At 41.8% G+C, this 144179-nt stretch overlaps 1 protein-coding gene across 1 annotated transcript; it reads left to right on the forward strand.

Moving 5' to 3' along the window:
- The first annotated feature begins 10512 nt into the window (after positions 1-10512).
- On the forward strand, positions 10513-64481 carry LOC117366141 (alcohol dehydrogenase 1-like). Its single transcript, XM_033957295.1, has 9 exons — positions 10513-10601; positions 28276-28377; positions 33810-33951; positions 38143-38230; positions 38352-38571; positions 42349-42609; positions 46719-46854; positions 56286-56424; positions 63499-64481. Exons 1-9 carry the CDS (start codon positions 10584-10586, stop codon positions 63521-63523), a joined length of 1131 nt encoding a protein of 376 aa, XP_033813186.1. The 5' UTR covers positions 10513-10583; the 3' UTR covers positions 63524-64481.
- The last annotated feature ends 79698 nt before the right edge of the window (positions 64482-144179 follow it).

Consider the following 144179-nt stretch of genomic DNA (forward strand, 5'->3'; position numbering starts at 1 on the left):
AATGACTAACATTCTATTGCTTTCTTTGCCGCTGCTGCGCATTGTGCCGACGGTTTCAGGGTCCTATCTATCAGTACACCCAGGTCCTTTTCTTGTTCGCTCTTACCCAGAGTTGCACCTGACATTCTATACTCATGTTCCTTGTTCTTTCTGCCTAAATGCATTACTTTGCACTTTTCCACATTAAACTTCATCTGCCATTTCTCCCCCCATTTCTCTAACTGACACAAGTCACTCGCTATCCTTCTGCGATCTGATTACCTGGCATAGCTTTGTGTCGTCTACAAACTTGATGATCTCACTGGATGTTCCTTCTTCTAGGTCATTGATGAAAATATTAAATAAGATGAGCCCAAGTACCGAGCCCTGTGGCACACCGCTAGTCGCTTTCTCCCAGTCTGAGAACTTCCCATTTATCCCCACTCTCTGCTTTCTGTTCTCCAGCCATTTGCCTATCCATCTTAGTATATCTCCCTCTATTCCATGGCTTTGTAGTTTCCTGAGACGTCTTTCATGTAACAGGCAGATTGGAATGTTTCCAGTCTTGACCTTTTGAACTGATTCTCTGAAGAAGCAATGGGCGAAACAGGCCCGTCAGAATCAGCAATATAATAATGAGATAAGTGGCCTTGATATTTGAAACTATTAAAAAGTATTTAACAAAATTATTAAAAAATTTTAAGATATTGAATTGCTGAATTTGCACATTTATTTATTTTGTTCAATTTTCTACACCATTCTCCCAAGGGAATTCAGAACGGTTTACCTTAATTTATTCAGGTACTCAAGCATTTTCCCTGTCTGTCCTGGCGGGCTCACAATCTATCTAATGCACCTAAGGAGGAAGAGGGCCAATGATTGCATTATGGTTTCACCCAGCTGAACAGCTGTTCCAGCTGATTTGTAAGCACCAGTAACCTGTCTGAGGTCCTTTCTCCCTGTACAAGGAATTTTAAAATAAGAGAATTTTAGAATATTAATGAAGTTATATGGCAAAAAGAATGTATATGATGCAATATTGCAGCAGAAACTGTTGGGGCTAATGGATTGAGAAGAAACTTTCTTCCTTCAAAAATTGAAAAATATTTCTTCCATTTTATGTGAATTCCACTTCTGGATGTAATTTGCCATTTTGTAGTGTGGAATTTAGATTCAATTTTTCATTTGTTTAAAATATCAATGAACCACAGGAGCAAAGTCGGCGCATCTGGAGCTCTCAGCATTGAATAACTGGGTAACAGCAGTCATTTGGAAGTTAACTAGGCACTGGCTGATATTCAGACCAGTGTCTGGTTAATTTTAGTATATAACATTAGGATAGCCTTTTTGCAGTCAGAATTTAATGTTGATTAGAGCAGTGTTTTCCAAGTCATAGAAACATAGAAAAATGATGGCAGAAAAGGGCCACAGCCCATCAAGTCTGCCCACTCCAGTGACCCTTCGCCCTGATTTTGCCAACCCACCCCCTCCTTTACATCATTAGAGATCCCACGTGAATATCCCATTTATTTTTAAAATCTGCCACGCTGTTTGCCTCAATCACCTGCAGTGGGAGTTCGTTCCAATGATCGACCACCCTTTCGGTGAAGAAATACTTTCTGGAGTCACCATGAAATTTCCCTCCCCTGATTTTCAGCGGATGTCCTCTGGTGGATGAGGGTCCTATACGACGGAAGATATCCTCTTCCACCTCGATATGGCCCGTGATATATTTAAATGTCTCAATCATGTCCCCTCTCTCTCTTCGTTCCTCAAGCGAGTACAGCTGCAATTTATTCAGCCTTACTTCATACGGGAGATCCTTGAGCCCCGAGACCATCCTGGTGGCCATCCGCTGTACCGATTCAATTCTCAGCACATCTTTCCAGTAATGTGGTCTCCAGAATTGAACACAATATTCCAAATGAGGTCTCACCAATGGATCTGTACAGTGGCATTATGACTTCTGACTTCCTACTGACAAAACCTGTACAGATACAACCCATCATTTGCCTTGCCTTGGAGGAAGCCTTTTTCACTTGATTGGCAGTTTTCATGTCATCACTAATGATTACTCCTAAATCCCGTTCTGCCGTGGTCCTAGCTAAGGTCTCACCATTTAGCGTGTAAGTTCTACACAGATTTCTTTTACCTAAGTGCATCACTTTACATTTTTTAGCATTGAAGTTGAGCTGCCAAGTCGATGACCATTGTTCCAATAGTAGTAAGTCCTGCGTCATACTGTCAGGCAAAGTGCTTTTACCTACTATGTTGCACAGTTTGGCGTCATCGGCGAACAATGATATTTTTCCTCTAAGCCCTTGGGTCATATCACTTATGAATATGTTGAATAGAATTGGGCTCAAGACCGAGCCTTGTGACATTCTGCTGGTCACATCCGATGTTTTGGATGGGGTACCATTTACTATCACCCTCTGAAGTCTACCGTTCAGCCAATCCTTAACCCATGCAGTTAGTGTTTCCCCTAATCCCAGCGATTTCAGCTTGTTCAACAATCTGCGGTGTGGGACGCTATCAAAGGCTTTGCTGAAGTCCAAATACACTAAGTCTAGGGACTCCCCGGCATCTAGTTGCCTTGTTACCCAGTCGAAGAAGCTAATCAGATTTGATTGGCAGGACCTGCCCTTGGTAAATCCGTGTTGATGTGGATCACGTAGATCTTCCTCATCCAGGATTGTATCAAGTTTCTGTTTGATCAGTGTTTCCATGAGTTTGCTCACTATGGATGTGAGACTCACCGGTCTGTAATTCGCCGTCTCTGTCCTGCAGCCCTTTTTGTGGAGTGGAATAACGTTAGCTGTTTTCCATTCCAAGGGGACTCTTCCCGTGCTTAGGGAAAGATTGAAGAGCACTGATAATGGTTCCGCCAAGACTTCACTCAACTCTCTGAGCACCCTGGGGTGTAGGTTGTCTGGTCCCATGGCTTTGTTCACTTTGAGTCTTGAAAGTTTGCAGTAGACGCTACTGGACGTAAACTTGAAGTCTTGAAACGGGTCTTTCTGGCTTTCCCTTGTCTGTAACTGTGGACCGTATTCCGGCGCCTCACAGGTGAAGACCGAGCAGAAGTATTCATTTAGTAGTTCGGCCTTAGTGGAATCCGATTCTGCATAATTCCCGTCCGATTGCCTGAGTCGTTCTATCCCATTCTTGTTTCTTTTCCTGTCATTAATGTACCTAAAGAAGGATTTATCCCCTTTCTTAATGTTTCGTGCTAGATTCTCCTCTAATCGTAGCTTGGCCTCTCTGACTGCCTTTTTGACAACTTTAGACCTGTTGAGATAGTCATCTTTTGCCTCCTGCTTTCCTAGATGTTTGTAGGCAATAAATGCTTTTTTCTTCTCTTTAACGAGGTCTGAAATTTCAGTGCTGAACCACTGGGGTCTTTTGTTTCTCCGACTTTTGCTAACTGTTTTTATATAGCGATTTGTTGCTTTATGGAGGGTGGATTTCAGAGTTGACCACATAGTCTCCACGTTGTCAGTTTGTGCTTGGTTTTGCAGCTCCCGATGAACAAAATCTCCCATGCGTTTGAAGTCTGTGCCTCTAAAGCTGAGAACTCTCGTCGCTGTGTTTGATCTAGAGTAACCTCTCTTGAGGTTAAGCCATACCATGTTATGGTCGCTGGAGGCCAGTGTGTCGCCTACTGATTCTTCTGAGACGCTGTCTCCGTTGGTGAGTACCAGATCCAGTATTGCCTGGTTTCTAGTGGGCTCCGGTACCATTTGTTTGAGTCGTGCGCCCTTTATGGAGGTTAATATTCTTCTGCTGCCACAGGTAGTCGCAGAGAGTGTGTTCCAATCTGCATCGGGCATGTTGAAGTCCCCTAGCAGAACTGTGTCCCCACACAAAGTGATGTTTTCTATATCTTCGATCAGTTCTATGTCTTTGTCTTCCTGCTGTTTTGGAGGTCTATATACCACACCAAGGTATAAGCATTTTTCGTTCCCTCTGGCCAGGTTCACCCAGAGTCGATCCTGGAGAACCCTCTTGACAGTCAGGTTTTCAGGATCTCTACAATGAATGTGCATGAAGTTGATTTGCATATACATCCTCCATTATATGCAAATCTCTTTCATGCATATTCATTGTAGATATCCTGAAAATCTGACTGGCAAAGTTGTACGCCAGGAATGACTTGGGAAATACTGGATTAGAGGACTGAAGATCACCGCTGATTAATAGGCACTTTGCTTCCAGTCTGCCCCTAACCTAACTGGTTAGGAGATGGCCAGTTAGTGTCGAAATTCAGTGACACTAACCAGTTAAGTGCCAGATCGCTCAGCAGGGTTTAACCGGGTAGGATCCTCTCCTGCCTGGTTAAACCCTTTTGAATATCAGTCCCTTTGTGCATAGTTCAGATTTACATGTATAAATTCTGCTTTTCTAAAATTGGGTTTTCTATTTGCATCCAAAATACATTTAAGTCATGAGTAGGGCTTCTAAAATAATCACTGTTATGTCTATTATTTATTCATTTATTTGTTACTTCTATTATTTAATTATAGCTACACCATCCACAGTTCTGAGCAAGAAACATAAATTACATACACAACAAATAACATACAATAGGACTCTTATAACGCATTAAAACAGTGGCCTGTCATAACCGCGCGAGACAAACGCATACCAACAATGGTGTGCAGGACTTATGCGCACTGGATTAAAACAGTTACTGTAAGCGCTCTGAGGGGGGGGGTGGGGGGAATCCCCCCACTAAACTTAGACGTGTTCACACTCCCATTGGGGGGGAGCTACCCCATTACAGAGGAAACTGCCGATTACACCCCAAACGAGGTAAAATGATAGTTTCCTCTGTAAGGGTGGGGTTTCACCCCCTCCACCCCCACCCCCCAAAGGGAGTGAAAACACTTCTAAGTTTAATGGAAAATGTTCAAATGAACTGAAAACAAATGAAGTTTTGCCCCTTGCTCATCCCTGCACTACAGCTGCAATCACTACAATGCTTACAATTCCAATGCACCATGAACCAGAAGACTGCTGCAATAGAAGGATTAGGTACTTACTTCAATAATCCTCTTTCCTGTGGATCAGCATACAATTCCTTATGGATGGATTGTGTACCCCAGCTCGTGAGTTGGATTGCAGAAGATATCAATCATTTCTCTCAACTCCACCTCCTTGTGGTCAGTGCCCTCTTTCTTCAGTCCGTACCAAAGCAAGTGATAACCCTTACAAGAGAGAAATTACAACATAGAGGGGTTCGGGGAATCCCTGGTAATGTTAATTGCAATCTTCTCTGCACAAGAAAACAAAAAGGCAGTAAAACATTCAATAAGAACTAGCAATGTAAAGGTGGAACCAACCTATCCACCTACCTGTGTGCAACACTTGTATAGCTCTTCACAAATAGCCTACTTTAATCTGAGTGAATCCAATATTTTGCCATTCACAAATTTTCTTTACATATTTTTGGCTGCCATGAGGCAAGCTGCTGGAAACCCAGAGTGTACTCCAACACCAGCATTGTAGTCATCTGACAGGGCGGGGCATGAGGAATCATATGCTGTTCTACAGGAAAGAGAATCAGCGAAATAAGTATGAGTACCTAATCATCCTTCCTGTGCAAACAGCTTAAGATTCGTTATGGATGGGATGTACCAAAGCAGTCCCTTAAGTCTAGGGCGGGACAGATGAGCCTGCGACTAGCACCAAGAACCTGAAATCCATGTCCATTTGTGCTGTCATGTCCACTCTGTAAAATTTCTTAAAGTTATGGAGGGTGGACCAAGTGGCTGCCCTACAAGTTTCATCAGGCGCCAGGCCCTGAACTCAGCCCAAGTCAAAGCTACTCTTCTGGTGGTGAGCTTTCAAGGCCACTAGTGTGTGCTTTCCACAGCTAATATACACTAAGGAAATAGCCATGTGTATTCAGTGTGAAATAGAAGCCTTAAATGCTGATCTTCCCTTACGATTAGAGATGGATAAGACAAACAGGTGATCTGAGAGACAAAAGTCATTTGTCACCTCCAGATAGCAGAGAAGCACTCTCTGAACATCCAACAACTGCAAAATCTTGTCCTGCTTTTTCCTGATTAATGTGAAACGCCGAAAGCACTTTTGGCAGAAAAGAAGGCATGGCGCTCTGTGCAATTAGGGGTTACCACATGGCTCCAGAAAAAGGAAGACGGATTGAGACATCTTGAGTTTTACTTCCATTGAATTTTTTTCTTGCTTTCAATGGAAGTAAAATCCAGATGTTTCAATCCATCCTCCTTTCAAAGATTAAGAAATAACAGGCTAATCTGCATTAGGAAAGGTCTGCCACACCCGACGATGGCCAGTGTTTACATTCATGGCTGCTTCAGGGTGTGAAACACATTGCACAAACTTGTATTGTCAGAAACCACCTCAGTGTTTTCTGACAATACAAGTCTGTGCAATGTGTTCATACCCTGAAGCAGCCATGAATGTAAAACACTGGCCATCGTTGGGTGTGGCAGACCTTTCCTAATGCAAATTAGCCTGTTATTTCTTAATCTTTGAAATTTCAGTGGATTCACTTGCATTGTACAGAGCACCAACTTATTTGCATATGAGGTTTTTTTTTATGCCTATGAGGTTAACCCTGCTATACCTGCCACCTGTCACTATAGGGTGGTGGTTGGGATCTGAGGATATTTCCTCCTCATTTTTCATTCTATTGTTTATTCTTTTCCTTTGGGCACTTGTTGCAGTGCACCAGTATTAATGTTTGTGTTACACATATGTACAGCACTCCCCTGATATTTGCGGGGGTTCCGTTCCAGGAACCCCCATGAATCTCGAAAAACCGCGAATACGGTTTTTCGTGGGGGAGCCTGAAGAGGGCAGTGGGAGAGGGCAGCAGGAGAGCAGCCGGAGCGCTATGAATGCAGGAAATCACTCGTGGTATGCTCCGACCGCCTCTTCCTGCACTAAGTCAGGCTTTATCCAATCAGGAGCTGCATGTCAAAGCAGCTCCTGATTGGATAAGGCCCGACTTAGTGCAGGAAGAGGCGGTCTGAGAGTACCACGAGTGATTTCCTGCACTTGCGGCGCTCCGGCAGCTCTCTCCTGCCTCTCCCGCTGCCCTCTCCTTGCCGGCGGTTCACGGTCGGAAAATACCGCGAATGGCCAGGATCGCAAACCGCCGACCGCGAACTACCTTGGGAACACTGTACCTGTTTTTTATTTGATGACAAGTAGAAGTGTGTGACACCTTCCTTTCCTAGGTGATCGCTACTAAGAAGACTGTCTTCACGGTATGATTAGTGTGACCATATGGCTCCAGAAAAAAGGGGACGGATTGAGACATCCGGGTTTTACTTCCATTGAAAGCAACCAAGATGTCTCAATCTGTTCTCCTTACTTCCATTGCTTTCAATGGAAGTAAAACCTGGATGTCTCAATCCGTCCCCTTTTTTCTGGAGCCATATGGTCACACTAGGTATGATCCATGAGAGGTGCTTCTGATAAAGGCTCATAGGGGGCCTTAGAGAGAGCTCATAAGACAATGTTAAGATTCCATATAGGAAATGGCTGCTGCACCAGAGGGTGGAGCCTCAACACTTCCTTCAAGAATATGGAGACATCAAGATGAAAAGCCATGAATGCTTTGCCTCCTCCAGCCCTGACCTTTGTGAAGGTGCAAGGCACAGTTGCCAAATCAAAAGGCAACACCAAGAACTGAAAATTATTCTCCAGAACATGGAATCGGAGAAATTTCCTGTATTCCAGGAAAATAGGAATATGCAAGTAGGCTTCCGTCAGATCCAGTTAGGCCAAGAACTCACCCAGCACAACCAAAGTGATCACCAACCTTACTGTTTCCATCTAGAATTTGGGCACTATTAAGGCTACACTGATGGCCTTGAGATCTAGGATTGGACTCCGATCGTCTGAGTCTTTCTTGGGCACAATAACATATACGGAGTATCTCCCAGAGCCCAAGTCTTCATCGATACCCAGCTCTATAGCTCCAATTTGTAAGTCTGTGCACAGTGGCTCTGACTTTGGCAGCCTTGTCCGGTCACCCTACCAGAGAATCCAGGCTAACTGTCTTGAGGAGCTGACTGATCTCTAGTTTGCATCCCTCTTGTATGATGCCCAGTACCCATTGGTCTGTGGAAATCTGCTCCCAAGTCTCCCAGAACTCCAAAAGTCTTCCTCCTATGCAGGGAAGTTCAGAGGCTGACCTGACATCATTGGGACTTCCTAGAACTGGACTGGATGCTGTGTGAGATGCTGGAGTGCTTCTGGAGCTACTAAACCATTCTCTAGATTTTTAAAAAGACCTTTGGGAGGCGAGCCACACAGACTCCTAACTTAGTCCCTTGTGGCCATGAAAGGAACCATGGCTGGAACTCCCTGAGCCTTGTGGTTCACTGTTTGGCAAGGAATTGGGACAATGATCCATCACACTAGTCATCAGCTCGTCTAAGCTCTTCCCACAGAGCATCTGACCCTTAAAAGGAAGTCTGCTCAAAATAGCTTTCAGTGCTGAATTCACCGCTTTAAGGTCCAAAGCCAACTCCTCAAATTTTATTTTGGGGACCAGGTACACCCTGCAATCCTACATGTCCTTCAGGATAACTCCCCCTTCACTAGGCAAAAAAGTTTTCTTTGTAACCTTTGCCACCAGAGAATCCACCAATGCTCCTTCATCATCCTGGTAATCTCATGGTACAAAGGGTAGCACATGGACTATGACTTGGTACTGCTGGGCAGCAGAAACATGCGGGAACTCCAGGTCCAACTCCCAAAGAGGAACTGTAATGACCTCAGACAAAGCCACCAGTTTGAAAAGTCGGATCCTCTCCATGTTCTAGGGCTGCCACCAAATCCTAGTTGTCTGCCCCAAAGTGAAACCTAGACTCGTCCACCGAGCAATGGAATGGCATATGACCTTAAATTGTCCCAGTTCCCTTTGGACTGGACCATCCAGCACAGTCCTGGCATGATATAGGGGACAAACAACCTGAGGAGTCCATTATAATTGATTTAAACCATAATTGAGGTGTTTCGAGGCAGATAGAGGCTTTTAAAATAAAATTGGGGAATCCAAGATGGCCACAGCAAGTGCTTTTTTGCGCTACAAAATGGCCAATGGGAGCAAAACTAATTTTTCAAAAATCATGAAAATAGGATTACAGAGGTGAGGGGCCCTTGGTGCAATCCCTGAAAACATTAGTTTTGCTATATTCAGCCCCACCCTGATGTCTCCCATAGATAGTAATGATTTGTACTCACAGAAATGCCATGTGTGCATCAGCTTCTCACTATAGCTGGAAATAGGTTTACCAGATGTTCAGGAAAACCTGGACATATCCTCTTTTTAGAGGACTATCTTGGTGCCCAGATGTTTTTTTTTTTCAAATGAGGGATTTTGTCCGGGTTTAACCGACTCTCCCAACTCCCCCACCTACCTCTTCCCCAGGCCTAGCTACTGTAGTTTAATCTTTGGGCAATCTGCAGAAGAAACAATGTGAGCCTGTTGCCACTGGCCTATCCTGGAAGTCGTCTCTCTGCAGGTCAGGCTTGCAAGGGAACAAGAAGTCACCACAGAGAGGCAACTTCCAGGGCAGGCCAGCGGCAGCAGGTACACCTTGTTGCTGCTTCCGGCTGCTCATAGATTAAATTACAATATCACAATGCTGGACTAGTGCAAACAGTTTCACATCATAACTTTGTTTTTTGCTGTTTCATGAGTGTGCCTCAGCCCCTCAGCTAAGTATTGGCATCACCTTTACATAGAGGATAACATTTAAAGAATGCATGAAGGATTTTCACAGTTCTATATATATATAAAAAATATGAGCAGCCGATGATGAAGTGCCACATAAATCTCCACGCAGTCACAAGATAGCACAGTGGAGGAGTGGTGGGGCTGAGGCACACTCATGAAACAGCAAAAAACAAAGTTATGATGTGAAACTGTTTGCACTAGTCCAGCATTGTGATATTGTATCATTTATTCTACATTTTGGGACTGGTATAAATATTTACTATCATAGCCTATTTGTGGAGGCTTACATAGATTAAATTACAGCAGCCAGGCCCTGGAAAGAGGTAGGTGGGGGGGAGTCAGGAGCTAGAGAGGTCATGAGGGTAAGCAGCATTGGAGGTCAGATGAGGCAAGGGAGTGAGCTTGTGAAACAGCATGGAGGGAGGAGAGAATGCTCGAGGTAGAAAGGGCACGAAACTGAAATCACTTTTGGTGTCTCTGAAATTCTTACCCTATTATATTTCAGGAAAATGTCATGCTATATAGCTATAAAGCCCCAGAAATTATTTTTTAAGGCCACATATGACCTTGTTAGCCATTATGAGAGTTTCTCAACTATTATTTTATAATTAAAGTCATGCTGTTGTGAAAAGATGAATTGCTAAGCAAGTTTTATTTCAAGGTGATTTTTGGGGGGGGCTTGCACAGAGGAAGGTAGGGCTGGGAACCAGCAAGGCTAAGTGAAGACTGATAGGCTGAATGTTGTAGGAGGGATTATCAACTTTTTACACAAGATAGATTTGCCAGTAGCTGCAGTCAGTGCACTGGAGAATTTCGACCAGAGGTGTGCCAGAGCTGAGTTAAGAAAAAGAAACATAATATGGAAACTGCTGGGAAAGTAAGTAGAGAAATTTAACAATCTCTAGAAACATGTTTGCATGCAGAGAAGGAGATAAATGACTAAAGAGCTTTTATTTACCTGGACAGCAGAAGCATTGAAAGGTCAGAAAAACCTCACAGGAGAATTGTGCAGCACTAAGTTGACCTTGCCTAATCTAAAGTCAGCAATACAGTAAACATCAGAAAAACTCTCAAATACTTGTCAAAGATAAGTTCAATCCAATAAAACAGCATCATCTATAACTTGGTTGTTAACCTCGATTTTCAAAAATAGAAAGTGTCTGCTTGAAGCAAGCAGGAAGTCTCTTCCTGGCTTGGAGTGAAACAAGTAGATTCTCTTTGAAAGTTAGGGCTCCTTGTACGAAGGTGCGCTAGTGTTTTTAGCGCACGCACAAGATTAGCACACGCTATAGTGTGCGCTAGCCAAAAAACTACCGCCTGCTTAAAAGGAGGCAGTAGTGGCTAGTGCATGCAGCATTTTAACGCGCGCTAAAACCACTAGCGCACCTTTGTAAAAGGAGCCCTTAGTGTAAGTTACCTAGGTTAATATTAACCACGAACTTTGTATCTGCGGGCACAGGTAGAAGTTTGCACAATTTTGAAAAGGCAATTTGTAGGAATAATTTTCTTCCCACGACCTGAGTGCCTCCTCTAATTGCAACAAAATGTGCATCATGGAAGCCAGTGGGTAGCTGTAACCAAAATTAGTAAAATCAATTTACCTGGGTAAATAATGGCTTTGAAAATTTGCACTCCCAAGGCTTAGAAAGGAAAAAAAAATCCTTTCAATCAATGTCAGTCATAATGATAATATCAAATGATTCATTAAAAAGTCAATGTTAAGTAAATAATTATAATAATAAGGGAAGAACATGTGAAAAGAGCTTCTTAAATGCATCTAACTATAATGGCATGCTTGAAGCTCAAAGATAATCAAAAAATGTAAAGGGGTGCATGGCCAAAAAACTTCCACACACATTCAGTTTGTGTTCATTTCTCCCAATGTTGAGGTATTTTCTATAGGGTGATTAGGTTACCCATTCCAGAAGGGAAACTTTCTGGCCAGTCCTGGTTTTTTAAATTACATCCTAAAGCAATGTAGTATTTGTAGTCCACGATTCTGTCCCATTGAAATCACTGCTATAGGTCCCATAATGCACCAGGATGAGGTTGGCAGAAATCCAGGACTGGTCAAAAAGTCTCCTTTCTGGAATGGGTAACCTGATCACCCTAATTTTCCATGTTCATTTGAATTGTACATATGTTAGTTTGTAAGTACAGATATGTACAAGTGATTTAAATTTTTAAGCACTTGAACCAAATGTGCCCCTTGCACATTCCTACAGCAACAAGTTAGGGGTTGTGTGTATTTGTGTGATACTATCAGGTTGTCTTTTGTATTTATAAAGTTATTCAATAATTAGACATTACTTAAACAGTAATAGAATAAAGGGAAAGTTAAAATAATATTGTTTATCCACAATAACTACTAAATTTTGCCCACAAATATGAAAAGGCAAGAGTAGGAAAATAATAAAACTATATAAGAAAAAAAAGAAAGAAATAGAGATGGGATAAATTCTCATGTAGCTCCTACAGCTGACTAAACAGCATTCATGATTTAAGAAGTTACAGGAATAGCTCTAATGCCCTCTCTCATGTTAAGAAAGTCTAGGATAGTGGTTCCCAATCTTTTCTATACCCCCCATCTCTAGGAAATGTTTAATTAATGTTTGCTCCCCCTACAAAAGTAATATCACATTGAAGACGAAGTCTAATTTCTAATTTTTGAACCACAAATTCAACCACATACAATACTGTGGGTGAACAAATTGAACTTTAAAAAATAAGCTTTTAACTCAGTGCACAAAATGCAAATATAAACTGAGCAATTAGAATCTAATTTATTCAGAAAAAAATTGTATAAGGTAAGCTGGGAGCTGTATAAGGAAGGTAGAGAGGTATTAGACCCATAGGAGGGGAGCTGGAGGGATGGGAGAGAGGTGCTAGATCTGCAGGGAGGAGGAGGGGGAAAGAAAGGGAAAGAGATGCTGAACCAAGGGGATGAAGGACGAGGGAGTGAAATGCTGAACACAGCAGAGGGAGGGAGGAAAGAGAGAGGGCAAGAGATACATTGGTTTAAGGGAGTAAGAGAGGGGAGAAGCTGGTCACAGGGATGTATATGAAAAGAGGGTGGGCTTGGATGGGAGCATAGAGACAGGGACACAAAGGGGAACGCTGCATAGGGATAGTATATGGACACTGAGGGGCAATGCCAGACATGTAAGGATATATGGACATAGAAGGAAGATAGCTACATATGGGGAATAAAAGGAACGCAGAAGGGAGTTGCTAAACTTGGAGAGGGATGAACAAAGGAACACAGATAAGTGATGCTGGACACAGGGTGAGGGGATAGGGACATAGAATGATGATGATAATGGAGACAGGGAGATGGACACGGGGGAGATACTAGAAAGGGAAGTATTGGAGACGCAGAGAAGGGAGATGCTGGACATAGAGAAAAATAGACAAACAGTGATGGAAGATGAATGATGAGCATGGAGAAACAAGAAATGTCAAATTGGCAGGAAACCCTGGTGAATGGGTTAAGAGAAGAAAGAAGGAAACAGAAATCAGAGCTTTGAACAAGATGAGACAACAAAACAAAGAAAAAAATAGTTCTTCCTCGCCCCCCTCTTTTTACAAAATCGTAATGTGGTTTTTGGCGCCAGCTGTGGCAGTAATAGCTCCGACGCTCGTAGAATTCCTATGAGCATTAGAGCCATGGCCGGTGCTAAAAACCACTCTATAGTTTTGTAAAAGGGGGAGGGGGAGAGGGTATTTTCTATTTTGTGTTTAGAATATATCAGATTTGAAATGTGTATTCTGCCAGAGCTGGTCACGGTGAGGAGCCCACAAAGCCCACTACCAGGCTGTGCTTTCTTCAGCTTGCAACAGGCTCTCTGGCCAGGGGGCATTTGCCCTAGTTGCACTCCCCTAACATTATCACTGCCCTGTGTGATCTTTATGTTTAAAACAATAAACCAAATACAGCTTGCAGTTTATACTGGTCTGAAAAGGAAAGTCCTCATCTGTGGGTTGCGTCAGAGAAGCGTCCGCCCGCAGAAGCATGCAACTTCAGGCAGGTTTCGGCAGCTTGATCAAATTACACTGTAAAGTAAAACGTGCCACGAAGGTAAGGGGGAGGGGAGGAGATAGATGCGGCTGGTAGGTGGCATAGAGAGAGAAAGAAAGAAGGGGGCAGGGTGAAAGAAAGAAAGAAATGGGGCACGGAGAGAGAGAGAGAGAGAGAAAGACAGACATAGAGAAAGAAAGGGGGCATGGAGAGAGAAAGAAAGAAGGGGGCAGGGTGAAAGAAAGAGAGAAATGGGGCACGGAGAGAGAGAAAGACAGACATAAAGAAAGAGGGCATGGAGAGAGAAAGAAAGAAGGGGGCAGGGTGAAAGAAATAAAGAAATGGGCAGAGAGAGAGAGAGAGAAAGACCGACATAGAGAAAGAAAGGGGGCATGGAGAGAGAAAGAAAGAAGGGGGCAGGGTGAAACAAAGAAAAAGTTGGGGGAGGGAATGAGGTCTGGAGGAGAGGAAGCATACAGGAGGCTGAAAGAAGGGAAGAAATATTGGATGCACAGTCAGAAGAATAAAGTGCAACCAGAGATTGATGAAATTACCAAACAAAGGTAGGAAAATTGATTTTATTTTCAAATTAGTGATCCAAATGTGTCCGTTTTGAGAATTTATATATGCTGTCTATATTTTGCACTATGGCCCCCTTTTACTAAACCGCAATAGCGGTTTTTAGCGCAGGAAGCCTATGAGCGTCGAGAGCAGTGTGGGGCATTCAGCGCAGCTCCCTGCACTAAAAAACGCTATCGTGGTTTAGTAAAAAGGGAGGGGGTATATTTGTCTATTTTTGTATAGTTGTTACTGAGAGGTGACATTGCATAAAGTCATCTGCCGTGACCTCTTTGAAAACCCACGGAATATAAATGATAATTAACATTTTCTCTGCATACAGTGTGCTTTGTGTTTTTAAACTTTTATTGTTGGTAGTTCATTTTGACTTGGCCACGAAGGTAAGGGGGAGGGAGGGAGGGGAGCTGCTGAAAGACATCTAGTAATCCTTGCAGACTTGACTGTGCAGGGAATTATTTTTGTAAAATCATGTTTTTTATGTGATTGGCATTATTTAGACTTTAATTTCTATGAATGAATAGAATGAAAATGATATAAAATTACTTGCTTGTTTTTATGTGCGTGCGCTGAAGGAAAGTGGAGAGAGAGTGGGCTGAGGACGCTGAAGGGAAATGGGGAAGAGAGAGTGGGGAGAAGACACTGATTTATAAATTGACAATTGTACAGAATATTGTTTCTTTTTATACTTTAATATAATAAGTTCAATATAAAACAATTCAAGGCTTGTGTGGATGGAATCAGGTGGTTTGCGGGGATGGGGACCGAGCTTACGGGGATTAGTCCAATAAAATGGTATTTTCTTATTTCTCATTATTTGTTTTATTTTTATTTGTTAATTTGTAAAGTGGTGATTGTTATGTATCAGTTTTTTCAAATTTACATCTACTGTCTTTATATTTTGCACAGTATTAGAGGACATGTATTACTGTTTTTTGTGGTGTTGTGGTGTTGCATTGTATGCAGAGTCTGGTTTCTTGGCGGTTCAGTTTAACTTTTGTCTACATATTTCTATTTTTAGTTTGTGATTATTCCATATTGGGCGAGGGTGTATCTGTCTGTGTGTATGAAAGGGACACGGCTTTCTGAGAGCATTGACTGTACAGGATCAATTGACTGTGCAGGATCTGGCTTGTTTAGGTTTACAATGTATGTGTTGGTGTTCTAGTGCTCACTGCAGTGTTTAAGATGCTGCCTTTTCCTAGGTACACTTGTGCGATATGTGAATTGTTACAAAAATCATATTTTTCATATAGAGGGGGTGTGTGAAAAAATGATGGGCCACGGGTGTCACATATGCTAGGTACGCCACTGATTTTTATTTTTTATATAGGACATTGATAATCTGCTTGAGATCTTGTGCAGTTTGGTCTGACAGAGATAACATCCCTCACATGAGATTGGCCATGCTTAACCGTTAAGCAGAATAAGTAGCTACCTAGGAAGGAGCAAAGATCAGATGTAATCAAAGCAAAATGATAAGTCCTGACATCCTTATCAGCTCAAAAAACAATCAGTACATACTTTTTTACCTGCAAGAAGGAGAGAAACACCGTTTTCAAATAGCCCATAAACCTAGATTGTTTTTTTTCAGCTTGTCATGGATGTGTGTATGTACAGTACACATATTAATTTTTAGGCAAGATATTCTTTTCTTTATTTTAACAGGGCCAGCCCTGACAAACGTGGACCAATCACGTCTCTACACGTCACTGCATCTATTATTTTTAGTTTCACTTTCTCCACGGGCTTTTCCACTTGCATATACCAGTTGTACTGTGCACCAGAGCCCAGCACTCACCTTGCTCTCCACTTCGGTAAATCAGCTTGGTTATTTCCTGTTATGCTGGTTTCATAGCTTAAGCACCCGCCACATCTACTTAATACCGCGCCTCCGGTTTTCTGTTACTTCAACTTATAAAGCACTGAGAGAATCTCTATACAGTACACATTAGCAACGGCCCTTTATTTTCAGCAGGGTATCCAGTGCAATCTCATTCACACGGTCATCATGGTATGCAGAGCTTATAGCTTGTGCATCCTTATATATTGTTTCCTTATGGATGTCTTTCATTTTGTCAGGGCTCTAGTATCAGTACGTGACCATGTTCTTCTGCAAAACATTATACCATGTAGTCTTTTTGTCACATAGGGCTCCTTTTACCAAGGTGTACTAGCGTTAACGCGCGCTGCATTGCCACGCATGCTAACCTCGCTCTACGCGCCAAGAGCTAACGCCAGCTCAATGGTGGCATTAGCGTCTAGTGCGCCCGGCATTGCAGCGTGCGCTAGGCGTGCGCCAAAACCGCTAGCGCAGCTTAGTAAAAGGAGCCCAAAGTTTCTATATTTTAGTTACAATTGAGCTTTTGTCTTTTTATGTTTTCTCGCCACATGGTTTTCAGCATTTGATTACCACATGGTCTTGGATCGCTCTTCCACACAGAGCCCCATCTGTTTCTTAGCTCATGAGTAGCCTTCTCCTTTACAGATAGTCTCTTTTAGTATATGTTATTTTAGATACGTTGCCTTTTAGTAGCTGTCTTTCTAGAGATGTCTCATTTTAGCAAAAATGTATACGTGGTTTCTCACTGAAAAGGCAAGAAGCCATGTCTATCAGATCTTACTAACAGTTTCATTTAGGCAATTTGTTTGTTTATTTTGCATACTTTTCCTCAATTTAAGGACTCTTTGTGACTGCCATCAATTCCGTTTTGCCAACTACCTGCTTTGACTGGTGTGCTGTTAAGTTTTTCCCTCCTTTAGAGCATAATCATTCCTCCCCACGTCCTCACTGTTTTATCTCACTATTCAAAGATCATCTAATTTTTCATCATTTTATATTATCAACACATCACGGCTCTTTAATACCCAGAATACATCGGGGTCTCACTATCATATTTTTTCCTAAACCAGATATCTTCAAGTTAGGCCCTAGCACGACACTACTTACACATCCCTTTTTCACCACCCCAACTTCACATTTCCCATTTTCACATCATGCACCTAGCACGTATAGGTGTCACACTACTCATGACACCATTTTCAGTTTCATATGATATTCACAGGCATGCCCTACACATGCTATTAAATTAACACCCTCCTCTGTTCACATCTGTATTTCACTATTTTTATTTTAACATATGTTCTTCCATTCTTCATGTATACACTGTTTTTGTTATTTTTGTTTTTAACTCTAGGACCCTTGAAAAAGGCTTGTCAGGCGAAACACGGCCCATGTCGGGTCATGGTAGTTTTCTACGTTTGATGTGGTCTAATTTTACCATTGTCCAAAGATATCTTTACAAAATCAGGCTTTAGGCTTATCAGGTCAGCCCATCCCCCTAAGCCAGTGGTCTCAAACTCGCGGCCCGGGGACCACATGCAGCCCGCCAGGTACTATTTTGAGGCCCTCAGTATGTTTATCATAATGACAAAAGTAAAATAAAACAGTTTCTTGATCATATGTCTCTTTAACTATAAATTACAATATTATTATTAAGACTTAGCCAAAAGGAAAGATTTATAAACTATAGAGTTTTACCTCATGCAAAATTGTCATTTCTTTAATAAGACATTAACTATTTTTTTCTGCGGCCCTCCAAGTACCTACAAGTCCGAAATGTGGCCCTGCAAAGGGTTTGAGTTTGAGACCACTGCCCTAAGCCTAAGGCCTGATTGGCAAAGGTTCTAGGTGCCTGGGTCAATCAGGCCTTAGGCTTAGCGGGGATGGGCCGGGAAGGGGCGGGCCTGCCGGCTGGACGGCACCAAGACCCGTCCAGCCGTCCAACAATTAAGAGGTTAGTTTTTTTGGGGGGGAGGTTAGGGGGGTCATCAGGGAGTGTTAGCGCGGCGGGGGGTGTTAGCGCGGGGGATCCGGGGGGAGGCATCCTCCGGCAGGAGGGGTTGGGCACCATCCTGCCTGCGATCGGGGTGGGGGGACAGGTGGCTGCTATACTTATCACAGCAGGGAGATCCCTTGCCGCGATAAGTATATCGGCGTCTACATACAACGTAGGCCAGCATTTTGCTGGCCTACAATGTAAGTGTCTCTTCCTCTACTAGGAAGATGCATAGGGTCTGCCTGAGCTTAAGCGGTCTTGCGGGCCTGCCTAGGCTCCTGGAAGCGCCTTCAATATAGGCGGCCTACCCGGGGTACTTTTTTTTAAAAAAACATGCATCCCAATTGGCTGATTAGACAGCTGTAGGACATCTACAGCTGCCTAAAATCAGGACGCACTTTGTAGAATCAGGGCCTTAAGGCACAAGTTTTCCAGGCACAAGTCAGATATTGATTCTCCCCTCTACAAAAAAAGCCTAGAGGACTACACCAAAATCTTGTGACTTGCAGTTGATACTTTAGAATCTAAATCACAATTTTGCGTGAGGTAAAACTCTATAAATCTTTCCTTAATTGCATCTGATAATTTCAGCTATGCACTGCTTTCAGATGTGCATAGCTGAAATTATCAAAAGCAATTAAGGAAAGATTTACCTCATGCAAAGTTGTCATTTCTTTAATAAGACATTAACTAATTTTTCTGCGGCCCTCCAAGTACCTACAAATCAAAAATATGGCCCAGCAAAGGGTTTGAGTTTGAGATCGCGGTTTGCTTTTACACTGGGGGGAAAAAAGCACTAAGGGCTCCTTTTACAAAATTGTAGTAGAGGTTTCTACTGCGGGCCGGCGAGGTAGATGCTCTAACGCTCACAGGAATTCTATAACAATCGGAGCATTTATCTCGTGGACCACGGTAGAAACCACTTCCACAGATTTGTAAAATCCAGCATAACTTATTTGTTTGTGATATTTTTGAGGGCTGCCCTTGATTTATTTTGCACATGAATAATTAGAACTAAAATATCACTGGTATTGAGCTGATGTTTGGCTTTCTGTGCACATTGCAGAACTCAGCATGCCAACCCCTGTCATACAGCAAATTATGAAAAATTTGAAAAATTGGGATTGGCTGAATTATAATTTTTGGTGGAATTTGTTATGCCAAATCTTTAAAATGGAAAGGGTAATAGCCATACAGCAGGGGTACTTTAAGAAATTTAGGGATGTTTGGGAGCCATTAACAAAATATTGTACAGAATGAATATTATTTTTTCCCTTTGTTCATACACGTCCAAGGGGGGGGAGGGAATATTTTATGATTTTTTTTATGCTTAAGTACAATTGTTGAGTATAAGGGGGGGGAGGGATATTTGATGTGAATCAAACTTTGATAGTATATTAAGTGATGTTAAAGTATTAAATGATTGTATCTTATGTTACACTTGTTGAAAGTTTTAAAAATGAATAAAGACAAAAAAAAAAAAAAAAGAACTCGGCATGCCTCACAAGTTGTACTTTTTTGATGTTCTTTCATGTAAAATAAAAGTTAGGAAAAAAAATCCCCAATACATGTTTAAAACTTTCATTTGCAATGCCTTGGACCCATAATATTGCTTAAAATCATCTTTTTGATTTGAGCAGGGACGAAAAATGTAGGGATGGCAATGGGATTGGGTTGAAAAATACCCTTCACTGCAGGGACAGGTTGGGAACAGGAAAAAAATTTTGGTTACAAGAAGAGAATGGGGATGAATCTTTGCCCTTGTGTCACTCTCTATGGGCTCCTCTTGAGCAGGCGGTAGTTTTTCAGGTAGCGCATGCTATAGCATGCGCTAATCTGGTGCGTGCGCTAAAAACACTAGCGCACCTTTGTAAAAGGAGCCCTATGTGTCCTTATAATATAGGCTTACAATAGCAGCCTTTCCAGACCTGAACTTCGGTGCCCTGTTATCAAATTACTCTATTTACTATTTATCATTTCCATAGCATTATTACACACTAGCTTTATAGCCCGTTACATTAACGGGTGCTAGAAAGTGTGTGTGTCTGTCTGTCTTTATTTCTTTCTCTCTCTGTCTTCTTAGCCGCTTTCTGTATTTGTCTTTCTTTCTTTTGGCTGTCCACCACCACCCCTTGCGTGCTCCCCCTGTCCATTCTCCCTTCCTTTTACCTCCCCTGTGTCCACCACCACCCCTTCACTGCTCCCCTTATCCAGCAGCAGCCCTTCTCCCTTTGTTTTACCTCCCCCCTGTCCATCAGCACCTCTTCCTGCTCCCCCTGTCCAGCAGTAGGGAGCTACTTCAAAGTGCTCAGTTATTTAATAACTGCCTTTTCTCAAGTTTTCTATTGTCATCTCTGCCTTTAATTTTGAAGCTAACTGCAATTGTCTACTCCTTTATGATTTCTCTTTTTCTCAGTCTCTGCTCATCTTTTCATATCAGTAATCCTATTGAATGTTGTGCTACTCAGCCTGCTTTGTATGGAACCTGGGGAGGAAAGCCGCCGCAGCTTCACGCGACTGGTCTGGTGGGAGTTTGGTCGGTGTTTAGCGTGGGACTCGGTTTCCCACACAGTGCCGCGCTGTGCTTGGAGCGTCTTTGGCGGAGAGGGGAGAGGCCTGTGCGTGAGGAGAAGCCCCAGAGCCGCCGCCATTCAGCACCTGTACACCATAGAAACATAGAAACATAGAAATAGACGGCAGATAAGGGCCACGGCCCATCAAGTCTGCCCACCCTACTGTCCCTCCCCTCCCTTTGCCCTGTGAATAGATCCCATGTGTCGATCCCATTTGGCTTTAAAATCAGGCACGCTACTAGCCTCAATCACCTGCAGTGGAAGACTATTCCAGCGATCAACCACCCTTTCAGTGAAAAAGAATTTTCTGGTGTCACCTCGTAGTTTTTCGCCTCTGATTTTCCACGGATGCCCTCTTGTTGTCGCGGGACCCCTGAAAAAGAAGATATCTTCCTCAGTCTCGATGCGGCCCGTGAGATACTTGAACATCTCGATCATGTCCCCCCTCTCCCTGCGCTCCTCGAGCGAGTACAGATGCAATTTGTCCAGCCGTTCCTCGTACGGGAGATCCTTAAGTCCCGAGATCATCCGGGTGGCCATTCTCTGAACCGACTCCAGTCTCAGTACATCCTTGCGATAATGCGGCCTCCAGAACTGCACACAGTACTCCAGGTGGGGTCTCACCATGGACCTGTACAATGGCATGATGACTTCCGGTTTACGGCTGACGAAACCCCTGCGTATGCAACCCATGATTTGTCTAGCCTTGGATGAAGCCTGCTCCACTTGATTGGCAGCCTTCATGTCCTCACCGACGATCACCCCCAAGTCTTGTTCTGCTATCGTTTTTGCTAGGATCTCGCCATTAAGGGTATAAGACTTGCATGGATTTTGGCTGCCCAGGTGCATAACTTTGCATTTTTTGGCATTGAAGTTGAGTTGCCATGTCCTAGACCATCGCTCCAGTAGGAGTAGGTCGTGCATCATGTTGTCGAGCATTGAATCTTCGTCTGTTGTACATTTGCCCACTACATTACTTAGTTTGACGTCATCGGTGAATAATGTTATTTTACCTCGAAGCCCTTCTGTCAAGTCCCTTATAAAGATGTTGAATAGGATCGGGCCCAAGACCGAGCCCTGTGGCACTCCACTGATCACCTCCGTCATTTCGGAGGGGGTGCCATTCACCACTACCCTTTGAAGCCTACCTCCAAGCCAGTTCCCAACCCATTTCGTCAATGTGTCTCCTAATCCTATAGAACTCATCTTGCCCAGCAACCTGCGGTGAGGTACGCTATCGAATGCTTTGCTAAAGTCTAGGTACACTATGTCCAGGGACTCCCCAATATCCAGCTTCCCCGTCACCCAGTCAAAGAAGCTGATAAGGTTGGATTGGCATGATCTTCCCTTAGTAAATCCATGTTGACGGGGATCCCGTAGATTCTCCTCATCCAGGATCTTATCCAGCTGGTGTTTAATCAGAGTTTCCATTAGTTTACTCACTATCGATGTTAGACTCACAGGTCTGTAGTTTGCTGTCTCCGTCTTAGAGCCTTTTTTGTGGAATGGAATGACGTTGGCCGTCCTCCAGTCTAACGGGACGTTGCCTGTACTAAGGGAGAGGTTGAAGAGCGCTGACAGTGGCTCTGCCAAGACATTGCTCAACTCCCTAAGCACCCTGGGGTGTAGGTTGTCAGGCCCCATTGCCTTGTTAACCTTGAGCTTTGACAGCTCATCGTAGACACTGCTGGGCGTAAACTCGAAGTTACCAAATGGGTCAATTGAGTCGGCCGTTGTCTGTAGCTGAGGGCCTAGCCCTGGCGCTTCTCGGGTGAAGACTGAGCAGAAGTATTCATTTAATAGTTGGGCTTTTTCCGAATCCATTTCCACGTAGTCTCCGTCTGGTTTCCTAAGACGTACGATCCCGCCTGAGTTCCTACTTCTGTCACTGATATACCTGAAGAAGGATTTATCTCCCTTCCGGATGTTCTTTGCCAGAAACTCCTCCATGTGAAATTTAGCCTCCCTAACTGCTGTTTTGACGGCTTTTGATTTGGTCAAGTAGTCTGCTCTAGAGTCCTGTTTCCCCGATTGTTTGTAAGAGATGAATGCTTTTTTCTTCTCCTTGATGAGGTCTGAGATCTCCGCAGTAAACCACTGCGGCTTGTTGTTCCTTCGCCGTTTGCTTACTGATTTAACATAGCGGTTTGTCGCTTCCTATATGGTGGCTTTCAAAGTCGACCACATTTCTTCTACGCTATCGGTTTCTGTTTGCCTTTGTAGCGCCTGGTGAACAAAGGAACCCATGTCTAGGAAGTTTGTGTCTTTGAATTTGAGGACCTTGGTTATTGTGGTGGATTTAGTGAAACCTTTCCTAAGATCGAACCATACCATGTTGTGATCGCTGGAGGCCAATGTGTCCCCCACCGAGACCTCTGTTACACTTTCCCCATTGGTAAGTAATAGGTCCAGTATTGCCTGATCCCTCGTAGGGTCCAACACCAGTTGCTTGAGACCAGCTCCCTTCATAGAGTTTAATAGCCTCCTACTGCTGCCGGAAGCAGAGGTAAGTGTATTCCAATCCACATCAGGCATGTTAAAGTCACCTAGCAATACCGTGTCCCCACGCAAGGTGATATTTTCTATATCTCCGATTATTTCCATATCCAGGTCATCCTGTTGTCTTGGGGGTCTGTAAATCACTCCAAGATACAAGCATTTGTCCTTCCCTCTGGCCAAATTAACCCAAAGGGATTCCCCAGTGTACTGGATATCTGAGATTCTTGTGACCCTAATGTCTTCTTTAATATATAATGCTACACCTCCACCCATTCTGCCCTCCCTGTCCCGACGAAGCAAGTTGTAACCTGGTATGGCCATATCCCACCCATGGGAGTCTGTGAGCCAGGTCTCAGATATCGCCACCACATCCAGGTCGGCATTCCTTATTTCTGTTTCCAATTCCAGGATCTTGTTCCCCAAACTGTGTGCGTTGACGTACATAGCCCTCCATGTTGTATTTTTGTTACGTCTCAGTGGGGATATTCCTGTTTGAGCTACTTGAACATTTTTAGCGTTATTTGCATTATTTATGCTCCCCCTAGACTCAGAACTACAGTGTGTACTCCCCATATACCCAGAATTACAATGTGTACTCCCCCCTAGACCCGGAGTTACAATGTGACCCATAATTATGATGTGAACCTACCCCCGACTCAAGAGTGTGTGTATTCGCCCCTGACTCAGAATTTCGGTGACTACTTACCTCAGCCTCAAAAAAGTATCGGCAGTTTAGTTCGCCAGGTATGTTGTTTGTGCCTGTACCCTCCCCCGACTTACCTAGTTTAAAGCCCTGTGGAGTAGGCGGGCTAGACGGTGTCCAAGGACATTCTTCCCTCTTCTGGTTAGGTGTAGCCCGTCGTGTCCCTGTAGTCCTTGCAAAGCTTCACCATGGTGCAGGAACCCGAAGTTCATCTCCTTGCACCATCCTCGCAGCTAGTCGTTCGCCCTCTGTATTTGATCCTCTCTGGCTCTGCCCTTGCCCCTTACTGGGAGAATCGAGGAGAAGACCACCTGCGCATCCATCCTCCTCAGCTTCTCCCCCAGGGCCCTGAAGTCATCAGGTATGCTGTCCGGGGCGCTCCTGGCGGTGTCATTGGTTCCGACGTGGATTAGAATCATGGGGAAGTGGTCTCGGGGCTTGATGAGTCTGTCAAGGCAAGCGGTTACATCCCGGATCCTGGCCCCTGGCAAACAGCAGACCTCTCTTGATTGTAGGTCTGATCTGCAGATTGGTCCCTCGGTGCCCCTCAGCAGCGAATCTCCGATGACCACCACTCTGCGCTTCTTAGGGGTGGGCCATACAGTAGATTCCTGAGCTGGAACTGTCTGCTGAACAACATCTTGTACCTCGTTCTCATGATCTTCCTGCAGCAGCTGATATCTGTTCCTCAGGGCGATGTGTGGAGTCGATGTAGAGCTGCCCTGTATGTGAGAAAAAGAGACAGAGTTAGGTCCTCTGCGTTTTCCTGTGGAGGAAGTCACCAGCTGCCAGGAGTCAGCATCTCCCGCCACTTCCTGCATTCTGGTGGTTTGTCTCAGGTTCTCAGGTTAGCAGGTTTGGATGCTTTTGGTGTTCCCAGGGTGGTCTTGTCAGGTTCCTGTTCAGCGATCTGAGACAGCTCCTGGATGACTCCATCGATGAAGGTCTCATCGTCTCGGATGCTCCTTAAGCGCTGAACCTCCTCTCTCAGGCTCTTCAACTCCATCAAAAGGCTTTCATCCCGCTGATCCATCTCTTCTGTCTGAGCGGCAGCAGCCGGCAAATGACCAGCTCGTTTGCCGACTCGGGCTCGGGGCCTTCCGCTGTTGGAGGAGCGGAGCGGGCTTCTGGAGGCGATCGGCGGCTTGCTGCGGTCGTGAAGACTGACTGCGAGGTCCTCAGTACTGGAGGTGCACTGGTAAATAGGAAGACGTCGGGGAGGAGAGTGTTTCGCGCACATGCGCACTCCTATCTGCACGGAAAACGGAACACGTGATGGGAGTGCACATGCACGGCTTAGCCTTTTATTACATTAGATAGATACACAGTGCTTTATACACACATATAATAGAAAATCCCTTCTAGATGGCATTTACAGACCGTTCAAGATCATAAGCCACTACTTATCCCTGGGATTGGTAAAATGGAATGTTGCTACTCTTTGGGATTCTGCTGGGTATTGGATTGCAGGTTACTGGGCTGGATGGATTATTGGTCTCACCCAGAATGGCTAATCTTATATAGGGCAAATAAAAGATTTAGAGAGGTTCATTTATTAAGGGAATAATTAAAACATGGGTATGAAAAGGAGATTAAGGAGTTAAGATTTAAATGCAACCTTAAAAAGTGAACTTTCAGGCTGGATTTGCTGCTTTTCCTGTGTTTGCCCCCCCTCCCTCCACCCCAGCTCTAGAACAACCTTTAGTTTAGTGAGCTTCTCACAAATAAAATCCTCTGAAAATCAATCATGGTGTGCCACACCTCCAGCCCTGTTTGCTTATGCCTTCTGCAATCCTGCTCTCAGTGCTTCAGCTGTGAACACAGAAATATTTGTTAAGCAATTCAACTTTATCTTTATCGACTTCTACATATTCCTTTCCTTCATCTTTGAGTCTCACAGTGCCACTTTTGCACTTCCTGCTATCGCTAATATATCTAAAATATCTTATCCCTCCGTTTAACTGTATCTGCTATTTATTCTTCCATTTGCATCTTTGCTTTCCTGACTACTGGACTAGCCTCTCTTTTATAGTTTATGAAAGCTAATTTCTTTTTCCTTACCTTCTCTGCTACTACTTTTGAGAACCAATGCAGCCTTCTTTTTCTCTTGCTTTTACTTACTTTTCTTACAAAATGGTTTGTTGCCCTTACAATAGCTCCTTTCAGTTTTGCCCACTGCTTTCCTACTTCTTCCAGATGTTCCCATCTATGGAACAATTCCTTGACAAAATACTCCATCTGAACAAAGTCAGTGTTTAAAGTTTATAACCTTTACTTTCAAACGAGCCCTCTCTACAGCTGTGGTATGGTTAATTAAACCATACCACGCAGTGATCATTGTAAGTCCTAAGTCCAGTATGGCCTCATCTTGCATGGGCTCCATTACCAACTTCTGGAACAGTTCTCTTTGTAAAGAATCCAGGCTCTCCCTACTTCTAGGAGATCTCTCCTTTCTTCTCCTTTCCTTTAAGCTTTCTTCAATTTATTTCTCTGCCTTTATCCATATTTAATTATTTCCTACTATATGGTTTTCAATTTTTCCCCTTTTTTTCACTACTTCTACCTACAGTTTGCTATCTCTTTCCTTCACTCCAGCTTTCCTGTTTCAGTTTCTCTTATTTCCCAGTCTCTCACTAACTCTATCCTCTTTCTTCTCCCCCCCCCCTAATCATTTGCCCTTTCTCTCTCCTACTTCCTTCCAGCATGTGCCCTCTTGATCTGCTCTCTTTTCCATACAGCATCTGCCCTTTCTCTGCTCCCTCTCTCTCTACTTCCAATCATCTTTCCTTTTCTCTGCTCCCCTCCATTCAGCATCTGCCCCTCCTCTCTCCATTTCCATCCCAGTGTCTGCTCCTCTCTCTCTCCCCTCCCCCTTTCTATCCAGCATCTGCCCCTCTCTTTTTCCCCCTTTCCAGCCAGCATCTGCTCTTCTCTACCCCTGCCTTCTTTCTCTCTACCTTTCCATACAGTTTCTGCCCCTCTATATCCCCCTTTCCATCCAGAATCTGGCCCCTCTCCGCATTTTCATCCAGCATCTGCCCTCCTTCTATAGTCCTTCTATCCAGTATCTGGCCTTTCTCTTTCCCCATTTCTACCCAGAGTCTTTTTTTCTCCACCTCCACCCACCATCTGGCCCCTATATCTCCCCAGTTCCATCCAGAGTCTGCCTTCTCTCTCCACTATGTCATCCAGTATCTGCCCTCCCTTCCCCCTTTAAATCTAACATTTGTCCCCTCCAACTGCTGTAGTTGTTTCAGACTAACAGTAACAGTGGTGGCAAAATTGCAAAGAAGCAGATCGCGGGGCCATGCTCATGGCTGCCGGCCCCACCCCTATGACATCATTTTCTGTTCTTGGATGGGGTCAGCAGTCGCAAGTAAGAGTAACGTGGCTCCATGATCTGCTTTTCTTTGATTATGCTGCTGCTGCTGAAACAGCTGTAGTGGCAGCAGAGGCATGTTGGCGGGAATTTGGAAGAATCCTGGTGACCTCCTGCTCCCTCCAGATTTTGGGGGGGAAGCAATAGCACCTGTGGCTTCCCACATTCTGACAACTATGTCTTGAGATATGAGCTTAGCAAGCATGTATATAGTATATAAGGGAGTGCACATTCCTCATGAAGGATACAAGTAATTTATCCCTGGTGGGCTCTTTAAGTTTTGTATCTAAGGCAGTGTAGGGTTAAGTGATTTATATAAGATCACAAGGAGCCACAGTGAGAAACAAACCTGGTTACCCTCGGATCTCAACCTGCTGTGTAGGCTACTCCTCCACTGATACAAATAAGGTCACTAGATCATGGGCAGTCTGCCTCTAGTGGCTCACAGGTACATTGAGATAAGGGGAACAGACCTAAGGACTCACCCTTTACCCATCTGAATCAACTTGTCAAAATGATTAGGGGTTCAGGTTGATTAATATTAGGGTTGCTCAAGCACCCAGTGCCCCGCAGAGCTGGCACCTATGCCTTTGCCTAGGAGCATAGGAATCTACTTTTCAAAATTATTGAGGGTGCTAAACCCAACAGACATTAATTCTCTTTGGATACAGTCAAGGATTTTGTTCGACGTTGAGGTGCTTAAGCACCCACAACACCCACAGAGCTGGCTCCTATGCCCAAGAGTGCTTGATATAAAATGGTATGCCAGAGCGAGGAATTCTGCTTGAGAAAAGAGCTGGCAAGCAGTGCTACTCAGTAATCACAGGAGGGATTTTAAACTGGTGTTTGAATTGTATAACGATGTCATTTGTTTTCCTATTTTCTCCAATGTTCTTTGTTTAGTAAAATGAACGTGTCTGGGATTTTTTTTTAACAGGAATGTTTCATGCTTGGGTTTTTTTAGGTTATTAAGTGCAAGGCAGCCATTGCCTGGGGGCCCAATATGCCATTTGCAATTGAGGAAATAGAGGTTGCACCACCAAAGGCTCATGAAGTCCGTGTTAAGGTAAAGTATTTGTATTCAATGCCAATGTTGCACTCGGAAACTGATAACCCAGCATATAACATACAGTAATTAATAGTAGTAGTAGTAGTAATAGAAATAATACTAGGCATAAATATAATGGGCAATCTCAGGGTCAGTGGCATAGTAAAGGGGGAGCGAGGGGGAGCGGTCCGCCCCAGGTGCCATGATGGTGGGGGGCACCAGCACCCATCCTCCTCTCCACCCCTCAGCCTATGTCAGTTAAAATGCTTTCTTTTTAAAGATGCATTTGACTGCTAGGCATCATAAAAACACCAAATTAAAGTAAAATCCATTCTTTTCTTTTAAAAAATAAAACATAACTCCCTCCTCTTGTAATTCTCCTTGATTGTTGCATCTGCCTCCAATTATTGTATTTCTATCCTATTTACCCATCTGTTTTGAAAGTCATGTATTTGCTATATGAACTCTTTGTTCCCCTGTGTATTCCCTGGATATATGATAGGGCGATTAAACAAATTTTAAATAAACTTGAAACTTCACACTCTTCCCCTCGTCACGTTCACACTCCCTTCCCTCCACCGCCTCGAATAACAATTTCAACGTGCTGCTCGCGACCCCAGCGGTCACTCCCTATGTGCGGCACTAGTACTATGTCTACTACTATTATTAATTACTGCAGGGGGGGATCAGGGAAGGAGCGAGGGAATGGTGACAAGGGCAGGAGAGGGGCACTTATCGCCCTCGCTACGCCATGGCTCAGGGTTTGGTTGTCTTGACATCCCATTTTAACCAGGACAAGCTAATTTCATGTTCACACAAGTAGTGTGTTTTATCATCAGTTCCAAAGTGCTAAAGACTGAGGCCTGGAATTCTGTATAGGACACAGGATAGAATTTTTGTTAAGAACGTGCCTGGACGTATGGCCCTGAGGCGGCGGACATAAAAAGAAAGTCCGCGAAACACTGGCTGCATTGGCCTTGGTTCTGCCGTGAATGGCAGGATATGAATAAGATGTGAAGCTCAGCACGACAAAAGATAAGTGCAGTGAATTTAAAAAAATATATTTTTTAATTCTTTATTGATTTTCCATATATTAACATTAAAATATATAATATTAAAATTGAATTAAATATAAATATTAAAATTAAATAAGAAGTCTGTTGATGTGCATAAGTTGAGGGTGATTTTGACAAATGAAAAAGAAGTTACTAAGATTGAGAATAAGAAAGCTGAATAATATAATTCAAAAGAATAAAGAAAAAAAGTAAAATAGAAAAAAAGTAGTTCACTAGAAGGTTTTTGCCTATGACTGTAATAAGGAGCGAAGAAACTGATCAAAATGCGCTAATGTGGCGTCACTGTGCGTAATGCTCCTAACTCTGAGGTTTTTTCCCCTATATAAAAGTGTTAAATGATCCTCTCAACTGTTAAGTGGGATTGATTGCCCTTTAATATTGTGATTTTTGGACCACTTGGTCAGACAGTTTTTGTTGATTGCATTTTGATATGCAACAGACATAGGATGTGATAATCCCTAAGGGTACCTTTTGCTAAGTGGTGGTGAGCTCTAATGCATGGTTACCGCTGCTTCAAAACAGTACTAGCAGGCTGTGCTCAGAAGCCATACACTAACTGCAGGCTCGACATGAGCCACCCAAACACTAAAAAATACATTTTATATTTTTAGCATTGGGGGTGTGTTGGGGGGGAAGAGTAAGTGTGCCCTAAGCTAATCAGCGCATAGACATTGGCACATGCTGACCAGTTAAAATGTTAAAATGATGGAAAACTGGAAAGGTCTTCCAGAGGCTGTTATAGGGGAAAAACCCTCCAGGGATTCAAGACAAAGTTAGACAAGTTCCTGCTGAACCAGAACGTACGCAGGTAGGGCTAGACTCAGTTAGGACGCTGGTCTTTGACCTAAGGGCCGCCACGGGAGCGGACTGCTGGGCACAATGGACCACTGGTCTGACCCAGCAGCGCCATGGGATTAGCATGGGAACCATTATCATCTACACCAAATAGGTAACATAAGGGTCTCGCTTGCTAATTTCAAAATTAGCTTGTGGCCTTTAATAGGGAAAGCCAAACTACGCCCATTTTAGAGCCAACCTAAAAAGTGGTCTCAGTGCATGGGCAAGTCAAGTGCTAAAAACAGTACCGGCCACTTTTTAGCACAGCTTATTTAAAAGGGCCCCTAAATGAATACTGACTTGCCTTTAAGTTGTAAAGGAATTAGGAAATTTAAGTTGTAGAGGAATGAGGAAATTTACTTCTAGAGAGTCTCCTGGGAATGAGAAAGCAAAGAGCCACAAAATTGCTGTATATTTAATGAAAGAATACCATATTTTTCACTGCATAAGGCGCACTTTATTTCCACCCAAAAGTGGGTGGAAATATAGATGTGTCTTATGGAGCAAATAGCAATTTTTTTTAAACACCACACCTCCCCCCCAGGCACCTTGATAACCGCCCGCAGCTTGTCCTGCAGCAGCACCATCTGCTGCTGTCTTTCCTGGATCAACCAGCCCCGAGACATGGAGAGGTCCAGCAGCTCGTCCTTCTCCCGGCTCAGCCTCTCCAGCTGGCTATGCAGATCCTCCGTCTTCGGCCTGCTGCTGTTGCTCTTCGAGCTTTCCGATGCGGATCTGCTGTTCCTCACCTTCTGCCGAGAGCCGTCGCAGTTCCTTCTCCAGCTTCCCGATGCATTCTTGCCGCTTGGCAGGACCGCATCCCGGTCCTCACTCCTGTCCTTCAGCTGCTCGGGCCCATTCCTTGCTCTCCTCCTGCAGCTAACTGAACAGCTCCTCCTGCTTGTGTGAAGTCTCACCGTCCAGCTCTCGCAGCAGCTGGCTGCACTCCTCCCGCAGCTCAGTGCTCTGATGCTATTAGTCATCCTGCGCAGTCGACCACACTACTCCTGCAGCGCAGCGCTCTGACACTTGTAGTCACCCTTGAAGCAGATCATCATCTGGTGGTTGTTTGCCGGGCCCGGGGGTAAGTTCTGGCATCCTCTTCTGCTCTTCTGCTTTACAGCGCTGGACTACCAGAATTTTTAAAAAAAAAAAAAAGGTACGGGGCGGGGGGAGGGGCCCTGCCTGCCTAAGACCCTGCCTGCCTACTACTAGACCTGCCTTGTACCTTGTCCTAACCTCCTACTAGATCACCAGATGGGGGATGGGGTACAGGGCAAGGCAGTGGGCAGAATTTTTTTACTTGGGTTTTCCTCCTCTACAGTGGGGTGTGACTTATGGTCCGGTGCATCTAATGGAGTGAAAAAATACGGTATGTTGATTTGGATATGAACCAGCTGGAGCTGAATAATACAACAATCCTTCCTTACCATCCTGAATCAGAATTGTATCCTTTCTGTCACACCTCCTTGTACCCCTGCACCACCAAACAAGGGAGACAATAAGGGAGCCATTTTTGTGCTCCCATCTCCCTTACACCCTCTGTGACTTCACCACTCGCACAGCCCTCAGGATAACCCTACTGACTACCACTACAAACTAAGGGCTCCTTTTACAAAGCCCAGTAGCGCAGCAAATACATGAAAGCCCATTCAATTGCTTTGGTGCATTTGCTGCAGAAGAATCGCTACTGTGGCTTTGTAAAAGGGATCCTAAATTTAAAAAGAGAGGTTCTTAATTTTCTTTCTTTTAAACAGAATGCTAGTAAGAATCTAGAGAAGAAGAGGTAATCGAACAAAGTTTATTTAACTTAGAAATTGTGCTTTGACGAGGCCACATTTCACCCAAATGGGCTTCATCGAGGATCATAAAACATCATTCTCTCAAGTCACAGCACCAAGACTAAAACACAACTACTATTTCCTCAGAACAATTGTTTATGGTTTTATAAGAGTTTATTTAAAAAATTTTCTGGTCTGCCTCATTTGTGAGACAAGTCAAGGCAGTTTACAAAATAAAATCAAGGAAAAACAGGGAGAAAATGAACTACAATTCAAACAGTAAAAGAGCCAGACACTCCAAGCAAAGAAGCAGAAACAACAAGCACAAAACAAAAGGCAAAATACCAGCTATCCCTCACCCTTGACCAGCCCAGCTATAGTAGCACCAAAATGTATTCTTTTGAGTCTATAGCAGGGGTGCCAAACTCAATTTCATAAGGGGCCGAAATCTAAAACATAGGCTAAGTCGTGGGCCAAATTTTTAATTAAAATACTTAGGGGTCCTTTTAAGGTACGCTAACCGATTTAGCGCGCACTAAATGTGCACCATAATAAAAGGACCCCTTAGGGCTCCTTTTACAAAGGTGCGTTAGGGCCTTAATGCGCGGAATAGCGCACACTAAATTGCCCTGCGCACTAGCCGCTACCGCCTCCTTTTAAGCAGGCGGTGGTTTTTCAACTAAACTAAACTAAGCCTTAAGTTTATATACTGCATCTTCTACACGGAAGTGGAGCTCGGCACGGTTTACAAAGCTTAAAAACAAGAGGAGAGAAAGGAGAGAGATTTACAGGAGCATATAAATAGAGGGAATATAAGCAGGGAAATAAAGTTATATGTTAGAGAATAGCCAGGTTTTCAGTTGTTTGCGGAATAATTGGAGGGGGCCCAGGTTCCGCAGCGGGGTAGTGAGATCGTTCCAAAGGCCTGTGATTTTAGAGAGAAGGGATTTTCCCAGCTAGCACGCGCTAATCCGGTACGTGCGCTAAAAAAGGAGCCTTTTGTCTTAGTAGTAGAAGTATAGGTCATTATTCAAATCCCTTCCCTCCCTCTTTCTATCATGCAGTCTTCCTTTTGTTACACTTAGTGATGTCATATCCTCTTGCTCCTGTTCCTGCTCCAGCTCACCATACCTAGACATAGTAACTGCAACAACTGTACTAAGGATCTTACCCCTTTTACTAAAGTTCACTAGCAGTTTTTAGCTCTGGTAGTGCGCAGCATTCAGTGTGGCTCCCGGCACTAAAAACCGCTAACGCCTGCAGAGGAAAGTCGCTACTTCCTCCCGCCTGACATACGTCGGCAGTCTAGGATGCTGGAGGGAGGAAAATGGGAGCACGCTCACTCCCACCAATCGGCTCACTCCCACCAATTGGGCATCTGTTGCAGCAGTGACGGACAAGCACGAGGGCCAATGAGGAAGAGTGCCAACCCCAGCCATTCACGCATCCTCTCTGCCGCAGGAAGGAACGGTGGGCCAAATCTCAGCACAGATCGCGGGCCAAATTTAATCACCTCTCAGGCCAAATTTTGCCCGCTGGCCAGAGTTTGACATATCTGGTCTATAGCAATGTTATCAATCTTCTTTTCACAGGCAGTGTGACAATGTTGGGGGGGAAGGGATGCAAGAGAGTTCTCACCCATTGGCTTCTAAGTTTTAGGCTGGCTTTTAGATTCAAAGAAAATGTTTATATATATATTATTATTATTATTTTCAAATAGTCCTAAAGGCTTAATATTTTTTTTCTATTGAGACAGATTTTAGCTTCTGGAGTCTGTCATTCAGATGAACATATATTGAAAGGATCACTAGCTTCAACCACATTTCCAGTAATTTTGGGCCATGAAGCAACTGGAGTTGTTGAGAGTATTGGAGAAGGAGTGACCTGCGTAAAACCAGGTGAAGAATATTGTGCACCATGGACATACCTTTAATTTAGCTTTTTTTTTCCACTTTAAGAGGGTAATTTTAAGAAAGGGGTATCTATGCTATCAAGGCACATAGGTGCATATGTGGCATCTTTTTATAAAGTCAACAAATAGAATGAACTTTATAAATGTGTCTTCCTGACAACTGCCATACACTTACACCTACTCCAAGCTAGGATTCATTTTGTGGCTGTATATGCTGCTATGAATCAGCACCTAAGCATGTATTTTGTAACACAGACATAGGAGCCAACTTTTCAAAATGATTGGGGATGCTCAGCTTGGCACAGATTACCATGTCCCCCCACCAAAAAAAAAAAAAAGGAAAACAAGTTCAAGTTCAATTTATTTAATATAATGCATATATAAAATCAAAAGTAAATCTAAGCAGTTAACAATAAAATTTGAAATAAACAAAGTAAATATTAGAGAGAAACAAGATGGCGATGGGAGCAGACGCCTGAGAAGGAGGTTCCCTCTTTTTCGGTCGGCCGGCATCTCTTTTACAGCATTTCTCTTACCTAGTCATGGGTAAGAGGAAAGGAGCCCTTCGCAGCAACCCTCCGGCAGCGAAAGCGGCACCGCGTTTGGGGCAGACCACAATTGAAGGAGCATTAGCCCAACGGGTTGAATCTGCAGCTTCTAATTCAGGGGAGAGCCTGAATTTGTTGGGCGAGCTCAGCCTACAGACTCAGGCGTTGTTAAGCCCAGAGCAAAGGCAGCCGCCGCCACAACCCGGAAGCAGTTCAGTGTGGGGAGTGTCTGAGGAATCGATGTCCCAGGAGGAGATTTTGAGCCTCAGCGAAGGAGGGTCGGTAACGCCAACACCATCAGGAGCTGGAGAAGCTGGAGAACAGCATCAGCTACCCCACACTGCAGCAGACGTGAGAGGAGCTTCGGGTGGAACTAACATCACATTTGGGGTGCTGGAGAAGCCAGAAAAAATAGATATGGAGGCTTTATGGCAGGCCATTTCAGTTATGGACGCAAACCTCAAACTGTCTTTTTCTACTTTAAATACTGACTATGGGACTATCCATTCTAAAGTGGAGCAACAAGGTTTGGTCCTTAAAGATATGAGTGAAAAGATAGAAAAGCAGGAGATAAAAATATGTAAATGAAAACTTTGGATTTGGAATTAGTAAAGGAAAGAACATTTATTGCTAGGAAAATGGAAAGTTTTAAAAACCAATTAAGGAAAAACAACTTGAGACTCCTTAATTTTCCTAAATGTCCCTTAATTTCACCAATGGAGATGGCAAGGAAATACTTTAAAGAAATTTTGCTTATTCCTACAGAAAGTTTGCCACCTATAGTCAGAGCTAATTACTTTAAAATAAAGAAACCTGTGGAAATGTCTATTCCAAATGAGATTCAAGAGGCAAATAAAGAGGATATTAACTTAACAACTTTTCTGGAAAACTCTTTAGAGGTCATAATGGAAAGGAAAACCTTGCTAATAACTCTTGCTTTGGAAAGTGATAGAGAACACGTATTACGTCTGTATTTTCGTCATATAAATGATCAGTTTTTAGGTTCTAATGTGCAAATATTTCCAGACATGTCTTTAAGATCTCAAAGGCGTAGAAAGGAGTTCATGGCATTGAGGCCAAGAGTCCTAGCCCTGGGAGCAAATTTTTTGCTGAAATTTTCTGTAAAATGTTTTGTTACCCATCAGAATAAGAGTTATCTATTTTTTGAACCTAAACAACTGTTAGGATTTAAAGAATCAAAAGAGCTGATAATGTATAACTTGTCATGAATGGCTGTTGTAACTGTAGATAAGTGCTGCTTCCTAGGTTGAATAAGACTTTTTTAATTTATTAATATTTTTCTAAAATCTCTCTCAATATATGGTGGACTAAATAGCTTGAATTGAAGGAATAACCTAAATCATTGAGTTAAGTGGAACTGGGTTTATAAATTTTCTGTTAATAATGTTTGTAAATCTGTATACAAGTATTTGATTTGCTTGTTTGAAATTTGACATATTGAATAAATCAAAAATTTTTTAAAAAGTAAAAATTAAATAAGGCGAGAAACAAAAAAAAAGACAAAACGTAAACTACAATTGAGAACATGAGGAAAGAGGGAATCAGCGGATTACAATAAAAATAAAAAGGTTGGGGAAAGGGATGAACAATATAGTAGGTGGGGGGAAACAGAGATTTTATTTCTGCCCATACTAATTTCATAAAGCCAGGAATGTAATTTTGAGAAACGTTGCTGTCAAAGGAAGTAAATTAAGAGCTGAAGATCAAGGAAAAGTAGTATTACATTACATTGCATTAGAGATTTCTATTCCACTATTGCCTTGCAGTTCAAGGCGGATTACAAAAGAATTATAAAAAACGTATTACAAGAAGAAGATATCTGATAATTTCTAGAGAAGATAAAGAGTAGATGAAGTTGTTTTGGGGAAACGGGAAGGTATTGGGAAGTGGGAATGGGAAGTGGGAAGGAGCTAGCGGTATTAAGTCATTTGCAGGAATTTCTTGAAAAGTACAGTCTTTATTTCTTTTCTGAATGTTTTATAGTCTGGGGTCATAATTAGTAGATTGGAGATTTGGTTGTCAAGTTTTGCTGCTTGTGTGTCTAGGAGGCCATCATATAGTTTTTTCCGTTTGACTTCTGTGATTGGAGGGTGCGTAAGTGTGGGTTTCCCTATGTCTAGTTGATGTAGTTTGGATGAGGCGGTTATTCAGGTAGGTTGGGCTTTCGCCATTTAGTATGCCTTTAATTGTACCTTGAAGGTACAATTTCATATATATATATATATATTTATATGAAAAATTTTTAATGTAATAAAAACTTGCTTATATCTTGTGATTCAAATGACTTACCAACCAAAACTAACAATCATTAACACCACCCTCCGTTAGAACAACTACTGCAACTCAGCACTCTCAGAATCGCCTAAACATTGCTAAAACAGGTCCCACATTACAGACTCAGAAAACAAACAAATCATCAAACAACCACCTTCATGATTAATTTTTATGCATTGACTATTTGCAAAACTAATGTCATGTTTTCAAGGTAAACCCATAAAGGGGCATAACTGATAGATCCCATACAGAAAGGCTGGATACATGCATTCAGGATGAAGACTTGAAATAATATCCATGTTATAAGAGGTCTCTTTACTGAGAATAGTGCATTTTTTATGATACTTCAACCTCCTTTTGTAGTTATTTTGGGGTGAGTTTGCTGTTAAAATGGGGCATCATCTGAATGATAAAAAATAGTGGGTCAGCAGAAGTATTATATCAAATTATAAAATGGAAGTTGGATACTGATGTGTAAAAAAAACTCTTTAAAGCAAGCATTGTATAAATTATGCTTAATACCCCCTTTTTCTTGATCAATGATCTATTAATGTTTGCCATTCTGGGATTGCTTTCTGAATCACTTGTACTGTTGCCTTTAGGCACTGTTGCCTTTTAGCCTTTAATCCAGGCAACAGTGCATCCCCCAAGCTTTGTCCCTTGTGGGCTGCTTCAAAGCGCAAGCTCCTCTGTTGCCCCGCACTTTTTCAAAAGCACTTTTTCGGAGCGATAGCTAGGGGTGGTGAGCCAGAAGCGGCGGCGTTTGGCTTTAAAGTGCTGACAGGGTTCTTTTAGTTCCATGTTCTCCCTTCCAGTCGTTGTTGAATACAGGAGCTAGGAGGGAGAAGAGGGTAAACTGTGGTTCGTTGTCCTTAGCAACAAGCTCACGATCGGAGGTTACACCCTGAGGAAGCATTGTGTGAAACGCTGGCCACCGTTGGTGTTCTGACCGAGCTTTACAAATTATTACATTGAAAAAGATAAGGTTGAGTAATTTTTACACCTAAATTTTTGACCACTTGTTATTTATTTGCATTGCACAACAAAGAGCTTTACTAGGCCCCATGGGAGGTTTTTTGCCGATGAGGTTCTCCGCCTGAACACCTTATGCCACAGCTGTGGCGGTGGGATGGCTTTTGTCTGAGGCTTTTCCTCCCAGTGGTGCTTTACTTGATTTGTGTGTAGCTGTTTGTGCTTTTTGCACGATCCATGTGAATGTGTTTTATATATTGATATTGAATTTTTCACTGCTTCTGAGTTGTTTATACCATGAATAACACTTAAAAATGTTTCTATTTTGTCATAGTACTTGATTTTGTTTTCTTTTTTTGTAGGAGATAAAGTCATTCCACTTTTTGTACCACAATGTGGAAAGTGTGTCAGCTGCCAGAACCCAAACAGTAACCTTTGTCTCCTAAACGAGTTTGTTTCTATTTTCATTCATTTAATTTATACTTTGATATTGACAATGTTTATTCTAAGATTTTATTACTGCTTTGTGGTAACAAATTATTCTTGGGGGGTGGGTTCTTCTCCTGAATAGCGTTGGTACTTTAAATGGGTTGATGGCAGATGGCACTTCCAGGTTTACCTGCAAAGGAGAGCAGATTTACCACTTTGTATCTACCAGCACCTTCACTGAATACACAGTTTTGAATGAAACTTCAGTAGTCAAAATTGATGACAATGCTCCTGCAGATAAAGTCTGCCTGATTGGCTGTGCGTTTTCCACTGGTTACGGCTCTGCAGTCAATGTTGCCAAGGTAAACATTGTGGTGTTTCATTATGGTCGATACATTGGTTTCAGCTCCCACAACTCTCTGCAATAGCTAAGAAGTCTAACCCTGTAATACGACATACTCTTAATCTGTGGATTCAGGTACGTAGGCGATGCTATGGAAATAAAAACTATTTTATGGGGGCAGCTATTATATATATGTCTAACTTTACTCCAGGAGAAGTTGAAGTGGCCTTTCAACTTTGGGGGAATAAAGGTCTCAAAACATTAGGCCAATTGTTAGAGGATGAGAAAATTGTTCCCTTTGAACTATTGAGAGAAGAATATGGTCTTGCACCATGTGATTTGTTTTATTATAGACAAATTAAAAGTTTTATTAGAAAAGTGGTTCTTAAAGAATTAGCTACTGCTCAACAGTCAGATTTAGGGAAGGCTATGATAAAAGAGAGTGGGAGATGAAGCATCACTAGATTATATAATGCACAATTGGAGCATCTTCATCCCCCTCTTAAATATAGACGTTGTTGGGAAAATATCATAGGAAAATCATATTCTGATAAGGAATTGACTAAAATATTGCATTCTCTTTTATTTGGTACTATAGCTAGTAATATGATAGAGAATGGATATAAGATGTTTTATTGTTGGTATTATACACCAGCACGATTGCGAGCTATGTATGGGAATGGATCAGATAAATGTTGGAGAGAATGTGCAGAAGTAGGTACTTTTGAACATATTTGGTGGTATTGTATTAAAGCACAGAGTTATTGGGACAAAGTAATTTCCTTTATTGAGGCAGTACTAGGTATTTCGATCCCTAAGACCATGGAGTGCTGTCTGTTGAATAAGGGGCTAGATGCCCTGCCTTTGAAACATTAGAAATGGATATATATGATAATGACAGTAGGACGACTTGTCTTGGCATCTGCCTGGAAACAATCAGATCTACCAGCGTTACGAGCATTATTGGCTAAAGTTCAATATATACAGCAGATATCTACATTAATTGCACTCCGGAGAAACCAGATACAGAATTATAACATTATCTGGAGTGCATATGAAACTTGGATTAATTCCCAAAGTGATAGTCCCATTGATCCTTAATATATAATCTTTTTCCTATATTTTATGAATCTCCTGCACACATCCTTCCACTGGGGTCAGGGCGAGGGGGGGGGGAGGAGGGAGGGATGGGAGGATTGAGATATATTAGATATCATTGATAATTTGGAAATTCTTAGTATTTATTATAAATAAGATATATAATGTATTAATATATTGCTTTGTATGTGACTGTATAAGTTAGATGTATGTGACTGTGTAAGTAAACATTGCAGTGTTAGCAGAGTGAAAAACAGGATGTGGTCCCTAATTCTAAATGGAGATTATCCCAGATCTTGAAGCAGTAGTGTAGTAAAGGGGGGGGGGGAATCCTTCCCGGGCATCGTCTTGGTGGGAGTACTGGCACCTCTCCTCCTCTCTGACTCCTTGCCATGCGCGCACCTTCCCTCCGATGCCTCAGACACCAAGCGCCCCATCCCTCCTTCCAATCTCCTCAACCCCTCCCACAAAATCCTGGTGGCTCGAGAACCCTCCACCCCCAATGATACCCTCATACCTTTCATCGAAAATCAGGCAGGAGAGATGCCTACGCCCTCCAGCCTTGAAGGGCCGCTTCTTCATAATGGTGGCCCTTGCCCCTCCAGGTGCATCCTGGATGCACTGGAAGGGAGCCTAAGGTCCTGATTGGCTCAGGGGCCAAAGGCCCCACCCCTAGGGGAGGGGCATAGGCACCTGAGCCAATCAGGGCCTTAGGCTTCTCCTAGTGGATCACCGGCATACATTGGTAAAGGCCTAAGGCCCTGATTGGCGAGGAGGGGCATCACTACCCTAGGCTCCTCCCACCATAGCTATGCAAACTGCCATTATAGAATTCACGCTTAGCATGGATCAACCCAGTGCCTAACATTAGGCAATCTATAGAAAATTACCCCCTTTCCGGATATCACTAGATTTAGGGCTCCTTTTACAAAGGTGCGCTAGCGTTTTTATTGCATGATAAAGATTAGCACGTGCTATAGCGCATGCTAACCGAAAAACTACCGTCTTCTCAAGAGGAGGCGGTAGCGGCTAGCACATGGGGCATTTTAGCGCACGCACATTCCACGCATTAAGGCCCTAGCGCACCTTTGTAAAAGGAGCTCTTAGCTTCAGCTTTTGATTTAATTGATCACCAACTTCTGATAACAAGATTAACTTCTATAGGAATAAAGGAGAAAACTTTAGATTGGTTTATATCTTTCCTTCAGAATAGTTTTTCAGTAGTAACATGTTCAATATCGGAAAAGTTTAAATTGTCTTGCAGAATTCCATAGGGATCTGCGTTATCCCCAATATTGCTTAATAATTTTTTTAGCTCCACTACTAATAATGTTAGATGAATTTGGAATCAAAGTATATTGTTATGGATATAATATTCTTCTAGTTGCTAAAATTGATTCAATTAAGTTACAACTTGATAATGTCTATAATTGTCTTTGAGCAATTTCTATCTGGTTAGACTAACAAATCAATTGTAAGTGTTGAGAAATGTTTTTCTTGTTGGATTACAGACCAATATATGGAGCCAAAATTACAACTTTCAGTTTTAGATAAAACAATACTATTAGTGCAGAAATGTAAATATTTGGGTGTTATTATAGATAAAAACTCACATTTAATGATCAAATTTCAGAAATAATTAAAAAAGGTTTTCATACACTTAGATCATTAAAATCAATTCAACATTATTTTGGAAATGCAGATTTACATACTCTAATTCATGCATATTTTACATCAAAAATTGACTACTATAATGTAGTCTATGCAGGTATTTCAGGTTTTAATCTGAGATGTTTTCAGACGTTACAAAATATAGCTTTAAAATTGTTAGACCACAAACAAAAATATGATCAGATAAAGTCATTCTTTCTGCAATATCATTGGCTTCCGATAACATGGAGGATAAAATACAAATTACTTATGCTTATACACAAAGTATTACATTTTCAGGAACCAACTTATCTGAATTCATTGATTATACCATATGTTCCTTCTCAAGCATTTAGATCATTACAATGTTAACACATATATTACAAGGTTACCATATATACTCGAATATAAACTGAGATTGGGGGTGCAAAAAATAGCCTAAAAATGGGGGTCTCCTTCCAATGATAGTGCTTTTTTCCTCCCCTCCCCACCTGATGACCAATGCTGTTATCTTCCACCTCCCCTCGATGACTGGCACTGCTATCCTCCACCCCTCTCCAATGACCAGCACTGTTATCCTCCACCTCCCTCTAATGACCGGCACTCGTATTCTCTACTACCTATAGTCCCTTGCCCCAGACCAATATTTCACATACAATTCTAGTGCTCAGGAAGCCGACTCTACTGCTACCCCTCCCCCCCCCTGGAAAATTTGTGTATACTAAATAACAAGTGTAAATGTGTATTTTCATAGGTCAATGTAACTTAAGCAATCTTGCATTACAAGGTAGGCAGTATCTTATAAAATGACACTGATAAATAAATAAGCTTTTTATTCAATAGAATGAGAATATTTTATTGCAAAGACATTGGATATCAGCATAGCCTAAATAATGGGTAGTACAAAGAAAATCTTGCTCATATCTCTGCCTTGATTGTAAACTAGAGTGGCGATTCAATTTGGACCAAATCCCCAAAGCTGAATTAAAATATCTTATCTAACATCCATGCCATACTATATTGGGTTTCTCTATTTCTGTTGATACAGGTCCATCCCGGTTCTACATGTGTTGTATTCGGTTTGGGAGGAGTCGGCCTTTCTGTTGTCATTGGCTGCAAAGTAGCTGGTGCTTCTCGTATCTTTGGAGTTGACGTTAACTCAGACAAGTTTACAAAGGCAAAAGAAGTAGGAGTCACTGATTGCATCAACCCTCGGGATTATGACAAGCCCGTTCATGAAGTGCTGGCTGGAATGACTAATGGCGGAGTGGACTACTCCTTTGAGTGCATTGGAAATGTCGATATTATGGTAAAGTGTGTTTTCTGTGATATCACAGTGCTACATGTTGTATGCTCTGATTTAACTTGCGGATCATCTACCTTACTAGAGCTGTTGCAGATGCAGAGCTATCTCAGTTTAGTTTCTTTATCAGTTGCAGGCACTAAGGTGTATTTGGCTAAACCACCCAAATTATTTTCATATTGAGAAGGAAGAATAGCAAGAGTTATTTAGGCTTTTGTCAAATATCATCTGTCATTAAACAAACAAACAAAAAAAGATATTTGCCCCACACCACAAAAAAAAAAAAAGTAGTAGAAAGAGGGGATTCCAATAGAAGCTCCAGCATTACCTTCATCTTCAACATCTTATCATAGGAGCCAGCACTGTAGGTGCCAGTGGGTGCTGAGTGCCCCCACTACTGAGTAAGCTCATTCATTGTGTCTAGGGAGGGGTACTGCATTGTGTTTTCACCTCCAATCATTTTGAAATATTAGCATCTATGCATCCGATCAGATTCTTTGGAGTGTTTCACCCGTATGTAGACAAAGCTTTTGTACAGCTCTGAGTTGCCTCAGTCTATATTATCACAGTCTTGTCAATGTATCAATATATTATCCTTTTTTGTGTGGCTGTTGCCTGGACTGGGTGTCAGCATTTCACTACTTCGCCACTCTAGAGCCTTGTACGCAAGAATCCAGCTATTCCTTCAGCTTCCTCTACCACTCAAGCATGCCTTTGGATTTTAGATTTGTTTACTTGTGTTTACCATTGTTAGAGAGTTACAATTTACAGTTATTATGCTATACTATGTACAACTTCTGTGTAACACCACCACCTGTCCTTGAAGATCAGACATATATGGCCCAGTGGTGGTTTTATTTTTATATATTTATATTCCACTTGATCTAAATTCTCAGCAGATTCCACTTTCAAACATACACAATAATTCAGCAACATATAAAACAATCTAAAATCATTATAAGAATTACAAAAACAAAATAAAATACAATCAATTAAAACAAAACAATACAAAAAGTAATTAGCTGGTTTAATTATATGACATTGTCCAGAGAAAGTCAGTAAGAAGGGAATATAATAGCATTTGTCTCCAACAATAGAAGATGAAGAATCTGGGAGACAATATAATACAGTACTAAAGGCAAACTCAAAGGGAATTATACATTTAGAGAGTAATTCTATAATTGGACACCTACCATGAGCCTCCCAGAGGATACCATCTCCTCTCTCTAGACTTTTTTAGGGGTATACAGGTTCCCTATACTGCCACACTATACAAGCCAGCAAATTCTTAGGTTCTGGTACATGTCCCTGATTCATGAATCCTTACTTTGAAGCAAATGCCTCTGTAATGCTAACCCACAAGGATATAGCAGGTTGATTCTTCAATCAAGAGGCTGCTGCAGGCATTGCAAGAAGGGATCTCCCTTCGGATTATAGGTCAGAGATGGGAGATTAGATCTAATACAAGTTAGAGAGCCTGGAGTGGGTTTATATAATCAGGTGGAGAGGGGCTACTGCTGTCACTAGGCCTTTCCCCTGGGGCACTGCTATCCTTCCATCAGTTTTCAGAGACTTCCCAACTGTTCTACACAGCTCCACTCTTTTCTGAAAAAGCAAAGTTACTTACCATCCAGGGACAGCAGGCAGATATTCTCACATGTTGAGGGGATGCTGCTCTTAACCCCTCAACAAGGACCACACGACACTCTTATTGGTCAGGTTAAAATATAATGAAATTTATTTTAAAAAAGCAGCAAGCATGTGCAATATACGAGCCCAACAAAAGAGAGAGATTTCTACACGGCCGGTAAGAAAATGTCTCTAATTAACATAATTGCCAAGGCTGGCTATAGAACACTGTCTTCCATGACATAGTGGTCATCAAGCTAATTAAACCCACATCTGTGTTTCTGGTTCCTTATCTGAGCTCAAGAATGCTGTAATTATGTTTTTATTCAAGTGGTAACTTTGGTACCTGCATCTTCTTTGCACGGTTTTTCTGGTCTGCATTCCATCTTGTTTTTCTCTCACCTGGTTCAGTGTCTTTGGCATAAACATGAACTTTTCACATCAACAGCGTCTACAGGCCACTGCTGTTCTGTAGTGCTAGCATTTCAAAAGGGATGAATTATGAACTTCTCACTGAATAGCCATCTGCAGGTCCCTGCAGTTCATGAGGCCTATAGGATTTCATATTCTGTCCACTGCTCAATGTGGGCGATGTCATCTGTGGAGCCCGGTACGGAGAGTGCAAATGTGCGCCATCACTTTAACCTTTCAAAGCTTCTAGACTGCCCGCGCCATGCATGCACGACTGCCTTCCCACCTGATGTCAGCTTGCGGTTCCTCAGTTTTGTAAACAAGCTAAGAAGCCAACCAGGGGAGGTGGGAGGGATGTGAGAATATCAGCCTTCTGTCTCCAGATAACACCTGTTACAGTAAGTAACTGTGCTTTATCGTTGGACAAACAGGCAGCATATTCTCACATATGGGACTCCCTAGCTTTCTGAAGTGAGATGGAGGGAGTGTTGACAATTAAGATGAAATTTCCAGACAGAAGTGGGATGTAAATGTGTGAACTGAGGACCAAGTAGCTGCTTTGCAAATATCTTCAATGGGAATAGAACATAAAAAAGCAACTGATGTTGCCATTGCTAGGACTTTGTGTGGTGTAATACGTACCTTGAGCTGCAGCCCAGCATGAGCATAGCAGAATGAAATGCAGACCGCTAACCATGTAGAATTTGTTCTCTTGGTTACAGGTTGGCTCAATCTGTTAGGATCAAAAGAGATGAACAGTTGAGGTGAAGACCTGTGTATCTTAGTCCTTTGTAAATAGTAAGCCAAAGTCTGTTTACAGTCCAAAGTATGAAGAACTGTTTCTCCAGGATGAGAATGAGGCTTTTGATAGAAAACTGGCAATACAATGGATTGAGTGGATGAAAATCCATGACTACTTTAGGAAGGAATTTCGGATGAGCTCTGAGAACTACTTTGTCGTGAGGAAACCTTGTAAAGGGTGGATCACAAACAAGAGCTAGAAGTTCACTCACTCAACGAGCAGAAGTGACACAGATTAAGAAAACCACTTTCCAAGTAAGAAACTTAAGATGAGAAGTTACCAAAGGTTCGAATGGCGGTTTCATGAGTCTGGTGAGAACCACGTTAAGATCCCAGACAACTGGAGGAGGCTTTAGTGGAGGTTTGCAGTTGTAAAGATTCTTCATAAACCAAGCTACATTTCTTTGACTGGATATAAAACACAGATGTCTCTCCTTTCTTTAGCTTTTTCTGAAGTCATATGTGTGTATTTACCATGTGCTGATCTTCCTGGGTTGCTGAATAATAATTAAAGAGATGCCTCAACAGAAGGTTATGACTTCTTAAACAATTTTTGTTTCTGTTACCATATAGCTCCATAATAAAGGAAGACGGTTGAGTTTTACTTCCATAGCATTCAAAGTCCTGAATTCTCATTCTGCCCTCCTCCTTCTGCAGCTACATGGTTACCCTTGGTGATGATTGGGGGGAGCTCCAGAGTTGTTAGAGGGTTGGACCTCTTGTGTGAAGATGTGGAGAACCTGTTTTTGCTCTTAAGTAACACAAGACACCTGCTGTATAACATTTCTCTTAGAGGTCCATTAGGTACTGTTGTGGGAGATAGGTAGATGTTTAGTCAGAAGCTGGGGTCATGGTGGGGGGGATGGGATAGATTGGTAGTGACTCTAGTCTCTTGAGAAGTCTTGTAGAATTTCTTGGGAAGTTTCTCTGCCTTCTCAGTTGTACACCTTTTAAAAATAAACCATATGTATGCACAATATCGTTGCACAATTGACCTCACTCCCCCCTACCTCCCTCCCCCCCCCCCACAAACACACATACACGTGGCTTGACAACAACCCATCCTCTGCATCCTGGGGCAGAGTGACATCCTGCCTCCATGCATGTAGGGGAGGGGGGTATATAAACCATGCACTTACCCGTTGCAAAAATGGCTGACGACAATATTTGATCTTTAACAATTGCTTCTAAAATACTTTCTCAATGTACTTATTATTTTATTTGATGTTTGTTTCATGGCCTTTGATATTATTTTGTTTCTGTTTGTACATCAGGTATCTGCCCTGAAAGCTACCAATCCTGCATTTGGAACCTGTGTGATCATTGGAATAGCTCCTTCCAATACTAATTTAGTCTTTGACCCCATGCTGATGCTGACAGGACGCACCTTGAAAGGAGCTCTTTTTGGAAGTATGATTGCACTACTTATTCAAATAATTTTTACTAATTGGAAGTCTGCTAATAATTTGAATGTGACTTTTTGGTGGCTTACTGTTCTCATGGTCCACACATCTGAATTTAAAGCTGCAGAGAGTACGAATATAATGCTAACAGATGAAAAAAATGTGGGCTCCAGTTCAAAAATTTGTTGATGTTCGAAGATCATAATAAAGGAATACGATTTACAGTGTGTATGCAGATATGTCTGATAGAATTACCATCATAGTAGTACACTGCCGCCTACTTATTTTCAGTTCCCATGGAGTCACATTGCCATTGCAGTTTGTTTTATATTTCTCTGTTTTATTTCTGTTAACGTTGGGAATTATAATAAAAATTATATGAACTGAAAAAAAGGAAAGTAGGCACTTACATTTCTTTATATAATAGGCTCTTTCAATGTAATCTCTGGGCACCTAATTATAGATACCCAGTTAAAGAATTGCCCTCTGGGGGGTAATTCTATAACTGGGTATCTCTCTGATGTTTAACAGCACCTCAAAATGTTTTCAGAAGAGGTTTTTACTCAGCTCCTTGACCAACTCTTCTTGGATCTCCAGTTTTGCAAAACTTAGCACCTTCATTTCTAGTTACCGGCACTTATACTTCTGTTTGATAGATACAATTTGACTAAAATAGCTGTCTTTGCTGTACATGCTACAATCTATACATGTATTTTCTGACATCCTTATATGTAGTTTACAAAAGACTCCATATTCAGCAAGCTTTTTGTAAAATATAAAAAAAATCATGCACGTTGTGACCTGGACGTTTCCTATATAAATGTCCTGTGCAAAATTGGATTTCACATCTGCTTATACTGGATAAAATTAAGGGTTAATAAGACAGATTGAGCACTAGGCACTTTGGAAGGAATTCTATAAATGGCACTGAAACTTGGGTGATTAAATTTTTCAGCGCTAAGTACTATTCTATAAAAGGCACACACCATATATAGAATAATTTTTAGTTCTGATCCCATGCCTAATTTTTAGGAGTCAAACTTATGCCTGCTAAAAGTTAGTTTAAATGCCAGCACCCAGGTTAGGTGCAGTAAGGCAGTATTCTCTTCCACATATCAATACTTTTCAGAACACCCCTGACATGCATCTGGTCACACCCCCTTTTTCAGATACACATTATTATGAGAGTTAGACACAAAGCCTTAAAGGATAGTATGAGCTACTTGTGCACAAATCCTAACTGATGCTAATTAACTTCAATAATTGGTTATTAGTGCCCAAATATTGCTAGTTAAGGCTCTTTAATCAATTAAGTTGTACACACAACTTTGGATACTATATATAGAAACTAGGGGTCTATGAGCAAAATTTGATCTCTTTAAGCATGAACTGATCCAAAGTGAACTGGAGAAAAATACCATGCCTAATGGTATGACACTGGTAAGAGTCAAAACTGGCTCGTCAAGTTTTATAACCTCTAAGTCTCCAAATACAGTAAATGTAAGAATATATTCCTGGAAGCAAACAAAACCCTCCCACAGCATACTTTTGTATACCTATGAATACAAACGGTTGTGCAAAGCATGCAAAGACTTGGCTGCAGAAATATTTTCAACATAAATTTGTGGAAGGGTCATGAAGCTCTTCTTTGTTGTGCTTCTATTCCATTTCTGCACTCGGAAAACATTAAATAAGAACATAAGAACTGCCATATTGGGACAGACCGAAGCTCTATCAAGCCTACTATCCTGTTTTAGTTACTGTATATTCCATCCTCCCCAATTAGCTGAGAATGGATAACAAGGTTGACATACATAATGAATAAGTAAAATTATGAATTTACATGTATACAGTAACATTAGATATACAGAGTCAAGTTTAGCGTACAGTTTGGTCATTTTAAGTTAACATATGGTTATTTCCATCTTCAGTTTACAAACAGAGGATCTAGATCAGCATACATAAGAATACATACAATTGGAAGGGAGTGACTGTATTTATGGGAAGAGAAGTTTTTATTCCTTTCCGGAAGTTCTCAAGCCCTTTGAAGGATTTGATGTGAGGAGGTGGTTGATTCCAATAGCTTGGTAAGAAGTGGGAGTAGGAATGGCGTCTGGCACTCTGGAGGGCATGACCAGGAGGTATTTGCAGACGTGTTTCCTCCTGGGAGTGGAGTGGTCTGTTTGGGACGTATGGAGAAAGTTTGGTTGATTTGTAGCTGGGCGCCATGTTGTGTAGGGACTTTATATGTTTTTACTAGGCCCTTGAAGATACAACATTTGGTAATGGATGGCCAGTGGGCTGATGATAGTGCTTCTAAGATGGAGTTGCAGGCATGATTTTTTAGGAGTCTAATTGCCGCGTTTTGTACACATAGGCACTGGAGATTTTTCTGCTGCCAATCCGTTAAATAGTGCATTACAGTAGTCCATGAAGGACAGGACAAAGGCATAGAGAAGTTGGGTGAAGTCAGATTCAAAAAAGTAGCTTCTTATTTTCTGGATCTGTCGGAAATAGTAGAATGAGGAGGAAACTACCTGAGAGATGTGACAAGGAGAAAGTTTGCATCAAGAAGTATTCCCAGGCTGTGCATGGTCTTTTGCAGTTAGTCTCCCAGATAGTCTAGCAAGATCCAAATTTTTTTTTTCCTGCTTATCCTAGGAATAAGCAGTGGATTTCCCCCCAAACCAGCTCAATAATGACCTATGAACTTCCCTTTTAGGAAATTAGCCAAACCTTTTTAAATCCTGCTAAGCTAACTGATTTCACCACATTTTCCAGCAATGAATTCTAGAGTTTAATTACACATTTCTCCAGTTTGTTTTAAATCTACTACTTAGTAGCTTCATTGCATGCCCCCTAGGCCTAGTATTTTTTTTGGAAAGAGTAAACATGCAATTTACATCTACCTTTTCCACTCCACTCAGTATTTTACAGACCTCTATCATATCACCCCTGAGCCATCTCTTCTCCAAGCTGAAGAGCTCTAGCCATTTTAGCCTTTCCTCATAGGGAAGTCATCCCATTCCTTTTATCACTTTTGTTGCCCTTCTCCATAAATTTTCTAATTCTACTATATCTTTTTTGAGATACGATGACCAGAATTGCACACAGTATTAGAGGTGCGGCCATACCATAGAATGATACGAGGGCATTATAACATTTTCACTTTGTTTTCCATTCCTTTATAATTCCTAACATTCTGTTTACTTTCTTAGCCTCTACCGCACATTGAGCTGAGAGTTTCAATGTATTCTCAACGATGGCACCTAGATCCTTTTCCTGGGCAATGACTCCTAATGTGGAACCTGCATCACGTAGCTGTAGTTCGGGTTCCTCTTTCTCACATGCATCACTTTGCACTTGCTCACATTGAACGTCATCTACTATTTTGATGCTCAGTCTCACATGGTCCTCTTGCAATTTTTCACAGTCTTTTTGTAATTTAACAACTTTGTGTCATCAGCAAATTCAATTATCTCACTAGTTATTTCCATCTCTCTTTTTTTTTTTTAATCTTTATTAATTTTCAAAACTAATACAAAGTACCAGGAATTATACAGACATTAATAATCAACGTAAGCACTTAAATTTCATCAATAACAATGCAGAAGAAAATATCCCTCCCCTCCCATCCAACAATTTAATCAAGAAATAAACCAAAAAGATATCTCCCCCTCCACCCCGTCCTGGATATGTATAAAAATAAACAAAAATAAAATAAAAGACAACTATGTTGAAATAACAAAAGATGTCAACAGGCTCCAAACCAAATTTAAAAAATTGCTATGCCCCAGTATATCAGCATTCATCTTTTCATATTTGTAACCTAAACATAAACTGGTCCACCAAAAGGAAAGTTGAGGCAGTCACAATTTTTCCAATTGCGGGTTATCATTTGAAATGGCTATCCCTGTCATAATTAGGAAAAGCCTTGTAGTGATCCATGGGAGGCTTAATATGCAGCAATGTTCCACATATAATTGCCTCATACGTCAAAAGAATTGTTGATTCCAGTATGAGGTTAATCTGTCCCCATATTGACTTCCAGAAGTTGAGTATCAAAGGACAATAGAACAACAGATGATCCAGTGTCCCAATGTCTAAATGACAGTGCCAGCATTGTGTAACCTAACAGGGGTCCAAAAAGATCTATGTAACAGAAAAAAACATGTTTGGCTCATAGATGCTGACGCTGTACATTTCATCCTCCAAGTCCAAATTCGTGGCCATCGAGATGCAGAAATATACTGCTTTATCTCAATGCTCCAAATGTCTCTAAGACCATATTTTGGTTTCTTATTCAAGAATTTAGGAATTAATTTATACCACCGGGTGGCCTGATGCCCCAGGAAATCTGTCTGGAAGCATAGGACCTGCAAGCTATAATGATTTTTCAGATTCTGCCAATAAGGCAACCCATTCTGAATGGCCTTCTTCAACTGCAACCACCTATAATTTTGAGATTTTGAAATACCGAATGAATCAAGCAGTTTTTCATTAGATATAACATCATCTAATATATAAATGCTCGCCTGCATCCAATGCTTCCAGAAGATCTCAGTCCCGCCTATTTGAATCTTGGAGTTTAGCCATAGGGATTGATAAGTAGATTTCTCTATTGGAATATCTGTTAATCCTATATAATAAAACGCTAGACGCGCATGCGCACTAAGACTTGCGTGATCTGTAATCCCTGATCTGTGAGATGTAGGTCTGTGGCATTGCAGGAGTGCGCATGCGCGCCTACGTTTCTTTCTTCGTCGTCGTCGCCTTCGCTCCTGCCCCCCCTCCAATCCCCGTAGAGCCTCCCACCTGATCGCCTTCAGAAGTCCGCTCTGCTCCTGCAACACCGGAAGGCCTCGAGCCCAAGTCGGTGAACGAGCTGGTCCTCAGCCGCGCCTCCCACGCCTGAACTTGAACCTGAGGCTGACGTCACTCCCTCCAAGCGAAGGCTTCTGCATCAACGGTCGCCATAACAATTTTTAACATATGCACGTTCGAACCGCCGGGACAGAGCTGCGGGCCTGGAACCGCATGACCCTCCATGAAGCGTGAGCAAAAACACGGCCCAGCCCCGCTCACACCTGGCACATTGAGTTGCACAGCACTACAGTGTCACACACTGTTAAAGTGAAATTCTGGCCTGGGCAGCTGTAAAAGGCAAAAATGTAACAAAGCACTCTTACGCTTCATGGGGGATCCGATCTGGGAAGGGAGGAAGAGAATTGGCTTGGGGGTAATGATGATGAGGTAAGGAAAGGGGGAGAGGAATAAGATGGGGTAAAAGGAAAAAGCAATGAAGTAGGGGAAAGGAAAGACCAGGATAAAGGGTCAGATAAGGAGAAATGAGGAAGGGATGAGAAATTAGATGATGAGGCTGAAGGAAAAGGCAGAAATGGAACTAGGAGACAGCAATGGAAAAACTAGAAGGAGGGGGAAAAATTTAATAGAATAGTGGAAGGAAGACAGTCTGGTAAGAATATTCAAAGAATGGAGACAGGCAACAAGAAATGCATTTTTAGAAGGAGAAAAGAATATAATTGCAGAAAGCATGAGAGGAGAAGAAAGAATGGAAACTAACCCGGAAACAGAGACACGAATGAAATAAAAACATTAATTAAAGGGCTGCTGCTGGATAAGGTGAGCAGTGATGGGGTGGTGGAGGACACAGGGGAGGTAAAAGGAAGGGAGAAAGAGTGGTAGTGGACAGCCAAGGAAAAAAAAAGAAAGACAGAAATACAAAAAGCGGCTAAGGAGAGAGAAAAATAAATAAAACCACACACACACACACACACATATATTCTAGCATCCGTTAATGTAACGGGCTATAAGACTAGTTTATTAATAAATTTCAGTTTTTCAAGTATCAGATAAAATACTATTGTCCTTAACATATCTAGGTAACTTGATACTTAACACATGAAACAATCGCAATAGGGACATAATTTGCCACTCTAATTACAGCCAATCCGGAAGATTTTCCATAAGCTCGGGGAGGATCCAATACATACCCTGATGCAATATATAGGCCTGATGATACCTATAAAAGTTGGGAAAATTTACCCCTCCCTCCGCAATTGGCTTTTGTAGATACTAAAGCAATTCGAGCTGCTTTACCCAGCCAAATAAATTTGGTAAGTATACTATTTATTTTTTTGTAAAAGGACCCCTGAAAAACACTGGCAACATACCCATTTGGTAGCAAACCACAGGCAAAATGATCATCTTAACCGTTTGAACTCTCCCCCACCAAGACAAATGTAATGGGTTGCATTGCTCACACATTTCTGAGACCTTTAGCAATAAGGATTTTTCATTTACTTTCATCGTCTCTTCCGTTTTATTAAATCCAAATACCTAAATATTTTATACCCTCTTCTTACCAAAGAAGAAGTTATTTCCATCTCTTGATCCTTGATAAATATGTTAAAAAGCAGCAGTTCCAATAAAGACTATTTACCCTTCTCTATTGAGAATATTGACCATTTAAACCTACTGTCTGTTTTCTGTCTTTCAACCAGTTTTTCATCCATAATAGGACATTACCTCCTATCCCATGACTTTCTAATTTCCTCAGAAGTCTTTCATGAGGTACTTTGTCAAATGCCTTTAGAAAATCCAAATACACAATGTCAATCGGCTCTTAGCTGTACCCTTCTCCTCCACTGCCAATTCCAGACTTTGTTCCTTTCATCTAGCTGCCCCCTATTCCTGGAATAAATTACCTGAGTTTGTCCACTAAGCCTCTTTCCTTATTTTGTTTGAAAACAGACTGAAAACTTACCTTTTTAATAAAGCCTTCAATCCATAACCCTACTCCCCACTGCACTCCAGCTCAGCCAGCAGATTAAACCATTCCCCTTAATTGTATCCATGTCATCCTGTTTGTCTGTTTTGTCTGATTAGACTGTAAGCTCTTTTGAGCAGGGACTGTCTTCTTTATGACTCTGTACAGCACTACGTATGTCTAGTAGTGCTATAGCAATAATTAATAGTAGTAGTAGTAGTATCCACATGTTCATTTACCCCTTCAAAGAAATGCAGTCGATTGGTGAAGCAAGATTTCCCTTGACTAAATCCATGTTGGCTTTCTCTCATTAATCCATGCTTATGTATATGTTCTAAGTCAAAAATCAATGGTGGTGAGGACAGATACTCAAAAAATTGTTTTAAGGCTGAGGTCAAAGTGACATATGTAACACAAAAAGAAAGACTTCTCAGAATAAAGGTACAAACAGAAATTTGAATTAAATTCAAATATGGTAAGGTAACTACACTTTAGCATACACTCAGATATGTGTAGCCCAGCCAAGAGTCATAGCTCCTTTAGCTGAATCCACCGTCCCATCACCGTGTATAACTATTAAGTGATAAAGTGAAGTAATCTTCTTAAAAATTGAACAAAAACTTTTCAATGGCAAAAAGAATAATTAAATCCTACTCATCTTGAAAGGTGTGTTAATAGGTCCCAAGTGTGTTAATAGGACCTATTAACACACTTTCAAGATAAGTAGGATTTAATTATCCTTTTTGCCATTGAAAAGTTTTTGTTCAATATTTAAGAAGATTACTTCACTTTATCATTTAATAGTTATACACAGTGATGGGACGGTGAGTTCAGCTATAGGAGCTATGACTCTTGGCTGGGCTACACATATCTGAGTGTATGCTAAAGTGTAGTTACCTTACCATATTTGAATTTCATTCAAATTTCTGTTTGTACCTTTATTCTGAGAAGTCTTTCTTTTTGTGTTACATATGTATATGTTCTGTCATTTTGTTCTTTATAATAGTCTCTATCATTTTGCCTGGCACAGACATCAGACTCACCAGTCTATAAGTTCTCAGATCACCTCTTGAACCCTTTTTAAAAATTGGCGTTACGTTGGCCACCCTCCAGTCATACTATGCTGTATTTTAAAGAACAATTATGTCCCACTAAAAAAAAAAGAAAAAAGACCCCCCCCACCGTGCCATGCCCTCCACCCTTCGTCAGCACCCCTGAGCCATTGCTTCCACCTCCACCCCCATCTCCCCGAGTAAAATAAATGGCAGGAGGGATGCCCACTCCCTTCCTCCGTATCTTTTAAGTTGAGAGCAGGAGGGGTGCTCAGTCCCTCCTACTCCGAGGTCGTCGTCTACATTGTTGGGCCTTAGGCCCCCTCCCCAGTGCATCAGGCCCTGATTGGCTCAGATGCTTAAGACCCCTTCATGCCCTTTTTTCTGGGGAGGAGGATAAGGGGTGGTTGCGGGAGGTCTTTCATGGCATGAGGGAGTAGGCATTCCTCCTGATTTTATGCGAAGGGTGAGTCAGGATGGCAAGAGGGAGTGGGCATCCCTCCTGCTATTTTGCTGAGGGGGGTTCAGTCGCAATGGCAGGAGGGAGTGGGCATCCCTCCTGCCAATTTGTTTTAGGTTTGGGGGGGCCATGTTTGTCGGGGGTCACTGGGGAGGGTCATCACAAGCGGCAGGGGACTTTTGTCTTTTTTTTTTTTAATGGGACAGATATTTTACGTGTGTAATACATGCAAAATATCTGTGCCATTGAAAAAAAATGAAAACAAAAACAGGCAGACTTGTCAGTAACATAGTTACCGACAGGTCTAGAGCAATCGGTTTTTACGATTGCTAAAACCCGATGCAAAGTAGCCAAGCGATGTTAGTACATCAATCACTTGGCTATTTTGCATGGGGTTTTACCTAATTTGTATGGCCAGATCGGAAAATGGGCGCTCAAGGAGAAAAGCATGCGGTGGGCTGTTTTGTGCATTAGGTCGGTTAGCATCGATCATCGATCGCTGACTTTAGTGCATCCTCCAGCATGTTTCTCACCACACATACCATAAGGCATATGGGGACAGACTTAAAGATCTCAATATATACTGTATACTTTGGAGAAAAGGCGGGGGAGGGTAGATATGTTAGAGACGTTTAAATACCTACGTAATGTAAATGTGTATGAGTCGAGTCTTTCATTTGAAAGGAAACTCTGAAATGAGAGGGCATAGGATGAAGTTAAGAGGTGATAGTCTCAGGAGTAATCTAAGGAAATACTTTTTTTACAGAAAGGGTGGTAAATCCATGGAACAGTCTCCCAGAAGAGGTGGTAGAGACAAAGACTGTGTCTGAATTCAGGAAAGTGTGGGATAGTCATGTGGGATCTCATAGAGAGAGGAAGAGATAATGGTTATTGTGGATGGACAGACTGGATGGGCCATTTGGCCTTTATCTGCCATCATGTTTCTATGTTTTATCCCATTACTCAGATTTGCATTTCTATGTTTTATCCCATTATTCAGCTTTGCTTTTCTAGAAGATTTGTATATGTCCCTGTTCATTTCATTTTATTATATCTCATCTATCCTTTGGAAAAAGATATTGGAAGATCAAATGCTGATATTACTATATACTGACTACCCACTGAATGTGTTTCAGACTTGAAGAGCAAAGACTGTGTCCCAATACTCGTTTCCGATTACCAGGCAAATAAATTTAACCTGGATCCACTGGTGACCCATTCTTTACCTTTTGACAAAATTAATGAAGCGTTTGAACTGATGCGCTGTGGGAAGAGGTGAGTGTGCAAATAGTTCAATGGTGACTGTAGAGTACAAGCCCTTTGTCTTCTCTTCAAGTCTTTGAGGGCTACAATGGAGGTACTAGGCATGCAAATCTCTCTCATGAATATCCATTAGGGATATCCTGAAAACCTGACTCATTAGTGGCCCTCGAGGACTAGGAATGAAGCATTACTAAATGAGAACCACATACAAATTATATCTTCATGCTGTTGTAAGGTTTTGGAGGGGTAATGTTGAGGCAACCTTACAATCCACCAGGTCCCAGGTTCAATACCCTCATTCTAGAGTCAGATTGATATAATGTCCCATAGGCCTTTTCTGTCGTTGGTTAGGCCAACCGAAAATGCTGACTGCTAGCAATGCTAGGCTGACAGCTATCATCTCACAAGGACCAGGGTTATAATTACCGTATGTTTATATGCATCAAATTATTAAGCTTCTGCACATAACTATTATAGTGTGACATTTGATATTCTACACTAACATTAAAACTTTAAGAATATAAGAAGAATCAAGCTGAGTAACACTGATTATTTATTCATTGAGCTAAAAGCCCTGCATCATTGGCCCTGACAGTGACCATTCCTGGTCATTTGGAAGCACCCAGCTCATTCCAAAGCCCATGTTCTTCATTTCAAGAAGTGTAAAGTCGAGGCAGCTAAAGCTGTCTGACTCAATAATAGAACAAACAAAAGGAAAAACCAACAAGGTCTGCAGTAAACAATACGAAAGCAAAACAAAGAAAAAACTGCAGACAGACGTACAATGATGCAGGCTAAATTTATTATATCAAATAATTAAGTGCGGTTAATGTTACAACCTTAAAACAAGCCAACGGACCCGACATGGTCCGTGTTTCGGTAAACACGCCTTCATTAGGGGTCCTAAGTCGATAAGGTATCAATTGAAACCGCAAAACAAAAAAACTTTAGCCTGTGCGCAAACAATCTCCATAAAGCAGTCTATGCATGGCAGGAGTTTATACATAGACTGCTTTTTGGAGATTGTTTGCTCACAGGCTAAAGTTTTTTTGTTTTGCGGTTTCAATTGATACCTTATCGACTTGGGACCCCTGATGAAGGCATGTTTACCGCCTTGGTTTGTTTTAAGGTTGTAACATTAACCGTACTCAATTAATTGATAAATTTAGCCTGCATCATTGTACGTCTGTCTGCAGTTTTTTCTTTGTTTTGACTCAATAATAGGCAATGGCATCATTTAAAAAGTAGCCAAACCTTATAAATCAGCTGGATAAATTTCCAACCTGGACCATGTTTTCCGGTAGCAAATTTCCAAATTTAAAGGGCCATAGCCAAACAGTGAATTTTGGGTGGGCCTGAGCCCAAAGTGGGCGAGCATGAGAACACTACCCCCCTGCGTGGGATCTCTTCTTCCCCTTTCCCCAGATAATCAGTGCCCCCTCTCCTCTCCCCCCACCCCCCGATAATCAGTGGTCTCTTAAAAGGTACCAGAAGATTGGGAGAGTGCAGTTAAGTCATTTAGTACTTCGAGGGCAACGAACAGTGATTCATACCTGCTGCTTACACCAGCCCAAACCTCCCCTCTAAAGCAACTTCCTGGTCCAACAAACAGGAAGTTACATCAGACGGAAGGCTTGGAGCTGGCATGAGCAGCATGTATTAGTCACTATTAGCTGCTTGCAAAAAACTAAATGACCTAAAAGGACTTGAGGAGCTGAGGAGTACTTTTCAGAGATCCCTGATTGTAGGGGGGAAGGGGAAGATGCTGAGAATCTAGCATTTTGCCCAGTACCAACTAAATAACAGGTTTCAAAGTTGAGGTAATTCATGCACATACTTACTGCACAAGTTAGAATACACTCTAAACCAGTGGCATAGCCACAGGTGAGTTCGGATAGGCACAGGCCCACTCAGTAGTAGCCACTCCTCACCTCTACTCTACCACTAAGCCACTCCTTGTGTAAATCCAAATGACTGCCAATTAACACCAATCACTGGACAACAAATTTTTTCAAAAGTTTTGCTTCCTTAAAACAAACTGGTGATAATGATAGATCCCTTCAAAATAAACACAAATATATATTCCCAAGGACTCTATCACATAGGAATTGATTTGATTATAACATGTTTTAATGCACAAAGTTTCTGATCCGCTGTGATAGTTCGCCATGGCTAAAAGTGTTTTCCTGCTGATTTTTATTTGTACTCGGTGTCCAACAATAGTCAGCCAGCATTGATGGACTCCAGTTACCCTGATATCTTTTTTCCATAGTGACAATGTCCTGGTGAAACCTTTTGCCATGTTCATCACTGACTGCACCAAGATTTGCAGGGAAGAAGTCCAAATGTGAATGTAGAAAATGCATTGTCAGTGACATGTTGCACTTCATAGTTTTGAATGCTCTAATAAGTTTGTGAGCAACTGAATATAGTTTGATGTTCTGTAACTGACAAGAAAATTCTCAACAACATCCTTGAATGCTTTCCAGGCAATTTTCTCTGATCCAACTAACAGAGCTTCAAATCTCACTTCATTGATGGCGTGTCTGATCTGTGGACCGTCAAAAATGCCTTCCCTAATCTTGGCGTCAGTTCTTCTTGGAACCATCTATCTTAGATAAAGAAAATCTTTGTCTTTCTTGTTCATCACTTTTATGAAATTTTTCATCAATCCAAGTTTTATGTGAAGAGGAGGCAAAAATATCTTTGTCGGGTCAACAAGTGGTTCATGTACCACATTTTTCTGTCATGCCATTCTTACAGAGTGGCCAGATATTTTGAATGTAATGCAACTCCTTAGCACAGCTGTCCCATTCATAAATAAAATAACAGTACAGTCAAACCTTGGTTTGCGAGTGTTTTGCAAGACGAGCAAAACACTCCTGCAAACTTTGACTCGCAAACTGAGCAATGACTCGATATGCAAGCCCCTACTCCACCCCCGAGAACCGGCTTTGCGCCCCGCCAACCCGCGGCCCAAACCCGTACCTCGAGCGGACAGGACATCGGCATGCAGCACCAACCCACAGGACATGCCGGTGCTTAAAGAGCCTGCTCGGCCTGCTGCTGATTTCTGCTGGGCTCCTGCGGGGTCTTGAGCATGTGCATGTGCTCCCACTCTCTCCAAGATTCTCATGAGCAGGCAGCATCCATCAAGCCAATGTACAAGCATGCCCAGACTGCATCATTTCCATTGACGTTATGCAACCTGCCCTGAGTGTACACCTGGACATGCTCACACTTTATCCAGCAATGTATAACATGAGCAAGAGGCCTATATTAAGAATTAGGCTAATAATTAATTGCATTAGCCTGAAAGTATAACAAGAAATTCTAAAAATGCACTTTTTTGTTAAAACAGTACGTGATAAGTAATTTTAAATGTGATTTTCATGGTTAGCAGCCAAAAATCTGTAAGATACACCTGAAAGTGTTGAAGAAGCAAAACCTTTGTTCATAATTATTGATTGTTAATGGCTCATTAACTAATGAATCTGTTTTCAACTCCTAACTCCCACTCATGGCTGTCAGATACCTATACCTACTGTATCATTTCCTCTACCATAATCTCCCCAACCCCGAAATGTCCTGTCTAAATTAAATTGTAAGCTCTTCTGAGTAGGGACCGTCTATTCTATGTTAAAATGTACAGCGCTGCATACGCCATTCAGCGCTTTAGAAATAGTAAATAGTAGTTATAAATAGTAGTAGTAGTAATCTGAGAACCCCACCCAAATTTGGGCAACCTATACACATGTAGAATCCAGGGCATACTATATTATTCTCAGTTAGGCTAGTACTCTATAAAAGAACATAGTACCTACATTTTTTATAGAATAGGTTCCAACCTGGGCTCCTAATTTTAGAAGTCCTGTTATACAATTCCTCTCTAGAAGGATAGTATGAGGCCAAAAATTCCTCAAACTAGCCAGAAGCTATAGGAATAATTCTATAAGGAGCCTCTTAGATTGTTATCCTCATTTTGTTTTTACTTTGTATAATTTCTATGGAATATAATAATAATAATTTTAATTTTTTTTTATTTATTTATACAAATTTAACAATTTTAATATCAAATGATACCAAAGAAAAAGGATTCTAACACAAAGTTTTACAATGATTATACATATAACACAAAATTCCTTTTCAAGCCCACAAGACTGGGGAGCCATATTACTATATCAACTAACATAAGATACAAAGAAAACTAAGAATTGGTTCTTGATTCATATGAATCTTGACCATTCCCCTATTTATTGGGACTCTGACATCCTCCAACTTTCTCAGTAATGAAACATTAAACCAACGAACCTCATTTCTGTTCTCGAGCCATTAAAAATTGTTGTAATTGAATGGGATCCCAAAATACATATTCAATGTCTTGTAATTTAACAATTTGTTCAATTCTAAGTCTTCTTAGGAACTATCTGCAGCACATCCACTAAGCAATTGTGGATCACTTATTCATACAGTCCTGTATTTTATTTTTTGTATGGACCTTCTGACTGCAACCGGGCACCACACCACCTCAGTTGCTAAATTCTTCGCCAGTCCAATCTTTATTAATTTTTATTCATTGTTTTTGAACTATTTCATTATGTATATATAAAATCTTCATTATATATACATAAAGAAATAGTTCAAAAACAATGAATAAAAATTAATAAAGATTGGACTGATGAAGAATTTAGCAATTGAGGTGGTGTGGTGCCCGGTTGAAGTCAGAAGGTCCATACAAAAAATAAAATACAGGACTGTATGAATAAGTGATCCATAATTGCTTAGTGGATATGCTGCAGATAGTTCCTAAGAAGACTTAGAATTGAACAAATTGTTTGGATATACAGCAGGTGACATACTTTAGTTGATCAGGGAATTGTAATTTAACAAGACATTTACATGGAAATTTTAGATAAAATGATGCCTCAAGAGCTAAAACTCTTGTTCTTAATTTCAAGAATTCTTTCCTTCTTAGTTGCGTAGCTCTTGAAACATCGGGAAAAATCCTAACCAAATCTCCACAGAATTTTGTCAACCTATTTTTAAAGTAAAGTTTCATTATTAACGTTTTATCTATCTCACTCATCCATGTTATTACCATAGTGGACCTACTCTGAATCACATCTTGACTATCTTCCAAAAATTCTGTCAAATTTATTTCATTTGTGACCAGATGGTCCTCCTCCTGGTCGGATTGTATTTTCTTTTGCGGAATATAATAATAGTTATTGATTGGAAAACTCTCCGCATTGGGTAATCCCAGTATTTCTTTAAAAAATTTCCTTAACAAAATTTCACGGGATAATAAGTGAGTCACTGGGAAATTAACCAAGCGGAGATTCCTCACTCTATTCATATTTTCCAACATTTCCATTTTAGAGTGTAGCACCGGAGAATCCTTAACAGCAGATACCGAGACGGCTTGCAATGTATTACTTTGAGTTTCTACCACGCTTAATCTTTTATCCAAACAACTTAAATTGAAATCCACATTCACAAACTTTTGAGACACAGACTGTGAATAATCCAATGTTTGTTTCATTGATTCTCTGAGAAACCCTTCAACTCTAGAAATACCTAACCACAAATCTTTGAGGGTAATATCTTGTTTTTCCACTGCTAGTGGTTGATACTCTACAGCACCTGAAAATGCAGGTGGTTTAGGTATATCAGTGAAGACTAATTTACTTATTTGCGTAGAAGGAACCACATATTCAGTAGAAATAGCGGGGATAATCTTCCCGCTATCACTAGACACTGGGTGAAGGGGGGGTCCTTTCAAGGGGACTCATCGATGCACCCAACATGGGAGAGTTCATATCAAGTAAAGTTGTGGTGGATTATCTGTAGAAAAAGTCAAATGCCTGTCCATTGGACCAGAAACAGCAGGTGTTGAGCTCTTAGGCTTAATTTTCCTTTTCCCCATGATATGAAAGATTAAAGTTTATACGACCTGAGTTCTCGCTCCCCGGCTCCTCGTTGCTCCAAGGGGCTCCCAAGGGGCGAGACCTGCCCCTTAGGGCACGCCCCTTCGGCCATGCCCTGCGGCCACAACTGCAGCAGCGGTCTTAGTTTTAAAGCTGAAGAAATCAAGAGAGACGGACCCGATGACGTCAGGGGTCTGTCTCTTGCAGTGCCTGCCCGATTCCACCACCGATCCCTGCCGCTGCTGCGGGAGACACAGGGCAACAAGAAAAGTCTCCTCCGACGTCCCAACAGGTAAGGAACAGCTCCCCAATAACTTTATTTCTTATATACCAGAAGTTCGAAGCGGTTTACAGCAAGGAAACATACAGTCAGAGAATGAAATACAAATTAAAACAAAACATTCAGTCTGATACAGAATAGAAACAAGCAAATAGGTACAAGGTAAAAACGTTCAGATTGGAATGCAATTACAGTTGAAAGAGTACATTGGTTAGATCTAAAGTCTAAAAGTTGGAACAGTGGCGTAATTAAGATGTGGACGGCTGTTGGGAATTGATAATGAGGTTGGAGAAACATGGTTGAAGTTTTAAAAACTTGTCGAACAGGTGTGTCTTCAGTATTTTTCGGAAGTCAACGTAAGAAGTGGCCTCTAGTATGGGTTTAACAAGCCATGCGCTCGATTTAGCTGCCTGGAATATTAGCATTCTGTCGAAAAACTTCTTGTATTGACATGATTTTGGGGGGGGGATAATTAAATAGGTTTGTTCTGCAGGTGCTCTTATTAGAACAGTTTAGAGAGAACTGAGAGGCTAGGTAAGCTGGGAGCATCCCAAAAACAGCTTTGTAGCTAATGTAGGCAAATTTGAAGAGAATTCTAGATTCCACAGGCAACCAGTGAAGTTTCTGAAAATAGGGGGTAATGTGTTCCCATTTTTTCAAACCCCAAAGATTAGGCGGATATCCACCTACAACTTTCTACATGTTAATTAATTGGTTTATTTACTGCCTTTTTGAAGACATTCGCCCAAGATGTGGTGTCTACATGAACAGTAAACAATTATATTAATAGGTTTTTCTAAAATATTATTGGTAGATGTAAGTTCTAAGACAATGGTTTAATTAATGTTTATTATAACAGTATGATTTTGTTTCTTTAAGTATTCGCTCTGTCCTGAATTTTTGAAGTCATCTGCACTGGAATGTGGTTGGAACAACTTTGCTGAATTTAAAAGGATCTTCTCAGGCAGCGAAACTAGACCACCAACTCTCTAATCTACTGATCATGACACCAGACTACAAACTTTCAGAAAAGAAATAAAAACCCTGCTATTCAAGAAATCCATCAAGACAAACTAACACTGCAGGAAGCATTTCAATCCCCCAAAGTAACCTACTCTACTCTACTCTGTATCACTTCTAGAAATGTCCAGATAACCTCTTATGTACTCCGCCTTGAACCGCAAGGTAATGGTGGAATAAAAGTCACTAATGTAATATGCAGGGCAAAAAGGCACCTTGGATCAGCCATTGGAAAATTATGGACTGGCAAAGCAGGAATCGCTGGACATCGAGAGGGGAAGGGAAATGTGAGATCTGGTGATGGGGGGTGAGGTGTTTTCAGATTTGGGTTTGGACAGGATTTAATGTTAGGGGCAAGGAATGTTCTGGAGGGGAAGAGAGAAATCAACCAGGGGGTTGCAGTTCTGATTAGTCAGGGGAAGGTTTTAAAGGGCAGTAGGTGGGTTTGTTCTGGGAGGGTTTTATGCTGCTGTGGGAAAGAGGACTCTTCTTGAGGGGAGTAGTTTGCAAGGGTGAACACTAGGGAGCAATTGCCACATTATAGATTAGAGGCCGTGGTACCAAGAATATCAACAGATCTATTAACCTGCTTATGCTCTCATGAAAACTTAACCGCACTTCTTGCAACATTGATAACTTTCTGAATTTTAACACAGTTTGCAATTTATGTCAATTCATTTAGGGGTTGTTACTAAGGTATAATAATGCAAAAATGTATGTCATTTGCCCCTTAACACATGTTAAACATTATTACCAATGTACATTATATTACTATAAAACATATTAATTTAGGTTACTATGGAAAAAATGATAATCAGGTACAAAGCATATAAAAGCATGCAGAACAACTCATTATTAAGTAAACTGAATAATGCAGCTTGAGGTGAACACTCTACCTGCACATTCCAGGGAAAACACTACCAGTTCAAAGCTGGCATTATTTTTCCTATCCCAGAGCATCCAGCCCCATTGCTTTGTTCACTTTTAGCTTAGGTAGCTCCACACGAAAACAATCCTCTGAAAATCGATCAGGGTCTGCTATATCTCCATTCCACCCAAAAGGCAAGGAGGGTCTCTATAGGGGAGCTGTTCAGATAGGAGCATTTTGGAAGGGGTTGTGGTTTTAAGGGGGTGCCCACAGAGTGGGTCTTTGTGGGGAGGGCATAACAAGGAGGAAGTATGGTTGTCTAGTCCCTCTAAGAACTCTGATTAGCGCACTGCGCCAACCTTGCTCCTAGGTGCTTAGGGGAGAGGAGGAGAAAGGTTAACTGCTGTCCTTCCCTCTTCTCTCTCAATGACTGATGTCTTCCCCAAGACTGGCACTTCTGTCCTTCACACATCCCTACCCGATGACCAGCATTAGTGTCCTCCCCTCCTATCCTTCCTGATGATTATCTGTGCTATTTTTCCCCATCACCATGACGAGCGCTGTGCTGTTGTTCCTCCCCAAGATGACCGACGCTACTGTTCTCCCATGACTGGCGTTAGTGTCCACCCCCACCCTCTTCCCACTGTCCCTCCCTCTGCCCTGCACCACCACACCCGATGACCAAAGCTAGTGTCCTCCTCTCCCCCCCCCATGATGCCCATGGTACTTGTGTCCCTCTCCCTCCCCGATGGCCATCGGCATGCTGCTGTCCCTCCTTCCACAACCCCTCCCCCTAGATGACCTACACTGTTGTCATACACTAGGATTCCCCCTCCCGACCAACATCGCACTTGCCCGCACTAAACAAGTTGCTAACTATCCTCCATATTGGGTCAGTGAAGAACCATGAGCTTCTGCGCATGCTCAAGGCCTGCTAGCTCCGATGTATGACAGCAGCGTAAGTCACCTTGTGGGAGGGGTTGTAGAAGGAGGCTCAGCAGCATGCAGGTAAGTGTGATGCCATTTGCAAGGGGTGGGGACTGCAGCACACTGATTGTCAGAAGAGAGGGGGGAGGGGGACAGCACTTAAACCAAGACTCCCATTTTTGGGCCATTTCTTGGCCCAAAGATCTCAGTTTATATTCACATATTCTGTATACGATATTGCCTTCCTATACTGTCCATACAACCAGGTAATCCTCTTCAAGAAAATAATTTAGATCCCATTTATTTCTTCACATCGTTCAAGCTTCTCCTATTCTTCTACAAGTGAATTCACTCAGCTGCTCCTCTTTAGCCCTCCTCCCACATCCCGGCACTCCTCCCTTGTCCCTTCTACCTATCAGGCAAGCTGCTCTTATCTGTTTCCTTCTCATCGATCCCCAGATACTGATTCTATGCTTTCTGCCTTGCTGGGCAGTATGTCTGAAGCCACCTTCCTGGCTCTTCATGACCACCACCTTGTTTATTCTCACCATGTTTACTGTAATACAGTTCCTGTCTAGTCTATGTGTGTTGATCAAATTGTAAGCTCTATGAAACAGGGTTGTCTCTCTTTTCAGTACTGTACAGGGTTGTGCATGTCAATAGCACTGTAGAAATAAGCATCCCAAATCATTTGAAAGCAACATGTCACATGCATTCTAATGCTCTGTTCCAATCAACAGTATGTAAATTGGTAAGAAAATAAAAATTGAAAATAGCACTATCTGATTCTGTTTCATCATTTCTCTAAATTCTTTCTCTTTTATTGATCCTATTTAAATGCAGACAGCTCGATTCACTTAAATATAAAATTTATTTTGATTTCTGAAGATGAAATATTGGGAAATATCACAGTGCGTTCTTTTATCCGCGCATTCTGTATTCACGGATTCACTTATTCATGCAAAATAAAAGTATAACCTATTTTCACAATTCATGGGCATTTTGGTTTATTCACGGTCATGCACAGTATTTTCCCCTGAGGATGAAGATATTCATAGAGCTGTGCATGGATATTGATACACCATAAGACTGTTTTTAGAAAGAAACAGTGTATAAAATATGTACATTGAGTAAATACAGATAAGCATGCTGATCTTTACAAGAAAGTACATGGAATGATAAATTTATGGTGTAAGGTAGCAAAAGTGTACGTAACAGGGTTGCACAGGAACCTAACCTCCTATTTCCCATAGGATCAATACGTTTTCGGTATTCATAGGGTTTTCTAGGAACATAACCCAAACGAATAGCAAGAACGCACTGTATAAACAGAGAGTTATGAAATGTCTGCTAATAAAGAACACATTTGCCATAATCCGTAGAGAGATGAAAGAGATGCTTCAACTGGGACTTTATTGCACTAAAACAAACATCAGGAGTCAAACTGCAATATCAATCTCTTATGTCCAAACAAATCAAGTTAACAGGGAGCATAACACTTTTTGAGTGTGATATTTCGTAGATGTGTTTCTCTCTTTGTTTGTTGTTATTTGGGATTGGGTTTTTTTTTTTTTGTGGGGGTTGCTTTACATGGAAGAAGCCACCATAAAAATTTCATTAACCCTCTTCACAGATATGCCAACAAATGCCATTTACCCAATGTCTAGGCACCTCAGATCTAACTGTATTTACTTCTGCTCAAGACTAAGTTAACTCTGGTCTAGCAAGGCTGCAGTTCCACAGTTTCCACTGCTTCTCATGAGGATGATTTTGGTATTTGTGAAACTACTGGTCTGTTGCTCAAAAGCTAGGTGGAATAAACCTTAATCTTGTACTCTATCACAGGAGTGCTCAACGCTGGTCTTTGAAGGCTGCAACCCAGTTGATTAGTACCTACATATATATACATATATAAATATGTACAGTAGACTCTCAACCAGCACCCATGGTGATTGTTAGATGCTTGATAAATGTATTTTCTGGTTGCTTGAGAGTTACTATTAAAAACAGGCCTAATACTATACTCCATATCATAAACTCTGTATTGACTTGATATTAATACTGAAATACAGTAAATAAAAGCAAATACAGTAAAACCTTGGATTGCAGGTAACTTGGTATTGCAAGTGTTTTGCAAGACAAGCAAAACATTTTATTAAATTTTAACCTGATAAACAAGCAAGGTCTTGCAATACAAGTACGTGTGGTGGGGTATAATTGAAAGGGACATCTAAGTCCGTTTACGTCCATCTCGCAAGTCGTCCAAAGTTAAAGAGAGCCTAAGACACATTTTCGAAAGATACGCCCAACTTTTTTTTACTTTCGAAAATCTTCTAATTATACGTTCTGCCGATCTGATCGTCCAAGCCACTAAATCGTCTATCTTTATACCACATTTCCATCCAAAATTCCGTCCAAGTCCAAAACGCCTAGAACAAGCCCTGTTGGACGTGGGAGGGTCTGCAAAGTGATGGACTGCACACCCAGACATGCCACCTAAATAGTGGGGTATCTAACAGGGCACCGCTGTGAACTTCACAAAAAGGGTGCCATGGCTTCTCATCACTACTGCTCCCTTATAGGTGACGGTGAGCCCCCCAAACCACCTCCAGAATCCCCTAGAACCACTTATCTACCACCCCAATAGCCCTTATGGCTGCAGGAGCCACTTATATGCCAGTAAAAAAGGGTTTTGGGGGTGTATAGGGCAGTGCACATGTTTCAGTATCAATGCAGTAATAACAGGGGCTTATGGGCATGGGTCCTCCTCTCTATGGGTCCCTAACCCACCCCCAAGATGACTTAAGCTGCCTCTGGGCTGGACGACTAGGCTTTCCTATGCCAGGCGGCCAGGTGATGATGGTCCTGGAGGCTGAAATTTAAAGTTGTGAATAAAATTTTTATGGGGGTGGGGGGGTTGGTGATCACTGGGGAAGTGTGTGGGGGCCTGTGTTATGTGTTTGAAGTGCTTATCTGGTGAGTTCAGGTGGGTTTTTGTGACTTAGACCCTGTTAAAATTTGCAAAGACTTAGGGATACTTGATGAAGTTACAGAGAAATATTTTTAAAATCAATAGGAGGAAATATTTTTTTCACTCAGAGAATAGTTAAGCTCTGGAACGCATTGCCAGAGGTTGTAGTAAGAGTGGATAGCGTATCTTGTTTTAAGAAAGGTTTGGACAATTTCCTGGAGGAAAAGTCCATAGTCTGTTATTGAGAAAGACATAGAGGAAGCCACTGCTTGCCCTGGATCAGTAGCATGGAATGTTGCTACTAACTGGGTTTTGGCCAGGTACTAGGGACCTGAATTGGCCACCGTGAGAACAGGCTACAGGGCTTGATGGACTATTCATCTGACCCAGTAAGGCTATTCTTATGTTCTTAAACTGCATATCAAGTCCATAAATACAGATACAGTAGAATCCTAGTTAACTGGCAAAAAACAAAAAATCATCTCCCATGTTCTGACCCAACAATTCCCCTCCCTTCCCCTCTACAGCTCTGGCAGGGCCATTCCTCTGCTGCATCACTGGCTGCCGCTAAAGCTTTGGGAGAGCTGCAGGTAAGAGATACTGGCTCTACAGGGTGGGGTGGGGGTGGGGGGCGGGTTGGGTTTCAATTGGAGGCCAGACTCATGCGGAGGGAGGTTGACCAAAAGTGTGTATGTGTGTGTGTGGGAGGGGGGAGGGGAAGGGACATGGATACTGGACCTGCAGGGTAAAGGGGAGGGGAGAAGGATGGGTGCTGGACCCATAAGTATGGGGTGGGGGAGGGAGAAGGAGGAAGAGAAAGGGACCCAGACCTGAAAGGAAGATGGGAAGGGAGGAAGAGATGCTTGTCCTACAAGTGGGGGTGGGAGTATGACAAAGAGAGGGAGAGTTTATTGATTGCCATTTAACTAAATTGCACACTGCATTCATAAAGCTGTTTTTGGTCTTTACAGTAAAACCTTGGTTTACAAGCATAATTCGTTCTGAAATCATGCTTGTAATCCAAAACACTCGTATATCAAAGCAAATTTCCCCATAAGAAATAATGGAAACTCAGACGATTCGTTCCACAACCCAAAAACTTTAATACAAAATACTATGGGGCTCATAATCGAAAGAGTAAAAAGTCCAAAAACTGGCCTAAGTCGGCACTTGGATGAACATTTCTCAAAAACGTCCAAGTGCTGATAATAAAACTGGGTTTTGGACGTATTTAAAAATGACCTAGGCCTTCATAGTGCCTCTCAACGTCCAAAGCTAAACGGGGCGTTTCGGGAGGTGTGTCGAGGGCGGGAGTTGGGCGGGACATGGGCCGGCTTAGACTTAGTCGTACAGCATGTATAACCGAAAGTTTAACAACAGAGCTTGTACCCATTCTAATCCACTCAGGATTTTGTAGACTTCAATCATATCTCCCCTCAGCCATCTCTTTTCCAAGCTGTAGAACCCTAACCTTTTTAGTCTTTCCTCATACGAGAGGAGTTCCAACCCCTTTATCATCTTGGTTGCTCTTCTTTGAACCTTTTCTAGTGCCGCTATATCTTTCTTGAGATATGGAGATCAGAATTGAGCACAGTACTTCAGATGAGGTTGTACCATGGAGTGATACAGGGGCATTATAACATTCTTAGTCTTGTTATCTATCCCTTTTTTAATAATTCCCAGCATCCTGTTTGATTTTTTGGCCATTGTCACATATTGGGCAGAAGGTTTTATTGAATTGTCTACGATGACACCCAGAACCTTTTCTCAGGCGCTAACCCCCAAGGTGGACCCTAGCATCCGGTAACTGTGATTTGGGTTATTCTTCCCAATGTGCATCACTTTGCATTTGTCCACATCACATTTTATCTGCCATTTGGATGCCCAGTCTTCCAATTTCCTAAGATCTGCCTGCAAATTTTCACAATCTGCATGCGTTTTAACAACTTTGAACATTGCAAATTTAATCACTTTATCCTCCCTGAGTGCCCCTTTTGCTCCTTGATCATCTAATGATCCCACGGATTCCCTCACAGGTTTTCTGCTTCTGATGTACCTAACAAAATTGTTATAAGTTTTTGTCTCTTTTGCAAGTTTCTCTTCATATTTTTTCTTAGCTGTCTTTATCAATGCTTCTTATTTTCTTCATTCAGATGCTTTTTCCATTCTTTAAATTATGTGGGTTTTTGTTTTGTTTTTTTTTTTGCTCCAATAGCCTCTTTCAATTCACCTTTTAACCATGCCGGCTCTTGTTTCCTCTTCTTTCCACCTTTGCTGATATGTGGAATACTTCTGCTCTGGGCCTCCACGATGGTATTTTTAAATAACATCCACACCTGGTTTACAGTCCTAACCTTCGCAACTGATCCTTTTAGCTTCTTTTTAACAGTTTTCCTCATTTTATCATAGCCGCCCTTTCAAAAATTAAATGCCACTACAGTAGATGTCTTTTGCGGTGTCTCTGCGGTGTCTCTCCCGGTATCAGCTCAAATTTGATCATGTTATGATGACTCGTTCCCAGCACACACAACAAAGTTAACTCCTGTACTATGCCTTGCATTCTACTAAGGACCAAATCTAAAATAGCTCCCCCTCTTGTTGGTTACTGGCCCAGTTGCTCCAAGAAGCAAATGACATCTAGGAATTTTACCTCCCTAGCACTCCCCAATGTAATATTTAACCAGTCAATATTGGGGTAATTTAAATCACAGCAAGGCAAGAGTAGGAACTAACTCAATATACGTATAAAACACAATACTCTCTTCAGGAGATGTGGGAATGAATCTGCTCAAAACAACCTCAATAATGTAGAGACCTAGGATTAGTGTGTGTCCTCTTTACAATAGTCACTTTGCCTCTTTGAGAGGTGCACTGTGTGCACTGAGATCTTTTTCTCCACATTGAGGTTGTTTGAGCAGATTCATTCCCACATCTGAAGAGAGTAGGATAATTGAAATCACCCATTATTATACTGTTGCCCAATTCTCCAGCTTTCCTAATCTCTGAAAACATTTCTTCATCTGTCTGCTCATTTTGTCTCAGGGAACGGTAGTATAACCCTATCTTTATATTCCTTCCCTTCACGCATGGAATTTCTATCCATATGGATTCCACACTGCTATCTATGTCATGCAGAATGTTTATTTTATTTGATTTGATACAATTCCCTCTTTAACATATAGTGCAACCATCTAGAATGGTTCTCCAAACAACAGTGGGAAGTGAAGGTATGGTTTGACAACCAAGTGGCTGCTGCTTTAAATGTCTTCAATGGGTGTAGAGCAAAAAAAAAGACTACTGTACTGAAGTTGCCATAGCTCAAACTTTATGAGCAGTGACATGGCCAAGGATATGCAAAGTGCTAAATATATGGCCCAAGTATATAATAATAATAATAATAACTTTATTCTTATATACCGCCAACAATCTTGCAACTTCTAGGCGGTTTACAATGAAGAGAAACTGTACAGACAGCGAATTACAGAGTATAGCATTGAACATCTAGTGATAGTAACAGGAGAGTTACAGGGCTGTGTATTACATGGTTTCACAATGAGTAGCATTATACAGTCAACGATATTCAGAGCATAAGTAGGAGAAGAGAAAGGAGATTGCGCTTCGAGTTACAAAGGTGCAAGGCTGCGAAGGTGAAAAAGATAACATAAGATGTTGATGAGAAGTAAGTTGTTAAGTTGGTACATTTGAACGAAGGACGGGCACCAGTGGGAAAAACTGGTAACAATTAAAGATAGAAATTTTGGCAGAAGAGGGTAGACGGACTCCTTGGGATGGGAGGAAGCTCCGATTTTAGGGGAGAAGTCTGGTTAGGTTATAAATTTCTTAAACAATGTGGTTTTTAGTTCTTTCCTAAAGATATTATATGATTCTCTGGTGGCATAAGTGAAGTAGCCTGTCCAAGTTTGCAGTCTACCTGCTTGGAATTTGAATGTTCTATCAAAGAAGGTGCGATATCTACAGCCTATGATATTTGGGTAGGTAAAGAGGTTACGGTTTCTGGTAGGCCTAATAGAGGAGTGGAATTCGAAGTGAGGTAGTAGGTAGCTGGGGGCCAGTCCCCAGATTAGTTTATAGCAGAGGCAGGAGAATTTGAATAGAATTCGTGCTTCAATTGGTAACCAATGAAGGAGTTTGTAGAATGGACTAACATGATCGCTCTTCTTTAGTCCGAATATTAGACGGATGGCCGTATTTTGAACTATTCTCAGTTTTCTCACATTTTTTTTAGATATTCCCAAGTAGACAATGTTACAGTAGTCCAGGGTGGATAAAATCAGTGATTGTACCAATATTCTGAAGGATAGCGGGTCGAAGTATTTTTTTATGGTTTTCAGTTTCCAAAGGATGAAGAAGCATTTTTTAGTCACCGAGTTTATGTGCTCGGTCAGGGACAGGTGGGTATCCAGGGTGACTCCCAGTATTTTTATGGTTTTTAGTATTGGGTGATCATGGCCGTTTACATATATTGTAGTTGCGGAGATTTTCTCGTTTGGGCTAGCAAGGAAAATCTTTGTCTTTTCTGAGTTTAATTTCAGTTTGAAGTTTAAAGTCCATTTTTCTATTTCGAGCATGATGGAGGAGATATGTTTTGAGTTGGTTGAGGTCACATTTGTTATTGGTATTAATATGGAGATGTCGTCTGCGTATATATAATGTTAGGTTAAGCTTTTGTAAAAGGTGGCCTAGAGAAGAGATGTATATATTGAACAAGGTGGGAGATAGGGGGGATCCTTGTGGGACTCCCGAGGGGCTTTTCCAGGGTTCAGAGTAATTTCCTTCATGGACCACTTGATAAGATCGTTTGGTTAGGAAACCTTGGAACCAGGTCCACACTCTTCCTGATATTCCCATTTCGTCGAGGCACCTAAGCATAGTTTCATGGTCCACGAGATCGAAGGCACTGCTGAAGTCTAACTGTAGGATCAAGGCGCTGGAACCTTGATTGAAAAGGTCGTATAGGTGGTTAAGGAGAGAGCCTAGGACTGTCTCGGTGCTGAATCCTTTTCTGAATCCAGATTGGTGGTCATTAAGGAGAGAGTACTTATCTAAGTGATTTACTAATTCCAAGTTGACCAGCCCTTCCAGCATTTTGGTGAAAAAGGGGGTGCTCGCTATGGGTCTGTAGTTGGACGCCAGTGTGAGCGAGATCTTCTGGTCTTTGGGTATGGGTGTGATTAGGATGTGTCCCATATTTTCCAGGTAGGTTCCATTTTTGAGAGAGTAAGTTGCCCAGTTAAATAGGTCCCTCTTAAATTCTGGTATTGCATCTTGCATGATCTTAGATGGACATTCATCTAGTAGACAATTTGATTTGGAGTATTTGTTGAAGAGTGCAAGGAAGTTATTCCAATCTGGGGGCTCGAAGTGGTTCCAGCTCATATCGCCTTTGGATTCACTACTCTGCGTTTTGAGGTTGAATTCAAGATTGGGTGGAGGAGGGGGTATTGAGGCTCTGAGGTCGGTGATTTTTTTCCTAAAGTGGTTGGCTAGGGTGGAGACCTCTGGGATTTGATTGTGATGGTTCTGTAGTATCTGTGTGGTGTCTGTTATTTTGCTTACTAGTTTGAATAGTTCTCTACTGTTTGTATTGGTTGTTCCTATTTTCTGTGCATAACAGTTATAACGCTTTTCTTTGATCCAATTCTTGTAATTTTTCATTTTTTGTTTCCATTTAATTTTATCTTCCACTTTGTCTGTTTTTTGCCATACTCTTTCCAGTTTTCTGAGATCTTGTTTGAGGGCTAATAATTCGGCGTCATACCATTCTTTTGATGCCCTTGTGTTCTTTTTGTATGATTGAACAGGAGCTATTTGATTTAGTGTGTCTTTTGTGAATTTGTCCCATCTAGTGGGGAAGTCTTGCTCTTCCTCTATTTTGGGGTGTAGTTCATAATGGGTCCAGAATTCTGTTGGATTGGTGATGTTTCTGCAGGTGACTGTTTTTTTCAAACTGGTTTTGTTTATATGTTTTGCTGTTGAGTGTTTCTTTTGCCAACATAATTCAAAATTGAAAGTATAGTGATCTGACCATATGTTCTTAACCCATTTTCCTGCATGGTATTGTATTTTTTTTGTGTTGGGGTCTTTGTGGGAAAAAGTGACGATGTCCAGTTGGTGTCCCTTTTCATGAGTTTCCTCTTTGTCAGGAATTTCAAAGCCCAGGGTATTTAGGAACAAGTCGATTTCTATCACTTCCGGTTTTTCCTTTTTCTCTAGGTGAACATTTATGTCTCCCAGAAGTAAGTTGTATGGGCCTTTTATGGTATTGGATGAAAGGTATTCAAAGAATTCTTCTTTTGCACTTGACCATTTATTGAGGGGATGTAGAATAGTGTGGCTATTAGAGATTCTTCCAGTTCGGGGTTGGTGATCTTGCAGGTGATGATTTCCAGATCTTCTGTGATTTTTGAGTCCATTCTGGTGAGGTCAAAGTAGCATTTAAGGATTATCGCTAGGCCCCCTCCTCTTTTCCAGCTTCTAGTTATTGGGACGATTTTATAGTCCTGCGGTAACATTTCCTTCATAATGACATCTGTGTCTGAGATCATCCATGTTTCGGTTAGGAATATGATGTCCGGGTTTTTGTGTTCTATCCAGTCATGTATGATGTGTGCCTTATTTCTCACCGACCGGGCGTTGAGATAGTATCCTTTGAAGTTCCTGTATTGTTTGGGGGTGGGGGTTTCAATATGTTTCAGTTGTTTTAAGTTTTTTTTTGTTTTTGGTCTTGTTTCTGTGTTGTTTGGATGCTTTATATTTAGGGTTTACTGCGGGTATTTGAAAAGGACCAAGTTCTGAGCAGTTAAAAAGGGTTTGAGGAGAGGGAGTTGGTTTTGTCTGTTTGAGTGGCCTTTGCCAGGAGATGTGGATTGGGATTTGTTCAGGGGGTCTTTCGTCGTTACACTGGCATCTATAGTAAGTTAGGTAGATGATGCATAATACTATCTGTGTGGTATTTGATGCCCTCATTTTGGCTATGGGTGAAACAGATATGGCCTTGGTGTTAGTAGAGACGCAGTACAAATATGAATATGAGGCTGATTATAAAACTTTACAATAATAATAATGATAAAACTTCACAATATTCATGCAACTTCACGGTATTCATGCAGTGACAAGCAGGATCGCAATATCGTGTATGTTCGTGTAGTCTTGCGCTCTCACCTAGTCAGGCAGTGCAGTTATAGACTTAACAGTATTTAGGCAATTATTAAACTTCACAATATTCAGGCAAAAATCATGCAGGTTCGTAGTAGCATGGAGGTTTGTGTAGTCATGCAGTTAAACCTAGCCAAGCAATGTCATGTATGGTCATGTTAAGTCAGTATAAATTATTGAGGTTAATAGTTATTTAGTTATACTTATCGCTAGGAGACTTTTGAGGCTGTTGGGAGTCCTGCTGAGACTGGTTACTGTGGTGGCTGGTTACTGTGGTGGAGATTCACTAGTCACCCTGTGCAGCGTTGGGGCGCTTCCCGTGTCGGCGCTTCACGAAGGCGCACACGCCCTAGTTGGATTACATATGAATGCCCACTCTCCACCCATGACACGCCCCCTCATAAAAAAATATTTTTAAAACAGTTTAACACACATGACGCACAAAACAGGCAAAATACAGAAAAACACTTTAATGAATTTTGTGGTAGCCTATTTTCCCACTCTAATGTGGTGTTAAGGGCTTAACACCCTGTAGTAAAAAAGCCCCTTCGTTTCTTAAAATGAAACATGACAGAAGAAATATGAAACAAAATTAATGAAATGACAGAAAAGAGCAACAAAACATGGAAGAAAATCATGGAAGAAAATCAGAATGAAGATTTCTGTTATGTACATTTTTACTGGGCCTTTAGCATGCTACCATATTATGAAGAAACCAAGGAAAAATGGGCTACATTTCCTTTCAGACACAAGTCAAAATGATGAAACTGTAACTCCACTCCCATCACCTGAGCAGCCTATAGAATTACTGAGAAACTATGCTCATCAAACTAAACTAAGCTTTTTAAATCCTGTGCCACAACAATTAGCTGATTATCCCACGGTGATAACACTGCTTTTTCTAAGAAAGCTTAAGTTGGCAAACCAGAGCACTTTAAACATTTGGCAAAAATGGTGTGAAGACATGTTGAAATAATGAAATTAATCAGCCAGCTTCCTAACTAGAACATATCGCAAGGATAGATTAGTTCAAATTGGAGGGAATTGAATCAGACAAAATAAACGTTCTGCATAACATAGATAGTAGTGTAGAATCCAAGGAGTATAAAGGTAGGGCCAGGGCAGAATGAGCAGACAGATGAAGAAATGTTTTTAGAGGTTAGGAAAGCTCGCAAACTGGGCAACAGTATAATAATGGGGGAAATGGAAAAACAGGGATTTCCCTGTCAGGGATTGGAACATTAGCTGCAAAAAATTGGAGAGAAATTTGAAGGACCAAATTAAGTAGGCATTGGAGCCTTGGTGATCCGATAGCGTGATTGAATGGCAGCCATGAAGGAAGTGGAGTCCTGAAGACTTGAAAGTGCAGCTAAGTTATTTATTCCTCATTTGTATATGTTGCGGCAAAATGTGGATTTACCTGGCAGGAATTGGAACATTAACTGTGGAAAATCAGAGATAAATTTGAAGGACCTAATTAAGTAGGCATTGGAGCCTTCGTGATCTGGCAGCATGATTGAATGGCAGCCATGAAGGAAGTGAATATTTTCCGTTGACTTGTCAGACCTCTTGACTTTTATTCCTCTGTCACTGCTCCAAACCCTGCCAGCTTCTTAATTCAATCTACCATACGTACACCATCCAGAGTTCTGAAGACCCGAAAGTGCATTAAAGTTATTCCTCATTTGTATATGTTGCAGTCACTGCTGAAGCTTGAATTCTTTTGTATTTAAGGAACTGTGGTCCCATTAGTAATGACAGAAAGTCTTTGGTTTAAAATTGAGAGTGGAATACTATTGAAATGATTATGAAAGTGGAATGCTATTGAAGAGACTGAGAACTAACAGTGGAGTTTTTTAGATCCATGAAGAAAAACTGAAGTCTTTTTCTCCACTTTTTTTCTTTCCCTTTTTGTTTAATGGTTATATTTATATTAGACTATTTATTTAAGGGGCCGGCCAAGTTTCTGTACAACAGAGACATAGCACATTTTTATTATTTAATTTTTGATTTCAATTACCCCAACATTGACTAGTTATATGTTATATCAGGGAGTGCTAGGGAGGTAAAATTTCTCGATGTCATAAATGAATGCTTCTTGGAGCAACTGCTCCAGGAACCGATAAGAGGGGGAGCTATTTTAGATTTGGTCCTTAGTGGAATGCAAGGCATAGTACAGGAGGTAACTGTGTTGGGTCTTATGGGAAACAGTGATCATAACATGATCAAATGTGAGCTGATACCTGGAGTGATGTTGCAAAAGAAATCTACTGTAGTGGCATTTCATTTTCAAAAGGGCAATTATGATACAATGAGGAAAATGGTTAAAAAGAAACTAAAAGGATCACTTTCAAAGGTTAGGACTGTAAATCAGGCGTGGATGTTATTTTAAAATACTATCGTGGAAGCCCCGATCGGATGTATTCCACGTATTCACAAAGGTGAAATGAAGAGGAAATGAAAGCCAGCATGGTTAATGGTGAAGTGAAAGAGGCTATTAGAGCTTAGTAAAAGGACCTTAAAGCAGGATGTGCTTGCACAGAAAATATGCAAAAAAAATGTATCCAGTTTATATTGTGAAATGTTAAGCATTACAAGGCTAGTTTGCCCAAATCTCATTTAACAGATGAAATTGGAGAGACTCTTACAATGGCATATACCAAACATGTCAAACTCTGGCCTGCGGTGTAATAAAATGTGGCCTGCCAGACAGTTACCAATTTGCACTTAAGCTGGCCTGCCGGCAGACATTTTTGTTACCCAATCAGGTATAAGCACCACATCAGCTGTAGGTTCATGTGGCTTCCCAGTCTCACATTAAAGCAGCCTGCAGAGGATTGCTGGTTAAGTGTAGCGATCCTAGCAGGTTGCCATAGCCTCAGCAGCAAATTCCCTCTGCTGCGGTCCCATACGTCCAATTTCATATTACACCTCTACCTCCAACAGTGTGGTCACCACAAGTGTGGTAAATGTAAATCTTGCCGTATGACCAGAGAATTGACTTTTTACCAATCCAGTGGACAATAAACTAATCCAGTGGATAATAAACACCATGATAAAGCTTAACCCCCCTCTTACCATCCCCTCCCTAACCCCAGATTCTACTTTTCCCTCTCTAACGTTGTAACCCTTCTTCCATAACTCTTTTTGTAATCCGCTTTGAACCGAAAGGTAATGGCGGAATAGAAATCTGTAATGTAATGTAATGTAATGTTACATCATCACCTCCTTCAAGTTTGATTTTGTTCTGTATGTTCTTTGGTGTAAGTGAAACAAAACCACCAGACTAAGCCTATGCTTAGTTATGGCTTCAAGTAAATCTGGGAAGCGTAAGAGCTCTGAGCCTATTTCCCCGCAGAAAGCCTCAATGAGTAAGAACAAGAACGAAGCCCTGCAAGCAGTCATGGAAGAACTCCGCTCCATGCGGGAGCTGTTGCAGACTTCTGGGCAAAATACTGAGGAATTGAAAACAGACCTCACCTCCATGACAACCGAAATGGCTGTTTTTTGCTCACCGGTGGACATCGCAGAACAACGAGTCGAGATGAACGGGATGAATATTAAAATGCTACAGTGGCAGATCAAGAAAATGGTGATCCTGGAGCAGGAGCTCAAAGACGTGCAGAACAGGTCATGGCACAACAATTTCTGAATCCTGGGGATCCCTGAGGATCTGAGGGATGAGATATTCTTGTTTCTACAGATGACGCTCCCAAAACCCCTAAATCTGGTTTTCAAACATGACCTGGAAATTGACTGGGCTCACCGCGTGCCGGTGCACAAGGTTGATCCCAGCACAAAATATCTAAGACCTTTTGTGGTGCACCTTCTTCGTTATGTGCAGGTCATGGAAATCATGAAACAGGTCATGTGCAGGTCATGGAAATCATGAAACTCAAACATCCACTGAAATTTGAAGGCAACTTGCTGCTGATTGTGCCTGAACTCACTAAACAGATGGCAAAGCATCAGAAGATGCTCTTAGAATACTTCCCTCGTCTCAAAGCTATCGGAGCAAAGTCTGGCCTGTTCTACCCCGCCATGATGCGGGTAATGCATAACAATATCACTAAGAACTTTGTGAGTCCCACAGAGCTGGCTGATTTCATCGAGCACTTTGCTCTAAGTACAATAGATAAGACTTGATCTATGTTCTAATATTTCTGCCATATTACTCCCTCCTGATGCCTTACTGTTGTAATTCTCTGATTATAGGCATCTGTGCCTTGTGTTGCTGTCTTGTTTGCGATCTTTTCGCTGCTACAGCTGCCAGGGCCTTCTATGTTAACTTGTTCTGTTTGCTGTTATTCTTATCTAAATGCCTGCTTTTCTTAATTATGACAGGGATAGCCATGCAGATGATAACACGTAATTGGAAGAACTATGATCGCCTTAACTTCCCTTTTTGGTGGGCAAACTTCTGCTCCAGCTTCAAATATGAAAAAATGAATGCTGAGATGTTAGGGAATAATAAGTTATTTAAATTGGTGTGTGGCCCCGTTGACAGCTTTTATTGCTTCTATATAGTTGTCATTTCTCTATACTTTCTGTTTGATTTCCATACACATCCGGGGTGGGAGGGAGAGGGGTTGGAATGTATTACTACTTTAAATAAGAGTGGGTTATTAGAAGATTAGTGTATTTATGCTATTGATTAAGTAAAAGGGGTAGGGGAAAAATGATTACTTGGAATATCTGTAAGTTAAATATGCTTTTCTTGATTTGTTATACATTCGGATATATGTATATTGAACTGTTAACACTTGAAAATCAATAAAGGGAAACGGAGTCATCCTGCTCTAGTAAAGAAGTAAGAGGTTGAGGTGGAGGCATGGGTTCGCCAGATGAAAGAGAGGCAGATTGGGATTGTATATCAATCTTAGCTCCTAAAGGTGTTCCAGTTAACAGAGACAAATGGCAATCCATTGGTCCTATTACATTTGAAGAAGAAGAGGAGGTAATCTTGGCTTTCCGTTTTCACATAATTTCCTCCCAGCTGCTCCTCGCTCCTCCTGGCTCTGAAGGGGCTCCAAAGGGGCATGTCCTGCCCCCTTGGCCATGCCCCTACAGACAGGCGGCCTCGGACATGAGTCCGTGGGTCACATTCAGCGGCTCACCAAAGCTCCTCCTGGTCGGCGAAGAAACAACAAGCCACAATGGTTCACTGCGGAGATCTCAGACCTCATCAAGGAGAAGAAAAAAGCATTCATCTCTTACAAACAATCGGGGAAACAGGACTCTAGGGCAGACTACCTGACCAAGTCAAAAGCAGTCAAAACAGCAGTCAGGGAGGCTAAATTTCACATGGAGGAGTCTCTGGCAAAGAACATCCAGAAGAGAGATAAATCCATCTTCAGGTATATCAGTGACAGAAGTAAAAACTCAGGCGGGATTGTACGTCTTAGGAAACCAGACGGAGACTATGTGGAAAAGGATTCCGACAAAGCCCAACTATTAAATGAATACTTCAGCTCAGTCTTCACCCGTGAAGCACCGGGGCTTGGCCCTCAGCTACAGACAAGGGCTGACTCAGTTGACCTGTTTAGTAATTTCGAGTTTACGCCCAGCAGTGTCTACGGTGAGCTATCAAAACTCAAGATTAACAAGGCAAAGGGCCTGACAACCTACACCCCAGGGTGCTTAGGGAGTTGAGTGATGTCTTGGCGGAGCCATTGTCAGTGCTCTTCAACCTCTCCCTTAGTACAGGCAGCATCCCGTTGGACTGGAGGACGGCTAACGTCATTCCACTCCACAAGAAAGGCTCAAAGATGGAGACAGCAAACTACAGACCAGTGAGTCTAACATCAATAGTGAGCAAACTAATGGAAACTCTAATCAAACACCAATTGGATAAGATCCTGGATGAGGAAAATCTACGGGACCCCCGTCAACATGGATTTACTAAAGGGAGATCATGCCAATCCAACCTGATCAGCTTCTTTGACTGGGTGACGGGGAAGCTGGATGTTGGGGAGTCCCTGGACATCGTGTACCTGGACTTTAGCAAAGCATTCGATAGCGTACCACACCGCAGGTTGCTGAGCAAGATGAGTTCTATAGGATTAGGTGACACATTGACGAAATGGGTTAGGAACTGACTTGGTGGTAGGCTTCAAAGGGTAGTGGTGAACGGCACCCCCTCGGAAATGACTGAGGTGATCAGTGGAGTGCCACAGGGCTCGGTCTTGGGCCCGACCCTATTCAACATCTTTATAAGAGACTTGGCAGAAGGGCTTCGAGGTAAAATAGCATTATTCGCCGATGACGCCAAACTAAGTAATGTAGTGGGCAAATGCACAACGGATGAAGATTCAATGCCCGACAACATGATGCACGACCTACTCCTATTGGAGCGCTGGTCTAGGACCTGGCAACTTAGCTTCAATGCCAAAAAATGCAAAGTCATGCACCTAGGCAACCATAATCCATACAAGACCCTTAATAGTGAGATCCTAACAAGAACGGTAGCAGAACGAGACTTGGGGGTGATCGTCAGTGAGGACATGAAGGCTGCCAGTCAGGTAGAACAGGCCTCATCCAAGGCAAGGCAGATCCTGGGTTGCATACGCAGGGGTTTCGTCAGCCGTAAGCCGGAAGTCATTATGCCATTGTATAGATCCATGGTGAGGCCCCACCTGGAATACTGTGTGCAATTCTTGAGGCCACATTATCGCAAAGATGTGCTGAGATTGGAATCGGTTCAGAGAATGGCCACCGGATGGTCTCGGGACTCAAAGATCTCCCGTACGAAGAACGGTTAGACAAACTGCAGCTATACTCGCTCGAGGAGCGGAGAGAGGGGGGGACATGATCGAGACGTTCAAGTATCTCACGGGCCGCATCGAAGCGGAAGAAGATATCTTCTTTTTCAAGGGACCCACGGCAACAAGAGAGCATCCGTGGAAAATCAGAGGCAGGAAACTACGAGGTGACACCAGGAAATTCTTTTTCACTGAAAAGGTTGTTGATCGTTGGAATGGTCTTCCACTGCAGGTGATTGAGGCCAGCAGTGTGCCTGATTTTAAGGCCATATGGGATCGACAGTGGGATCTATTCACTAGGCAAAGGTAGGGGAGGGTCATTAGGGTGGACAGACTAGATGGGCCGTGGCCCTTATCTGCCGTCTATTTCTATGTTTCCATGGAACAGTCAGCCCTCTTGTCTCTGCAGCTCACCAAAGCTCTTATCCTGAGGAGAAAGGACCTCTCCTCCTGGTCAGCAAATGCCTGTAGTGGCAGCAGGGGTGCCTGACTGGAGAGTGGGAACTCCAGCAGGGAACAGTCAGCCCTCTTGTCTCTGCGGTTCACCAAAGCTCTTATCCTGAGGAGAGAGGACCTCACCTCCTGGTCGGCAAATATCTTTCCGTTTTCCCATAATTTCCTCCCAGCTGCTCCTCGCTCCCCCTGGCTCCGAAGGGGCTCCAAAGGGGCATGTTCTGCCCCTTTGGCCATGCCCCTTCAGACACGTGGCCTCGGACATGAGTCCGCGGGTCGCAATCCACAGCTCACCAAAGCTCCTCCTGGTTGGCAAATGCCGGTAGTGGCTGCAGGGATGTCTGACTGGAGAGTGGGAACTCTGGCAGGGAGCAATCAGCCCTTGATTTTTTTTTTTTTTTGATTAGTGCCTCCTTGTCAACTTTTGTTTCTGGCTCCTCGATTAAAGAAATTGTGGTGTCCAACCATGCAGCAGTGATTATCCAGTTTTGTGGCCTGTCCTGCACAGCCCCGCAAAAGCATTGGAGGCTTAATAGTTCCTTATTAGCCGAGACTGATTTCATCACCATTGACTCTGCTATAGATGAGCTCTTTGCCCTAAATAGACCTGAAAATACCAACTATGGGACACAAAAGCCTTTATATAGGGCAAGATTATTTCTTTCTCAGCATATTTGAGGAAATGGAGACTATTGGCCTTGAGTGATTCGGGAGCTTGGTGAGGGCGTGAAACCTTTTGTAAAGACTTTAGCTTTTTCTGAAATACTGCCTGCATATGGAAAAGGAGAGCAAAGAGTGAAAAACACAGAGGACTTTAATAGATGGCTCAGAGCCTGGTGTCATCAAGAAGGCTTCAGGTACATAGGAGGATGGGGAAATACATGGAAGGACAAGAAGCTATATTGCACTGATGGGCTACATATTACTACAGCTGGAAAAAGAAACCTTGCAGAGAAATTTAGACAATATTTTTCTAGGCATTTAAACTAGAAGGTGGGGGTGGTGTATGTACGAAGGACAATTATAGAGACCACCCCCGGCAAAAGAAAAGATGTGATAGTAGTAAAGGCTGCAACATAAGCAATATCAGCAACTCATTTCTTAGTATTGCAACGGAAAGTGAAACGACACAAAAATCCATACAAAAAAGGAGATTATCGCTGAAAAATAGCTAGAAAGCGATGACCACAAATGCTTGCAGTCTAAGCAACAAAGTTCATGATCTGCAAGCCCTGATATTAGAGGCAGATCTAGATATTGTTGCTATCACAGAGACATGGTTCAGTGAATCACATGGATGGGATGCAAACATACCGGGATATAATCTTTTTAGGAAGGACAGAGATGGTCATAAAGGTGGAGGAGTAGCTCTCTATGTAAAGATCAATATCCAAGCGACCGAAATGCAAGGGACCTGGGGAGAGGAAGAAGCGATATGGATTGCTCTGAAAAGAGAAGATGGAACTTCTATCTACGTGGGTGTAGTCTACAGACCTCCGACTCAATCGCAGCAAATTGATAAGGATCTGATTGTGGATATCCAAAAGTTTGGAAGGAAAGAGGAGGTTCTGCTGTTGGGAGATTTCAACCTGCCGGGTGCGGACTGGAATGTTCCGTCTGCGGAATCGGAAAGAAGTAGGGAGATTGTGGATGCCTTCCAAGAGGCTCTGCTCAGACAAATGGTGACGGAACCCACAAGGGAAAAAGCGATATTGGATCTGGTCCTCACAAATGGAGAGAGTATCTCTAATGTTCGAGTGGGTGCTCACCTGGGTAGTAGCGATCATCAAACGGTTTGGTTTGATATAACGGCTAAAGTGGAGAGCGGCCGCACGATACTTAAAGTCCTAGATTTCAAACGTACGGACTTTAATGCAATGGGAAAGTACCTGAAGAAAGAGCTGTTAGGATGGGAGGACATAAGAGAAGTGGAAAGACAGTGGTCTAAGCTGAAAGGAGCGATAAAAATGGCTACGGACCTTTATGTGAAGAAAATCAATAAAAACAAGAGAAAAAGGAAGCCGATATGGTTCTCCAACCTAGTGGCTGAGAAAATAAAGGCGAAAGAGTTGGCGTTCATGAAATATAAAAAAACCCAAGAAGAGGAGAGCAGATAGGACTACAGGGTGAAACTGAAAGAAGCCAAGAGAGAGATATGTTTGGCGAAGGCACAGCGGAAGAACAAATGTCTAAAAATGTAAAAAAGGGAGATAAAAATTTTTTCAGATATATTAGTGAAAGGAGGAAGATAAAAAATGGAATTGCTAGGCTAAAAGATGCTGGGAACAAATATGTGGAGAGTGATGAGGAGAAAGCAAATGTGCTAAACAAATACTTCTGTTCTGTGTTCACAGAAGAAAATCCTGGAGAAGGACCGAGATTGTCTGGCAAAGTTACACGAGAAAATGGAGTAGATTCTGCGCCGTTCACGGAGGAGGGTGTTTAGAGCAACTTGAAAAACTGAAGGTGGACAAAGCGATGGGACCAGACGGGATCCATCCCAGGATACTAAGGGAGCTCAGAGAGGTTCTGGCGAGTCCTATTAAAGACTTGTTCAACAAATCTCTGGAGACGGGAGTGATTCCTGGGGATTGGAGGAGAGCGGATGTGGTCCCTATTCATAAAAGTGGTCACAGGGATGAAGCAGGAAACTACAGGCCGGTGAGCCTCACTTCAGTTGTTGGAAAAATAATGGAAGTGTTGCTGAAAGAAAGGATAGTGTATTTCCTTGAATCTAATGGGTTACAGGATCCGAGGCAACATGGCTTTACAAAAGGTAAATCGTGCCAAACGAACCTGATTGAATTTTTTGATTGGGTAACCAGAGAGCTGGATCGAGGACATATGCTAGATGTAATTTACTTGGATTTCAGCAAAGCCTTTGATACAGTTCCTCATAGGAGGCTGTTGAACAAACTTGAAGGGCTGAAGTTAGGACCCAAAGTGGTGAACTGGGTCAGAAACTGGCTGTCGGACAGACGCCAGAGGGTGGTGATTAATGGAAGTCGCTCGAAGGAAGGAAAGGTGACTAGTGGAGTCCCTCAGGGTTCGGTGCTGGGGCCAACAAAATCTTTTCCAGAGAAAGGAAAATGGTAAAACCAGAGGACATAATTTGAGGTTGAGGGTTGGTAGATTCAGGGGCAATGTTAGGAAATTCTATTTTACGGAGAGGGTGGTGGATGCCTGGAATGCGCTCCCGAGAGAGGTGGTGGAGAGTAAAACTGTGACTGAGTTCAAAGAAGCGTGGGATGAACACAGAAGATTTAGAATCAGAAAATAATATTAAATATTGAACTAAGGCCAGTTACTGGGCAGACTTGCATGGTCTGTGTCTGTGTATGGCCGTTTGGTGAAGGATGGGCAGGGGAGGGCTTCAATGGCTGGGAGGGTGTAGATGGGCTGGAGTAAGTCTTAACAGAGATTTCGGCAGTTGGAACCCAAGCATAGTACCGGGTAAAGCTTTGGATTCTTGCCCAGAAATAGCTAAGAAGAAAAAAAAAAAAAAAAAAATTTAAATTGAATCAGGTTGGGCAGACTGGATGGACCATTCGGGTCTTTATCTGCCGTCATCTACTATGGAGACTCATATTAAACAACTGGAACAAGATCACATCCAATCCTCCAACGATTTTTCCCTATTGACCAAACTGCACTCTCTCCACCTGAGCCATAGTGTTCTTATGAGCCAGTTGACGACTAACCAACTTCTTCTGAAGAATGCCACATATTACCTTGAAAACAATAGATGTGGACACACCTTAGCTCAACACCTTAAGGGCAAACCCTCCAAGACCTACATTGCTACCTTGACTGGCGACTCTGGCACGACTATAATGGATGCTAAGACAATCGTTGACACCTTTCAGAAATTCTATTGTTTCCTTTACTCTTCTGAAATCGATGAATCATCTATGGCATTGGACTTCCTTGAGTCGATTTCTCACATCCCACTACTGGAATCACATGTTGAGCCTTAACAAATCCAATTCAACCTGCGGACGTTTCCCTTGCCATTCGTTCCCTTGCTAACAAGAAAGCACCTGGACCTGACAGTCTTACTTCAGAGTTTTATCATACATTCTTGCCTTGCCTTCTCCCTCATATATATGCTCTTTTTTTTGGCTCTTATTGAATCTGGCCAAGGGGGTGGAACTTTCACAGAAGCAACTATTATAGTAATCCCTAAGGCTGGGAAGGACCCCACGAATGTTAGGAATTTTAGGCCCCTTTCACTGATAAATACAGATGCCAAGATTTTTGCAAAACTTATTGCCCTTAAACTACAGTCCATACTAGATATCATCATTGCTCCAGATCAGACAGGTTTTATAACTGGACGACTCTCCAGTGACAACACTAGACTTTTTGCAAATATAATATACTTGTCTCAACTCCACTGTTGGCAATAGGCTTAGATGCTGAAAAAGCATTTGATCGCATAGAATGGTCCTTAATATTTCAAGTACTTCAGTGGTATGCTTTCCTTCCATACTTCATATCATTGATTCGAATATTATATACCAGCCCTTCCACCAAACTGTATATCAATGGTATCTTTTCTTCATCTTTTCGCCCAGCGAGAGGTACTCGACAGGGATGTCCCTTGTCCCCTCTTTTATTTAACCTCACCCTGGAACCTCTGCTTATTGCCCTTAGATCAAACAAGAGTATTACTGGTTTTCAATTAGGCCCCTTTGAAGTGAAATGATCTGCATATGCGGATGATATATTGATATATGCATCGCCATCCTCTTTCCCACACATTCTCAAAGTGATACAGCACTACTCCTTTTTATCTGGCTACAAGCTTAATCTCTCTAAGTCAGAGATCATGCCCTTAAACTGTCCAGAGACATCTAAGGATGTTAAAGCCCTTGGCTTCCTGTGGTCACAAGACAAGATTAAATATCTGGGAGTTTTTTTTGGTTCGTCACTGGAGGACACTATATCATACAACTCTGACTTCATTATGAATACAGGACCCTGGCGCAATGGTCACCACTCAAGCTCTCCGGGTGGGGTCGCCTTGACGATTCCGTGCCTTTTTCACAAACACTTCTACAAAAAAGTAGAATCCCTTTTGGTTGATTTTTTTGTGGAACCACAAAACGCCACGAATCAGTTTATAGAAGCTTAAATGTTCTAGAGTAAATGGTGGGGTTTCATTTCCTAGTCTATATGATTATCATTTGTCCTTCCTCCTGCGACAAGGTGCCAAATGGAACTATATCTCCAAATGTACTAGTCCACCTTCTTGGCTTACCTGGAATCAAACCTTCGCTCTCTGCAACTGAAATATGCCCACATGACGACTGCTCCTCTATCTCTAACCACAGATCCTGTGATATCTTCCATGATTCAAGTGATACGAGAAGTTGAGTCCTTCTTGGATGTCAAATGGGTGTCCTTCTCGCTGGCTCCTTTGTGGAACAATCCAAAAATAAAGAGATTCAAAACAACCCAGTTTCCTGAAAACTTTGGCAAGATCATAATATCTGGACTGTGAGTCAATTATTCGATGGTCAACAGTGGTTCACCTTTGATACCATATGTAGAACATATGACTTACCTCCTTCACAATTTTTTGGGTGGCTTCAGCTTACCCATGCCATCAAAAAGGACCTTTTACCCCATGGTTCATGTACTGGCTACCCCACATATCTCTCACATTGTGACATAACAACCTTCAAACGCCAGGAAGCCTCATGCTGGTATAAAATTATCCAACAGTGCAAATATTTACCTGCTCAAATACTGCTCAAATACTGAAAGATTCCTGGCATAAGGATGTAGATATGGTCATTGACGAGATTTGTTTGGACTCCATATTGCTAACTAGTAGTAGGGCCCTCCATTCCTCTTCCATGATGCAAACCGCTTACTTTGTCTTACATAGAGCGTTTTGGTCAAAGTTGACCCTCCACATCAAAATAAATGCTGGTCTTGCAATGCTGACAGGGGCACCCTCCACCATATGCTATTTGATTGCCGCATTCTGAGGAAATTTTGGAACCAAATTTGGTCGACGATCAATGAGATCCTATCTATTAACCAATCACTGTCATACGCCATTATCATTTTTGGCGCTGGAGCGACAACACACTCCCTTTCTGATTCCGAGTCCCTACTATTAAGAGGCTTACTGATTTTGGCATTGAAAGTAATACTTTCTAATTGGAAGGAACTGTCATCTGCATGGTGGGTCAATGTTTCTACCATAACAAAATATGAATGCATTTATGAAGAAAAGTTAGGCTCTATGAGGAAGATATGGGACCCCATCTTGAATCATTGTTCCTCATGTTCAATTTGACTTAAGATCACTCTGTGATGTTATTTCCCTGTCTCCCCATTACCTTCTATACATAGGTTATTGTTATACCTTCTGCCATTGCCTTCTGCTGGATTACATGTTTTCTTTTGTAATCGAAGATTCTTATTATACGTCATACCATGTCATTGTACTTTTGCTTCTCTTTAATATACATGCTGTATACTTATTATCTGTATATATATATTACCTGCTTGTTGGATCCATTTTCTGCCCATTTCAGAATTATCTACTATTGATGCTTTTTCCGTTTGCTTCCATGCATGATATATTGTTTTTATACTGTTATATACCAATAAAAATATCAAACAGAAAACAGAAGAATATCCCTAATGTTAATTTCCTTCTTTGATAGATTTTTTGTATTTCTCCCCTCAAACCCCAACTTATGTATTATGTATGTATTATTTTTGTACACTGTATTGTTATTTTACTGTTTTAGAATGTAAGCCGCTTTGAAGGTTCTCCCTAGAGCAGGATAGAAAATTATAAATAAACTTGGAAACTTGGATTTTTCCTACCTTTGTTGTCTGGTGATTTTATTTTTCTAATCATGTTCCATGTAAGAACATAAGAACATAAAAAGTTGCCTCCGCTGGGTCAGACCAGAGGTCCATCGTGCCCAGCAGTCCGCACCCACGGAGGCCCATCAGGTCCATGACCTGTTAGGTGGTCCCTGACTTTTCCTATAACCTATCTCTACTTCTATCTGTACCCCTCAATCCCCTTATCCTTCAGGAATTTATCTAAACCTTCCTTGAACCCCCGTAGCGTGCTCTGCCCTATCACAACTTCCGGGAGCGCGTTCCATGTGTCCACCACCCTCTGAGTAAAGAAGAACTTCCTAGCATTTGTTCTAAACCTGTCCCCTTTCAATTTCTCTGAGTGCCCCCTTGTATTTGTGGTTCCCCACAGTCTGAAGAATCTGTCCCTGTCTACCTTCACTATGCCTTTCAGGATTTTGAAGGTTTCTATCATGTCTCCTTTAAGTCTCCACTTTTCCAGGGAGAATAGCCCCAGCTTTTCCAACCTGTCAGCGTACGAAAAGTTTTCCATACCTTTTACCAATTTAGTTGCTCTTCTCTGGACTCCCTCAAGTATCGCCATGTCCTTTTTGAGGTACGGCGACCAGTACTGGACGCAGTACTCCAGATGCGGGCGCACCATTGCACGATACAGCGGCATGATGACTTCCTTTGTCCTGGTCGTGATACCCTTTTTGATGATACCCAACATTCTGTTTGCTCTCTGGTTCAGCTCCTCTGCCTGTGCTCTGAACTCTTTTTCATGGCATCCTATGAACTCACTATTTCTTTTCTTCTCTCTGCTTCACTTCTTGTTCTATATACATCTTTCACATTTTTCTTCCTCCTCATATCTGTCTGTTTTCCATCTCTTCCCTTCTTCTTCTTCATCATCCATGAGTACCATATTCTCCAGTCTCCTCTCCCCTCCATGGGCACATCTTCTCTCTTCCCTTTCCTTTCCTAGGCATCATCTATTCTTTCCTCCCTTCCCTTTCCGTCCCATCCTCTCCATGAGTACCATCTCCTCCATCTCTCTTCACTTCCCTTTCCTCTCTTTCCCCTTCCCTCTCTTCCATTCCTTTCCCTTCCCTTTCCCTCAGGGGTGTCAAAGTCCCTCCTCGAGGGCCGCAATCCAGTCAGGTTTTCAGGATTTCCCCAATGAATATGCATGAGATCTATTTGCAAACACAGCTTTTATTGTATGCTAATAGATCTCATGTATATTCATTGGGGAAATCCTGAAAACCCGACTGGATTGCGGCCCTTCAGGAAGGACTTTGACACCCCTGCTCTACGTGCACCAACTCATCCCTTCTCTCTTCCCTTTCCCTCCCCCTCCCCCAACCAGCATAGTTTTCTCTATGCCATGCTCCCCCCACATGGCATATTTTTGTCTCCTACCGCTGCCCTGGGCTTTCCTTCTGCTCTTTACGCTGCGCTCCAGTAGCCTTTCCTATCCTCCCCCCACTCCAGCTTCCATGTTGTCCAGATTCTCATTTCCTCTCCCCCTCCTCCTAGCAATCTCCAGAAACTGAGAAAAGTCCTCTGCCTCAGAGGCAGTGCCTTTAAATACCTTTCTCTATCTCGCCCACTCTTGTCTTCTCGCCCAATCATTTTACAGTCCTAAGGTGGGAAGTATGTATTTTTTTAATTGTCTCCTGCCTCCTCCTGTCCTGCTCCTTCTTCCCTCCCCCCTCCCTCCCGACTCCAACCTCTAACTTTTCCACAGCTACCCTAGACCCCTTCCTTAGAATTCTCTAGCCCAGGACATTATACGCGATTAACATGGGCCATCCAGTCCATCATTAAAATCACCCATAGAGACCAGCTCTTGGGCTCTACAATACTTTCTACTGAGTATTTGTTTTACTCTATTTGGTATAGACTTCTGTGAATGTGTGTGTTTACTTATCTCTCCCATGACAGGGAATTGCTTAATCTTGGCAATTAGTGTGTGTAATTATTGTGATTTATGTAATAAACATTACCTTAAAACCTACTGCCTTGTCTGTTTCACAATAAACTTCTTGTTAGAAAAAACTGGTTCCTTTCCCATTTGTTCCCTGTGATTCTTTTCATGCTTTCATACGTTTGGTAAGATTAGGAAAAAACAGTATTTAAGATTTAAAACAATTAACTGTAGAGCAATTTGTATGAGTAATATTTCTTTGAAATAGTCCTAACAATTATAAAACATGTAAGTTATTTTAAATCAGTGGTCTCAAACTCAAACCCTTTGCAGGGCCACATTTTGAATTTGTAGGTACTTGGAGGGCCGCAGAAAAAATAGTTAATGTCTTATTAAAGAAATGACAATTTTGTATGAGGTAAAACTCTTTATAGTTTATAAATATTTCCTTTTGGCTAAGTCTTAATAATAATATTGTAATTTATAGCTAAAGAGACATATGATGAAGATACTGTTTTATTTTACTTTTGTGATTATGATAAACATACCGAGGGCCTCAAAATAGTACCTGGCGGGCCGCTTGTGGCCCCCGGGCCGCATGTTTGAGACCACTGTTTTAAATCCAGTCAAATCACAATCACTGTGGTGGTAGGGGGCGAGCGAGGGAAAGCAATTGGGTCTTAAGGGGTCTGAACTGCTATAATAGCCTTGTTCTCTTTCCCCAGTATCTAACATTACTTTACATTCCTTGGAAACATCAGTGGGGCAGAAGTTACAGTGAATCCAATCCCACTCTTTACGAAGGGATCTCTCATGGGCTGGAATTGCCTCACTTCACAGCCCATATGTTCCGCTGCCCCCAAGACACATTCCAAGACTGCAATTAAAATGATAAGATTAAGGCCCCCTTTTATCAAGCAGCGTTAGTGTTTTATAGTGTGGTTTGCTACGATAAATGCTCTGATGCTCCTAGAATTCTTATAAGCGTTGGCGCTTTTATTGCAGTAACCCACAATTTTTAAAAAACCTAACACAGCTTGATAAAATGGGGCCTAAGTGAGCGCTTTCATGAGCAAGCAACTACTTCAATTTTATTCATTAATTTAAGAGGATGAAATCCAGTGATGTTTGATGAGCTGAAGAATTTTGTTGGATGCAAAAAATTGACGATTCACTTTTTATTCTTTCCAGCCTATTGGAAGTTGAAAAGAATAATACAAAAGGGATTGAAAATGTCATCTGGACGCCTCTATCTCAGAGCAAAATAACTCTGAAAGTTTAACGGAATAAGATCAAACTTGGCATGTAGGGAAAATAGATAAAGAGGAACTGACTTTGAAAACAGGCCAGACTGGATCGGAGATTCCAGAGAAATAAGTTTCCCTCAAATAACTCAATAAATGTATATGGAAAAATAAGTTCCAGGTTCTGTAGCATAGAAATTTAATATAGTGAACCACAGCACTTAGAGAATTGCTCCTTTCAAACTGCTTCTATTTTTTGTTCTTCTAACCCAGTGTGTCGCAAACTGCATACCACCCAAGATTCCAGGTGTGCCATGAAATGCCAGGGAAAAGAAGGAGAGGCGCTAGCGCCAGCTGACTGCCTACAGGATGTGCCTGTCGCAATGAGAGGCACATCCTATAGGCAGTCAGCTGGTGCCAGAGCCTTTCTTCCTCCCCAGCGCCCCCCACTGGCAGCTCAGGGACCCTTCTGGAGGGCTTTCGCCCATGTGTGGACATCTAAAGATGACATCATACATGCACGTGACATCATTGTGTCGACATCCGCACACTTCTGGATGCCCTCGAGCAGTGGCTACCAGATTAGTGTACCACAGCTTCACAAAGTTTGCAAGACACTGTCCTAACCTCTCAAACTGCACCTACAACCCCTCCCCCCCCCCCCCCGCCAAAAAAAAAAAAATTAAAAAATATTTATCATCCTTTTGCAGCTGCCCAAACTGGCATATTCTGTTACAAGTTGGCACTACCCTTACAGAAATGAATATTATTGTGTAACAGAATACTGCATCTTTTGAACTGCAGCTGAGAAAGTGATTTTTCTTACATTATTGGGTTGATCCCTAAATTTTCTAGAAAAACATTTCACTTACTAAGTTTCAAAGAGATTTACCCATCCTGAAAATTTGGTCAGACAGCTGAATGATTTGGGAACCAATATGAATGCACACAGACTGATTTTTATTAAAAGGAAAAAAAAAGACATTAAAATAACACTTTTGTTTTTAGAAATAAAATGGCAAAAAGATAGAAGTAGTTTTTTTTTGTGGTCAGAGTGCATTCCTGGAATCTATGGGCCCAATATTCAAAAGATTTTAATTGGGCAGGAAAGGCTCCTTCTGAATTATTCCCTCTTCCCCCCCCCAAAAAAAAAAAAAAGCTGGTTTTCTGCCAATATTCGGCAGCAATTAAGCAGGTAGGGGGTTAGACAAACATCTGTGCCCACAGAAAAAAAAATGAAAAAAACATATCAGACCTGCTGAAAACACAGGTCTCTAGACCTGTCATTTTTTGGGGTTGGTATTTCCAATCTGATTATGGAATGCAATGTTAGACCATCGATCGGATGGCTGGTTTTCATATTAATGACCTCATTTTAATAATAATAATGTCATTTGCATGCCAGAATCGGAGAACGTACTACCACACAGAAAACCACGCAGTGAGTCATTTTCAACATCAAGTCGGCAAATTCCAACAATCACTAAAGTGGTTTAGTGACCATCGGTACCTGATCACACCATTTAGTGCATCTAGCCCTGAGACAAGTAGTAGATGGAGATTTGGCACAGTTTGTCTCTTAGATCAAGACTACTACTCCTCCACCCCACTTCCCTTGTCTTGGTTGGTGCAGGATAGTGAATTGTGTGGAGCACAGTTTAGCCAATGGTGCTCCTCTGCTTTCATCCAGCCAGGTCTCATGTATTCGCTGATGACATCATGGATCATAGGACATTTTTTTATTGGCTGATCTGGCATTTACTAGGCCCAAGTTTCCAAGTATTGGTCTGTTAGTTGTAGCTGTAGTTTTATGGGCTGCTTGATGGTGGTAGGCAGGTGTTTATGAGAATATAGTTAGACAGGTGTTTTGCCTCTTGAGTTTGTGTCTTCTAGGCAGATGATGGAGTCAATTTATCCTTCTTTCCCAGATAACTGGGATGGATCTTTGGTTTGCTAAGTCAAAGCACATTCTTGACCTGGAAACAGAAATAATGAGTAAGGCGATCCAATTTTCTGTCAACACAGAGGATTGTGAGAAATTGCTTGAAGGCCTTACAAGATTGGTATACTGGACACCCAAATAGCAAATGAAATTTGATGTGAGTAAGTGGAAAATAATACACATAAGCATGAGGAGCACAAACTATAGCTACATGATACAAGGTTCAGCATTTGGGTCACCGCCCAGTAAAAGGATCTAAATGTAATTTTTTTTAAATATCTTAAATTTTGACATTTATAATCCTCTTTACCATCAAGTTCTAGGCAGAAAACAATCAATTTAGAAAAAACAATGAAATAAAAAAGATATAAGACCTCTCCAAAATCCAAGTAAAATAAATTCAACATATTAACAATATAAAAATCATACAAAATTAAGTTCTCAAGGACAGAATTCAAGATCCAAAATATTTTTGAAAAGGCCAGGTTTTCAATAAGCCTCAAAACCTCATACAGTGCATCGTTGGTCTAATTTTTGAAGGTAAAAAATTCCAAATTCTCCTCTTCCAATTAGAATCATATTTAATGTCTTTTTCAGGTGACATACCGAATGGGTAGAAACTAGTAGAAACTATCACTAACCTATTTTAAGGATCAAAGATCCCTCTATGGTTGATACAGTTAACAAAATCTTGTACACAGGCAGGGGCCAAACCATAAAGAATTAAAAAAAATCAGAGCTAGGAGTTAGAAGATTAACGACAAGGGGAGCCAATGCAAATTTTCCAAAAATGGGGTAGCATGTTCAAACTAATAGTGTCAATGTTGATGATATGGTGAAATCCTCTGCTCAGTGTGTAGCAGTAGCTAAGAAAGCAAATAGACACTCCCCCCCTTCCCCCCCCCCGGCCTTTTTTACAAAACCATAGTGCATTTTTTTAGCGCCAGCTGTGCCAGTAACAGCTCTGATGCTCACTATGAGCATCAGAGCTGTTACCACCGCAGCCAGCACTAAAAATCATGCTACAGTTTTGTAAAAGGGTGAGGGGAAAATGATTATTAGGAAAGGAATGGAAAATAAAATAGTATAGCAGAATGCATTTATATCGCTCCACAATGTGACTATACCTCAAATATTATGCACAATTCTGGTCACTGCATCTCAAAAACAATAGAGCTGAATTAGAAAAAAAAATACAGAAACAGGTGATCAAAATGATAGAGGACATTGAATGACTCCACTATGAGAAAAGGCTGCAGAGGTTAGAGCTCTTTAGCTTAAAGAAATCTGAGGGAAGATATGATGGAAGTCTATAAAATCATGAGTGGAGTGGAATGAGTAGACATGAATCACTAGTTTACTCCTTCCCAAAAAAACAATAGGAGCGAACAATAAAATTACTAAATAGTACAGAGAAAATTTTTCTTCATTCGATATTTAATTAACCCCCCCCCCCCCTTTTACAAAAGCGCGGAAGAGGTTTTTATCGCCAGCTGGCACGCTGAATGCTTTGCGCTGCTCCAACGGTCATAGAGTTCCTATGAGCATCGTAGCAGTGCAGAGCATTCAGCATGCCGGCTGGTGCTAAAAACCTCTTCCACGCTTTTGTAAAGGGAGGGGTGTATGTCTTTTATTTCATTGCCAAGGAATGTGTTGAAAGCCACTAGTCTAGGAGGTTTAAAAAAAAAGCACCTGGAAGAAACATCCATAAAATTAAAAAGGTGGAGCCTGGGAAAATCTACTGATTATTCCTGAGATATGCAGTAGAGAATGACACGGTGACAAAATTCATCACCGTTCCCGTCCCCACGGATAACCGCAGGAAATAATCCCATGTCATTTTCTAGTGTCTATTTCAACCTCGGTCCTTCTACACCAGCATTCTTCAAAGCAAAGCTTGCGGGTCAGTGGTTGTGCCCAATTATACTCTGATTCTTTCCTCTCTCCTTAAAGAATGACATGAAGATGGTTTCCCGCGGTTATCCGCGGGGACGGGAACGGTGATGAATTTTGTCACTCTGTCATTCTCTAATATGCAGCATGGAATCTATTTACTTTTTTGGGATTCTGCCAGGTACTTGTGACCTGGATTGGTCACAGTTTGAAACAGGATAGATAGACCTTCACTCAGTATGGCGATACTGTGCTTAAGTAACTCTCAAATGTGATTATTTTATTAACCATATTCAGTGAAGGACTTTAGGCTATACATCCCTGTGCTATTTTTGCAAAAAATCAATCCCCATAGCTTTGCTAACACAGCGTGTGTTCATTGGACTAGTATCTCCCTTAATGAAAAACAGGCTCCAGTACCACTGCTTTCAAAGTAAGGCAAACATTTCAAGCGTCCCGACTTAACCTTTGAGATTTATTAACATCATATTAGCCCTCTGAGGGATGATTTACAAGTAAAGAGAAACTGAAGCAGATGCCTGCTAGAAAACTCTGCCCAGCCAGTTCAAGCAAACATTCCTGCACGACATTGCAGTCAGTTCACTGACTTTAAATTGGGTTGTACTTGTCCTCCCCCAGCTCTCTGTTAGACTCCAAAACAGGATGAAGTACAAGTATGCAATGTTCTCAGAAGATTCTTTGGCAGAACTGCCCTGGGAATAATGTGTAGAATTAAATATGGCTACCTCAGTCCCCTCCTGAAAGGGAAGAGTTCTGACAGTGTAATAGGGTGCGGGTAAGCCATAAACTTGTCAGAACACAATCATTTTGATGTAATTCTATGGGAAGCTATTTAACGCCTCTTTTAAAATTGTCTGTTAAATATATGCCTTATGTGCCTCAGGCCAGTAAAAAGCGTATTGCAACACCAAAACATTTCAGATCTGAAAAACCAGGATAAATGATCTATCAAGCAATGCAAATGGCTGAAAATGAAGGCATTACAACTTTAACCAGCTGTGATCATTCTTTAACAGGCACATTCTAGGTCGCGTATCTAACAGCAAAACTCTATACCCACGTTCAAACACAAAAAACACACATGGAGGATCACTGTAAAGTAGGCAGGGCTGTTCCAAGGGTATTGGATAATCCAGGTGAACCTTTATCTGTAAACCCCACCCCTCTACCAGAGGCAGCACAAGACTCTGCACTCCCATTCCTGTAATTCAGCATGCCCCCTTCCTGTCTCTACTGCCCACTTTCCAAGGCAGCCAGCATCTCTCTTTCCCTACTCTACCCGACAAAGTGGCCAGCATCTCTTTTCTTCTCTATCGCCTAATGTGGCCAGCATCTCCTCTGTTCCCCTCCCACCACAAAAGGCCAGCATCTGCCTGGTTCCCAAGGTGGCTAGCATCTTTCCATTCCCTCCCCCCACCTCATCTCATCTCCCGTTCCCTACCCTCAGCCCATGTCTAGCATGATCCCACTCTCCTTCCTTCTCATCTTTAGGGCCTGCCACCACCCCTTACCTTCTTCCACACTAGTCACAAGCTTAAATAAAAGTGCTATGTGAACCCTTAAGTAAGGGCCCATGCTGAAGTGTTCCCGTGTCCTTCCCCTCTACAACATGAAGGCTACCTCAGAGAGGGCAGGGCAAGGCAGCACTTCAGCGTGGGCCTCAGCTTATAGGATCCACGCTACTCTCCCTGTTCTTTAAGCTTTGGAGTCAGCATGAGAGGGAAGACTCTCATGAACACTGCCACATCTCCACCCCCAAATTCTGTTACCTTAGATAGATGCCTAGTCTACCTAGTCATAGGGCCAGTCCTGAAAAGGTCACCCAAGTAGCCTTTTTTGAGGCTGCTTCATAAGAACAAAAAGCCTCCAAAAACCTGCATAATTATGGCTTGGAAGCAGGTGCAAATGTATATGCTCACATAAGTATGCATTCAATGGATTAAGTAACTCAGTGCATAACTCTTAACACCAAGATCCGAAATAAGCTTCTGAAAATGTATCCCCAATAATGCAACCAGCTATATGGTTCTCACAGTCCCTGGAATAGATTTATCAAGGTTAGCTATGACACCCTGCAGGTTAGTGCTATCCAATTCATGATGCGAATCAATTCCAATCAATTCATTTGGTGGAAAATGAGGACTTTATCTATCTCCACCCCCCCTTTTTTTATTCCACTCTCCTTTTGTTTTTTTCCCTATGATATTGTAAACCCTTCCTGCCCTTGTCTGCCTACTTGTGTCCAGTTTTGTTAATTTGTCTATGTCTATTTCCCCTGTATATCTTTATTGATTTTTAACCATTGCCCATTATTATTTTTTGTAAACCGCTGTGATGTAACTTTTTTGTTAAAAATTGTGGTAGATCAAATATAATAACTGCAGCTGTATCTGCTGTCACCTAAGCTGCTGCTGCTTCTTCTCTACAGCAGCAGCAGCAGCAGTGGCAAAAGAAATTACTCACTGCGGGGCCGGAGTTAGCATTCACACAAGCTGCCAGATCTGCCCTGGAACAGGAAGTGATATCCAAGAGAGTGGGACCAATGGAGATTCCAGACCTAAGGTGAGTAGCTTCTTTTACTGCCACTACTGTTCACCTAGAGAAGCAATAGCAGCAGTGTCATGGATGTCACGGTGGAAGAGAGACAAAGCAGATGCTCGATTAGAGAGAGAGAGAGTGCAGAGGCTGGATGGAGAGGGGTAAAGAAGGACACAATTGAGGGGAGAAAGAAGGAAAGCAGACTATGGATGTAAGGAGAGAGAAGGAAGGCAGATACTGGATGGAAGGAGGGCAGATGTTGGATGGAAGGGGAGACTAAGAGAAAAGGAATGGAGATGTTTGTCCTGGGGAGGAAGGGCAAGAGGGGAGGGGGACAGGACGGAAGGAAGAATAGAGAGAGAAGCTGAACATGAGAAGGAATAGCGATGCAGTGCTGTACATGGGATGGGGGGGATAGGGTCACAGAGGGATGCTGCTGGTCAGGGCAAGAATAAAGATAAGGGGGGATGCTCAACATGGCAGAAAGATAGTGGCAGTAACTTAGAGGGGAGTTGAGTGATGGACATGGCCAGAGAAGAAATACAAAACAAACCAGGAGACCCTGGCAAAAGAATTAAGGGCTAGATTCACTAATCCTCCGATCCGTATCTGATCCGTGTGCGATTGGAGGCAGGCCGACCGATTCGCCAACCATCTGCATGCAAATGGAGGTAACTGGAGGCACGCCCCCATCCGACTGCACGGATCGGATTCAGCCCTGATAGTAGTGACAGGAGAAGCAGCCTCCTGTCACTGCTGTCAGGGCTTCTGACAGCTTTTTTTTATTTTAATCGGGCAGATATTTTGCATGTATTACACACACAAAATAACTGCTCAGTTAAAATTAAAAATTAAAAAAGCCCACCCCCAAAGTGCCTCCTCCCGCCCCAAACCCCTAAAAAACGCCCCCCGTGTCCGATGCCCCGCCGAACACAAAGCAGGAGGGAAGCCAACTCCCTCCTGCTATCTCAAACACTACCTCCCTCCCTGTAGTAGGCCATCTGGCTGGCCGGGCCCGGCCCACCCCCTCCCCATACCTTTAGAATCGTTGGGAGCAGGAGGGGTGCCTGGTCCCTCCTGCTTCTCAGGCCTCCTGTGATCGTCTTTGGGAGCAGGAGGAATCCAAAGTCCTCCTGCTCCTGCTGCTCTTCCGCGATACTGGCCTTAGGCCACGCCCCTATGCATATCTGATACACAGAGAGGGGCCTAAGGCACTGATTGGCTGAGGTGCCTCGGGCTTCTCCCTTGGGAGGGGCATGTGGCACCTCAGCCAATCAGGGACTTCCTTAGGGATTGGCCTGCTGAATTAAATGTATTGCTTACCCAGACAGTGGCTATCTGGAAATTTCACCTCACTGCCCGCTGTATGCCCCTTCACTATACAGACAGTATGAAGCCAGTTAGAGAGATTTCATTCCAATAGTATCCATACAAGGGCTGAAAAATCTCCAAATACTGTAATAGAGTTATAAATTTAATGGCTGCCAGTGAATGCATAATTACATTTGAGTATATCTGATAATATAGCAAGCTATAGACAGAATATTTTGGCTTCTGCTCTAGAAATCAGGTCCCAAGTAAAGATACACTCAGAAACTGATCCAATAGGATTCAAACAAGAGTTTTAGGAGGGAGATATAGAATCCAGTTACAAGGAAGGAGCCAAGATGTTATAAAATAGTAGCATGTCAGCATGGGCATTCCTTAGTCTAGACACGTATAAGTTCCGTCCAGTATGTCTTCCAAAATGTTCGATTATCATTGTAAGATGTCCATTTCTAACTTGCCCTTGGGAACGCCCAAAGCCCACCCATAACACGCCTCCACCATGCCCATCTCTTGCTCTGGACACACAGAGGCTAGAACACCTCGCTAGCCGTACAGACAGACGGTTTTGATTATTGGCACTTGGACATCCTGGTAATTAGCCAATTTGGGATGCTTTTTGGATGTCTGTACTTTTTTATTACGAGCCTGCAAGTGTCCAGGGAGTAAGTTGCAAGCAGCTAATCCAAAAAAGAAACATGGGATATGTCTTCATGACAAAATACATGTGTTAGACAATCTTCATTCTGGCAAGTCTGTTTCTGCTGTTAGCCGCGAGTTTAATGTTAATGAATCAACATTCCAATCCATCCCCCAAAAAGAGGAAGATAAAATAATATGTTTGCAATATCCTGAATGTTCTCTATGGTTTTTGTCAAGTATTGTTCCATGCAGAAACCTAACTAACCCTGTTTTTTTCCCCCTAGGATCCTTTATTCACTTTCCACAGTTTGAAGAACCAAATGTATGGCTAGACCCTAACATCTGTTTTCCCATGGAGACTTACCCCTTCTTTTACAAAGGTGTGCTAAGCTTTTTAGCGCGTGCTAAACCCGCGCTAAATGCTAACAGGTGCATGTTATCCTATGGACACGTTAGCGCACACCAAATCTGCACTAAAACGCTTAGCGCGCCTTTGTAAAAGAGGGCCTTTGTTTTGTTGTTTGCAGAGATTATCAGGAACCATACTGCTACGCATAGCAAGAACGCACTGTAACTACTAATTGGAGGTGGGCAATTCTGTAAAATCTGCCTATATTTAAGCACCTACAAGGCACCTTCTTTTCTTTATAGAATACTAGCTTAGGTCAAACTCATGCCTATATTTTAGGCATCAGTATGTATGTCATAGAATTGGAGGAAATATTTGCCCCCTAGATTGCTGAAAAAGACATGTATCCTATATAATAAAAGGTTAGTGGCGCATGCGCTTTTAAAAAAGCGTGATTACTGCGGCCGTGGTGTATGATCCGTGGCCGTGTTCCATTTTAGAACCCGGCCAATGATCACTCTGGCCACTCCCCTCCTCCCACCCTCACCAACCCGAAGCAAGCTCAACAGACCTCCTGCCCTCACCTCACCAACCCAAAGCAAGCTGGACCATACCTCCCGCCCTCGCTCACCGCTGCTGTCGCTGCTGCTGCCGCTGCCGCTGCTCCTTCTCTTCGGGGTAGCCTGCGATCGTGACCGGCTTTGGCGGGCCTCGTGGACTGCTTTCCGGCCTCGGTGCCACGTTCCCTGTGACGCACGGGATCGCGTCAGGGGGGAGCGTGCTTCCGGGTTGGGGAGCGGCCTGCAAAGTTCACTGGGGCCGGCCACCACGATCGCCACCTGCTTTGAAGAGGAGCAGGTCAGAAGCAGGGGGATTAATTCAGGGGGCCAGAGGGAGAGGGAAAGGGGCCATGGAGAGATAGGGAGATAGGGAGAGGGAAAGGGGGCTACTTTGGGGGGGAGGTGTGCTGGGAACAGACAGTTTTACTTTGGGGGGAAGACAGAAGGGGCCATGGAGAGACAGGGAGAAGGAAAGGGGGCTGCTTTGGGGGAGGGGGTGTGCTGGGGGGAGACAAAAGAAGCCATGGAGAGATAGGGAGAGGGAAAAGGGGCTGCTTTGGGTGGGAGGTGTGTGCTGGGGTCAGACAGCTTTGCTCGGGGGGGGGGGGGAGACAGAAGGACACAGACAGCGGCCAAGGAGAGAGAGATAAAGAAACACAGACAGACAGACACTCTATTCTAGCACCCGTTAATGTAACGGGCTTAAAGACTAGTATGTTATAATGTATATTTTACATGTATAACTGTACACTCCAGCCAGACTCTACTCATGTGTGCATCCACCTTCAAACTACTCACTAATGCATTTAGGGCCTGTTTACAAAGCCGCGCATCAAGCCCCGAAGCCCTTTAAATCTCTATGGGCTTCGGGGCCGTTACCACAGCGGCCCGCACTAAACGGCTTTGTATAAGAGGCCCTTAGGCACTATGTTATAGAATAGTAAGTACATAAGAAGTGCCATCTTCGGAACAGACCCTAGGTCAATCAAGTCCGTCGATCCGCACACGCGGAGGCCCCGACAGGTGTACCCTGGCATAGTTTTAGTCCCCATATCACTCTAAGCTTCTCATAAGGAGATGTGCATCTAGCTTACCCTTACCTATGTCACTTTATGCCACTCATAAGGAGATGTACATCTAACTTACCCTTAAATCCTAGAATGGTGGATTCCGCAATTACCTCTTCTGGGAGAGCATTCCAGGTGTCCACCACTCATTTCGTGAAGCAGAACTTCCTGATATTTGTCAACTTGTCCCCCATTAGCTTCAGTCCATGACCTCTTGTCCGTGTCACATTGGACATTGTAAATAATTTTTTTTCCTGCTCTATTTTGTCGATTCCTTTCAGTATTTTGAAAGTCTCGATCATATCCCCTCGCAGTCTCCTCTTCTCAAAGGAGAACAATCCCAGTCTCTTAAGTTGTTCCTCGTATTCCAAGTTCCTCATGCCCTTTATTAGCTTCGTTGCTCGTCTCTGCACCCTTTCGAGCATTTTTATATCCTTCTTTAGGTATGGAGACCAATGTTGGACACAGTATTCCAAGTGTGGTCTGACCATCGCTCTATAAAGTGGCATTATTACTTTCTCCAATCTACTCGTGATTCCCTTCTTTATCATGTCTAGCATTCTATTCGCATTCTTCGCTGCCGCCGTGCATTGCGTCAACGGCTTCAGGGTCCTATCAATTAATACGCCCAGGTCCCTTTCCTGTTCGGTTTTTCCTAGAGTTGTACCTGACATACTATACTTGTGTTCTTTATTTTTTCTGCCTAAGTGCATCACTTTGCATTTTTCCACATTAAAATTCATCTGCCATTTATCTGCCCAATTCTCCAATTGGCTCAAGTCGCTCTGGAGTTCCTCACAGTCCTTCTGCGATTTGATTGCCTGGCATAGCTTTGTGTCATCTGCAAACTTGATGATCTCACTTGATGTTCCAACCTCTAGGTTGTTGATGAAAATATTAAATAAGATGGGCCCAAGTACCGAGCCCTAGGGCACACCGCTAGTCACATTCTCCCAGTCTGAGAACTTCCCATTTATGCCCACTCTCTGCCTTCTGTTCTCCAGCCATTTGCCTATCCATCTTAGTATATCTCCTTCTATTCCATAGCCTTCAGTTTCCTGAGGAGTCTTACATGTGGAACCTTGTCGAACGCTTTCTAAAAATTCAAGTATATAATATCCACCGGTTCTCCATTATCAATTTGTCTGTTCACTGTCTCAAAAAATTGAAGTAGGTTCGTCAAACATGACTTCCCTTTCCTGAATCCATGTTGGCTGGCTCTCATCAGGTTGTGTGTGTCTAGGTGCCGGGTTATGCTATCCTTGATCAGCGCCTCAACCATCTTCCCAGGGACCGACGTGAGACTCACAGGTCTATAGTTGCCCAGTACTCCTCTTGATCTTTTTTAAAATATCGGCGTGATGTTCGCTATCTTCCAGTTGTCCGGTATCTGTCCTCTTTTGATTGACAGGTTGGCAAGTTTTTGCAATAGTTCTCCAATTTCCACTTTTAGCTCTTTCAAGACTCTCGGATGAATTCCGTCCGGTCCAGGAGATTTGCCACTTTTGAGTTTGTCAATCTGGTGGTAAATCTGGTCCAAGTCCACTTCTACAGTGGTAAGGCTGTCCTCTGTTACTCCTTTGAACACTTTCACTGCTTCTGGAATTGTTGCAGTGTCTTCCTTTGTAAAGACAGACGCAAAGAAGGAATTTAGTCTGTCTGCAATTTGTTTGTCTTCCTTGATGTACCCTTTCCTTCCCTGGTCGTCCAGCGGTCCCACTGCCTCTTTTGCGGGTTTTCTCCCTTTCACGTACTGAAGAAGGGCTTGAAGTTTTTGGCCTCCTACGCTATTTTCTCCTCATAGTCCTTTTTGGCATCCCTCACCACCCTGTGACACTTCTTCTGATCATCCTTGTGTTTGTTCCAAGTTTCGGTTGTTTTCGTGCGTTTCCATGCTTTAAAGGAGTCCTTCTTTTCTTTTATGGCTTCCTTCACCTCTTTAATAAGCCACGCCGGCTCTCTTTTGCCTTTGGTTTTCTTTGCTTTGGACATCCGCGGAATGTAGATGCTTTGTGCTTCCGTGATAGTATTTTTCAGAAGGGACCATGCCTGTTCTACCGTTTTGACTTTGCCAATTTTTTCTTGATCCGTTGTTTCACCATGGCTCTCATGCTATCGTATCTTCCCCTTTTAAAGTTTAAAATCGTGGTTGAGGTTTTAGTACCTTTCCCCTTCCCGACACCTTTATTCACATTTGTGTGAATGCCAGTATTTTGATCATTTATGCCAGATCATGTGACATAGCTGTGCAGACATGTTTCTGCAAAGCTCCAGGAACCCCGCTAACCATCAGCTTTTTTTTTTTCTTATTCCTGGAGTGCAGGACACAAATACAATTTCCCCCAATTGCTGTCTTATGGAGAAATATTTGGAATGGTTTGAGGAGGAAATGGATTTAAAGGTTGTGAAGAAGGATAAAGAGAAAGATCGTGGTAGGGAAGATAAGATGGTGGTTCCTTACAGATGCTTTGTCAGTTTTCGGAGGTACAACTAAAACAAAACAACTCAGCTCCGCAGTTGTAAAAGATCTTGCTCTGCAAGTAGACAAATCACTCATATGGAAAATTTGCTCACTGAGACCACCAGTCGGACAGATGAGTCTCAGCTGTGGAGGACTCAGCTTCCGCAGTGACCCCAGTCATACAATCTTGAGAAGCAGCTCCTAAAGCACAGATGCAATCTGCGATTTGTGGGCCTTCTAGAACACCTGGCGCACTGTGTTTGGAGTAAGCATACCATTTAGGCAGGGCCCAGGAGAACCAAAGTCCATAAATATATCCATAAAATGAATATTTTACGAGAATAAAAGGCAAAACAAGATTTTCTGTTTTATGAAAGTAATTCTATCCAGATAGTTCTGAATTTTTTATCCAGCACTCTAGGAGCAGCGCAGGAGATTTCTTACTATTTGTGCCTCTTTTGCTGGCAGAAAAATTAGATTTATACTAATTTACTCTGCAGTTTTAAAAATATTCCTGGATGGAAAAAAGGTTACTTGTGACTTATCTACAACAGCACAGCAGCATTTGAATACCCTCAATAGTACAACAGGTATTACTAAATGGCTAAAATGTATACACTACTCCAGTCATTGCAAAACTAATTCCTCATACTTTTCTGTGCTAGAAATTTGTTCCTCTTTTATTGTGTCTAGGGAGCAGTTGCTTATATAATTGCTAGCTAAAATTTCACTTAAATTTCTATAATGACAAGGTGGGGTGTGGGTAAAGTTTTAAACTTGTTCGAGAGCTTCCTGAAAAACCGATCTTATCAAGTCATTAGTGACCAATTCTACTCAAAATCACCCCTGTGGCATTCCGCAAGGTTCCCCTCTCTCCCCCACCCTCTTTAACATATATATGTCCTCTCTAGGCCAAGCACTGTCAAAGCTGAACATCAAATCTTATATATACGCAGACGACATCACAGTCATCATCCCCATCTCCACCCTATCGACTGAAACCAGATCCTTCATCTCTTCAGTCATCAACCATGGTATCTCAATGAACAAAGAGCTTCCAATTTAAAATAAACCCAGATAAAACCAAATTCTTCATGGCGACCCCATCAAACAAAATCATCGACTCGTCAATCAATCTAAACGGTAGCATTAAGAGACTAAGAGTGATCCAAAACACGGCAGTAAGACTGATCTTTGGCCTGAAAAAATATGACCACATCTCCCCATACTTCAAAAAACAGCACTAGCTCCCACTCGAAGCCAGAATCATCTTCAAATTTGACTGCCTCTGTTACAAGACACCTTGCTTACGTACCTCATGAAGCACTTTGTTCTTCAGGACTATCCCCGCCCCTCCCGCATAACTCTTCTATTCTCATTCCCCATGTCGATATAAAAAATTCCTTGATAGGACGCTATCCTTTCAGGCAGGCATCTGGAACAACACCTTAAGCGCCCTCCTCTTGAATTCTCTGAAATCCCACTTGAATTCTCTGAAATCCCACTTATTTGACAAGTTTATCTGATCCTTTGAAACCCTTCCATCCCACTTACAATCCCAACATGCATCCCCTCCTACCTGTGCAATCCCACCCTCTTCTCCCCCCTCTAAACCATTGCTGTAATCTTCATTTGCATTGATAACAGCGGTATCTATACTGTATTTCTACTTTACGGTATACCATCTTGAATTGAATAGGTATGATGGGATATAAATAAAGCTATTATTATTATTATTATTATATTGGGTTATGATCTCACTTTCTTGATGTTTCACTGAAGAAGCATGGGGGTATTAAGTGATGTGGGAATAAAGCAAACATGGATAAAGAGGACTGGGGAGGGTTGGGTTCAGCAAAGGAAGGGAAGTTATTTGAAGATTTCATTATTATTTTTAATCATCTTATGGGTTGAAATTCTACCATATGATAGTCCTGATATACATCATGATAGCACACTATTTGAACTTGGACTCCGTGGAAATCTTAGTGGCCCACAGTGGAGCTGGGCACCCTGATCAACTTTGATAAAGATAATTTACCAGTCTTATTTTTCAATATATGTAATGATAGTACATAATAGAATCGTTTCTTGGAAAGTATGAGGATTTGTGTCCCCGGTAAAGCACGCTAAAATTTTGACTCACTGAAGAGAGCTGGGGATGACATTGCCTGTTTAAAGGAAACCAGACTGACAAAATCTAAATATGCTAAACATAAAAAAAAATCATGGTAAACAATTATGGATGGGAGCAGTTGCATAGCGAGGGTGAGAGGCACCCCTCCCCCATCCTCTTCTCCGCCCCCCCCCCACCCGCCATACGTGTGCGCACCCCTTCCCCCATACCTCTAACTTTCCTGGTGCGAGAAGCATCACCAACTTGCTCCCGTGTCGACGTCAGCTGTCCCTCTGACATCATTTTCTATGTGCAGGACCCAGAAGTGACATCAGAGGGAGAGCTGACGCTGGCTTGAGCAGCAGATTAGAGTTGCTGATCACACCAGTGAAGAGTTAGAAGTTTGGTGGGGGGAAGTGAAAGTGCATGCACAGCAAGGGAGGAGTAGGAAAGAGTGAGGGGGCAGAGAGGAGGATGGGTACCTGTGCCTTCACCAAGATAGCACCCAGGCAGACCGTCTCCCCTCCCCCTTACGATGTGTTTTTATCTTCATCTGGTAGCCAAAAAAGAGAAGTGGCAATTATTTTAGGCAGTCCCTCCAGTATAAGGCAGAACTGATTACTAGAGATGACAAGAGACATTTATTTGCACTATGCAACCGCAAATAAATAAAACAATTCAGAAATCATTCGCAATCATGAGAAATCTGAGGCAAGTTCGAAAATTCTTTGAAAGAACACAATTCCAACTTATAGTACAATCCCTAATACTAGGTATATTGGACTACTGCAACATCCTCTTCCTTCCTTGCCCTGCAACCATGATTAAACAACTCCAAACAATCCAAAATACAGCTTTGAGACTCATCTACTCATTGAAAAAACATGACCACATCACTGAAGCCTTCATCAACTCACATTGGCTCCCAATCCAAGAAAGAATCCAATTCAAATTCTACTGCATATTATTTAAAACCCTACACGGAAACAGCCCATCATACTTGAACAATCGCCTCATCCAAACACCCACTACCAGACACAGAAAAACGCACTCCCCATTCATACCCCCCCCAATCAAGGAAGTAAAAAGAACAAAACTACACAACGGCCTCCTAGCCACTCAAGCCGCAAGGCTGGACAACCAGATCTCCAACCTTCTGATGACCACCCCAGACTATAGGACGTTCAGAAAAGAAATAAAAACCACACTTTTCAAGAAATTCCTGAAGCAGCAATAACATCACGACCTCTAAGTAACTCTAAAACTGACAATTGATCTACCCATTACTGCACTAATAATAACAAATGAACCCCACTATGACCACCTATTAACTCTGTTTCAAACCACCTCACCCTCAACAACCCGCTAAATGTTTAAATGATCTACAACTTACCTCTCGAGCTAATCATTGTAACTTTATTTCTAAATTAACCTTTTGTAATCCGCCTTGAACCGCAAGGTAATGGCGGAATAGAAATCCCTAATGTAATGTAATGTAATGTAATATTCTACTGGCAGTGTGGCTTTGTGGGAGGAATTCCTCCTTTTAATTGTGCATGGCCCCATCCCATTTGACCAAAAGTTCTCTCAGAATACTAGTAGGCCTTTGTGCAGGTAATTCTGTTACAGATCTAATAGTGCTGTGTGTTATGAACTTAGTAGAAGATCCAGCAATTGATCGCTCAAAGGGAAAGAGCCTGGGTACAGGGGAGCGAGCCCTCTCAGAATTTATGGAAATATTAGAATTGGTAGATACATGGAGGCTATTATACTTATATACACACCTCTCCAGGGCCCATAATACCCTCTCACGTATACATTATATTATGATCATGTGAGCTATGTTCCCATCTTTGCTCTTGTCAGAAAATGGCCCAGCGGGGGATGGGGGGTGGAGGCAGTGTCAAACCACTCAATGATCTGGGTGGATCTAGAACTTTCTTTTTTTTCTTTTAATAAATCTTTATTGATATTTCAAACTTTATAATGTATACAATTGAAGAATCAGAAAAACTGTATGAAAATACATTATTATCATCAGAATTATTATATTCAATAATTTTTATCCCCTTCTTATCCTAATTATTAACAGTAATAAATTTAAATATTCCACCCCCCACCCTCCAACCCACCCTGGATGTGCAAAGGAATCTAACATAAAGAAAAAAGAGTCACACTTTAATTATAATGTAACAAAATTAGTTAATGGACCCTATACTCCATTAAAGGATTTGCTAAACCCTAAACGTTCTGCCATAATCTTTTCATATTTATATGTTGCACATACAGTTGCCCACCAAAAACTAAAATTAATCCTATCATGATGTTTCTAATTAGATGTGATCATTTGAACCCCAATTCCTGTTAAAATCATGAAAAGGCGACTATTATTTTTATCCAAAGTGGGTTTAACACGAAGAATCGTTCCAGATATTATTGCTTCATATGTCAAAGGGATAGAAGTTTGAAGAATATTGTTAATTTTCCCCCAGATCGATTTCCAAAAGCCAAGTATCAATGGACAAAAAAACAGAAGATGATCCAAAGTCCCTATATCAATATGACAATGCCAAAATCTATTAGATTTAGAACTATCTAGAACTTTCATCATATAACTCACAAGGAGTGTAGCGATTGCCTTCATATTTAGCCCAAGACCTGGATTTTATTAAATATATCCATGCTAAATGGGAGGATTATTTAGCAGGCAATCAAATACTTAAGGATCAGCCCTCTCTATTTTGGAATGCTGCAAAGACAGTTCTAGTGCAATATGTCTAGCACTCCTGAACGCTAGAGTTATACATCTGAACCCGCAAGTTGCTTGCAGAATGCTGTCAATCATCTTTGAACTCTGACTTTTTCCCAGGAAGCTGCACCTGCCCTCTGGGGTTTTTTCTGCAAGCAAGTTGCTCAGAAGTGTATCTGCTCTGTGGTTTTATTATTATCAGGTATTTTTTCTTAGTGTTCAGTTGGAGGCTTGGTGCCCAGAGGTTCCCACTTGTTGGGACCTCTGCCTGGGAGAAGATGTAGACTTGCACTGCGGAAGTCTGTTGCTAGCAGGATCAGCCCTCAGGGACACCTAGCAAGCCTGCCCACTTTTGTAATTTTTGGAGCAATATATTATGCCTACACTAGTGCTCATAATAAAAAGATTGCAGCAGCTATAATACAGTTAGAGAGTCTAAACTGGGAGCTGTCAGGAAAGCATATATCAACCATCCCTCTCCATATCATAAGGAGAATCTGCTCTTGGTTCAGGTAACACTAAATTCATTCTTGCATGACTATGTGACCAGACTCCTAATTAATAGGAAACACATATATATTCCAGGTAATGTCTGAAAAAAATGCTAGTGCAGATAGAGGGGCATAATCAAAAGATATGTCTAAGTCCAATTAGGACTTAGGGTTCTAGTCGTCCAAAGTTGGCAGCAGCAAAATGTTCATTCTCGAAAAGTATGTCCAAAATATATTTTTTTGAACATTGTCTATCTGTACGTCCAGACATTTGATCATCCAGACTACCACTACATCTATCTTTATACCACATTTTCGACCAAAATTTTGTCCAAGTCCCAAACACACAGAACAAGACCTTTTGGATGTGGGAAGGGCCAGTCCTGTAATGGACTGGCTACCCAGACATGGCAACAGAGCAGTGGGCCACCTTACAGAGCAGTGCTGTGAATTTCACAAAAAGGGTGCCACACAAACATCTTACCAGAACTCCCTTATGGTGAGCACCAAAACACACTATACCACCTATCTACAACCCCAATAGCCCTTATGGCTTATGCCACCTATATGTCAGTGCAGTAGGGTCTTGGGGGGCTCACATTTTCCACCATGAATGTAGTGGTTAGAGTGGCTTAAGGGCCTTGGTTCTCCTCTCTATGGTTCACTAGCCCACCCCCAGTCTACTTAAGCCACCTCTGTGCAGCTCTACTAGGCTTTCCTATAGCAGGTGCTGAAGTTCCAGAGGCATGTATGTACATTTTTATTCTGAACTTTGTAGGGGTGCAATGGGGTCAGTGAACATGGGGAGAGTGTGGGGGTCTTTACTTTGTCCCTAAAGTGGTTATCTGGTCACTTTAGATAACTTTTTAACATTTATACTTGCTTTTACATCATCTAACTCTCAATGTATAAGTTTTGCCTAGGAAGTCTCATCAAACATTCGATTATCCCTGCAGGACAACTAAGTCTAGGTCAGCCCACATCCTGCCCACATCCCGCCCTAACCACTCCTCCAGAAATGCCCCTTTCAGTTCTGGGCGCACAGCGGGATTCAGAGGCCTAAAAAGTCCCTGGATATATCCAAAACCCGTTTTGATTATCGGAACTTGGACAACCTGTCTTTTAGGATGACCAAGTGCCGACTTGGGCAGCTTTTTAGACATATTTAAGAAAATAAGAATATAAGAATTGCCGCTGCTGGGTGAGACCAGTGGTCCATCATGCCCAACAGTCTGCTCACGCAGTGGCCCTTAGGTCAAAAACCAGTGCACTAACTGAGACTAGCCTTACCTGCGAACGTTCTGGTTCAGCAGGAACTTGTCTAACTTTGTCTTCAATACCTGGATGGTGTTTTCCCCTATAACAGCCTCCAGAAGAGCATTCCAGTTTTCTACTACTCTCTGGGTGAAGAAGAACTTCTTTATGTTTGTACGGAATTTATCACCTTTTAACTTTAGAGAGTGTCCTCTCGTTCTCTTTACCTTGGAGAGGGTGAACAACCTGTCTTTATCTACTAAGTCTATTCCCTTCATTATCTTGAATGTTTTGATCATGTCTCCTCTCAGTTTCCTCTTTTCAAGGGAGAAGAGGCCCAGTTTCTCTAATCTCTCACTGTACGGCAACTCCTCCAGCCCCTTAACTATTTTAGTCGCACTTCTCTGGACTCTTTCGAGTAGTACTGTGTCCTTCTTCATGTACGGCAACCAGTGCTGGACACAGTATTCCAGGTGAGGGCATACCATAGCCCAGTACAGCAGCATGATAACCTTCTCTGATCTGTTTGTGATCCCCTTCTTAATCATTCCTAGCATTCTGTTTGCCCTTTTTGCCGCCGCCACACATTACACGGACGGCTTCATTGACTTGTCGATCAGCACTCCCATGTCTCTTTCCTGGGGGGTTCTCTCCAAGTACTTCACCGGACATCCTGTATTCGTGTATAAGATTTTTGTTACTGACCTGCATCACCTTATACTTATCCATGTTAAACCTCATTTACCATGTCGTGGCCCATTTCTCAAGCGTGTTTATGTCATGTTGCACGTCTTCGCAAACCTCCTGCGTCTTCACTACTCTGAATAACTTTGTATCGTCTGCAAATTTAATCACCTCACTCGTCGTACCAATTTCCAGGTCATTTATAAATTATGAGCCCCATAGTCAAAGCTTGGGGTGGTACCTATGTGATTTCAATATTGGGGTCCACCCAGGGCACAATAATTAATAGTACTGACCAGATTGCTTAATTATTTCTGGAGTACTTCCAACGTCTTTATTGTGAAAGACAAGAAGCAGATGTGGAAGCTGTTCGACATTAGCATCTATTGTTAGTAAATACTGACCTTTAACATATTTTCCAGTATTTTTCTCTGCCATACTTGAGACAATGGTCCTTAATTGGCAAAATTTCCTAAAGCATCTGTCTTTAAGAACATATTGCTGGAGCCATTCTTTACCTTAAGGGCTGTGCCAAAGTCTTTACCTTAAGGGCTGTACCAAAGTCATCTCCCTTCCTCTTCTCCAACCCATGTGCAACAATTCCCTCCCCCTTCCCCCCCTCACCCCCCCCCCCCCCCCCCGTATAGTAGCTTTCCATCTCTCCTTTCTATCCCCCTGTGTAGCAGTTTTTCATCTATCCCTCCCATCCAAGGCCAGTTTTAGACATGCTGGGGCCCAGGGCTGAAATTAAGGAGGGGACTCTTAATCCTCTCTTCTCCTTGCCTCCTCCCTCTAATCTCCTCTTCAGCCATTACTACCACACATAAAAACAACTTTAAATGAGTTCTTCAAACACAAAACACAGACCTTTACCAAATATAGAACTGGGAATCCCAAGAAATTAAACTCAGCAAGAGAAAGCAAACCAGATATGCACTTTTTGTACTGAACACACAGGGGTCCCTGAGAGCCTGGTGCTACATCAAAAGCATTCTCCAGAGGTAGCACCCTGGCCTACATTTCCAGCAGAGGTGCAATTCTTTATAGCAGGAGTGTCCAACTGGCGGCTCAAGGGCCGCATGAGGCCCCATGAAGTATTTTGTGTGGCCCTGGTTGAAGGCGATGCAGTGTTTTCCTCTGCTGCCCCTGGGTGTTTACCATCTTGCCATTTAAATTTTTTCGACCAATGCAGCCCAGGGAAGCTAAAAGGTTGGACACCCCTGCTCTATAGGATGCCCTATAGAGAATCTGAGCCTTACTACCTACAAAATAGCATATAAGCCCTTGCTACCACCTAACGGCCACATGCTAATGGGAAAGATAGTGTATGGCCAATAACAGAAAAAAAAAAATAATCTGAAATTTGTCAATTTTACGCATACAGTAAAAATGGCCTTAGCACATGGGAATGGCCTGCATGAGTATGCAGTAAGACCACTTTTTACCGCAGTTTGGTAAAAGGGCCCTTTAATCACCTAAAAATTTATTCAACAAGAGTGTTTTAATTTATTTTTGAAATTAAAGTAATTTGTTGGTGGGGGGTGTTTTTTTTAAATCTTTATTAATTTTCCAAACTTACCAAAAAGTACATACAAATAGATATACCAGTCTATATTGGCCCTCAAAAATGAAGAAAAAATATTTATGAGCGAAGCTAATTAATTACAATCAATCAGTCAGTGCTGCACTCTTCCACACTATTAAAGAAGTTTTTTATATAGTTCATTAATAAATAAGCTCTCTATATAAGATAAGTCACTTTGGGCTTTGGGCTTTTAAGAGTTCACCAAAATTAATTTATTTATTTATCTCAAGATTGTTAAGCAATGACCGATGAGGAGGCTGGCTACGGTATAACTCCAGCTTTACATGGAATATGATGCTGGAGTGTAGCCGCTGAGGTCATAAAAATTAAAAGTATTTCAGATACTTATTTACTACTTCAAAAGCTTATTTATTAATGAACTATACAAAAAAACTTCTTTAATAGTGTGGAAGAGTGCAGCACTGACTGATTGATTGTTACAAATAGATATAAACATATAAACAATTCACAGCATTTATATTTGTACAAATATTAAAAAGAAAAAGCTAATTTGTTTTTAATTTAATAGTTGCTAGCAAAAAATTCCATAACCTTGTTGCCTGATAAGAGATCAAAAGTGAATGAAAAAGTTTTTATTTAATATAAACAGTTGATGGAAAGAAAAAAATTATTTATAGAAGGAAGCATTATTATTGACATTAAAGCAAAGGGGCAAGACCATGAATTTGACAGATGTTGGGACAATAATCATACAGCAACATTTTTTACTAAATTATACATCCTGCTAAGATTGTGGATATGGCATGCTATAAGAAACATTCGAATCTGAATGTTGTGCTTTAACTACAGCATTTTCAGGAACTCTGGACCTTGGCCCTTGACCTCTGAACTTGTCCATGCAGTTGTCACCACGCCAGAATCCCTCCGTATTTTGGAGTTTTCATTTTTGAAAATTACAGAGAGAACTCCTATTCCATCCTCCTAAAAATTATGAAATGGTCAAATGAAACTTCTAAACAAAGCATAGCTATAAAGCAAAAAAAATGTGTGATCTATGGAGCTCAGAAAAAGTAAATGTTTGGCTGCACTGTTACACAGAACAGCATGAATGCTTTGGAAAATGCAAAGGGTGCCAGAGCTTCACTTGGCTGCCTCTTTACAGGATAAATCACATGATTTTCTATATACACGTCAGGGATAAAACTAACTGGGGGGAAAAACCATAGCACAATTGTTTGTCAAAACATGGTCAGACTGTAAGTTCATCTTATGGTTTATACTTTCTCAAAGGATTATTATTTGTAGTCTTAGGGCTCCTTTTATCAAGGTGCGCTAAGGGGGTTAGCGCGTCGGACATTTCATCACACGCTAACCTCCGCGGCAAGCCTAAAAACTAACACCTCGTCAATGGAGGCGTTAACGACTAGCGCGGCAGGCGGTTGAACGAGCGGTATTCCTTGCGTTAAGCGCCTACCGCACCTTGATAAAAGGAGCCCTTAGTGAGGTTTACAAAATTGGAGATCCGTTTACTAAGCTAGAGTGGAACAGCACATTTGTGTTCTGTTCTACTGCAGAAACCATGTGGTGCCTCAGTACTACAGATACTTTATTTATTTATTTAGTTACCTTGTCTATTGGAACTTATTAACCACTTTTATGAAGAGATCCACCCAAGTAGGTATACAACAGGTTTTTGATACTGAGATCCTGCATGACATGCTGCCACACAGCAAGGCTAGTCTATTTTGCACTAGCTCTAGAAGTAAGCGTGGTTTCAATTATCCCTTCTAGTTTTACCTGTGACGCAGCTTTAAATTCTACTGTGCATTTGTTATTTGGACTTCAAAAATGTGACCAACTGACTCTTTATTATAGGAATTTACAATGAGTATCTGTTGAGAATAGGGTCAAGTTCAAACTGTTGATCATACATAAGTCTCTGTACCAATCTGCTTGTAAATACGAGTCTGTATGACCAGTTACAGTGGTATATTCCACAGAGATCACTCTGATCTGAAGTTCCATGCCAATTGATAGTACCAACAGTTTGAGAGGTTTGACTTTAAAGAAAATGCATAAACAAAGTTATTCAGTGGTTGGTCCCATGGCTTGGAGCATGTTGCTAACAGACCTATATTGAGATAAAAATCAGTCTTGATTTTGGTGATTGCTATACAGACACATTCTTGTCCAGATTGGCTGAAATTATAGACTTTAGGATATATCTTCTCTATTTGGATATTTATTGTTCTTGGTTTTGTATTGAAGTACACCGCTTTGGAATAAGGCAGGATATACATTTATAATAAATGAAATGAAATGCAGCCAATTAAAACCTTGTATTCATTCCACGTTGGTGGTCTGCTGTTTTCTTTCTGCTGTTTGCACATCACAGAACTCCTGAGTCCTGCCTCGTTTGATCCCAGGTATAGCTTCACGTAAAGTAAAATGACCAAATATAAAATACAATCAATGAGATAAATCTGGGGATGGCAAATCCTGGTAACAAAACTAACATGGTGTGACATCCAAATCCGAGTTTGGATGTTTTGCAGAACAAGCACAAAAATCCAGTAACAAACATGACCATTTTCGAAAGAGAAAAACATCTATCTTTTTGTTTTAAAAATGACAATTTTTCAGATGTGCTTATCCTCAGTACTTTTCTATCTTTTTTAATCATTTTTGAAAAAAACACATCCAAAAGAAAAAAAACAAAAAACAAACACACAAACCAAAGGAATGGAGGAGGGGCTTGCATTTTTAGTAGACTGGCCACATAGACAGCCCAGCAGAGCAACGTGGCACTTTAGTGAACTTCATATAAAAAGGCCCAGAAACACATCTCACCATAACCCCCTTATAGTGTATAGTGAGTCCTGCAAGACCTACTGGACTCAACTGTACACCACAATAGCTCTTGTCACCTATTTGTACTGTAGGAACAGATAGATTTGTGGGTTTTGGAAAGCTTATATATTCCACTATAAGTTTAGTAGTTAGGGCTTGAGTCCCCATTTCTATAGTTTACTTCACTGCTACTCAAGGAACCTGCTTGCTGTTCTAATAGGACTGCTCATAATATTTGAAGCTATCATATAGGCAGGTATGCACTTATTCGTTCTTAAAAGAGGTCTAGCCCAACATCCAAATTGGGCCCTGTACGTTTTCTAAAATGTTCGATTGTAGATCATAAGTCTGCACTGATCCTACCCAAACCATGCCTCCAATACACCCCCTTCAGATTTAGACACACCGCAGACAATCACCATAGAAATCGGTCTACAAAATCCATTTCAAAAATAGTGAATTGGAAGATTTGGCAAGATAAATGTCCATCTTCCCCTTTATGCCACTTTTTGGACATTTTTCTTTTGAAAATGAGCCTGATAATGTTGTAAATATAACAATTATGATAAAGTCAGCAGAGTGTGAATGATACCATAATAGGCAGTATGGAAGAGCATTTATATAATAAAGATATGATATAATGTCAGCACAATACAAATGAGACACCTTTACATTACATTACATTAGTGATTTCTATTCTGCCGTTACCTTGCAGTTCAAGGCGGATTACAAAAAGGATCTATCTGGCCATTTCCAGAGGAATTATAGAATAGTTAGGGAGTAGTCAACTTGGTTCATAGATATGAGGTGGTTCTTGTAGCGTTAGGTTGTTTTAGAGAGTGGGGAGGTGTTAGGTTGGTTTCGATTGTTGGGTATCAAGGATTTTTTAAATAGTATGGTTTTTATTTCTTTTCTAAATGTTCTGTAGTCAGTCGTCGTTATCAGCAAAGTAGAGAGTTGGCGGTCTAATCTCGCTGCTTGTGTGGCCAGGAGGCCATTATACAGTTTTATCCGTTTGACTTCTCTGATTGGGAAGTATGTGAATGGCGCGTGGGTTCTCCTTTATCTGGTTGAGGTGGTTCGGATTAGACGGTTGTTTAGGTATATTGGGCTGTTTCCGTTCATGGTTTTAAATAGAAGACAGTAGAACTTGAATTGTATTCTTGCTTGAATTGGTAGCCAGTGTGAGTGGAGGTAAGCCTCGGTGATGTGGTCATGTTTTCTCAGAGATTAGATGAGTCTCAGGGCTGTGTTCTGGATTGTTTGCAGTTGTTTAATCATGGTCGCAGGGCAGGGTAGATAGAGAATGTTACAATAGTCTAGTAGCTATTCAATCTAGTAAAGAATCTCACCGACACCAAACCTCACCTAGCTACACAAGGAAACCACCCACCGACAGCTATCCAACTAGCAGACTATTTCAAAAATAAGATCACCAAGATCAGAACCGCATTCAACAATACTCACATCCACCTCGACAAGATAACAACAAACCCTTCAACAGGAGAAGCCATCGCCGCAGACAGAAGCTGGACAGTCTTCCCCGTATTACATTGGTCAGATATGAATCGACTCTACAAAAAATACAGCCAAGCTTCTTGCGACCTAAATAACTGCCCCACCTACCTGTTATCAAACTCCTCCACCACATTCAGAGCCAACCTCATGCTATGGATTCAAACCACATTAACAGAAGGTCAATTCCCTCAAGACCTTGGAGAGATCATAATCACCCCAATCATGAAAGACCACAAAGGCCCAATAGATAACCCCTCCAACTACAGATCAATCGCTTCAATATCAATATACATTAAAATAATAGAAGGTCTAGTTGCACAATTCCTCACCAACTACCTGGAAGACCATAAGCTACTTCACCCCTCACAATCAGGATTTCGAATCAATCACAGCACAGAAACATTACTTGTAACACTACTAGACACAGCTCGACAGCAAATTAGCAAAGGCAAAAAGATGATGCTAATCCAACTTGACCTCTCCGCAGCATTTGACCTTTGTCGACCACTCCATACTGCTACAGATACTTGACACCATTGGGATCTCAGGCAAGGTCTACATTTTGTTCCAAGGATTCCTCAAATCAAGAACCTACAGGGTAAAGTCCAATAATATCAAATCAGAACCATGGTCCAACTCATGCGGAGTTCCACAAGGATCACCTCTATCACCTATGCTCTTCAACCTCTGTATTTCCTCCCTTGGAGCCACTTTAGATAACTTAAATGTTACATCCTTCAGCTACGCAGACGACATCACCATACTCCTCCCCTTCGACCCATCAGATCCCACCACTACAGCAAAAGTGGAAATAACCCTAGATGCAGTGGAAAAATGGATGGTAGACCACAAACTGTAAACTCAGATAAAACAAAATTCCTTCTGCTCGAAAAGGCCAAAACTCCCACCATTGCAGAACTGAAAATTAAAAACACCAAATACCCAATACAGCCCGAACTCAAACTCCTAGGAGTAACAATAGACAGATGCTGCACAATGCAGTCCCAAATCAATAAAACATCCCAGAAAGCTTTTTTTAATTATAAGAAATCTACGTAAAATAAGAAAATTCTTCGACCCAGCACAATTCAGGCTAATTGTCCAATCCCTAGTCTTAGGTCTGCTGAACTATTGCAATTCCCTCTATTTACCTTGTCCTGCCAACATGATAAAACAACTTCAGACTATACAAACACTGCCTGAGAAAATATGATCATATTACAACTGCCTTCCTAGACTCTCACTGGCTACCTATGCAAGCACAAATTCAATTCAAATTCTACTGTCTATTATTCAAAGCATTAAACGGCTCCGCCCCCCCCCCCTATCTAAACAACCGCCTAAACCAGATCCTCACCTCAAGACACAGAAGAACTCCGAACCCTTTTGCCTTCCCTCCACTCAAGGGCACTCAGCGCAAAAAGATGTTTGATAACCTTCTGGCGATGCAAGCAGCAAAACTTAACCACTCCATCTCCAACCTGTTGATGGCAACAGGCGACTTCAAAACTTTTCGAAAAGAAATCAAAACCCTACTTTTCAAAAAATTTATCCAGATATCTTAACCCTACCCTTCCCCCTCCTCCTAGATAAATTCTCCCCCCAAACCTCCACTTAAATAATCTCTTCCTCCAGAAAACACCAACCAAGTATTCAGATCCCTGAAATGTAACGTAATCTTATTTGTACTCTAACTGTAATCTATTTGTTATATCACACAGTAACATACAGTCAATTTAATATCCAATTTGCAAGTTCTTCCGGAATTAATCCAGATACCTCTTCTTCCTTGTAACCAAAACAAAAAACAAAAACTGTTGTAACTTCACTGGAAATGTCCAGTTAGCTCTTTTGTAATCCGCCTTGAACTGCAAGGTATAGGCGGAATAGTCCCTAATGTAATGTAATGTAGACCCAGCATTAGGGCTTGAACTAGGATCCAGAATTGAGTTTTGTCGAATAATTTTCTCACTTGTCTTAGGTTTCTCATGATTGCAAAGGATTTCTGTATTATTTTGTTGATTTGTGGTTGCATGGTACAGCACCTGTCGATCGTCACTCCCAGTAGTTTTAGAGTGGTTTGCATGGGGAATGTGGTTGAGTTGATTACTAGGTTTGTAATGGATGGTGTCCTATCATTTTCTAGGAGAATGAATTTTGTTTTTTCTGAGTTTAGTTTCAGTTTGTGGTCTTTCATCCAAGATGTTATTGTTTCTAATGTTTTATGTATAGTGTCTGTCATGGAGGGTTTTAGTTGATCAAAAGGGAGAAGGATGGTGATGTCATCTGCATAGCTGTAGGAGATTATGTTTGATTTATCTAGACAGGTGCTGAGGAACGCGATGTAGAGGTTGAAGAGTGTGGGGGATAAAGGGGATCCCTGAGGTACACCACAGGGGTTGGACCAGGGTTCTGATTTTTCGTTGCTTGATTTTACTCTGTAGGATCTGGTCTTTAAGAATCCTTGGAACCATGTGTGCACGTTATCTGTGATACCAATTGCATCCAGAATTTGTAGAAGAATGTTATGGTCAACCAGATCAAACGCCGCGGATAGATCTAGTTGTATGAGGAATATTTTTTTCCCTGTGCTGAGATGTTGTCTAGCTGTGTCCAGGAGGGATCTTAATAGTGTTTCAGTGCTATAATTGGTTCTGAAGCCAGATTGTGTATGGTGGAGTATGTTGTGGTCTTCTAGATAGTCAGTGAGGTACTTGGCTACTAGGCCTTCCATTATTTTGACGTAAAGTGGTATTGATGCTATGGGTCTCTAGTTGGAAGGTTGATCTGTTACTCCTTTAGGGTCTTTTAGGATAGGGGTGACAATGATTTTGCTGAGGTCATAGATAAGCATTAGAGCATTCAAATAACATAGATGTGATGCTGACACTGGGATTAATTATAGAGAATAACACAAGGACACTCATACCCGCAGTTCCATGGGGTATGGACAGGGACAGAGCCTCTGGGGACAGGGACAAACTTTGTCCCCATGTCATTTTCTAAAAAGTTTTTACATATTGATAATAGTCTCAAAGTTAATGCATCTTATTCAACTGGCAACTGAAATCAATGATTTTTTAAAAAAAACTGCAGACAATGCTTTTGTATTTAAATGAACTACTGTTACTTGTTAAATGACATAATTTGTATCTTGTCTTCCTTTGATTTGGCAACAAGAGTCTGCTGATCAGACTCCTACCATCTCCAATGTCCTTCCATCATGTGCCTAGTTGCTCAAGCATCTTACTGTTACTGTAAGAGTCATCCATTTTTGTTTGCATCAAGGAACATATCCAATATTTAATGGATACTTATTTTCTTGTTCTATGCGGCAATTCTTATGTTCTTATGACGTTGGACATGATATACGTTCAGATTGACAAACTAAAAAATGACAAATCCCCTGGACCAGACGGAATTCACCCGAGAGTATTAAAGGAACTTAAGGTGGAAATTGGTGAACTATTACAAACCGTAGCTAACATGTCAATTAGAACAGGGCAAATACCAGAAGACTGGAGGACAGCAAATGTCATCCCGATTTTCAAAAAAGGATCAAGAGGTGATCCAGGAAACTACCGACCTGTGAGCCTCACATCGGTTCCTGGGAAGATAATTGAAACACTTATTAAAGATAGCATTGTGTAACACTTGGAGGATCACAAACTAATAAGGGCTACTCAACACGGATTCAGGAAAGGGAAGTCTTGTTTGACAAATTTACTACAATTCTTTGAGATAGTGAGCAAACATATTGATACTGGAGATCCAGTAGACATAGTTTACTTGGACTTCCAGAAAGCATTTGACAAGGTCCCACATGCAAGGCTTATGAAGAAATTACTAAGCCACGGAACAGGAGGAGAAGTGCATAGATGGATCGGTAAATGGCTAGAGAATAGAATGCAGAGGGTTAGCATAAAAGGGAAATTCTCGGACTGGGTGAAAGTGACTAGTGGAGTGCCCCAGGGCTCAGTTCTTGGGCCTATTTTGTTCAATATTTTTATAAATGATCTTGAGGAGGAAACAACTTGCAATATAATAAAGTTCGCCGATGATACAAAATTAAGTTGGTCGGTTAGCTCTCAAAGGGACTGCGAGGAGCTTCAGAAGGATCTGAGACAGCTGGAAACATGGGCGACAAAGTGGCAGATGAATTTTAACATAAATAAATGCAAGGTGATGCATCTAGCAAATAAAAATAAAGAACACGAGTATAGAATGTTTGGAATAATGCGAACAGGAAAGGGATTTGGGGGTACTGATTAACAAAAACCTGAAGCCATCAGCGCAATGTGCGGAGGCGGCAGCGAAAAGAGCAAACAGGATGTTGGGCATGATTAAGAACGGGATCACGAGTAGATCAGAAGAAGTCATAATGCCACTTTATAGAGCAATGGTCAGGCCACACTTGGACACACTGGCCTAAATTCTCTATTACTGCGTTTAACTTAGGCGTGCTTTGGACGTCCGCTGCAAGTGAATAATTACGGAGTTAAGGGTCTTAATTGATGTTAATTGGGTAATTAACGACACATAGACGTCCCTAGGTAGTACATAACGAACTAACGTCTATTGAACGCATAGTCCCGTCTGCAGCTCTGGACGTGGGCGTTCCGTGGGCGTTCCGTTGGGCGTGCCAAGTGGGGACGCTAGATAGGCGCTACTTGGGCGAACGCGTGCGTCTAAATCTCGTGAATTATGTAGACGTAAGAAACCCTGGTCTAGCTTGGATTTCAATGCCGTTTCAACTATCGTAATTGCGGCTCTTTGTTAGACGCGAGGCAGACGTCCGCTGTGTTTTTCATCAATAATTCCAATAGTGAATTTCAATAGGTATATTTCATCTTTTCTCTGTCCGAATAAATATAATGACACCATAACAATGGAACACATTATATTGCATGGATAACAAACCACATTTCATCCCAAACCATAATATAATTTTCACATGGCTTTTACAACCCCCTTTTTTGTCTCAACAAACAGCACTGCAATCGGCTCTCTTTTGAAAGCAAAGAAAAACCAGCACACATTATCAGCACTTAAAAAGAGAATAAACAGATACACACCTTAACAATCCAGCTTCCCTCATTGCAAAATGGAGGTGTTCAGTTGCACAAAACTGACCTCATTGTGACCTCATCAATCTGCATCTTCCAGTAATATGCCACAATTAAAAGACGTGGTGGGTGTTGAACCCACAACTTCTGGATGTTAGCAGCACAGGCTGGGCTCCTAACCGATAGAGCTACAGCTGCTTGACTGAACTGTCCGTGCTTCATTAGGTATCATATCAGGATGAACTCAAATAAGTTTAAGCAAAGGAATGCCTAAAGATTTGGAACGTTTTCAAGTAGAAAACAAATATGAAATATGTATTAAAGAATTGCAGCACAAATAACGCCTAAACGGAACCGATTATTTACAGTCCTATATGCATTAGTACAGTGCTTAGAATGAAGATTAGCGTGTGAGAAAAACGGAGCTCCACCTCACATGCATTCAAGCACACTTGGGAATATGGGTTTGGGGCTGGCAGAAAGCGGTATAAGCAAATCCAAACTGCTATAAGCACAAGAAAGCATTTGTAGCTCAACACGCTAATGCTCCTTTTCTGAGCTTTGCCATCTAAAACTCCCCAGTTCGACTCCCACCTTTGCTAATTTTAATAAGGTCCTAGTTTTTTGCTATTAGCTCTTATAACATTTCCCTTTGCAGGCAAACCTATTTTCAACTTACCATGGCTCGGACATCCTAAGCAGTGATGAGAGACACCTTTCCTCTGACAGCAAGATGACATTTGTGGATCGCCTGGTTAATGTGCTCTCATCACTGCTTAGGATGTCCGAGCCATGGTAAGTTGAAAATAGGTTTGCCTGCAAAGGGAAATGTTATAAGAGCTAATAGCAAAAAACTAGGACCTTATTAAAATTAGCAAAGGTGGGAGTCGAACTGGGGAGTTTTAGATGGCAAAGCTCAGAAAAGGAGCATTAGCGTGTTGAGCTACAAATGCTTTCTTGTGCTTATAGCAGTTTGGATTTGCTTATACCGCTTTCTGCCATTTCTTCACCATTTCAGAAATGTATACTTTACCACGATCAAAACTAACAACGTATGCCATGTTTAAATGGAGAAATGTTATATTCAACTCCTATAAGAAGTGGAAAGCATCATCAAAGTGCACCTGGAAGGCAGATACGCCACAAGTAAAATACAGGCTGGGATTTGAACCCTCAAAGGCCGGACAATTGGTAGAGAGTGCCTTTCCTCACTGACCCACAGCTCCAATTCCTCTGGTTCCCTTGTCATATCATATCTTAGTGAAGTGCTAAGGGAAAAGGAGTTTAGCTATAATGTCATAGTAGGCTGCTTTCACTGAGCCCCAAACCCATATTCCCAAGTGTGCTTGAATGCATGTGAGGTGGAGCTCCGTTTTTCTCACACGCTAATCTTCATTCTAAGCACTGTACTAATGCATATAGGACTGTAAATAATCGGTTCCGTTTAGGCGTTATTTGTGCTGCAATTCTTTAATACATATTTCATATTTGTTTTCTATGAGTTAAATCAAACTTCAGAGGGCTTGGACAGGTGTTGAAGAATGATCCAGTTAGGGGGGGATGTTTTTGGTGGGGGGAGGGTGTTCAGCATGAGAGAGAACAGGTTGCATTAACTATTAGACAATGGGCTGCACATAATAAAAGCTGAAGCAAAATATTGATATGTAAAGGCAAGGCTAAAGAGTTACCAGGTGTCCTGGCTGAGAAATGAATATAACCTATTTGCTAACCTTACTCAAGACTTGAACCCCCTGATGTATGGACGATGAAAAAAGCAATGCCTTAAGGCATAGAGCTATAGAGGTAACTTTGTTTAGAACATAGAGCTTAGAGATGTGAAGGAAATGACTACAACGTCACTACAGCTGTATATTGCAAAACCACATCCAATGCACATCCAATTAGATTTGAATCCTAACGGTTTCTATGACGTCCGCCGCTAATTAGGCGTGCTTAGTATATAGAAAGCTTTGGCACAGCCATTTTCCCTATGTAAGACCCCCTCATGTGAGTTGGTGTTTGTGGTGTTCCGTTTCCTCAATGATGAAACTTTGTGCTATGAAACTTGCCTGTTCTCCTTTATACTCCCTTCTGCCTTTGACACTCCTCCCCACCCCCATTATCTGTATTTCTTTCGTTTATGGATTTTTCTGGGTGTTGGTGTGAGGGATTGTTGAGGACTTAAATTTTGTGTTAAGTGTGGAGGGGAATCAATTGTTAGGGAAAAGAAGGGGCCAGGCCAGGTTACACACAGATGCCTACACCCACCACTCTCCCTGCTTTCAAAATGTCATGGTCTGCCCCACTTCCATTTTCCATATCTGCAACTCTCCATGCAAGAAATTCGATTTCCGTTTTGGAGCCATGTTGTAAGGTGAAGATATCTTTTCAGGCTACTTGTAGAACACGTTCAAACACACCCCCATAGAATAGCCAATGAGGTGTGATAGGCGTGGTTAGGAAGCGGGCCAAGGAACCGCACCCGAACGGTGCCCAATAGGCATTGAGAAACCTTTCCCGTCCTACTGACGTCAGACGTTAATTAGGCGTGCATGGGTATAAGAAGGTCCAGGTGAGCAGTGTTTCTTTTCTATTCTGTTCTATTCCTTATGCAGATGTTTGAGACTTTACTCTGTCTTAGTCTTTTACTTTTTTTTTTCCTATCTCTGCCTCCCATTTCTCTCTATTCCACAGAGCCATTAACAAGCTACATGTCATTCTAATATGTTGTTTTATCTTTTCTAGAAGTAGCTCAGATAGTAAGTCCAGGTGAGAATGATATTTTGTAAGCTACTTAGGTGTCCTTATGATAGAACTAAAGAAACCAACCAGCAAAAACTGACTTCTCTTTATGGGCTTTCATTGTGTGCTATTGTTTATAATAGTTATTTTATTTCTGATATCTCTTACTCTTCATTCCACAGGGCTGACAAAAATGACTGAGAAGACTGATAAAGACCATGCTGGTAGAAATTTTGCTGGTAGAAATATGGATATATAAGTAAAATGGATGTGTTCATACATCTGAGAGGGTTTACTCATAGAGCTAAAGTTAATTCTTTGTAGAATCAAATTACAGGCAAGTTAAAATCAGGTGAGGAATGGTTCTGTGTACTAACTCATTGATAAGAACAGGTTGGGTGTGTTGGGGGGGGGGAACACTGCCATTCAGTGGACATCCAATCAGTGTACATGGTTCAGGTGGAAAACTCCTAATGAGTGGCTAATGGCTGCCATTTTTAATAAGGAGTCTAAAGGTATGTTAGCACTTCTGTTACTTCTAGGTGTGTGTTCTGCCACAACTTCAGTGTTTCATTTTGGAGACATAGATCTTTGTTAACAGTTTCTCTATTCTTCATTTCAGGTTAACTCTGCTCATCAGCTCAGCACACCAGCTTGCACCTAGCCAAACAGTTGTAGGTGAGAATGATACTCTACTATTCTTCACTTGAGTCACTCTTCTGATGAGTGAAATAAATGTTTCACACTTCTATTGTTCTCTTCACACAGGTATCCTTGATGACTTTCAGGAACAATAGTAAATTGATAATGTTGGCCTCATAGAACACCATGGCACGCATTCCTGCTGTTATATGCACACAAACAGCAGCTCAACATAAATGAGGTTAACACATTGCTTCAGGGAAGGGAGGATAGATATGGACCTTGGGGGTTGAACCCCCTGTTTGTGAACCTTGTGTAAACCAGCTTCTCCTCTTTTCTGTTTTCAGGTGTCTTAAACAGGCAACTGCAGTATTGTCAGATGGAGTTTTGTATTACTGAGAGCAGTGCAGCTGTGAGCATCTTTGTGGTTTCCACACCTGCTTAACCAAAATAGTGCAGCTCAAGAACCAGGAGGATAGATTGAGGTATGTGGCCTTTACTTCCATCACCTTCCGTGAAAGGAAGAAAAACCCACATGTCTCATTTGGATTCTCCTGGTGTGGAGCCAACTCTTAGTAGCAGTAACCCTATTCCTTAACAACAAATCTACCACAGTGACTTATATTTTCTTCCTTATGTAGCCATTTACTTTGGAACAGGGACTGCCTTATTTTGCACATCATAGCTGAGATGTCGTTATCTACCTATAGTTGCATATACCCTTGCATTCACTTACTTTTTTCCTAGATTCTGCAATGATTTGACATCAGAGTGGCTAGCAGGTAATAGAATGAATGACAGACCCCAATAAAGATTGTCAAACTTTCTATATGTCACCTTCTTGTATATTGAAAAGGGCCCATTCAGCAGTCCCTCCTGAACCCCTATCTACCTTGGACTCTGTCCACTAAACTGCTGATGCTACATGGTTAAAACCACACAGGAAAGTTTAAACTATAACCAACTTTTTTATTAAAATATAAACTTTTTAAAACTTTTAAAAACTTAAAACTTTTTTTTAAATAACTATTTACATACACATAACACAGGGAAAGAGGGTAGGTGCCCCCCAAGAGCAGCTTGAGCTACCTCAGGCGAGGGGGGCGGAAGAGGTGCAGTCAATGAGAGGGTGTATGGCTGCTGGCACCATGCCCTCTTTCGGCTACCAGCCGCAAGAGGGCATGTTCCATCCTCTCCACACACCCTCTCATTACCTGCACCTCCTCCAAGATGGCAGAGTAGGCCGCCATCTCCCTGGCTGCCCCCTCCTGAGGCTGGTCGGGCTGCTCCTGGGGGGGAACAGCAAGGAAAGGGGGTGGGATGGGAACAGGAAGGGCAGGAGAGTGAGGGGAAGGGCTGTGGGTGGGGGAAGGGGAAGGTCCAACAGGGGATGGTGGTGGTGGTCCAGGAGGTAGTGGTGGGGCGGGCAGTGGTGGGGCAGGCAGTCCAGGGGGCAGTGGTGGGGGCAGTGGTGGAGGTCCAGGTGGCAGTGGTGGAGGTCCAGGGGGCAGTGGTGGTGTGGGCGGTCCTGAGGGCTGCCAGGCCTCCTCCTCCTCTTCCTCCTCCTCCATCTCCTCTTCCTCTGCTGAGGACCAGGGTGGGGCTCCCTCCATCACCTGCGGGGCCTCCTGAGGGGGTGCCTGCGGTGCTGCTTGACAAGAGAGAAATAGGATACAGTCAGATATGTCCACAACACTTTTGAACATGACATTATTTACTACGTTATTTTCTTCAAATGCTAATAACAGGATGCAAAGCACCTACTCCACTGTAAACATCAAAATGTAGCGTAAGTAAGTGAGGCAAGTAGAACACCATAAAGCCATTGTGACATGATATCACAATAGCAGCTTTACTGCAGATTTTATGATTAAGAATGGTTGACAGCTACTCAAGCATTTTCATCTATTTATTCTGGTAGGCTGATCACAAAGAAACACACGCTGGACTCATTACTCACCGGCTTCAGCGCGCAATTCCTCCCTCACCCCCTCAAGGAAGGCCCGCTCCTGGCGCCTCAGCAGCCGCCCCCTTTTCCTGAGATCCTCAACCTAGATAATAGAGAGAGAGAGAAAGAACAGAGAGGGAGGGATATGATGAGTGCCATCTAGCACTGTGGCATAACATGTTTACTTAAGTATTGACCTCTATAAGCACATAAAAATGGAGTACGCTGCCCTCCAAGAGCCGCTATCCGCTTTGCTGCCTGCCTCTACCCCCTTCTGCCACATGTTTTACATGAATGTATTCACGTACTCCAGCTCTTTCCCCTTTCTGTGCTGGAGGCATCGCTATCTCTCTACTGTACCTGGGACAGTGGGGGGGGGGGGGGGGGGTTTGAGGTGACATGGCCAGCATCACAAGGAGGAGTGTGGGATTGAACTCACAACCCCAGGGTGCTGAGGCTGTAGCCTATCAGCACTGCCCCACATTACAGCATGTCCTGGTGAGCTTACAATCATACAGCAGGGGCAATAACATAGTTTGGTCAGAAGGAGCAGCGTGGCTTGAAACCCCTGACGTCAGGGTACTGACGCTGTCACTTTAAACGTCATGCCACTATCTCCCTAGACCAGCAGATTGATCCAGGAAAGGTGAAGGTATTTGAAATGACATAGCAGCAATTTGGCAAAGTTGATTTCAAGATGTTTCTATTACAAATGCGAAGCTTGTGACCCAAAAATTAGTTGTGTGCATGTTGTGAATGGAATAGATGCCTTCTAGGAGCTGAATTTGACATTTGAAATCCTACTACTGCTCCTTTGGGATGTGCTTTAATTTCAGTATTCAATGTAAAAGATTTATTATGCACAATTGTAGTTTTTAAAAGGAATCAAAATTTACCCACAAAAACATGAACAATTTGATTGAGACAGGTTTCCATCATTACATTTTACATGATTATTTGTGAGGGCCTGACTTGGAATACTTACTTCCCTGGGACAGGAGGCTCTGCGATTGTACCGCCGGGTCAGGCGGCTCCATGACTCCCTGAATTGCAGGTATGACCTGCGATGGCCAGGCACTACAAAATAGTGGTGCTCCCGGGAGAGAAACAGCCTGGCTAGCAGCCTGGTGTCCTGTGTGGTAAAATTTGGCTGTCTTCTGGCAGCCATTTTATGAGAAATAACTGCGTATGAAGAACAGCCGATTCTATGATGTCACAACGCAAAAAAACGCGATGACGTATTTGTGCCGCTTGGGCGTGCTTGCGGTGGCAGTTCCGCACTACATCAACACTGTTAATTACATCCTAAACCACGCCGATATCGCTGTTATACAAAAAAGTACAGCAGAATGAACCACCTCCACCAAACACAATGACAAATTAAATAAGTGAAGATTGGGAAGTGAGGTTCACATGCTTAGCTATGCATGTTTGGGTGGGTGGAAAAAAAAAATATTATGTCTTTGGTAACCTTAGTCAGGACTTGAACTCCTGACCTTTGGAAGATACAGGCAGTGCTTTTAAGCACTGAGCTATGGTGGGGACTTGGGAATGGGAGTCTCCAGAAATGGCTTTAGGTACAAGATTTGACAAGGGGTAATCATTGCATCACTAAGGTATGCTTTGACAGGGGAACCAGAGACACAAGTGTAGGTTAGTGAGTAAAAGCACTATATTGATCATCTGTAGGTTGTGAGTTCAAGTCCCGGCTTGTCTTTTACTTGTGGCATATCTACCTTCCAGGTGCACCTTGATGATGTCACAATGAGATCAGCATTGTGCTGCTTGCTATTTCCTCTTCCTGTGAACTGGAAGCCACATTCAGGTTTAATCTGTGTTTTGATTCTGTTTCTTGTTGTGAAGAATGAGCTGATTGTTGCAATGTTTTAAGACCAGGAGAGTGTTCTTTCGAGCAAGATATCACTTCTAAACTATCCTCTCTGAAATAATGTCTCTGTGAAATAGAGAGAAAGCTTATTGGATGATTTAGGGTGCCTTTCCTGCCAGTCTTTGTGGAAGTTAAACGAAGTTTATAAAAAAAGTCTATATGGTGTTCAAAGTCCTATCCTTTCCACTTCTAATAGGAGGTGAGTATGACATTCCTGTACAGCTTTCTGTGTAGCACACATCTACCGGTTCCCACCTTTCATACTGATAATGTAAGTTCAACACCCACTAGGTACATTTCATCTTCTAGTTCTCCTTTGAAACATAACATATTTTTTTTCCTTGTATTAATGGTAAACTGTACAATTCTGATATCCTAGAGGAAAAAGATACAACACAGAAGTGTTCTCTGCTAGATTAACTAATATTTAGTTTAGAAAATGGTATACTGTGTTTTAGTTATCTTTTTCATCATCCTATACTTATCAATGCTGAATGTGTGATAATAAAGAGTATATATAAAGTATAATTTTTAAAAAAAACAAATAACAAAAAACAAACCCGTACTCACGTCTATCACGGGTCCATTAGAGACGGTTCAGAAACCTGCGTCTATTTTGCGCACGTCTATTTTGAGGGACGTCTATTTTGCGCGACGAGGGACGTCTATTTTGCGCACGTCTATTTTGCGGGACGTCTATCTCACGCCTAAATATAGTTAATTGGTATTTACGTTTACCGGACGTCCAAAGCACGCCTAAGTTAAACGTACTAATAGAGAATTTAGGCCACTGTGTCCAACACTGGTCTCCTTACCTCAAGAAGGATATAACTATGTTGGAGAAGGTGCAAAGGCGAGCCACGAAACTAGTCAAAGGAATGAAAAATTTGAGCTATGAAGAATGCCTCAGGAAACTGGGACTGTTCACACTCGAGAGGAGAAGGCTGAGAGGCAATTTGATAGAGACTTTTAAAATATTAAAAGGAATGGATGAAATAGATCAAGAAGCAGCATTACTAACATTTTCAGATGTGACATGGACAAGAGGTCACAGCCTGAAACTGGGTGGCAGCAGGTTCAGGACGAATGCCAGGAAGTTCTGTTTCTCACAACGAGTGGTGGGCGCTTGGAATTCTCTTCCTGTGGATGTTGTGGAGGAGACTACTCTTCGGGGTTTCAAGCACAAGTTGGATATACACCTTCTTGCAAATCATATTGAGGGATACGGTAATTTCAGGTTTTCATAATAGAGAACCTAAATGGGCCGCCGCATGAGCGGAGCGCCGGACTTGATGGACCTCGGTCTGATCCGGTGAAGGCATTTCTTATGGTCTTACCCTTCCAGATCATGTAAAAACATAGGCAACTGAATCTTTGGGAAGGTTGTACCAAAACCAGATTGAAATGGAAAGCTCTATTTGTGGTTTATAAACAATGTACAGAATATTATCCCTTTTTATACTTTAATAAAAAGATTTAAATATACAATCATAAGCTTATACAAATGAGGACAGAGCTCATGGGAATGGGGTGAAGACAGGTTCAGTGCTCGCAGGGACGGGAAGGGGATGGGGATAGAGCCTGTGGGATTGGTAGAGCCAAACTTTGCCCCGTGTCATTCTCTAGTCAATCCCATAGTAATTTAGCTTGTGTTGCTGTTGCCAAGAATTTAACACATGCTTGGCTGCAGCAATGCCTGACAACAGGCAACAATTTTTATACTGCTTAATGGTAGTCCTATTACAGTACTAGGTTCAATTTGCTGTAAATAAGTTTACCTCATTTATGTTTATATTTGGTCATTTTAATATTGCTATGCTGTTAACAAAAATGGTAAGTTTTAATTTACAGGTAAATTTCATTGAGAATAATTCTACTATTAAAAGATTAATTTTCATTTATTAATATTTATTTATTTATTAAAATTTCTAAACCGCCTATACCTAAGCGGTTAACATTTAAAACAAACATTCATAATAGTTTGGGAGACAGTACTTTACAAAAATGCATTCAAAGCATTTGATATTATGTTTAGATTGGACTAATGATGTCTAGTTCTACATATGTGGCTGGACATATGCTTGATTTGTATAAGAGATGTGTGAAAACAAGGTTTCTAATTTGTCATTACAGAAGTACCATGGTCTGATCATTATTTCATTGAAATGTAATGAAGTACTTAGGAATTTTTCAGTTCAATAAGTTTTTATTATATAAATTATGAATACAAAGAAATCATAACAAATTACATTATATAGGAACTGACATTTGTCCATACAATAATAGTCGCATTAAACAGTAGAAAAAAACAATACAATTAATCAATGCACAAATGAAAGTAATAAAATAACAATTATTTAATAACAATAATCAAGACATAACTAACAGCATGGATGTACATTAATAATAATATTCAGTAAAATTAATTTGATATGTCACTATATTTTATGAGAGGTTTCCAGACCTTAAGAAAATGTGTGCAAACTACCCTTTTTCCTCAGCAAAAACCCTTTCAAACTTAGCAATGAGGCATACTGAGTTCCACCAAATGACATATTCAACCCTCAAAAAATCCTTCCAGGGGTTAACAATTGTTGTTATTGCCAAGTTAAACAAAATTCACAATCATTTAGCCAGATCATCTATAATTGAGATGTGTAGACCTAATCTGCCCAACAAAATAATATTTATGTTTAGCTGTTCTTGAATGTTAACCAACGAGCAAATGGAATCCCAAACTTGTTTCCCAAAATACTACCTATGATGTTCAAGACTTTAAAAAAAATAATAATAATAAATTCCATCTCTACCAAATTTAGATGCTCTTTCAATAGCTGATTCAACTGATGTATGCGAATAGAATGCTTGGTATAATCAAAAAGGGTATTACAGCCAGAACGAAAGAGGTTATCCTGCCATTGTATCGGGCAATGGTGCGCCCGCATTTGGAGTACTGCGTCCAATATTGGTCGCCGTACCTTAAGAAGGATATGGCATTAGTCGAGAGGGTTCAGAGGAGAGCGACGCGTCTGATAAAAGGTATGGAAAACCTGTCATATGCTGAGAGATTGGAGAAGCTGGGTCTATTTTCCCTGGAGAAGAGAAGACTTAGAGGGGATATGATAGAGACTTATAAGATCATGAAGGGCATAGAGAGAGTGGAGAGGGACAGATTCTTCAAACTCTCGAATAATAAAAGAACAAGAGGGCACTCGGAAAAGTTGATAGGAGACAGATTCAAAACAAATACTAGGAAGTTCTTTTTTACCCAACGTGTGGTGGACACCTGGAATGCGCTTCCAGAGGACGTGATTGGGCAGAGTACGGTACTGGGCTTCAAGAAAGGATTAGACAAATTCCTACTGGAAAAGAAGATAGAGGGGTATAGATAGAAGATTACTGCACAGGTCCTGGACCTGCTGGGCCACCGCGTGAGCGGACTGCTGGGCACGATGGACCTCGGGTCTGACCCAGCAGAGGCATTTCTTATGTTCTTATGTTCTTAAATTACCCTAAAGAAAATATTTATATTAAAAGTGCAAGACGTCAACCACAGTTTACTGAAGAAGCAGGCTTGAAAAGAAAAATTAGAGCACTCATGGGTTTCAGGGGGGGAAGGCAACCATACATGTGCGGTCAGGCACTCCCTCAAGCTCTTAAAGATATACAACACTTGTTCAAGCTTCTGCACCAGGGCTCCGTGGATGATATCACCCACATGTGACATTAATACGGCCTGCTTGTTCTCGAAGAACTGTTTCCCACTCTCATTGAACTGTTCAGATAGGTCAATCTGATCCACAGCTGTGCTCTAAGACCTATGGCCTCATCACAGAGAACAAAGGTTGAAATTTCCTAAAGAAAATTTACTTCCCTCATGGATAGATGACTGGTAAAATTTATCCAGCAGTATACCTATGACCAGTGAGCAAATCACAACATTAGGCATCAACCCAGTCCTCCATACCATGCAAATCTCTGGCATGTTCATTGTGGATATCCTGAAAACCCAACTGGTTGGTTGCATGCTAGGCTGAGAATCACTGCTCTTGGTGAAAGTAGCTGAAGTAATATCTATGAACTTTGCACAGTATCTGGTTGCATGCCAGGAAAATCTGATGAAGAAAACATAGTTACCAGCAGCTGTCGGTGGAAGGCAATGCTAGGATACAGCGCTATAGATCTTTTGAGGCCCTGCAAGCCAGGAGAGCTGCTTACTGCAATGTGCAAAATATGTTTCCAATTGTTTATAACAGCTAAACAAGGGAGATTTCTCTGCCTCTCTCAAATATTCTGTAAAACATTTATTCTCTGGAAAAGCTTTTTCTAGAAGTAAAAATTATTTTAGCCAGTCTTTAAAATGTCATTAATGCAGTTATATATTAATAGCCACATAATTGTCTATAAAATGTCATTAATACAGTTAAAAAATTTAACCCAACCCCTCCATCTTTTACAAACCATAGTGCGGTTTATAGTGCTGGTCGCGGCGGTAACAACTCCGATATTCATAGAAATCCTATGAGCATCAGAGCTGTTACCGCCACAGACAGTGCTAAAAAAGTACAATACGGTTTTGTAAAACGGGGGTTAATGTTATTTAACAAAATCCAGCAAAGAGGCCATATCTTGTTTGCTTCTGTTTCGACTCATGAGCTCCCTGCTGACCATTTGACCCCTAATATAATGTTCCCCCCTCTCCTGATTGTACACATGACCAGCAGCCTCAGTTGTCATTTTTATATACCTTTCTATGGCCTGGGTGTCTGATGGCCAGTCTGAAACCACAATGGGCTTGCTCAAAAATTCCTTGATCTCTGCTGTCGTCATGGTAAAGGTAAGAGGAGGCTCAGAAACGCCAGAGCTCCATTGCTTCAGGGTTGATGGATGATGTTTTCCTGAGTTTCACCCTGCTGTCTCCGAGATGTATCTTCTCATCTCCCTCACTTTTGATCTTCAATATCTTCTCCACTCCACCTCTTCTATTCCTCTTCACTGTTAAACATAGCTTGCAGAACAGACTCGTTGTATGGAACAGACTCGTTGTATGTACCAAGCTTTCTCACTGTAGGCATGACTATCTTCCTTACCTCATAGTGACGGTAAAAGGATTTTCACTACAAAAACCACTATGAAGCAGGAAAAATGACAATAACCCCAAAATATAGATCCCTCACTAAACAATGCATTATAATGCCATCTATCAACAAATTGTAACCAGTGTGAAAAGGAATCTGTTAAATAAATAATTTATGTGAAAAACAAAACAAGAGTCCTCAGCTCTATGTGCCCTTTTTTTGGTATACATGCTCCAGCAAGGAACGATCTTTAGGACCTTCCACATTGGGATCTGGTCACTAGGACTAGGAACATCAGCAGGCCTGTTGGGTGCACAAAATAAAAATATTAAATTTATGAGTGTCCATCAATCCTTAGTATACACACTAGAAACAATCACTGGCATAAAATATTCTCGATCCTGTGATCTTATGTAACGCTCCTCGTAGAGTGTGCTCTCAAAGAGAATTGATCATGAGTATTGTGATCGGGTAAGGCCTGGATTGGAATAGACCAGAGCCCTGACCTGGGTCATCCAAACCTCGGCCGAGCGGTAAAGTGAGGTTGGAGGGTAGAGGGGTGTGCAAATCAAATAAAAAAAATCAAGGAAAAAGTATTCAGTGTGAATTCTTTCTTTATACTATGGTGCAATTCAAAATAAACAAAAAACTCTCATTGGTGGTTAAACAGCCTGTTAGTCCACCATGCTTATTCAGCTTTACAGTTCATGAAAATCTGGCAATTTTCAAAAGCTTGCCTCTGGAGCAATTCTCAGGGTGTAATTAGCTTTCTCACCCTGAGCATGGGATTCTTCCTACCCTTAACAGATCTTGGTTGTTTAGATCCTCTGCCCAATCAATCCCAACAATTGATGGCATACAGAAAAAAACTGCATAAAGGTGCCTTAACAAAGCTGTGCTTTGCCAATTTTCAAATCACAAAAATAACTTTTCAGTTTTAAGTCCTGGAACCTACTTGAACTGCTTGGCCAGGTTCTCCCATAGTTCTCCTGTGATTATGCAAATTCAGAAGCAGTAATTCTTAACTCTTCTGTTATCATTAGCTTTGTGAGGCAACACCACCTTATCAGAAACATCACTTTTAATTTTCCCAAACTTCACTCTGTAATCATGTCTTCAAACAAGCATGATTCTTCAGGCTCCATTTCAACATCATTTGCTAACATTTCTTCTGGCATTTCTACATCATATTCATCATTATCTTCAGAAGAATGATTAGAGGTTTCAGTCCTGCTTTCTTTGGGAAATGCTGGCTTTTGTCTTCTGAATCCTTGCTTGCACAGGTCTGCTTCCGTCCAAGGATTCAGGTATGCTGAAAATTTGTGGCTGCCTCAACTGCCTATAAGCCACACCCTTTTCTCCTACTCTGGGCTGATTGCCTCTAGGTTCAGCTGAGTTTCTGTAGCTCTTTGCTACTAAGCCTTGGTAGCTTCTCTGCTGATTAGCCCTGCCCCAAGCTAGGCTTACTGCAGGAGCTAATCCACTTCTGAGTTTTGCTACCACCTGCATAGTGCCTATTGGGACTTGTAGTTGTTTGTCCTTAGCTGTTCCTAAGCTAGGGCTAGGCAAGGATAATTTGGGGTTTATTCACCAAGGATATTTCCTTGCCCTGCTTGCTTCTAAGAGCAGGTTTAGGTACAATTTTAGAGCACTGCAGGGTTTCTACTGACATGACAGGGCTCTCCCTGTCATAGTATCCATCTTGAAATGGAAGCTTTAGACGCTGGCTTTCCTAGGCAGGTAGGATTTGTCAGAACAAAGAAATGATCTGAGAGATGAAAAGCATTCATCATGTCAAGATAACGGAGAACTCTTTATATCCAGCAAAGCAAAAACTTTGTCCTGTTTCTTCAAACCCATGGTATGTATTTACATGGAAGGCCAAACAACCTTTGGTAGAAAGGAAGGTATCATGCGTAGATATCCCAGTCTCCATAAATCTATGAAAAGGCTCTCTGCAGCTCTGAGACCCTTCTTGCTGAGGCACTAGTTACTAGGAAAACCGTCTTGACCATAAGATCTATCAGTGACACCTCTTGTAAAGACTTGTAAGGGGCCTTACTGAGAGCATGCAAAACATTCCACATTGGGAACAGCTGTTGCACAGGAGGTTACAGACACAATAGTCCCTTCAAAAATCTGACTACATCAGGATGAGAAGCCAAGAAACTTTCTCCACTCGAGCCCTAAAGCATGAGCCGCAAATGTTAAAGAGGTACGGAGAAGGGAAGGGGCAAGGAAGGAGCAGATGGGGTTGGAGGAGGGGTGCCACCGCCTCAGGCGCCTCTCACCCTCACTACACCACTGCTCAAGTCACATTTTTTAAAAACCCATCTGTAGGATTCTCAAACCTTTTGGGATAATGTTCTATGGACAAACAAGTCACAAGTAGAACTCTTTAGACAACACAGGTCCCATTATGTCTGAAGTAAAGCAAATACAGCATTCCACAGTAAGAACAGTATAACAAAAGTCCAGTATTCTGTCTGTGAGCTGAAGCTTAATTGAGTTAGATGGCAAGACAATGATCGAAAATACAAAAGCAAGTCTGAATCTGAATGCTAAGGAGAAGTAAAACAATCAATTCATGCGTGAAAACCTATGAATGCGTCTGAATTATAAAGCAGTTCTGCAAAGAACAATGAGCTACTGTAAGATTCCTCAACAGCGATGTGAAAGATTAATATCAAATTATAGGAAGTATTTGGTTGTAATTATTACTGCTAAACATGATGCGACCAGTTATTAAATGTTGGGGGCAGTTACTTTTTCACATGGGTGATATGGGTATGGGGTAAATTTGTTCCTTAAACAAATGAAATAATAATCCCTCTGTCTAATATTACATTTGGTTTAAAGATCAGAATTCATTCAGGGTGACAGGTATACAATAGGTAGATTGTGGGTCTGCTGGGACAGGCAAGAGAAAAAATGTTTGAGTTCCTGAATAAATTCATATGAATCGTTCTGAGCTCCTCTGGGAGAACGGTATAGGAAATTGAATAAATAATAGAGGAAATTGGGGAGGAGGGAGGGACTATTTCAGATCACTGTACATGCCACAAGATATATGCAAGTTGGCACTGAAATGACATGCACACCCAGCATGTAAACAAGCTTCACTGAGGTCTGATACAGGGTTCATCAAAAGTGGTATAACAGTACTAGGCCCCATTAGTTCAATCGCTCACAACATCTCATCAAAAGAATCCAGAATTTCCTGGTTTGTGACTGAGCTGCATAACTGTGGCTAAGTGGTGGTTTACTTTTTATATAAAACAACCAAATAGAAATCAATGGCCAGTATTGTACCAGTGCCCCAGCATGGTGTAAGGAGGCACCACTGTGCAGAACATTCCTTCTTTTGGATGAGACATTAAACTCAGTTTGTCTTCCCTAAGAATATTAACATTAAGACATAAGAATAGCCTTACTGGGTCAGACCAATGATCCATTTAGACTAGGGGTACCAGATTTTCTATCTGGTTAAAGAGGACGCATGATCCCACCCTGTTCCACCCTGGAACTGCCCCATTCTGCCCCCAGCCCCGCACAAACCTTGTCCAGCCCTGGCCCCGATCTCACCAGCTTTTCAAAACCCGGATAAAGTGCCGGGTTTTGAAAAGCCAGCCGGACGCCCAGACATGTTCTCTAAAAGTGGATATGTCCGGGGAAATCCGGACTTCTGGTAACCCTAATTTAGCCCATAGCCCAGTATTCTGTTTCCACAGTGGCCAATCCAGGTCACAAGTACCTGCCAAAAATCAAATACACTGTAGTTGCAACCTTCTGTGATTCAATGAAAGTCAGCTGTGGACTGACCCCAGGGCTAATAGGGTAGTGTCCAAGGGCCCACATCAGTAAGGGGGTCACTCTCCCCTAGTCTCCATCTAGTTTAATTAATTTTGATAGGTAATTACAGACCCAGGCTTATTGCCCTGGGATCCAGGTCACTGTCGCTTCACCCCTGGTAAAAGGGATATTACTTCTGATGTCATGGTTGAATTCTCCAATAAGATAAGCATTACTTAAGCCCATAGTTTCCCGAAATTTCAAGACCGTAGTAATTGCTGATTAATTTTTACTGGCCACAGATTTTTGGGGAAAAAGACTGATAGTTCCGCCCCATCTTCTGCTATGCTGCTAATGTTGCTAAAACTTATTCTTGCCTCCCTGTCCTCCCAGTTGTGCGCTCACCTACTATTCCCTTCTCATTTCCTTTGCTACCACTCTCTTGTGCTATCAATTTTGTCTCTACAAAGAGCTCTTACAGCTGCTCCCTGGTGCATCTGCCTGGTTACCCTTCCTTTTTATTAAAAGATGCTCCTTCTAATGTAATTATCTGGCTTTGTTAATGTTGCTTTAAGTCACTATATCATAAACTCTGTGCCGCAGCACACTAGTGTGCCTCCTGAGATTTCAGGTGTGCCAAGGTACACTGGGGAGGAGGCGAAGGGCTGGCATCGGCTGACTGCCTACAGGACATGCCTCTCGCAGTGAGAGGCATGTCCTGTAGGCAATTAGTGGGCACCAGCACCTCTCCTTCTCTCCGGCCCTCTTCTCTGCTGGAACACCCCCCCCCCCCCCACTGACATCATCACGGCGACATCCACACACCGCCGGATGCCTCGAGCCACAGCCACTACCTTTAGTGTGCCACGACTCAAGAAAGTTTGCGGGATACTTTTTTAAGTAGTGGTATTCCTATGGGCTTCGGTGCATTTGTTGTGGGAGAATCACTACCATGGCTTTGTAAAAGGGCTTTGTCATTAGGTAATAATGACAGATTTGAAATAGGGTGATAACTAGAGTAGCTGTCCTCAAATTTCTTGCCTTTTTATAAAATAGGGGTAATGACAGCCTGCTTCAATTAGTCAGGCACCAAGATTAACCAAATTAGCTAACATTGCTAATAAGACTTCCTTGCAGTGTGATAGAATAACAAAACATAACATAACATTGTACTTATTAAGCACGTTACCGTAAGTTCTACACGGTTTACAAAAGATTATTAACAGTAAACATGATCCATGGAATAGAATGAATTAAGTAGTCAAATATTTCGAGAAAAGATAGGTTTTTAATTGTTTTCTAAAGTGTTTATATGAGTAAGCTGTGAGCAACAATGATCAAAATTCTTTTTCATGGGAAGCTGCCTGAAATTCTAGAATGTGATTAAAAAATTTATTGCTTTTGCAACCTTGTACAGAAGGAAAATTAAACAGAGCATGAGTTTTTCTGCTATGTTTGTGCATAGCTATGGAGAGTCTGTTAACCAGGTAGATAGGGGCTGTGCCATATAGAGCCTTATAACAGAGACAGCCCAACTTAAACAATACTCGGGCCTCCACAGGCAGCCAATGCAGTTCACAGTAAAATAATGTAACATGATCATAAGAACATAAGCAGTGCCTCTGCTGGGTCAGACCAGAGGTCCATCATGTCCAGCAGTCCGCTCATGTGGCAGCCCATCAGGTCCAGGACCTGCATATTAATCCTCTATTTATACCCTTCAATCCCCTTTTCCTTCAGGAAAACATCTAATCCTTTCTTGAAACCCAATACCGTACTCTGTCCTACCACGCCCTCTCGAAGCACATTCCAAGTGTCCACCACCCTCTGGGTGAAGAAGAACTTCCTAGCATCATGTTTCTTCAAGCTTTTAAAATGTTTCATCCCAACAGTATCAGTACATATTTGAAACTGACACCAAATGCCTCCATCTAACTCCAATTATGAAAAAGGAAGATTTTCCTTCAAATTCAAAGAATGAAAACTATCAAGTAAAAATTTCTTTTTGACACTTGACAAAGTCATTAACTCAAGGCCTTCAATCATTATTTCTCTCTGAGTTATTACACCACCAAATCTGACAGTCTCATTGTCTCCCATGAACTTATCTGATTTGCTTTAGAAGTCATTACCATTTACCGTCTATTCTTAAAATCCTTTGCCCTCCATTTCCGAAATGATACATTATCTGCATGTTAAATTACAAAGGTTAAAGGCATTGCAGCATGCCAGTTAGTTTTATTTAAACATGATAACCCAGGGGAAACTGATACATAGCCAACCTGTCCACAATCGGCTCAACCAGAACATTTTTTAATGGTGTTTCTTCTCTACTTATGTTGCAGTAAACATTTAATAGCTACCAATTAAGACACTGAAGATTAGAGTTTATAGGCCCCTAACTAGTAGGGGGCCTGTCTTCAAATTCAGTGAAAACAGCTCTGGCTAGACTTCCCAACTCAGCAAATTCATAGGAGCTTGAAACCATAAAGAATCTGCCAGCAATTCTTAGTGCAAAAAATTTCACCCTGCAAAAAGGAACTGCATCTAATTTTGTATGTAACACCATGCGCTGAACATTGCCAGTTCCTTTCCAGCTCTGGCTTTGGAACGTCCTTCTCTGGCCCACTTCAAAAATGGACGGTCAGAGCCGATATTCAGCAGCACTGCACCATTAATGGAGAAAAGAGTACAAGCTGAAAGAAAGTTTCAAGTTTCAAGTTTATTAATTTTTAGTATACCGACCATCAACTGGTATCTAGCCGGTTTACAATAAAATGTTAAAAATAGTGTTAAAAGGTTATATTTATAAAAGAGAAGTTAATAAAAGTGTACATTAAAGACATGAACAGGACAAACTTGAAAGTGAGGATAAGGGGAAAGGGAGGGATAAAGTTACATAATTAGAAGAGGAAAAGAAGAGAGAGAGAAAAAAAAAAGAATTGGAAAGAAAATGGAGGGAGAGGATAAAACATTTGGGATAGGGTCGCTTCGTAGTAGCGGTTGGTTGTAAGGAGAAGAAATGATTCAAGAGCAGTTGAAAGCATCTTGAAATAAGAAAGTCTTTAAGCTTATCTTAAATCTATCAAGTTGTTTTTCATGATGGAGTTGATATGGTAAAGCATTCCATAATGTTGGGGCAACTACTGAAAAATTTGATTTCCTAGTGTAGAAAAAATCCTTTATAGAGGGAATAGGAAGAAAGTTCTGATCAGCTGATCTTAGCGTCCGTGTGAGGCGTTGCGGAATGAGAAGTCTATCAAGGTAGGAAGGCTGATGGGAGAGTTTAATTTTAAAGGTTAGCAAGATAGTTCTATAAGTAACACGGTGTGAAATGGAAAGCCAATGTGCTTCTTTCAGGAGAGGGGTGACGTGATCATATTTCCCTAATTGTAGATAAGTTTCATTGCCGTGTTTTGGATTAACTGTAAACGTCGGATTTCTTTTTGGAGAATTCCGTTGTAAAGAGAGTTGCAGTAGTCAAGATGGGAGATAACTAAGGAATGAACCAAGGTTGTGATAGCGTCCGTGTCTAGAATAGAAGTTAAAGAACAAATGAGGCGAAGCTTGTAAAAACATGTTTTTACCACCAAGCTGATATGGTCGTGGAAAGTAAGGTCTTAATCGATAATTACTCCCAGTAGTTTTATTTTTGTTTCGATTTTTATAGGGGAGGATTTGATAAAAATCTTTCCTAGTAAGGACTCACTATTTTTAGTTGGGAATAGGAGGCCGCAGGATTTATCAATGTTAAGAGAGAGTTTATTTGTGTGAAGCCAGTCACTTATTTTATCTAGTTTATTGTTGATTTCTTGTATTTCTGAGGTATTTGAAGTATTGACGGGGTAAAGTAATTGAAAGTCATCCGCATAGGCAAAGATTGTGAATCCAACTGACTGTGCCAGAGTAAGGAGAGGTGACATAAAGATATTGAATAGTGGAGGGGATAGAATAGAACCCTGCGGAACACCATAAGTTTGTGCTATAGATGAGGAGGTTTTCTCCTTTGAGTGAACTTTAAAACTGCGTTCGTTAAAGTAAGAGGTGAACCATGAGAGAGCTGGTCCTATAAGGCCACAGTCTTTGAGTCGGTTGATAAGAAGAGAGTGGTCAATGGTATCGAAGGCTGCAGACAGATCTAGAGAGATAAGAAGAACAGATTTCTGATGATCAAGAAAATAGTATATAGTTGAAATAAGACCTAGCAATG

The sequence above is a fragment of the Geotrypetes seraphini genome, chromosome 1 (assembly GCF_902459505.1).
Source record: "Geotrypetes seraphini chromosome 1, aGeoSer1.1, whole genome shotgun sequence".
NCBI classification, from domain to species: Eukaryota; Metazoa; Chordata; class Amphibia; order Gymnophiona; family Dermophiidae; genus Geotrypetes; species Geotrypetes seraphini.

Excerpts from the sequence above, each read along its gene's own strand:
- LOC117366141 (XM_033957295.1), top strand. Across the intron at positions 28,378-33,809 it reads CTCATGAAGTCCGTGTTAAG|ATTTTAGCTTCTGGAGTCTG; the intron begins GTAAAGTATTTG and ends CTATTGAGACAG. Across the intron at positions 33,952-38,142 it reads AGTGACCTGCGTAAAACCAG|GAGATAAAGTCATTCCACTT; the intron begins GTGAAGAATATT and ends CTTTTTTTGTAG.